General features: G+C 36.2%; 7 protein-coding genes, 2 long non-coding RNA genes and 1 other non-coding gene across 26 annotated transcripts in view; 8 read left to right on the top strand and 2 right to left on the bottom strand.

Moving 5' to 3' along the window:
• The first annotated feature begins 13,316 nt into the window (after positions 1 to 13,316).
• Positions 13,317 to 17,180, top strand: LOC110812360 (uncharacterized). 2 transcript variants are annotated; one of them, XM_022039123.2, is made up of 8 exons: positions 13,317 to 13,496; positions 13,937 to 13,964; positions 14,227 to 14,293; positions 14,389 to 14,450; positions 14,561 to 14,644; positions 14,747 to 14,886; positions 16,513 to 16,567; positions 16,774 to 17,180. In XM_022039123.2, exons 2-8 carry the CDS (start codon positions 13,959 to 13,961, stop codon positions 16,969 to 16,971), a joined length of 612 nt encoding a protein of 203 aa, XP_021894815.1. In that variant the 5' UTR covers positions 13,317 to 13,496; positions 13,937 to 13,958; the 3' UTR covers positions 16,972 to 17,180. The 2 variants fall into 2 exon arrangements, with proteins under 2 accessions (XP_021894815.1, XP_021894816.1); XM_022039124.2 differs by lacking the exon at positions 13,937 to 13,964.
• Positions 17,181 to 17,546: 366 nt separating this feature from the next.
• Positions 17,547 to 17,619, top strand: TRNAA-CGC (transfer RNA alanine (anticodon CGC)). Its single transcript has one exon. It is a non-coding gene; the product is annotated as a tRNA-Ala (tRNA).
• A 108-nt stretch (positions 17,620 to 17,727) lies between these two features.
• On the top strand, positions 17,728 to 29,469 carry LOC110812359 (Pentatricopeptide repeat (PPR) superfamily protein). Of its 7 annotated transcripts, none has more exons than XM_088217884.1 (13): positions 17,728 to 18,350; positions 18,425 to 18,588; positions 18,881 to 18,958; positions 19,299 to 19,378; positions 19,677 to 19,761; positions 19,941 to 20,360; positions 21,086 to 21,193; positions 22,160 to 22,227; positions 22,413 to 22,500; positions 22,632 to 22,703; positions 22,791 to 22,844; positions 24,507 to 24,759; positions 28,526 to 29,469. In XM_088217884.1, exons 1-12 carry the CDS (start codon positions 17,894 to 17,896, stop codon positions 24,756 to 24,758), a joined length of 1,926 nt encoding a protein of 641 aa, XP_088074010.1. In that variant the 5' UTR covers positions 17,728 to 17,893; the 3' UTR covers position 24,759; positions 28,526 to 29,469. The 7 variants fall into 7 exon arrangements, 6 of the variants coding, with proteins under 6 accessions (XP_088074010.1, XP_088074012.1, XP_088074011.1 ...); XM_088217886.1 differs by lacking the exons at positions 24,507 to 24,759; positions 28,526 to 29,469 and adding exons at positions 26,073 to 26,289; positions 26,454 to 28,443; XR_015818427.1 differs by lacking the exon at positions 24,507 to 24,759 and having other exon boundaries at positions 22,570 to 22,703.
• Positions 29,470 to 30,463: 994 nt separating this feature from the next.
• Positions 30,464 to 34,709, top strand: LOC110812375 (UDP-glucose 4-epimerase 2). 2 transcript variants are annotated; one of them, XM_088217890.1, is made up of 9 exons: positions 30,464 to 30,894; positions 31,525 to 31,574; positions 31,929 to 32,064; positions 32,186 to 32,287; positions 32,429 to 32,656; positions 33,009 to 33,087; positions 33,321 to 33,403; positions 33,872 to 33,975; positions 34,259 to 34,709. In XM_088217890.1, the coding sequence occupies exons 1-8, from the start codon at positions 30,712 to 30,714 to the stop codon at positions 33,965 to 33,967; spliced, it is 957 nt and encodes a 318-aa protein (XP_088074016.1). In that variant the 5' UTR covers positions 30,464 to 30,711; the 3' UTR covers positions 33,968 to 33,975; positions 34,259 to 34,709. The 2 variants fall into 2 exon arrangements, with proteins under 2 accessions (XP_088074016.1, XP_021894834.1); XM_022039142.2 differs by having other exon boundaries at positions 30,467 to 30,894; positions 33,872 to 33,963.
• A 16,658-nt stretch (positions 34,710 to 51,367) lies between these two features.
• On the top strand, positions 51,368 to 58,528 carry DL1 (dynamin-like protein). The gene is made up of 16 exons (XM_022039125.2): positions 51,368 to 51,753; positions 52,349 to 52,412; positions 52,501 to 52,608; positions 52,709 to 52,810; positions 53,039 to 53,089; positions 53,891 to 53,952; positions 54,209 to 54,299; positions 54,665 to 54,729; positions 55,337 to 55,531; positions 55,649 to 55,768; positions 55,966 to 56,036; positions 56,163 to 56,388; positions 56,890 to 56,940; positions 57,630 to 57,858; positions 57,972 to 58,111; positions 58,197 to 58,528. Exons 1-16 carry the CDS (start codon positions 51,625 to 51,627, stop codon positions 58,323 to 58,325), a joined length of 1,833 nt encoding a protein of 610 aa, XP_021894817.1. The 5' UTR covers positions 51,368 to 51,624; the 3' UTR covers positions 58,326 to 58,528.
• Positions 58,529 to 59,540: 1,012 nt separating this feature from the next.
• Positions 59,541 to 71,714, top strand: LOC110812391 (alpha/beta-Hydrolases superfamily protein). Of its 4 annotated transcripts, XM_088217891.1 has the most exons (5): positions 59,541 to 59,712; positions 59,840 to 60,191; positions 60,343 to 60,429; positions 69,099 to 69,211; positions 70,618 to 71,714. In XM_088217891.1, exons 4-5 carry the CDS (start codon positions 69,150 to 69,152, stop codon positions 71,591 to 71,593), a joined length of 1,038 nt encoding a protein of 345 aa, XP_088074017.1. In that variant the 5' UTR covers positions 59,541 to 59,712; positions 59,840 to 60,191; positions 60,343 to 60,429; positions 69,099 to 69,149; the 3' UTR covers positions 71,594 to 71,714. The 4 variants fall into 4 exon arrangements, with proteins under 4 accessions (XP_088074017.1, XP_021894853.1, XP_021894854.1 ...); XM_022039161.2 differs by lacking the exon at positions 59,840 to 60,191; XM_022039162.2 differs by lacking the exon at positions 59,541 to 59,712 and having other exon boundaries at positions 59,724 to 60,059.
• A 488-nt stretch (positions 71,715 to 72,202) lies between these two features.
• LOC110812393 (uncharacterized) lies at positions 72,203 to 73,820 on the bottom strand. Of its 2 annotated transcripts, XM_088217893.1 has the most exons (2): positions 73,028 to 73,820; positions 72,203 to 72,565 (listed from the first exon to the last, which is right to left on the bottom strand). In XM_088217893.1, exons 1-2 carry the CDS (start codon positions 73,607 to 73,609, stop codon positions 72,530 to 72,532), a joined length of 618 nt encoding a protein of 205 aa, XP_088074019.1. In that variant the 5' UTR covers positions 73,610 to 73,820; the 3' UTR covers positions 72,203 to 72,529. The 2 variants fall into 2 exon arrangements, with proteins under 2 accessions (XP_088074019.1, XP_021894857.1); XM_022039165.2 differs by having other exon boundaries at positions 72,203 to 73,804.
• A 9,736-nt stretch (positions 73,821 to 83,556) lies between these two features.
• LOC110812384 (phosphatidylinositol 4-kinase gamma-like protein) lies at positions 83,557 to 87,055 on the bottom strand. Its single transcript, XM_022039152.2, has 2 exons — positions 84,878 to 87,055; positions 83,557 to 84,134 (listed from the first exon to the last, which is right to left on the bottom strand). The coding sequence occupies exons 1-2, from the start codon at positions 86,246 to 86,248 to the stop codon at positions 83,757 to 83,759; spliced, it is 1,749 nt and encodes a 582-aa protein (XP_021894844.1). The 5' UTR covers positions 86,249 to 87,055; the 3' UTR covers positions 83,557 to 83,756.
• A 5,374-nt stretch (positions 87,056 to 92,429) lies between these two features.
• LOC148266288 (uncharacterized) lies at positions 92,430 to 102,715 on the top strand. 2 transcript variants are annotated; one of them, XR_015818429.1, is made up of 4 exons: positions 92,430 to 93,121; positions 93,214 to 93,263; positions 99,035 to 99,082; positions 101,647 to 102,715. It is a non-coding gene; the product is annotated as an uncharacterized LOC148266288 (long non-coding RNA). The 2 variants fall into 2 exon arrangements; XR_015818428.1 differs by lacking the exon at positions 101,647 to 102,715 and having other exon boundaries at positions 92,432 to 93,121; positions 99,035 to 99,210.
• Positions 102,716 to 135,824: 33,109 nt separating this feature from the next.
• The window catches only part of LOC110812383 (uncharacterized), a 13,753-nt gene continuing 5,398 nt past the window's right edge, over positions 135,825 to 144,179 (top strand). For 2 of the 4 annotated variants that reach the window (XR_015818431.1, XR_015818430.1), the window contains exons 1-3: positions 135,825 to 136,124; positions 136,198 to 136,308; positions 136,399 to 136,448. This is a non-coding gene — a long non-coding RNA (uncharacterized LOC110812383). Of the gene's footprint in view, positions 136,125 to 136,197; positions 136,309 to 136,398; positions 136,475 to 136,540; positions 137,479 to 144,179 lie in introns of those variants that run through there. The other 2 variants (XR_002539276.2, XR_002539275.2) reach the window with 2 other exon arrangements.

Here is a 144,179-nt window from a genome sequence, read left to right on the forward strand (position 1 = left end):
TTTTTTCTCTTTTGTAATTTTTAAGTTTTTTACTTTTTTAATTTCTTTATCTGTCTTTCATTTCTCTTATTTTCTTATTTCTAAACATTTTTTTGTTATGTTCTCATTAGTATGACAAAAATTAAAATTGAAGATTGAAAATAAATAAATTATTTTCGTGCATACCTTTCATCGCACATTTAATTTTTATTATTATTATTATTAGGCTAGACAAATTTGAGTATGATAAATGTCCTTATTTACTTAAACTTTTATCAAACATCAAGTAAAAACAAGAGGTATCCTAATTTTGTCATGAAAATGCATACATAATCAACAATAGAAAATGTTAGACAATGTGCTTTTCTTGCAAAATGTAAAGTATTTTGAGTTTTCACTATGCATTTTTGTCATAGGTTCTTCATGTGAAATTCAGAGCTCTATGTCTCTCATTTGGAGACTACTACTGTAAATGATTAAATTTATGCATTTCTTTTATAACTATTTTAATTAATTTAGATTATGTTTAGTTGTGCATCTCATTCACACTCTTTTCTATAAAAATAAAACTCGAACATCATACATCTCGTCACAATTGCCTCCACGAGAATAAAAGTAGAGCATCATGTATCTCATCTCAACCTCCTCTATGAAAATAAAAGCAATGTCATACATCTCATTCACAACTCCTCAACAAAAAATGAAAGTAAAATATCATGTCTCTTATCACAAACTCCTTAACAAAGATGAAAGTCGATGCAAAATGTTTTGAATTATGTCTAATTATCATTTAGTTTTTTTTTCTTTTTTTTTATGTTTATCATGAATTTTGTTAGAGCACAAATTATTACTCTTAGAAGAACTTTGAAATTTTAAAATAAATGAAAACTACTAAATTGTTTTCTATTTTTTTATTTTTGTGCTTTTAAAAAAAAATTAAAAACTCAATTGAACGAATTTAGCAACGAAAATTTTGCATGGGACTTTGGGAAAGTTCGACTTAAAATTTTGTGTTTTAATAAACAAAAGTTATTGAACAGTTCACAATAGTTATGAAGAGGACTTTTTCAAGATACAAAAGAATGAGAGTTTTTGCTAGATATCATATTTCTCACAAAAGGCTTATCTACCCCTTGATACCTAGAATTCTCAGTAGATCATATCGGAGTAAGAAAAGCTCATATTGTCTTAACCACTTTTTGATTTTCCATCAATAATTTCTTCCAAGTATTTGTGCATTTCGCGACATGCCCCAACATTTACTTATTTTGTCCATATATTTTCGATCATTTTTTCTTTATTTATTTATTTTTCTTCTTTATTTTTTGCTATTTTTTATGCTCATGTCCCCTTAAACCATTTGAAATTAGTATACATGGAATCAAACAAGGAACATAATTAGCAAAGCTCATCTATCACTGCTCTTTGATTATTTGGCATGTGTTAGAATAAAAAACGATTTTCAAATCAATAGATCTGTAAATCCGAATATACAATCTCATACTGAATTAATGAAAAATGTAAACGAAAGCATACATAAATTCATCGCGGAAGAATTATTCGCATCCGATGGTAGAATCTTTCGAATAAACACGATATTTCAAAAACTAGTTTTTTTATGATGGAATTTTAGAAAAATATCGGAGACCATAACCGCCTTTTATATCGACAAATTTTTATAATTCTTATTTTGCTTATCAGAAAACGAGAATATTACAAAAATAGTATTTGCAGACTACAAGTTCATACTTAAACTCGATGCATTAAAGTTCAATATTATTTAACCGTATTTGATCACTTTTAAACAAACTCATTAAATTAATAGTCTCATATGCATACCAAGTCTCACATTAAGCCCACATGTAAGAAAAAATCCAACAATCTCTCACTTGGGCTTTATGTGACACCTTAACTATGCGTTAAATAATCATACGAGTACTCAAAATTATGCTATCAATATCTGAATTCATCACCAAACAATCCTGTCCATCAACCATAACGACATAGGATCAAAACGGTCTTCGTTACAGCTACCATAGTTAAACTCATCAATTGTCACGTATATCAGTATAACCGAGCGTCATGGATCAAGCATGAATGTGCAGTATAAAAATTACATGCTATGTGATCTAAATATGCATATTTTTAACTGGTCATGCCTTAACCTTAGTGAGATCAACTGTAAGAAAACTCAAAGATAATATATATAAACAAAAATAAAAAAACATAAGAACTGAAAGGAAACAATATAACCATAAACCAAAATTAAAGTACAAAGTTTATGATATGTCTTATAAAATAAATGCACCTATGGTACAAGACTTCCATGGAACCTATACATCATCTAATGATACAACACCCATATGAGCAGTGTACTCATGAAAGACCTTAAGTAATAATCCCTTAATGAGCGAATTCGCAATCATGAAGTTTGTTTCAATGTGCTCTATCAATATCTGTTTACTCTGAACTTTTTTTAACAAGGAACTTGATATATATATATATATATATATGTTTTGACTTCGTCGAACTCCTATGTCATCAACAATACGCAGCTCTATGATAAAATTTCACAATCATATTCAATGATTGAATGTCTCATAACAAGGTACAAACTTTGTTGCACAGTAGAAGAGGCTACAAATGTTTGCTTAACACTTCTTTAGGAAATAACTCCCCCATCAAGCAAGTAGATATAGTCTAATGTAGATTTTATGTTGTCTTGACATCCGGAGAAATTAGAATCAGAATGACTAATAATCTCCAACTAATCTGACCTCCTGTATATGAGCAATAACTTTTTGTTCTCTATAGATATCGTATGACATGTTTGACTGCTTTCTAATAATTCATACCTGGATTGCTTAAATATCTACATAACATCCCAATAATATATGTAATATCCGGATGCGTACAAACTTGTGCGTACATAAGACTCCCTACAACTGAAGTATAAGAAATTTTTTACTTCTCCATAGTCTCTAGGTCATTTTTTGGGTATTGACTTAGAGTAAACTTGTCTCCTTTAGGTAAATGGGAGTCACCTGATTTACAATCATGCATACCAAACCTTTTAAGAACTTTTTCGATATAACTCTTTTTGTGATAATTTAATAATACTTCAAGAGCGATTCTGGTGTATCTAAATCCCTAATATAAAAGACATGTTCTCAAGATTTTTTATTTCAAATTTCTTTATAAAAAATCTTTTGGTTTCGTGCAATAAGTATATATCACTACTGCCAAGCAATATGTCATCGATATATTAAACAAAAAAATATATTTACTCATACTGAACTTATGGTATACACAATTTTTTTACTAAATTCATCTCAAAACTAAACGAGATGATGACTTGATGAAATTTATGATACCATTGACGGGAAGCTTGCTTAAGTGCATAAATGGATTTTTTTAGTCTATAAACCATTTGTTGTGCATCTCCAAATACAAAGTTTTCTAGTTGCACTATATAAATTATCTCATCAATATCACTATTGAGAAACGTTGTCTTAACATCCATATGATATAACTCAAAATAAAAATGCATCACTAAAGCTATTATAGTCCTGAAAGAGTCTTTCCATGAAATCAGAGAGAAAGCCTCTTTATAATCAATGTTTTCTTTTTGCGTAAAGCCTTTAGTGACAAAACGAGATTTATACCTCTCCACATTATCTTTTGAATCCTTATCCATTTGTAATCAATGAGTTTCGCATTCTTAGGTAATGGGACAAGATCCCAGTCCTTCATGGACTTTATCTCTTCATTGATAGTATCAATCAACTTTTGAGAGTTAGAACTTTTCATTACTTGATGAAAGTTGATAGGATTATCTTCTACCATACCAATGTCAAACTTATGTTTTTGGAGATATACAATATAATAATCTAGAATTACACTTATTATCTCTCTAATGGATCTCCTTAATGACATAAGTTCTTGAGGGTGTAAAGTTTGTACTTTAGGAACAGTTTGAACATGAACGAGAGATACTATAACATTGTTTTGATCTAGATTTGTTTCTTAAACAATACTAGCTATAAGAGTCTGATCCTGATCATTGTCAAGAGCAATTGAATGAATAGGAATATCGACCCATTAACCTATTCCTCTTCAAAGACAAGGTCTCAGACTCTTTGCCCCCCTGCAAACTCAAAATCCTTCAAAAACTGGACAGTTCTAATCTTAAAAATTATCTTAGCAGTGGGATCATAAAATTTGTAACCCTTGAATTGTTTAGAATAACTAATAAAATAACAACTACCAGTTCTGGAGTCTAATTTTTTTTCCTATGGTCTATAAGGTTTGTCCTCAACTGGATATCTCTAAATGTGCAAATGTCTCAAACTAGACTTTTTGCCCATCTAAAACTCATAAGAGGTCTTTGTAGTTGTTTTAGTTGGAACTCTATTAATTAAATATGTTGCAGTCTTTAATGCTTCTCCACAAAGTGATTCAAGTAAAGTAAAATGACTAATCATACTTATCACCATATTCTTAAGTGTTCTATTTCGCCTTTCAGTAACATTATTCACGTAAAGAGAACCTGACATGGTGTATTATGAGACGATACTGTATTCATCTAGGAATCGAGCAAACGGTCCTAAACACTGTTCAGCTGGTCTGTCAAATCTACTGTAGTATTCATTACCACGTTAAGATCTAATAATTTTAACCCTTTTATTGAGTTGGTTCTCAATTTTTACTTTAAAACTCTTGAACACATTCAGGGACTAGAACTTCTCATGAATAAGATATAAGTAGTTATATCTGGAATAATTATATATGAACGTTATAAACTATTATTGACCATTCAATGAAGTCGTAGGGAATGGTTCATAAATATTTGTATGAATGAGTTCTAATACCCTGTTTGCATTTAATCTCTTAATATTTATCTGTTTTTTTTTAAAACAATGGACACATCTGTTAAAATCTATAAAATCAAGGAGATCTATAATTTCATTTGACATAAATCTCTCAATTCTCTTTTAGGAGATGTGACCTAATCTCTTGTGCCATAATAAAGTAGAATTCTTATTGGTTAATTTTTTTTTACACCTCTTGTACCAACATGTAATTATTCATTATAAGAAGCAATTGTATCAAGCAAATAAAAATTATCATGCACTGATAAAAAAATTAGAACCAATCAAATTTGAATTAAGAAGAAGACTAAATTTTTCATTTCTAAATAAACATGAATAACCAAATTTGTCCAATACAAAAACAAAAATCACATTTTGTCTAAATGACGGTATAATAAAAGTCTATTCTAAATCCAAATAAAATCTAGTCCTTAACAACAATCTAAATTTGTCAATTGTTTCCACCTCGACTAGTTTGTCGTCGCCCACATAAATGAATATGTCACCGTCATTTGGCTTGCGGCAATGGAAGCAACCTTGCATAGATACACTAATGTGAGTTGTACTACCAGAATCTATCCACTAGGTATGTATAGGTACAGAAGTTAAATTAACCTCAAAATAAATAAAATTAAGAAGCATACATTTCTTTGCACGCCACACATGATAGGTAGCGCAGTGCTTTTTCTAGTGTCTTGGAGCTTTATAGAAGAAACAAATATTTTCGATTTGAACCTTCTGTTGTTTCTTCTGTTGTACTGGAACCACAACAGATATACTTGTTTTCTTTTTCTTTTTCTTCTTATTCTTTGAGATCATTGCAAAATGAACATTTTTTTAATCTCATACTTGAGCCTTTTCTCATCTTAAACATAATGTAAAATGAGCTCATTCATATTCTAATATTCTTTCGACAGTTGTATGTCACATTGAAATGATTGAACTATGATAAAAAAGAAATCAAAACAAAATATACAAGCACTTCTTGTGACAATTCTACTCTAAGTGCCTTGAGCTTTGCATGCACATGTGACATCTCCATTATATACTCTTTGATATTTCCATTTCTTTTATATCTCATGGAAATAAGAGTCGATATAAGTGTACATACTTTAGCCTTACCACTTCTGGTAAAACGTTGTACTAGAGAATGAAGAAAATCTCTAAATATTGTGATCTCATTAGACATAGTGCCGTGAAAAACCTCAAAATGACATGTTTCATAACCAACATACTCATACGGTTTGACAAATTCCATCTTTCAAACTCCTTCTTTTCCTCAGGGGTACTGTCAAGAGTAATCAGATCAAGTTAATCAACCTGTAAAGCTTAATCCAGATCTATAACTCCAAGCATAAATCGAACATTATTCTTCCATTGCTTGAAATTTGTACCATTCAATATTGGGATGAAATTAATATTTACGGTAATACTTCTAGTAGAAAAGGAAGCTAAACAGAGAACATATAAAAATAAATAAATTAATTAATATTCACATAAAAATATTAAACTATAAACTTTAATAATGAATTTTAAATAAAAGTATATTCTCATATCAAGATACCGAATACTCCATTAACACTCTATTTTTGGACATAATATTAACTTGTAAGTCCCTACAATAGTAATTAAATACAGCCGTTACACGTGAGATTTGGTAGCCATTTTGCTGTCGAACTGTTGCGTGACTACCGAGCTTTCTTCTTCATGTAACGGCGATCGACCACTGCTTTTTTTTTTTCCTGCTTCATATATATATACATCCTAAATTCATATATATATACATATATTTTTTAGTTTTTTTAAAATATATATATATTCTGATTTAAAAATACATATATATATGTATTTCTTGATCCTGAAGATATATATTTCTAATCTTTATTTATATATATATAAATATATATATTTCTTAAAATCTAAAATCACAATAATAAAAAATTTGAATATTAAAAATCCAATACGAGAAATGCTTTGATATTAATTGTTAGAATCAAACAATATTTTCAAGTCAATAGATTTATAAATCTAAACACATAATTTTGTACTGAATCAATAAGAAATGTAAAGAAAAATGTATCTGAATCTATCGTGGAAGAATTGTTCATGTCTGATGGTAGAATCTTCTGAATTAACATGATGCCTAAAAAATTAGTCTTTTTTTGTGATGGAATTTTAGAAAAATAAAATGGTGATCTTTTGATTCGGGGACCATAATCGCCTTTATATCAATAAACTTTTACAATTTTCATTTCGCCCATCATAAAACGAAAATATTACAAAAATTATATTTGTATACTACAAACTTATACTTAAACTCGATGCATTAAGATCTAATACTGTTTAACCGTATTTGGTCATTTTTAAACGGAGGCATTAAATTGATAGCTTGTTACGCATACCAAGGCACACATTAAGTCCACATGTTAGAAAAAATCTAACAGCATGAAAGCCCCCATGGACCATTACAATGTTTTTGAGGTTATATACATAGCACTAAATAATATTTTGGGATTTAAGAACAAATATGTTTCATGTAAACCATTTAGAAGGATAACTAAAGAGAAAAATTTGAATATAATACAAGCAAATATAAATAAGTCTCAAATTTAAGACTACCGTAGATTTTTCAAATTATATAAAGTATGAGAACTAACGAGATTGAAGAAAGTTCTACTAAGCTAACAAAAAAGAAAAAGAAAAAAATTTTAATAAGTGGCTAATCAAACTAACAACAGAGAAATACTTGTAATATAAGATAATGAAAAGAAAAATATTGGATTGATATTCCAAATTGATTCCTCTCAATCAAATAATTCAATCATAAATATCACTAATGAAACATATCCTCAATTTTAAAGACATAGTAAATATAAACTGCTGACAAAAAATGACTATTTTAACTCTATTAAAGTAGTTAGTTAAATGATTTTATTTTATCTAATGTTAATACAATACATTAATTTTTTATTGGTGATTAGTTGATATTGTTAGTTCTATTAATTTGTTTTGCCATGTAGGACCGTTACTTTATTTAGCATGCGGGCCTCATGTTAGCACTAATTTTCTGTTATATTTTGCGCGCTTCTTCCTTTCCTTCTTGTATAAATGAACAACAGCTTCTACTGCAAAAATTGATAATAAAAAAAGGGGTGTACAACTACAAATTTCAAAATTTGAATTGTTCTTTCTATTCTTTAGTTTCAATATGGTAACGGAGCAAAATAATTTTCTTCCTCTTTGATTTCTCCTCAGTTTTATTTTTCTTCTACCAAACAATATTCTTTTCTTCTTTTAGCTATCTTCAATGGCAACTCCTAGTTCAATGACTTCCAAATCAAAAAAATCTCTTTCTAGTCCTTATTATCTGCATCCAAATGAAAACTCATCCCTAATTTTAGTTTCACCTGTTCTTACTGGAATCTAATTACCATTCATGGTGTAGATCCATGAAGATGGCTCTTCTATCAAAGAAACAAACTCAATTTTATAGATGGAAGCATTCCAGCACCTGAAAAAAAATGATTCTCTTTATTCTATTTGGCAATGTTGCAACACCATGGTTTTTATCATAGTTGATGCACTCTGTTTCTCCATCTATTGCATAAAGTATTATTTGGCTAGACACTGCAATAGATGTTTGAAATGATTTAAGAGAACAATTTGCCCAAGGAGATTCTCTTCGCATTTCTTTGTTAAATTACCTAATGATCTTACTCTTTCAGTTACTCACATTGGAGTTGTTCACATTTCACAAGATCTCACACTTACTTTAGTTCTCTTTGTTCCACAGTTTACCTTCAATTGATTATCAGTTCAAAAACTTACATCAACTATTGATTGTTGCTTTGTTTTCCTTAATCATCCATGTTTCATACAAGCCCTTCGATCGTGGAAAATGATTGGGCTAGCTGAGCATAGAGATGGTCTTTATCACTTGACATGTTCTTCACCTACACCAGTTGTCAATCATGTTTCATCCCTGTCCACCACATCTTTTGAATTATGACATTATTGCATGGGGCATCTATTCACTCCTAGACTCCAACAGCTTCTACAATCTCATTTGGGGATTTCTACTCCTTCTAATTTTGTTTGTGATATTTGTCATATGGCCAAACAAAAACGTTTGTCTTTTCCCTTGAGTACTACAAGTAGTAAACATTGTTTTGTGTTAATTCACGTGGATATTTGGGGTCTTCCTAAGAATTTTATCTCTGGTTATAAATACTTTCTCACTATTATAGATGACTTCAGCCGTTTTACCTGGATTTTCTTTATGCGATGTAAATTTGAAACAAGACAGTTATTACAGAACTTTTATACCTTGGTTTCCACTCAATTTCATTCTAAAATTCAGTCTATTAGAAGTGATAATGGCTCTAAATTTTTTATAACTGATTTCTACAATCTTCATAGTATAATACACCAAACTTCATGTATTGAGACACCTCAATAGAATGGCTTAGCAGAACGCATACATCAACATTTTCTTAATGTGGCTTGTGCTTTGAAATTTCAAAGTTATTTACCTGCTTCATATTGGCCCTTCTTTATTGCTCATGTTATACACGTAATCAATCGTATCCCATCTCCCATTATAAATAACAAGACTCCTTATGAATTATTACATTAACCTCCACCAGATTTATCTCATATAAGGGTTTTTAGCTGTCTTTGTTTTGTTTCTACACTATCACATAACAAATCCAAGTTTTCTCCCATAGCCATTAAGGGTATTTTTTTGGGTTACAAACCTGGCACCAAAGATTATAGAGTTCTGAATTTGCATACCAAGAAAATTGTAGTTTCAAGAAATGTGATTTTTTATGAGAAAAACTTCCCTTATTCTCCATCTTCAGATACTTCTTTTGTTTATCCTGTTCCATATTAATCTTTGGAATTTTTTTCTTCTTCTCATTCTGATACTTTTTCACCTTCTAATTCTGATCCTCCTCCATAACTAGTTTCTCTTCAATGTTCTATTAGAACCAGACATACTCCTTCATACCTTCATGATTACCATTGTCAATTGATCAATAAGGAGGCTGCTCAGGCTACTCATGATTTCACATATCAAATAGACAGATTTTTCATGTACAAGCTCACCTCACACTCTTTCTCAAGTACTTTCTTATTCTAATTTATCTACTTCATATAAAGCCTTTGCTCTTGTTATTATTGTATCCAGTGAGCCTAAAACTTATTCTGAGGCTGTTAAACACTCACATTGGTGTGCTGCTATGCAAGCTAAATTAAAAGCTCTTGAAGCTAACAACACTTGGGATCTCACTTCTCTACCTCTTAGAAAACATCCTATTGGCTGCAAATGAGTATTTAAGGTCAAATATAAAGATGACAGATCTGTTAAACTGTATAAAGCTAGACTCGTTGCCAAAAGCTTTAAACAACAATTTGGATTTGATTATATAAAAACATTCTCTTATGTTGCCAAAATGACAACTATCAAAACATTCCTTGTTGTTGCTGTTAAAGGATAGTTTCCACATCAACTAGACATTAATAATGCATTTTTGCATGGTGACCTTGATGAAAAAGTTTATATACTTCCTCCACCTGGTTTGTTTCCTTTTCCCATTAGGTTTGCAAACTCAAAAAGTCCCTTCGTGGACTTAAACAAGCTAGTCGCCAATGGTATACCAAACTATCTTCAGCTTTACTACGACATGGATTTGTTCATGGTGCTGTTGATTCATCTCCCTTTGTCAAACATTCCACTAATTATTTTCTTGCTTTGTTGGTGCACGTAAATGACATTATTTTGGCTAGTGATAACATGACAGCTCTTTCAGATATTAAAGCTTTTCTCTATGCATCCTTCAACATCAAAGATCTTGGCACACTCAAATATTTTTTTGGCTTTGAAATTGCTCGTTCTCATTCTGAAATTCACATTTGTCAACGTAATTATGCCCTTGAAATGCTTACAGAAACTGATTTTCTGGGTTGCAAACCAGTCTCAACTCTGGTTGTTAATGGTTCTCCAACTTCTACTGAATCTACTTCCTTAGTTGATGCTATTGCTTAACGCCAATTAGTTGGAAAACTGTTATATTTAACTAATACTAGGCCAGATTTATCCTTTGTTGTACAACAAGTTTCTCAACACATGGATACTCCCACCACAGCAGACCTAACTGCTGTCCACAGGATTCTGCGTTACCTTAAACTAGCTCCTGGTCAAGGCTTATTATTTTCTTCTTCATCTACCTGCCAGCTGTAAGCATTTTCTGACTTTGATTGGGCTCAAGTCCTCTTACTCGCAAATCCATCACTGGTTTCTGCATTTTCTTTGGAGATGCTCTTATTTCCTAAAAGTCTAAAAAGTAAACTACCATTGCTAAGTCTTCTATTGAAGTAGAGTATCGCGTTATGGTTACCACAGCTTGTAAAATTCAATGCTTATCCTTTCTTCTTAATGATCTGCATATTATTCCACCTGCTGCAGCATTGTTATTATGTGATAATCATTCTTCCATGAAGATTGCCCATAATCCTATTTTTCACGAAAGAACCAAGCATATTGAGATTGATTGCCATCTCATTCGTGAAAAAGTTTAGTAAGGTCTTACATGGTTAATGTTTGTTTCTTCATCTCAACAGTTTGCAGATTTCTTCACCAAAGCCTTGCGTACTCAATTTCATCTGCTGTTATCCAAGCTTGGAATTTTCAATATTTACTCTTCCCAACTTGTAGGGGCCTAATACAATACATTAATTTTTTATTGGTGATTAGTTGATATTGTTAGTTCTGTTAATTTGTTTTGCCACGTAGGACTGTTATTTTATTTAGCACGCAGACCTCATGTTAGTACTAATTTTCTGTTATATTTTGCGCGCTTCTTCCTTTCCTTCTTGTATAAATGAACAACAGCTTCTACTGCAAAAACTGATAATAAAAAGGAGCGTACAACTACAATTTCAAAATTCGAATTCTTTTTCTATTCTTTAGTTTCAATAAATGTTTAAAGTGAAACACATGAATACATTTTGATGAGATGTTTAAAAGCTCATAAGTCACAAAAAACCAATCAACACTATATCTCTAGAGTTCCTAAAATCATTTAAGATATTAGAACTTTTAAATCATATTTTATAGGTAAAAAATGGTATGACAATTATACTTCTGAAAAATATAAATTCTTCACTTGGTATGTATAAATAAACATGACTTACAATCACTAAAATGAACAAATATACTATTCAAGTGAAGATAATAATATAGAGAAAATTAGAGACTACATATTAATTCCAAGGATATGAATGAATTTATATCATTATCAAGCATAAACAATTTCCAGTAAAAGTTTGTTGCATTATGATAATAAACAGAAGTAAAGGTTGATCATTAAAAAAAGTTGGTTTGCATTTGTCTTAACAAGTATACATAATGAACAATTTTATGTTTTTTCAAAGGTAACTTCTTTAAAAGGGATTAAAATCAAAGCAACCTAAATTAAAAAAAGGACAAGAAACATTATTTTCAAAGAGATATTAAACAATTTGCCAAAGATAACTAGATTTCATTTCGTTAATTATTATCTATCATTATATTAATTTCATCTTATTTTATTTTGTACATTATTGTTTTCAACTGCATAATAAAAATGAAAGTGTTGATAAAAGACACATGATACAAAGAGATGCCAATCAAAATAATAGAAAATATTAGAAAAATAGAGGTACGTTCTCTTAATGCACTAATTTTATCTTATAATAAGTGTTTAATCACTTGCGATAATCTAGAATAATACAAATGCACAAATATGCAATACATATAATCTTTATGAGGTCTACACCAAATGAATTTACATCTCTAATTTATTTATAATGATTGATAATGTTATACCTTTAAATATTAACTAAATATCATTTTTTTAAAGATGATTTACTATAAGTTCTATTGAGGTTTATATATTTTACTATTATCATCATGATTTATATATTAATATTATGTATTATGTTATTAAAATAATATATAATATGTTGATTTTTTTTAAAATAAATATTTATAAATAAAAATTAATAAATTATTTTCTTAAAATATACATAAAATTTATTTATGAAAATTAATTTTTATTACACCTAAATTTGTTTTACTAATTTATTATGTAAAATTTTAAAAAAGAAATTCAATATGGCACGTGGAATGGCTAGTTAAATATGGGAAATAAAACCCAAATTAGTTGAAGAAAGTAACAGCCAATAAAAACAGTGCCACGTAAGAACGTATTCCAGAACCAGCATGGCAAGCCATTATTTACAACGGTGAGCTGTATCCTACTGGGAGATGATTTCAGTTGCTTGATTAAGAGAAGGGAAAGCAAGCAGATGTATTAATTAATATGACGTAATATTTACGGATTTGAAATAATATTATGAAACAATCTGAATTTCCACTTTACAAATCCGTCTTCCTTCATAAATTACTCTTTTATTGACGCGTTCTTATTTTTCACTCTCAAAAAATTACCCATTTTCTTTCCTCTCCTTCTTTTCCTCGGTCCCCTTTCGCATATATCTCTGTGTGCGCGAATCTCTAACCCTACTCTGGTCCACGCTCTGTTTGATTATCGCTTCATCAGACATCAGAGCGAGCTTCGTCGAGTTTTCACGCTGCAATCGGTGAGCCCTATTCTGTTATCTGAAAGCCTTCGTGTTTTTTCGTTTGTTTTTGAAATTTCTTTTCTTTTTGAGCACCGCTTCTGGATCTCTCGCCCTTTATATGCTTCGTCTGCGTGTAATTTCTTTGATGATTTCTTTTTCAGGCTGCTGTATTGGATTTTGTTAAACAAAATTGGAAACCCTAGATTAGGTGCCATTTCTCTTGTTTTTGCGAAATTGAATCGTGGCAATCTGAATTGACTTTTGTATTCTTGGTTGTTTGTTTTGCCCTTTTTTTTTTGAATGGTAAATTAACTTGAGTAGTGTTGCTCTTTAAGAAGGTTTCTGATTTCCAAATGTATGCTTGTTTTGTTTTGTTTTGGGGTATGTGTTGATTTTGCTGTTGTTTATACTTTATACTGTTTTCTGTAAGCGAAATTACTAACTAAAGGTATGTGAAGGGCTTATGAAGGTGAAGGGCTTATGAAGGTGCGTTATGAGAATTACATGGCCATTCTGAGTTATACTTGCTAATCGAATTGGTTCCAAATATTATTCCTTTGTAGAGTAATTCGATCTTTGAGCGTGATGAAAAAATCCTTTTTTTCTTCCTCCTTCCAGCTAACTTCTAAAGTAATTGTTAACCTTTTTGGTGTTATGATCATTAGATGCTTTTTCCAGTTTTACTTGTTATCTCTTCTCATATTATTGTTAGTTTTCCAGTATCACTCAGTTATTCCTTCTCTCTCAGATGGCGGCTGAACCACTTACAGCTGAGGCAATTGCACTCACTGAGAAGAAAATGGGCATGGCTTTGGGTATGATAACTTGCATTTTTAGTATTTAGGCATATTCGTTTGTGCCTGCAATACTTAAGCCATACTCATGTGTTTTCTTACCTTTATTAACCTAGATGATATCATCAAGATGTCTAAGAATACCTCAACTAAAGGAAAGAAGCAGCGAAGACCTCCAGTAAGAAAGATGTCCTCACAAAAGAACACTTATATGCTATCTGGTGTTATTCGCAGCCACATGATTCAGAGTTCTGGTTAAATATTATTTTATGTTTGTTATTTTAACAGAATAAAAATCAGAAATTTAATGCTGCCAAAGAGAATGCATTGAAGGTGAGACGATATATGGACTCCAGGTCTGCTGTTAGACAGGTTGGTGCTTTTTCCTCTCTGTTATCTTGCGTATGTTTTGTTTTGTTTTTTTTTCAATCTCTAATAGTGGTATTATTTTGTTGACCTGTTATTAATGAGCAGGGGGCTCTTGCAAAGAGAAGATCAAATTTTCAAGGAAACCAATTTCCTTTCACAAAAGAGGTTGCTCGGAAGGCTGCTGTTGCTCCTTTTTTTGTTAGAGCTTCTTCTGGTGTTCGAATGGCAGAATTTAACAAATCAAGGTACCTGTCAGTTGATTTATTATATCGTTTTTGCGAAGCAAGCAGCAATTTTGTTCTTTATATTATTTGAATGGTGATGGTAGGTCTTGAGTTTGTCCTTTCCATCCTTGTTTGGATATTTTACAGGTAAATCTGGATTTCAATATTGTAGATGACCTCTGCAATTTGCTGGTTGCTTTTTGTCACCCTACATAATGTTGCGCACGTAATTGTGATTGGTTTTATGGAAAGTAGCCAGTTTGGGCATAAATGAATTCGATGTTTCTGTTCATGCTATCCTGAGTGGAATGCTTGAATGATTACGTGCATTCTATGACGATGGACATCTTTCAGATATGGTACACATCATTTGTTTATGAGCATCCACTTCGAATTGGTCTCTTGTCATTCTTGGCTGTGGTAGTAGAGTCTCTAAGTTTGGTGGAGCAGTATCTACCAAAGAAATGGGATTGAACAATAAAGAATTGAGGCTGATTGGAAGCACTAGAATTTTATTGAGTGAGATAATTTATTTAGCAGATGGATAAACACTCTGCCTAGCTGGTTCATTGTTTTTTATAGCACAGACCGCTCTTCCTCCCACTGATATTTGTTGGGTATCTAATGGATTACTCTGATGGGCATGACACTTATGAAAGCAGATTTCTTGACTATAATTTTCTGCTTTTCTGAAGCCAAATGTTGGGAATAGAAGTGTGACTTCTTCCATGGAGGGACCTGCTGCTTTGACTCTAGAGCTATTGTTGATTTATTTGCTTTTGGGAATGTGGTGCACTCTCCTAACTTATCCTACATTTGCTTTGATTTTATACACCCTCGTGTGACATTCTATTGATTCTTCTTACATGAGAAGAAGATAAATGAGATTGTTGATCTTTGAGTGCTCTGCTGATATTTATCTGGGAGACAAATATAACGCAATGGCTGCTTCAGCTGTCAATTTATTGTCATCATCCTTCATTCTGTCCTGACTTGTTCTCATCTGTTCCTTAGATGTCTGGATTATTATGATCTTTAAAGATTGGGATGCAATTATTGTGAAAACCTTAGATTTAAAATTGGATAACAATATATACTGGCTGTTTCTGTGTATCTGCAAAAAGGAAGTGGCTAGAATCTTGCATTGGTGAATGTCAAAATGGGTGTAGTTTCATCTTTTGTAGTACTTTAGACCTGACGAGGGAATTTGATGCCTTCTAGGGAAGGCATTTTGCAGCTTATGAGGGTGGTTTGTTAATTTTATTTTGAATCTGGTATTGATATTCCTCAAGAATGAGTATGCATGAAGAATTGGCCGATGCTCTCCTCAAGCTCTGCTATGATATGAAGGCTTCTTCTCCCTCTATCTTCTTAACCTTTCACAGTAGCAAGGCATTTCCAATGCAACACATTCTCATCCCTTCTGGAGGTCATTCATTTTTGCTGAATGGTTTATCTTATCATTCTCTTAGTGAGATATATGTAGAGCCTATCCGTGATGATAAATTAGTTTTGGCACTGCAACTCATCAGCTTTGGCAGTGGCATCTTCAGTGGCTCTTGGGTTTCTTCCGACTTTAGGCTTCTCGATTTGATGTTCTACCTCAGTTTCTCCAATTGCTTTTTTTTTGGGTGTTTTTGACTGCAGGTTTGGAGCTCTGCCAACACAGAGAAGGGCTGCAAGTGGAGGCTTTGCTGTGAAGGTACTCTTTCTTTTTCTTCTCATAGCTACTTTTGTCTGCTTTCCAGTAAAATGCTGAACATTGAAACTATAGAGACAAGTGGAGAGCTTGAAGGATTGACTATGATAAAATGGCTCAGGCCATGCTTGTGATGCTTGTAGGTTTTAAATATGTCATGTCTTAAAGAATTCCAGTGCAGTGTTAACTGGCAGTTACTTACTTTACAGGTGCCTCAGCAACAGGAAAATCAGTCTCAGCAAGGGAATGTGGCAGCCAAGCAGAGGCCTCAAACACTGGACTCCCTGTTTGCAAATATGAAAGAGCAGAGGATGAGGGCATTATCAAGGCAGAAGAACAGCAATTTACAACGTAATGGAGGCAGTAGGCCAAGAGTGCCTTGGGCAAGAGCGCGATTTAGCAACTGATGTATGTTTGGAGTATAACGTTGCTAAAAGATAGGCATTGGATGTATGTTGCATGGCTTGGTGCCCAGATAAAAAAAAAAAAAGGATTTGCCATTTACTTTTTTCTCTTGCTTTATTGCTTTTTTGGTCCTTCTGGTGTTCTCTGTTCAAGGACATTCAACTTCAACCTTGGTACTTTTTTTTTTCAAATATAATTTTTTTCTGATCTAGCAGTGTATAGCAGCCTGCAATTCTGTAAAATTGATCAATGTTTCTCTGCATCAAGTGTATTTATCTTGCGCGGTTTCCAGAGCTGAACACTTAAATGAATTTAGTAAGTGGAAGTATGGTTTTGTTAACTAAAATTAAGTGTATTCAGTTATTGTATGGATCACATTCAGTCATCGTATCAAGGCGGTGAGGGAATATATAGTTTGATTTAATTACCTTTCAGAATTTACTTTTTGACTTATTATTTAAGGTTCTCATAGCACAACTGTATTGTTTACGGATTTGCTAAAGTAGATTGTTACTTTTTTTTCAAGTTCATTTTTTAATTAATATATTGTTGATTAAACAGCCAATTAAAATATCAAGGGGGTGTAGCTCATATGGTAGAGCGCTCGCTTCGCATGCGAGAGGCACGGGGTTCGATTCCCCGCACCTCCATATATTTTCTGTTTTTTATGTTTGATATTTTTAAGCCGTCTGATCTTATTTTAACGGCTCACGATCATTTCGAGCTCACAGATACATACAACCAAGAATGAACCTAAAACAAACTCTCCACTCCTCCCCCCCTCCTCGCCCACTCCTGTCCTCCTCGCAAGTACCAGCCTCTCCTTCCTCATCTTTATCGTCAACAGTTTTTCAAGCTTCTGCTTTTAATTTTTTCTTAATAAAAATTCGTTTACAAGAAGATAGCTGAAAAAGGGGAAGAGAAATGACTCTAAGCTTAGCCTCCACTCTACTCTCTCGGTTCTCTCCTTCATCTCCTTCTCCTCACCTCGCAAAACTCTCTGAATCTTCTCTTCACAACAACAGTACTGCTCTCTTATCTTTCCTCTTCACCACCGGTGTGTTATTTCCTTCTTCCAGTCTCAAGAAATCCACATACTATTCCTCCTTCACCACACGTGCTTCCTTAAGCGAGACTCCAAACGGCGTCGCTGAGAACTCCGGTTCTGTCTCTAACGTATTAAACGACGAGTTGCTTGCCAGGGCTTCAGGTGCTAAAGACGCCAGTGAGGCCCTCGATGTTATCGCTCAAAGTACCGAACTAAATGGCGGCGTCGTTAGTAATTCTGATTGTGGTTTAATCATAAAAGCCGCCCTCGATCGGAACAATGCTGACTTGGCACTCTCTGTTTTCTACGCGATGCGTGCAAGCTTCGATCAAGGTAGCTGAAAATCCAACGGGTTGTTGCTTAGTTTAGTGTTTTGAACTTACATTTTGTTTGATGATTTGATACAGATGTTAGTGAAAATGGGCCTCTGGTTGAGAGGTGGAAATGGTCTAGACCGGACGTTAATGTTTATACTACGTTAGTTCAGGGTCTTGCAGCGTCCTTGAGGGTTTCAGATGCTCTTAGGTTGATCGACGATATATGCCGAGTTGGTGTCTCCCCTGGGGAGGAGGTATGTGAAGTGTAGTTTGTATTTCTTTGTAATGTAAATTTTAAATGGTTATATAATGAAATCTCTCTTTACTGATGAAAAAAAATTAAGATCCTTGTGTTCGTATCTTGCCTACATTTATAACATTCTTTGATCTCTGTTCGAAGGTAAGGAAATGGACCCAGCAGACATTATTTTTAAAATTAGACAATTATTTTGTGTAATCCTTTTCTTCATTCCGTTTTCTTTATCTATGTATATGCTTATGATATCTATTTAAAACATTTTGGTTTCCCCTTCTGAGTGTTAACAGGTTCCTTTTGGAAAGGTTGTAAGATGTCCAAGTTGTTTGGTAGCCGTTGCAGTGGCTCAACCTCAGCAGGGAGTCCAGGTATTTCTTTTATAGTTATCTACTTGGTGGTTCGTTTACTTCATGATTCAGTTGTGAGCTTATTATGTGTGTGTGTTTTTCTTAAAAAAACACAAATTTGTAGCTTTTCTTGATATTTTTTTTTAATCTTTTCAGTTCTTAAATGAATCATAGTTCTTTGTCTAGATTTAGCTTTTTGGCTTGTTCAATTATTAAATCTTCTACTTTTAGTAATGCTTGCGGTAAGTTGAGTGGCTGACACTGTATGACCTTTTCTCCATATAACTTACTCTAATCCAAACTTGGGGGATAAGCTCCTTTCATATAATATTTTAACGTTGTCGCAATACTTGCTCTGTAGATTGCATCTTGTGCCAAATGCCGATACCAGTATGAGCTTGTTTCAGGAAACATCATTAGGATTGAGTCAGAAGAACTCAGGTCGGTTCACTTTCATCTTATCTAATTTCAAGTCAGTTTTCCTTCTCATCAAAAAATATTCCAGTTGGCTTCTGTTAGCTGGTTGTTATTGTAGCACTTCAAGTTCATAATAGCTTCATATGCAAAATTAAGATTCTAAACCACATTTGCTTTGTGGTTTATTTAGTATAGATGTAATTTTAAAGTCATAAATACCCTTGACCATGCTTTTTTTTCCAATTGATAAATCCACATATTTGTTTATGGTGTTGATGCCGGGATATTCACTTTTCTAAGGAACTCCTCCTGCCGAACGCAGCAAGGACGTTCCGGTTTGGGAAAGAGGCCTCAGATTTCTACAAATAATGAAGAAAAGCATTCCTGCTGCTGTTCACTCTCTTGTGGTACACTTTGTTTATTTTAAACTTGTAGACTTATAGGACAGTTGTCTTCATGATGTGAAAAAGAAGCACATTAGATGCCATTTCCTCACACACTCTTTTTGGTTGAGATTTTCTGGAGTTGTGGCAAATAAATAATCTGACTTGAGAAGCTTTTAATTCAGCTTTCTTCCAACTTTCAGGTTCAAACCCCTTCTGGTATGGCACGTACTCACAGGTTTGCAACCGAAACTGTTGATCTCCCTGCACAAGAAGGAGAAAGGGTGACTATTGCTTGTGCGGCCCCATCAAATATTTATCGAGAGGTGGGTCCCTTTAAGTTTACTCCAAAGGCTCCAAATTTCTACCCTGGAGAACCTATGTGCCTGACTAACCACAGAGATGGTCGTGAATCACTATTACTAAGAGCTCCCATGAAAGATGAAAACTCTTCCTTATTTACACCTTCCGCCCTGATTTCACTTCTTGCTGTTTTGGCCGCTGGTGATGCTGCTTCTGGAATGATTGATCCCAGCTTGCCTCAGATACTTTCAGTTGCTGCAGTTGCGTCCCTCTCTGTTGGAGCCACTTTAAATGCTTATGTTCTCCCCCAGTTGAATCAGGTGACCTTTTTCCTGATTTTAGTTCTAGATTTAAATTTATATTCTCCCTCTCTGTTAGCCACAGTCTCTACAGGAAATTTGGTTCTAGATTTAAATTACTAAATAAAGTATTAAGTTAAATGTGTTCCAGTTTCATCTGCGTTCTTTTTTTTTTTTTTTGAAGTATAGAATTGGTTAAATTTTGAGCTAGTTAACTACATCCTTGTAGTATTTTCTTGTTATGCATCTTATTATCATAATTGTTCCTTGCTTTGAGTGAAAGTTCCTTTTAGTTTATTCAGATTTATTTTCATAGAAGTGGGTATTTGCTTAATAATATAATATTGTCCAAATCTGACAAATTATAGGATCAAACAGCTATGATTTAAGTGGCTCAACCTTTTTTCTGTCTTTGTTTCTTCTGAAAACATGTCATGGGCTATTGACCAGAGTTGCATAATAGAATATTCTGATTCTATAAAGTTGGCATGTTTAAGTATTTAGAATTTATCAAGATGCTGTTGACCAATACTGTTTAATTCACTAGTGCTTCTTAATTGCACATAAGGGTAGTTTTTTTAACTCTGCAATATCATTTCTACGATTCATATGGAATCTTTTTGGTGTGGGCGTAAGTTATGCTTATTTTTGTTTACTGATTGCTTTCTTGTCCTTAACTAGTTACTTTTTTTTAAAGTTAAGTCCTTAACTAGTTAATTGTGTTTTTTCTATTCTTAAATGTCTAGCTTCCTCCAAGATCAGTGGATGCACTAGCTATCAAGCAGCAACTTTTGTCTCAATATGACATACTTCAGTCTCGCATCAAGGATCTAAAAGACACTGCTGAAAAAGAGGTATTTTTCTCATGGAAGAGCAACCAAGTGTACTATAAACTACTTCCTTCAGTTAGTAGTCCTTTTCTTTTTCCAAACTTGACTCTCTTGGAGTTGGGAAGATTTGAGTTTTCCTGTAATGATAAAAATCTCAAGTGTCGGACCACCCTGGCCTCTTGAACATCTTGTTGTATGGTTAGTGCTGATGGAGATTATATTCCTAATAAGTAACTTAATAAAAAATATAACTTCGAACATATAATTTATGATTGTTGTGAAAACGTGAGTGATGCTAACAAAAACAAGTTCGTTCAGATGATGGTGGGAGAAATGTTAAGAGATGGTCTATTTTCGTGTGTCTCAATTCAATGTTTTGACTTCTTGTTGGTATATTAATTATTAAAAGCACCAGACTTCATTATCTATCTGAATATCGTCAGAAGCAATCTCTGCATTGTCAAATTAGTTGTGTTATATGGTGGGAGTTAAACTGAGTATGGCTTATGATTTGGACATGATATAATCCGGAAAGTTATCCCATGACAATCTTTTCTTCTATATTTGGAATAAATTAAAATTTTTTATGGAATTCATTAACAAAATTTCACTTAAATAAATGACGAGGATGCAAACTGATTAAAAAAGAAACAATGTTATAATTCCACATTAAATTTCATGTGGTGAAGTGTTTTCGTTTAAGGAGGATTTTCAGTATCTTTTAGTTGAGTTGATTAAATTTAGAATGTATTGCTCCAATCCACGTGAATTACATATGAGATCTTTTTCTTTTACATTTTTGGGAGCATTTTCATCATCTTTTAGTTAAATTACAAATAATTTCTATAAAAATTGTAGATTTATGCCATGCATGATTGTTGAAGATTGTCTTGTATTATCCAAAAAATTGACAATGCGTTCCATTGAAAAGAAAGTAGCAGTTGTCTTTCTTTTAATCCTTACTCGAAAAGTTGACTTGTTTTCTTCTAGGTCTGGATGTTGGCTCGAATATGCCAGCTGGAGAACAAAATTTTTGCTGTTGGGGAGCCTTCTTATCGGTTTGTCATCTGAAATAGTACTATTGTTATTTTATTAATTGATAATTTAACTTTTCAACATGATTTATTTTTTTCCTTGGTGAAAAAGAATAGCACTAGTGTATTAAAGAGAATTGAAAATCTGAAACTTTATTCTTTTGCGTCCATTACTTCTAAACAGTAATTTCTGCTTTCTTCCTCCTCAGTGCTCGCAGAAGTAGGGTCAAACGGGTTCGAGAAGGGTTGGAAAATTCCCTGAAGGGAAGGATTGAATTAATTGACAGCTATGCAAGAGTAAGATGAATGTCTCACCTTAAGTTAATCAACATCTTGTTCTCTTCTCACCTCTGAACAACCCTCCAGATTTGCGTTCTGGATGCAAAGTGTCATCAACTAATTAAACTGGGCTCTCATCTATTTGTTAGATTTCTTCAATGATTGAAATCGAGGTAGAAATGGACTCTGATGTGCTTGCTGCTGAAGCAGTGGGCAATACGGTGTGTGGCACTTGTTTACATGTATGTCTCTAAGTTGGTTTGAATTATAACTGTTGAAGTAAGTGTCTTTTTTTGTTCTTTTTGCAGGAAATGATCGCTGAACAAATACAGCAAATGATGGAGCTGGAAAATCTTGAAGAGGTATATCCATTGCTTGAAAGCTGTTCTGTCTTATTGTTGATAAAGATTTCATACTAAGTAGAATACTATACTAAATATGATATTTTGTTAGTTAAAGTTCTAATAACATAGTTATATTCTGTAATTAGAGTCCACCTAGAATAAGGATAGTTATTTTATATATATCTTTTAAGTGTAAATACAAAACATAAGAAATAAAATTAGTAGTTCATTTTTCTCTAAAAATCTTCGTGATATCAAGTCAAAATAAAGTTAATTTTAGGGTTCTAATTTCAGGATTTTTTTCAAAACGTTAAAATAGCAAAATAAGCTGAGTTGGTACTCACCTATCAAAACATCCAATCTCTCCAACCACCTAGATGAAGCTGTCGCTCACTAACACCAGACCGGAGGAATCTCTGCCGCGTGTGAGGCATACGCGCTGTTGGTAGTGGAAGCGCGTGAACCCCATGCGCCGGGAAGAATCACCTCATTATGGGCTGAATCGCGTCGCACGGCCGTTGCAAACCAAGATCTGGCTCTTTTTTGGTGTTTCGCACGCGATCCAAGACGCATCGCACGCCCAGATTCCAAATTTCATGCAGCTGCGCACATTCGGCTGATCCACTGAACCGTACCTTCTGCCGCGTCTTCCTAACTGTTCCTCGCCTTGAGGCGACTCGTCTGGACCTCCCGCTCCGACCGCACACTGAACCGCGCTGCATTGTCGAACATATGTCTTCCGCATGCCAATCCAGCTTTCCGCTCACGGGGACATCCGATCTTGCCATTCCGCGCTCCTGAGCCAAGCTTTCTGAGTCCGAGTCGCCGCTGAGCCGAGCCGAGTCTAGCCATATCTATTTTCGGATTTTTTGGCTTTTTTTGGATTTTTTGGTCTTTTTCTTGGCTCATTTGGTGCATATTAGGAGGTTCGTCTTTTCTTATTGAGTATCTTTCTCATTATTTTTAATACCACAAGATGATAGAAGAAAAAAAAGTGAGTGTTACTAGTTTTGATAATCCTTCATTACAAATCAATCCCGTAAAAGTTGATGAAACGAATTATATTGTTTGGTCGAGGTCTTGTTTACTGTTCATCAAATCTAAAGGATTGTAGGGTTACATTACTGGTGAAGTGAAAAAACTAAATGTTAGTAGTTTAAAATATAATAGATGGGACTCTGCGAGCTCTTTAGTAATGTCATGACTCATTAATTCAATGCAACCCCATATTGTCATAACATAGCTGTTACTTAACACTACCGAAAAAATATGGATGCAACATCTCTTACATATTCACATAATGGTAATAATGTCCAAATTTATGAACTTCAGAATAAAGTTTATGACACAAAGTAAGGAGAGATGAGTATTTCTCAATATTTTTCTAAACTAAATGGATTATGATAGGAGTTAGATTACTATCAAGATTTTCAAGCAGATTATTCTGCCGATGCAGTCAAATTTCACATCAAATTAATAAAAAGAGAGCGCTTAGCTGGTGTGAATATCGAATATGATCAAATACGGGTCCAGGTACTCGGTAAGGATCAGTTTCCCTCATTAGAATAAACTTATGTTTATGTCCAGTAAGAAAAAAGTAGAAGAAATGTCATGTTTCACATTGTAGCAGTTGAGAATGTTGGATAAGTTGCTCAGTTTAATCAATTTAGAGATATACAGAAATGTGACTATTGTAGCAAGTCAAAACACACTTGGAAAACTTGTTGGAAGTTGTATGGAAGACCAATTAGAGGTCGGGGAGGAAGAAGATGTGGAATTGCAAGAGCTCAAGCAAATTTTGTTGAAGCGAGGGATACACCTGATTCACCATCCGTTGGAGCATTTTCCATAGAAGAAATTCAAAACTTGAAGTATCTTCTGAGTCAACTTAACTCCTTATCAACTGTTGGTGCATCAAATATGGTAAAATAAGGTATTGTTCATCTTTATCTTATTTCCACTCCTGATAATTGGATTATATACTCTTGATCTAACAGATATATGACAAATTTTTCTAAAGAATTCTTAACCTATTTTCTTAGACTGAAGGGGATAATATCCATATAATAGATGGGTCATACACCCTTGTATCGGGAATTAAATTCTATTAGTTATACTCCTGCTATCACACTATTTTAAATTTTATATGTGCCTAGTTTTTCTAACAATTTTTTATCTATTAGTGCCATAATCAGAGATCTCGACTGTAAAATTGATTTTTTTCTAAATCATTGCATCTTTCAGGATCTTCAAACCGAGAAGAGGATTGACACTAGTAAACTGCAAGATGACTTATATATCTTGAATAAACATCAAAATTTAATTGAAAATCAAACAACTATTGGGAATAAAAAAGTCAATATGAAGATACTACAATGACACTAACGATTGGGACATCTTTTTTTTATTTTAGAAAAATTATATTTTAATTTATTTAAAATAACTTTTATGGAGTTTTTGTTTTATGACTCATGCGAACTTGTTAAACATAAAACGAATTCTTATCATTTAAGTAATAATATAAGTACTGATCATTTTATGACTATTCACACTTATGTGTGAGGACCTACTTAGAATAGATCTCTTTCTGGTCATAGATGGTTTGTTACTTTTATTGACTGTTGCACTAGATTAACATGAATTTATCTGTTAAAAACAAAATGTAATTTGTTTTCATGTTTTCAATCATTTCATAAAATGATATGTACATAGTTTGATGCTAAAATTAAGATTTTGAGAACTGACAATGGTATAAAATATATGGATAGTGGGTTCCGTGCCTACCTCGGGTCAAATAGGATAATTCATCAGATAAGTTGTGCTTACACTAGTGAACAAAATAAGATTGTTGAAAGGAAAAACAGACACATACTGGAGGTAGATCGGTCGCTAATATTCACCATGAATCTATCAAAGAGTTATTGGGGAGATGCCGTTATCTCAATTGTCTATCTTATCAATAAAATGCTTTTGCGGGTCCTGAATTTTAAAAGTTTTATGGAGGTTTTATAAGGAAAAAATTCCTATATTGTTCTCCCAAAAGTATTTGGATGTGTGTGCTTTGTTCATTCTAGAAATGTGGGAAAGATAGAATCTAAAACTCTTAAGTATATATTTGTTAGATATTCTTATACCCAAAAAGGTTACAAGTATTAGCATCCATCATTTAGAAAATACTTTCGAACTATGGATGTTACCTTTAGGGAAAACGAGTCTTATTTCAACTCAAACTCAACACCTCTTCAGGGGGAGAGTAAGAAGGAAGAAGTGATACCTAATTGGGTAACAATTGAGAATCATATTCAGGAGGAGAATTCTATTGCAAAAGGTCTTATTCAAGAAGATAATGTTGAACATCTGGATAAATCAAACTTGAAAAGGTATTCAAGGAGAGAGAAGTCTGAAAAAGCCATCATGCAGTCTGTCCCATGTTAAAAATCTTCTCTGATTCCAAAAGATACTGGTGAGTTATCTTTCTCTTGTGATTTATCAAATAAATCTATTGCTATTAGAAATGAAACGAGAACTTGCACTAAGCACCCTATATCTAATTTTGTTTCCTATAACTCTCTATCTCCTTCCTATAGAGTTTTTGTCTTCTTTATTTCCTCTGTGTCTATTCCACAGAATTGGAGAGAAGCTCTAGGAGATCTGAAGTGGAAGGAAGCCATTATTAAAGAAATAAGAACATTGATAAAGAATGAAACATGAGAACTTGTTTCACATTCACAGGGAAAAAAAAATAGTTGGTTGCAAATGGGTGTTCACCGTAAAACACAAAGCAGACGGATCGATCGAAAGGTACAAAGTTAGATTGGTAGTAAGGATTTACTCAAACCTATAGATTTGACTATCAGGAGACATTTGCCCCTATTGCGAAGATGAACACAATTATGATACTTTTGTCTTATGCAGCTAACCTTGATTGAGATTTACAGTAGTTTGATGTAAAAAATGCATTCCTCCATGGAGATTTAGAGAAAGTCTGTACATGAAAATTCCCCTTAGATTTGAAAATGAGAGGATGCAAGAAAAAGTTTGCCAATTAAAAAAGGCTTTTTATGGATTGAAGCAGTCTCAAATTGTATAGTTTGAACGGTTTAGAAGAGTTATGATCTCTTTTGGATATCAACAAAGCAATGTTGATCATACTTTGTGACACAAAGGAGATGACTCGATTGAAGTAACTTCTTACTCAAGAGTTTGAAATAAATGATTTAGGAAAATTACAATATGTCTTGAGAATTGAAGTTGTCAGGTCCAATAAAAGGATTTTCATTTCTCAAAGAAAATATATTCCACACTTACTAGAGGAGACTAGTATGATGTGTTGCAAGCCGGCAGAATCACCTATTGAGAGCATCTACAAACTACAAGCAGGTAGTGGTACATCAGTTGATTTGGGAAGATATCAGAAACTAGTTGGACGACTCATTTATCTCTCACATATCAGACCTGATATAACATATGCAGTTAGTCTGGTGAGTCAGTATATCTATAACCTTCGTGAGACTCATTTACATATTGTCTTCCGCATATTACGATATCTGAAGTCTACATTAGGAAAATGTCTGTTCTTTTCTATACATGGTCACTTTAAAATAGAAGCATTTACAGATTCCGATTGGGCTGGGTTTCTAAATGATAAAAGATCAACTACAGGTTACTACACACTTGTAGGAGGCAATTTGGTCACATGTAAAAGTAAGAAATAAAGTGTGGTTACCCGCTCCAATGCTGAGGGAGAATATAGAGCAATGATTTAAGAAGTATGTGAATTATTATGGTTGCAAAAACTAATCAATGAGTTAAAATTGTTTAAAGAGGAGAGACTATTCATGTTTTGTGACAAAAAAGTAGTTATTAACATTGCTCATAATTCAATTCAACATGACAGAACAAAACACATTGAGATTGATCGACATTTCATAAAAGAGAAGGTGGTTGGTGGCTCTTTATGCTTATATCATGTATCTTTTGGTAATCAGGTGGCTGACATTTTTACTAAAGAATTATACAATAAATCTTTTCTGAACTTGATTTATAAATTGGGCATGTGATATTTTTGCGCCAACTTGAGGGGGAGTTGCCAACTTGAGGGGGAGTGTGAATAAAGATTTCATGCTAAATAGAATACTATACTAAATATGATATTTTATTACTTAGAATTCTAATAGTATAGTTATATCTTATAATTAGAGTTCATTTAAAATAAGGATAACTATTCTATATATATTTTTAAGTGAAAACACAAAACATAAGAAATAAAATTAATAATTCATTTTTCTCTAAAAATCTTCACTTATTTAGAATTTAATGGCTGAAAAATTAACTTTTGGTAATGGGTAACTAAGCAGAATAAACCTGCTTTGTGTTGGTGACAAGCAGCAAGTCAGATTCAAACCTTCTCCCTCTTTGCTGGAGGGAGAAGTGGCTAACCAACTGGCTAGGTTTAACAAAATCCTAGTAATTCTTCGAGAGGAGAAGAGAATAAAAGTTGGAATTCTATGGAGACAACCAGAAACATGCCATTATGATTTTCTACGAAGTTTAATTCCCTGTAGAGAGAGAGAGAGAGAGAGAGAGAGAGGGGGGGGGGGGGAGAGCGATAATTTGTTATTTGTAATCAGGCTCTACCCTAGAGTAGTGATTAAACATGTATTCATTAATGTACATTTTCTTTTTCATTTTCGCTGCAGAAATGGAGACTACAAGCTGAAGCTAATGATGAAGCTGAAAGACTTCTCAGTGCTCAACCTATACCACCAGAGTAGGTCTGGATATGTGACTTCTATTCATATGACTGACATGATGCCTGCTTTGCAGACCAATATATGTCCCTGCCCCCAAAGAGCTTTCTAGTTATATCAATTGAAAAGCAAGCAGAAATCCTCTTTCTGTCTTTTTACATGAGATACCTAACAGCTCTAGGTCTCAAGGCAGAAGCATCTATGAAGCGGAAGTCTGGAAATATTTTTGGTCGAAAGCAGGAATAGTGGCATCAACTGTGTTTGAATTGCTAACCCTCTTTCCTAAATCAATGATAGTACACGAATCATGCATTTTAACCGTGAAACAGTTGTTTCTTCTCTTTAAAAGCTGTAAGAAATGTGCATTTGTATTGAAACTCGGCTTGAGTTTTTTTTATATGATAGTCATCCAGAAGAAGAATAATTTCTATATATGACAAAAACCTGATGACAATTTGCGATGTGAAGGTAAAGCTTTTATGTTGAGTTTTATCCAATTGGAATGTGGATGGATAAACTTGGAAGGCGAAGAAACAAGGATGATGCTTCTCAGTTGCGTGCAAATTTTTTCCTGTGCTTTCTTTTTCCTTTCAAACAGAATTCTGGTGGCTTCCATATCCACTTTGTTCGTTTGTCAGATAGTCAAAGTCCAAGGGATGGAAGTGACATTTGAGACGGTGATGGTTTTCCAAACCTAAAGGGAAAAAATACAAAAAGAGAAGGCATTTTATTTATTTCTGTTTGTTGAGCTATCAATTGTGGCAGGTGGATTGGATTACCGGGATAAGCTTTCTTGCTGGTCCAATCGAACCAAACTAGTTCCTAGTTGGAATATTTAAACAATGTTCTTGTGTTTGAAATGATGATAGACACCTTTTTTGGTTCTCTTTTTACCTTCTTTTCTAAATATATTCCTTTATGCTTAGCTAATCTTTTCCTGTGCCATTACTTTTGCATGTAAAAAGGGTTAAGTAAGAGAATTTTATAAGATATAGAGAGTAACATGCAACCCAGTTTATGCAATTATTGTTATTCTATTATACAGAAAACTTGTAGGCTAAACATCTTATTTCACTCGTAAAAAGGAAAACCCACATTGTAGACTTGTATTGAAATCTTGTTATGCCCAAATTAATGTAGTGGGAAGCTAACCATTATCAATAATAATATAATATTTATTTGCATATATATCTCAAACAGCAACTAACTACCTTTTTTTTATTCTTTGAAAAGGGCTTTCAAAAGATATGCTCGAGAAATTTCATGATAAAAAGCACTTCCATTTTTGAGTATTCAATTTCCACTGCCATAATAAAAAACAAGGGAGGAAAAATACAGATGATTCTGCACTTATAACGTGACAGGCAAGATTTTTTAAATTTTTTTTTTATTTTTAAATTGCTTTATTGACCCATAAATTTTTTTTTTTTTTTTTTTTTTTTGGATTCAACATCAGTAATTCATTGTGAATGAAGTGTCATAAATAAATGAGCAGAACTCTTGTTTGCTTCAAAGTGACATACATAATTCATGAATTTCTTTTGTTATATTATGTATCCAACACGAGACATAAAATAAATGCAAAGGGTTTTTCAATTCACAAGAAACCGCAACTAAAGTCGTTCATATTTTTTATTTTCTAAATCAGAACTCAGAATATCAATCCCAAAACCAGACACATGAATCGAATATTCTTGAAATGAACAATAATTTAAATACATTAAGTAATTAAATATTTAATTATTTAATCCCCCAAAAAAATCAAAATACAAAATTAACCATAAAATTTGGAGGGTAATTTTGTCAATTCACACCTGCACCAACGGTCTTAGAATCTTTAAACGCCCCTTATAAACAAACTCCTCATCAGTAAAACAAGCGAAGAAGATTCACACAGAGACAAAATCTGAACCACGTGTCCGTTTCCTCCTTCTCCCCCTCAAAAAACGTAACGAAAATCTTCTCTATATAAAATCCCTTTCCCCATTCCATTCCATGTCTTTCACGTATCCTCTGTTCCTTTCCCAGCTATAAATAAGCCACCTCTTTTGCTTTTTCTCTCATACAAACTCTTCCTACTTTCCTTCCGTAAACTACGTCTTACCTTCCTCTCCCTCCTGCTTCCTACCAATTTCATGGCCAAGAATATACTGGTCACCGGCGGTGCCGGTTACATCGGCAGCCACACCGTCTTACAATTGTTGTTGGGAGGTTACCGTACCGTCGTCGTTGACAATCTTGATAACTCCTCTGATATCTCCATCAAACGAGTCAAGGAACTCGCTGGTGAATTCGGCAACAATCTCTCCTTTTACCAGGTTCGTTATTCTTTTTCTTCTTCCTTTTTTAAATATTAATTTTTGTAACCGTTTCTATCTTTTTTAACTTTTTTTTAATACATAAAGTGTAGTGTGAATTTCACTGATTGAAGGGGGGGAAAAAAAGAAAAAAGTTCCTTTTTGGCGTCAAAAGTTTTGGGCCTTGGAGTTGGATAATAACTGTTTACGTAATTTAATGATGGAGTTAGCATCTGAATTATGCTTTCTCTGGCTTTAACAATGTTCTCATTTGATTACTTTTCTTAATTACGTAATTAATTGATTCATTTTGTTGTTTGAGTTGTGAATTGCTGTTTCTGATTCGACACTACGCGTAATTTGGCTGATTGCCAGCCTGTTTCATTTACAATTTGTTGTTTAGTCCCTAGAAATCTTTAGATTTGTTCTTTTCCCGGAAATTCTCAAGGTTTGAATTCTAACTTTCCTGTTCAAATTAGATTTGCCTGATTTCGATGTCTCAACTTAGAATCAAAACCTTGGTTTCTTCAAATGCGATGTCATGTGGCTCACTGTTGCGAATTATTCTTGTCTTATTTTGATTTGCGCAATATAAATTTACCAAAATTCATCATGCCCTGATGTTTTTTTACCTCCCTGCTTTAACCGCAGGTGGACCTTCGAGACAAGCCAGCGCTGGAGAAAATTTTCTCTGAAACAAAGTAACTTTCCTGTCAATCTCTTTCTATATGTACCTCCTTTTGTTTGAAACTGATTGTTGTGGAGCATTTTCCTCGTGGCATGTCTTTGTATGATCCCTTATTATATCTTGTTTGGTCTTATTATTACCTCTGGATTGACAGCTATTGTTACTCATCTGTGTTTCTCCAATTTGTGTCTCGATTCTTTATATGGCTGTTATTATCAATAAAGGGTGAAGAGAGACCAAAAAGTGGGTTGTTAATTGGACCCAACCTGTTGGTTAAAATGTCTTGATGTGAAAACCATTTACTAAAATTTATAAATAGGATATATTCTCCATTGGACGAGGAACCAATATGCCTTTTGTATTTCAGGTTTGATGCTGTTATACATTTTGCTGGACTGAAAGCTGTCGGTGAAAGTGTAGAGAAACCATTACTTTATTATGACAACAATCTCATAGGAACAATTGCCCTGCTGGAAGTAATGTCTGCACATGGGTGTAAAAATGTACTCCTGTCTTTCTCCCTCAGATAATATTTTATCATCAATCTTCTGGTTTTTTGGATCTTTGTGTTGACTCTGTACCATGATCAACATGGCTAATATTCTCAGTTTTAATTTGTTTCAGCTTGTGTTTTCATCATCAGCAACTGTGTATGGCTGGCCAAAGGTTGTCCCATGCACAGAAGAGTTCCCCTTGTGCGCAGCAAACCCCTATGGACGAACTAAGGTACTGAATATATATCTTTTACTGCATTAGATAAATGGTTTTTACTTTTGCTGATTGAACTCTATAAAAGTTTTCTGAAACCTTTTCAATGATCAACTCGTTGATATCATCTCAAGTTCTCTACGATGATTAATCTTTCAGCTTTTCATTGAAGAGATTTGCTGTGATATACATCGCTCTGACTCTGAATGGAAAATCATATTGCTGAGATACTTCAATCCAGTTGGAGCACATCCTAGTGGCCACATTGGTGAGGATCCTCGTGGAATTCCAAACAATCTCATGCCTTTTGTCCAACAAGTTGCTGTTGCTAGGAGACCAGCCTTGACAGTTTTTGGAAATGATTATAACACAGTTGATGGAACTGGGGTATGCATTTAATCAAGTATTATGTTATTTTTATGAAATATTTTGGTTTACATGCACTTTTGAGACTCCCAGTTAGGAAATATACATTTGTCGTTGCAACTTCCACTTTTAGAAAGTACCATAATATTTTTGTCAGAGTGGTTAAATATTGCTATAAAAGATAATTCTGAACATGATTTAATCATAACCTTCGTGAGAATCTTTTATTCGCTTGAACTTGGGAAACTTCTCTGCTGTGGATTTGACCTCATAGAAATTTATTCCTGGCAACCTGAATAATTTTCTTTTCCTAGTCACCAACCAGGTACCAAGATAGAAGGGGTTAATCTTCATTTTGTGTATCCTGTCTCAGGTGCGGGATTACATTCATGTTGTTGATTTAGCAGACGGGCACATTGCTGCACTGCGTAAGCTATCTGATCGTAGCATAGGTATGTGTAAAACGGCTGTTCCCTTTTTTTATTTTGCTCAATTTCTGATATTTGCCATATTTATTTTCTGGTCCATTAATTTGAAAATTGAGCGCCCTATTTCTAGTTGGCATGCATGGATTTCTTGGCTGTTCTACATATGTTGTATAATTCTTTGATTTATGGAAGCACCCTCCTGATGCAAAGATACTTCTAGTGAGTCTTCTTCCTTCTATAAAATATTTGGTTTGCAGGTTGCGAGGTGTACAACCTTGGAACAGGCAAAGGAACGTCAGTCTTGGAGATGGTCTCTGCATTTGAAAAGGCATCTGGAAAGGTAGTTTTCTTTATCTGATATTTAATTCCCGGTGCTTTGAGCCATTCCTAGTGTTAAATATATTTGCTTCAGTTCTTTCTTTGCAAGCCATGTAGTAGTTATTAATTTTATTTCTTTCTTAAACAACAAAATCCATTTTAGTTGTCAAAAGGAATTACTCAAATAATGTTTCGTAAAGACAAGGAAACTTGATTCTGAAGTATAGTTGTGAAATTCGACAAGGACAACTACCTTCTTTTTTATAGCCTCACCATTTGTACCTCTTCCAGAAATAATCGAAACCCAGACCTTGGACTAATATGATTAACTGAATTTAAAGAATCAAATCCAAGAATTTGGAAGATGAATTAATTGGGTATCCCCTTGAAGAATCCTGGAACTTGTCCTGCAAGTTATTTCTTTTGCTCGTTATGTATGTACCTTTTGGTTCTTGCTTCTCATAGATCATGCTTTGATTATTTTCATCAGAAAATTCCTCTTGTCATGGCTGGACGGAGACCTGGTGATGCTGAGATCGTGTATGCATCAACAGAGAAAGCAGAGCGTGAATTAAATTGGAAGTAAGTGTTAATGTATGTTTACACACAAATCTTTGTTGAAAATACTGTTGGATCTTCCAATTTTGTCAGTGGCTATTCCTTATCTAGTCCATATTTATTCGTTACCGAGTAGAAACACAACTGTTTTTAAGATTTTGGCTTTTAAACAGCATATAATGCCAATAAGTTTACTTTATGGAACTTATACTCATATTCAATCTGACGACAAGATCTTCAAAGTGGAGGACTTCTGTCGCTTGTATCTTTTCCTATTCACTGTTTAGGTTCATAATATATAGAATGGACTTCCTCGCAGGTCAAAATATGGCATTGAGGAGATGTGCAGGGATCAATGGAACTGGGCAAGCAAGAACCCTTATGGCTATGGATCTCCTGAGACTAATCATAGTTGAGAGAGCTTTTACTCCTGCTTAACTCTATACTGTTGCTTTGCGTCACATGCACAGTATCATATGCTTATAGGTCTCTGAATTCTGGTAGTAGGTTTTCCTGAACTTCCATTGACCACATTCTTAAGCTGATTATTATTTCAGTAGTAGCATATACCAAAAAAAAGATATAAATAACTAAATAAAATAAACAGTGAATAAAAATACTACACAAAGGTTAATTTATAGATGCCTCTTTTTTGTACCTATTTCAAGTCACAATGCTCTGTGGCTGTACAGGGGTGCTTTCTTTTTCCAGGATATTGAGAATGTACTGCTACAGATCTTATCAGAATCTAAATTATTTATCCTCTTGTATTTAGCCTGATAATTTTTTCCTCGTTATCTGGTGTATGTAATGGCAAATTTTGAGTTGGAATCTTTTATAAGTAAATTAGTTCTTTTTAATCTGTTAATCGTGGCTTTGCCCCAAGGCTGGAGTGACAAAGTCTGTGATGTTAAGAAATGATTTCTGCCGGAAGCAGGGCATTTTTCCAATTCTTTTTTTTTATCCCTTCTCCCTACATCCAGCTACGCACAGGATATGAGTTGAAACTACACTTTCAAGGGAGGGAGATAGATCAAAAGAATAATCATTCAATTAAATGATAATTTGTGGGAATTTTTCAAGTTTATTTATAAAAATATATAATTAATTATTAATAATAAAATGTAGGAAAAAATTAATAAAGTTAAAAAATTTTTAAATACTTTGAATATTTTTTAAAATTTTTTAAATTTTCTTTGCAACCATTGTAGGCCTCTAGTATGGTCAGTAAATCAATTACAGAATTCATTTCTTGAGTGCATAATAAAAGTGCCCTCTCCGTTAGCTGATCCAACAAAGTCAAGTAATTGATTTGGCCTCTTTTTTAAGGAAAAGAAACATTATATAGATTTATGTTAAAGTTAAATCAATTACTTGAACTAATTGCTTTCACATATTTAAGAAAATATTCATATCAAGACCATTTAGCGAAAAAGTCAACAAGAAGGTCTTCCTATGAAAGTCACAGGTCATGCTAGGAAAGCAATTCGTACAAGTATTTTTTTTTTCTATATTTAGTGATAAATGAAGATAGTCGGATCAATTTCGCTAACTAAATAGAATAACATATTTTTAAAATAAAGAGAATCAACCTTCACAATATTCTTTTTATTTTTTTATCCATACTAGGTTAAGACATTTAAGAATAAACTCCAGTCTCAATAATAGTAAAGGAAATGATGCAAATGTTAGTAATAAATACATGTAATCCTAGTTTTTTTTTTTTTTTTTTCAAACCACTAACGACCATAGGCATGAAGTTGCCCCAACTAAAGACATCCATGTTGAGCTTGTAACCGTAGGTGCCATTTGTAAAAAAATTGGGTTCTCCAGGAGCTTCAACTATATATAAGTTTCTTGAAATTCTAATATTATCTTATTATCAATATCATTATATAGGAGAGGTTACGAACAATTTGCTCTATAAATATATTAGTTCCTTTTTTTTTTTTTTTTTTTTTTGTGAAGAGTCATGTTATGGTGGAGAAGATAACCTTTTAGCTCACAATTCCATGGGTGCTCATATTTGTTTTTGAGATTTTAAATGATCCACCAATCAAGATGGTTTAGTAAAATTATCAATAGACTTATTCGTCACCTCCTTAAAATACTACCAATCATGTAAAACATACGTAATGCTTTTGTATTTTGAGTTGGTGATAAATTCAAAATTTTCATTCTTATATCTGATTGAGGTGATCAAAGCCTGTGAAATGTATATCAAACCCGACTTATTATCATTCATATTTTTTTAAATAGTACTTATACAGTACCGTGATATCTATTATACTAATATTTAATAAGATTAAATATTTTATTGTGAATGATATATTGTATACTAAAATATTTGAATCTATAATATCTCATCATAGTCTCATTGACTCAGTAATTAATGAATATCCATAAATGATAGTATAGAATAAAGATAAAAATAACAATTTTTTTTTATTAATGAATGTTTACTACATTATATTTAAAATAAAATTATCATAATGATTTTTTGATACATTTCATATAACTAGTTTTTTTGAACACACTATTACTAATAAAGTGTTAGATGAGATGCATGGTAATAGAGCAGTCTATCACTAATATAAAGATTAATCCAGAACTTGATCATTTTCTGATCTCTACTGACCATATAATGCTCATTTTTATGATGGCCTATTATTATTTGAATAAGTCTCTCCACATTTAGGAACTCTTACAAGAAAATATACATCAAGGATCTTGATTCATGAAGTATTTTGATAGGTCCCAGTCAGATAGGTAAATAATTCTGCTTATGGTGAGAATAAAATCAGAAAATGTGTTGCTTAAAATGTTCTACTTTTATTCATTGATAATGTATCCTCAAATGCACATAGAGATCAACCAATTTCTTACATTTATGAATGGGGATAAACTTAAAAATTTGAAAGCTAGAAATAACAAGATAATGGAGAGTGAGAACTGAAGAGGATTGACCGGTTCTAGTGGTGGCTGTTTGAGGGTGTTGATCGGTTCTTCTACAACTTTTTTTCTTCTTCTGCTCTTTTTCCGTTTCGCTCCTCTTCTTTGGTTTAGTGCAGGTACTTCAGGTTGGGCATGGGTTTTCTATGGGATTTTCTAGGCTGCTCTTTTATGGGCTTATCATTACTCCCCCTGTTTGAAGGAGCCTTGTCCCCAAGGTTCAGGTTGAGAAATTTTTCCAGGAGTTATTACGTATTTTTCCAAGTTGCATCTTCCGTTGGTAAATGCTGCCACTTAACCACACTTTCTTCCACAACTTTAGACCCTCTATTGATCCAACGGGTGTCGAAGATGTGTACTAGTTGTAGTATGATGTCACCTTCTTCAGTTGTGGGTGGTAAATCTTGGACAGTCTCCCAATTTTTTCTTAAGCAGTGATACATGGAAAATGGGGTGTATTCGAGTTCCTTCGAGCAGCTTAAGCTTGTATGTTACTAGTTCCATTTTTTGTTCAATTTGGTATGATCCAAATAATCGATAAGATAGCTTTTCAGTTGCTCTTCAAAATACGGTTTGATGCTGGTATGGTTGGTATTTGGGAAAAACCTAATCTCTAATTTTAAATTCCACATCCTCTTGGCATTTGCTTGTTGTTGCATGCGATCGATTGCGGCGTGGAGGTTGTCTTCAACTGTATAAGTAATTCGTTGCAGTCATTGAGTTGTTGATCAACTTAATTAATAAAGGTCGTGTCTTTGTGGTAGTATGGAATGGTGGGAGGGGATCACCAATACAATGCCTGAAAAAGGGTCATCCCAACAGAAAAAAATGAAAGGTAGTATTGTACTAAAACTCAACCCAAGGGAGGAGGGCGCTGTATTTGTGAGGTTGCTAATGGGCGAGCCACCAAAAATACGGCTCAACACATTAATTGACTATTTCCGTTTGACCATCAATTTACAGATGGTATAAGGAACTTATTTTCAGTTAGGTTCTTGACATTTTAAAGAATTCATTCCAGAAATGACTTATGAAGATGGGGTGCGGGTCACTGATGATGGAACATGGCATACCATGGAGTTTTACCACCCTTTCGACAAACTTATCAATTATCGTCTTTGTGATATAAGGGTGAGACAAGGCCAAGAAGTGGGCTGCTTTGACAAGGCAATCAACTACAACCAAGATTGTGTTTTTACCTTGTGATGGTGGAAGCTCGTCAATGAAATCTATGGTAATGATATCCCATATTTGGCAAGCAATAAGCAATGATTGAATGAGACCTGCAGGTGATAGGGTGTCATATTTAGCTCACTGACATGTCTCACAAATTGATACATATTCTTGGACTACTCTTCACATTGAGGGCCAATAGATCTACTGTGCAAGTCTCTTGTAGGTACAAAGCATGCCTGAATAGCCCCCTATTTGGGAATCAGGATAAGCGTACAGAGTTGTTATATGATTTCAGATCCCGACGGTACCACTACTTTATTTTTGTATAGAATTAGATCATTTTTCTAACAGTAAGGTTGTCCTGCCTTGTTTGATACTAACTGCCCAATTCTTTTCATGTAAGAGTGACCTATAGTTTTTTTCTTGATATCTTCCCATATTTAATGGTGGGATACAAATAAGGCATCTAGGTTTGGGCTACGCACTTGTCTAGACAGTGCATCGACAACCCTACTCTCTTTTTTCAGCTTATAGATGATCTCATAATCGTATTGATGTGAACAAGGAAAGGGAAAATCCTATAGAATTTTCTTTCCAAATCCCACGAGAAATTTTTCTTCTTAAGAGGGATAATCAACGAAGGAAGGAAATTAATCGTAAATCGCAAGCTATCTTGATAAATAGAAAAACTTCTTAAATATCAAATCTCACGGAAAATGAAAATATTTGAGAAAGAGGAAAATATATTACCAGAATTTCTTCTCATAATTCTCTATAATTAATTAAGATCTTCTCTATTTAAAAAATGAGATTTTATTTATCCTATTTTACTTATAATTCTCTTAATTTTATTATTGTTCCTATTATATGATATTCTATATTTAATTTTCTATGTAATTTCTTCATTAAATTAGGATATTATTTTCCTTATTATTCACTTAGCTTACACTATAAATAGATCATCAATTGCTACTTGTAATAATTTAAGTTTCAATCAATAAAATTATGAACTTTTAGTTTTCAACTAAGGAGATTTTTTAAACCTTTTTTATTGAGTGGGGACTTGATGTCTACTGACGTTTTCATCATTCTCCTTTCTCAAATTGATTTTAACTTATCGAAAATTCTTTTTGTGACATTCTAATTAATTTATTTATCTTTATTATCTTGGTTTTTACTCTCCGTTAAGTGTGCATCTAGTAAAGAGGGTTTATTTAAGGTTTTGAGTTTTTAGTTACTGATATATATGCATAATTTTTTATCACATTAGTTAATTTCGAGTCCCACATCATTATATATGAGGTTTTGGATTCTGTTAGTTGATCCTGAGTTATCATGCACCCAAAGAGCTTAAAAATTCATTTATATTGTTCGAAAGTGACAATCCATTGTTTCATGAGGTATTTTAGGCTACATTGATTTGTCTTGATAAAGAACTTATGTCTCATCAAATAAGGTTGGCATACTTGTAGTACAATTACAATTGTCAGCATTTCCTTGGTATAAACTAACCATGACTGTTTGGCTATCCCTAATGCTTGGCTCATGTATGCAATTGGCCATTCATTTTGTGTGAGAACGACTCCAATGCTGTGTCCGAATGTATCCGCCTCAATGGTGAAAGGCTCATTGAAGTTGGGTAAGGCAAGTGTAGGCTTGGAAGTTAAGGCTTGTTTAAGTGTGGTAAAAGCAGTTTTGGCTTCATCATTCCATCCGAATTGGCCCTTCTTCAACAAATTGGTGAGAGGCTTGGCTATTATCCGTAATTCTGAACAAACTTCCGGTAATATCTAGTTAACCCAATGAACCCTTTTAGCTCAGTGATAGTAGTTGGGCTGGACCAGCTCAATATCGTCCGTATTTTGTTTTGATCAACCTTTAATTCTTGAGCGGTAATGATATGCCCAAATACTCTTAACTCATTTTTTATCAAATACGTATTTTTTGAACTTCACAAAGAGCTAACGTTATCTTAAGATTTTAAAAGCCTGCTTAAACTATTCCAACTTCAATTTCCAATCAAAATTGTAAATCAAGATATCATTAAAGAATTCCAAGATGAACCAATGTAAGTATGGTCGAAAGACATTGTTCGTAATTGCCTAAAAGGTTAAGGGGGCAATGCATAAGCCAAATGGCATGATCAAATACTCATAATAACTATTATATGTTTGCAAGGCTATTTTGTGGGTGTTTGGTGGATGTACTCAAACTTGGTGATATTCGGAGGTCAAATCCAATTTAGTGAAATAGGCCGCTCCATGTAGTTCGTCAAGCATGTCGATAGGGAAGTGATTTTGATGGTTACAACATTCAAGGCTCTGTAATCTGTACAAAAATGTCATGTTCCATTTTTTTTCTTAACCAATAATTCTGGGGATGAGAAAGGACTAACACTCGGCTTAATGATCCCCATTTTCAATATTTCTTGAACTTGTCTTTCAATTTCAGTCTTTTGAAAGTAAGCATACTTGTAGGGCCTGATATTGAACGGATCGGTCCCTTCTTTGAGGCTGATTTAGTGTGCAATTTTTCTCACTGGTGGAAAGCGGTTTGGTTCCTGAAATATATCATGATATTCAGCCAATAACTCATCCATACTTGTCTCAGATACTGCCAGATTTGGTTTTACTTCAACCTGCATGCATATTGCCACCTTTAAATTTTTCTGTCTCAACAACTTACTAACCGATCTCATGGATGCTAACCGAATGGCTTATGTCCCGGTGCCTTACAACCGTCGCATTCAACCTTCCCAGAAGAATTCCATGGTCATCTTTCTCTAATCACATGTGCCCGTTCCAAGTAATTCCAGCCATTGTACACCTAGCACCAAATCCAGGCCGGTCAAAGGTAAAACATATACTATGAGATAAAAAGGGATACTTTAAAGGGTGACAAGAACTATGTGAACTGTCCTTGGCACTTCATGGGCTGGTTTATTGGACATCTTCACTTAGAAAGACTCGGTCGGCACTACAGTAAGCCGCAAGCGATCGCCGACCCGTTCCCTTATGAAATTGTGTGTCGAGCCGCTATCAATGAGCGACCACCTTCTGTTTCTCGATCGTGGCAGAAAGACGCATCGTTCAGGTTGTTGCCCATCCAACCAAGGCACGAAGAGAAATGTCGGGGCCGTCGGTGTCGTCCGGGTCTTCTTCGTCATCAGCCCCTTCCATTATCATTAACTACGGCCATCGACATCGGTGCCCGGTGGAGAACTTTTTGTCGCAGTAGAAATAGAGGCCCTGCAAGCGGCAACACTGCATCTCCTCCCACGAACGTCGTTTCGGTTGTCTCACGTCTGAGGTTAAGGTTTGGGACAATCGGGTTCATGTTGGGAAGCGGATTTCGCCCGACCCTGATGGCTCTCCTTTGTCGGCCCAGCTGGTCTTCTCATTCGGGCCAGATTGATTGCCTCTCTTAACGTTTTGGGCTTGAGCAATCGGATCCCAGCTCGAGTTTAAGGTTCCAACCATGGCCTTTTGGGTCCAGCACTGAACCCTGTTGTCGAGCTTCTCATATTCTTTTGGGTAGTCTCTGAGGGAGCCCGGTTGTTTAATTCTAAAAAGGGTCTCATCAAAGTCTTCGCATTTGGGCAGCCCAAATCCGGTCCACAGCTCACTTGTGAACAAGGTCCAGGTAATCTCCCTTCCTCCTTCCTAACAGATTTTTCTGAACCACTACAACCATTGATTTGCTTCTCCTTCAAGGTGGAAAGCGGCCAAGGTGATGTTGTTGCTGTCAGTGGTGCCTTGTAACTCGAAGAACTGCTCAGTCCAATTGAACCACTTCGTCGAGTCGTCGCCGGCGAAGGTCGGAAATTCTAATTTTGCCACCTTCGAGTAGAAGTTCTGCCTCCCCGTTTCTATACGTTCGAGTCCGTCGTCCCTGACGGGTTGTGCCTGTCCGAGTCGCCCTATGGAGTTGCTTGCAAAAGCTTCGCGGCTGGACATCATCGTGTCTGAGAAGCGTTGCAAGTTTTCCTCAACGAGCCGAGGTTTGCCCGTCATTCCTACTTCCAGCCTACTGACCGATTCCTGCAATCCACCCAAACCTTGCTCAAGATTCTCAATGCGTTCCTTGTTTGACGCTATCCTGCTCTGATACCAATAATAGGTCCCAGTCAGAGAGATAAATAATTATGTTTATGGTGAGAATAAAACTAAAAAATTTGCTGCTTAAAATGTTCTACCTTCATTCGTTGATAATGCGTCCTTAAATACACATAGAGATCAACCAATTTCTTACATTTACGGATGGAGAAAAACTTAAAAAACTAACGGCTAGAAATAACAAGGTACTAGAGAGTAAAAACTGAAGAGGATTGACCGGTTCTGGTGGTGGCCGTTTGAGGGTGTTGACTGGTTCTTCTGCAACTTCTTTCCTCCTGCTGCTCTTTTTTCGTTCTGCTCTTCTGCTTTGGTTTAGTGCAGGTACTTCGGGTTGGGCGTGGGTTTTCTATTGGATTTTCTAGGCTGCTCTTTTATGGGCTTTTCATATTTTGCTCTTTCAGGTTTGAACTTAAAGACTATTTGGTTCCTCACCATTCTTTCCTATAAGCTTCATGAGAAACATCCCAATACTTTTATTTCATATTTGAAATCCTTAAATTGAGAAGTTCCTAGGCTTGGTAACCCTTCTTGCACTTAACTAGATTGATTATTTATATACATGACTTTTGATCTCCATATGAATTCCTGATTCAACTTGTCTAATGTGGAGGTCAAGGTTATGGATAGAAGGATTTTTTTGCATAAAGTAGGTTAAGATAACAGAAGTAAATTACATTGATAAAAGTGTATATCAAAGCCAAGAAAAAAAAAAAAAAAAAAAAAAAGAGGGATCTGGAACCACCCCGCCGTTGCTATGTGCTACAACTGATTCTTTGATATAATATAGGGACTCCCAAGTAGTGCCCAAAGTCAATAGTAAACAAAATTATATTAATTGTAGTTAGTCTTTTGATTATAGCTGCATTTAAAACTAAATTTTTTCATGGAATTAAGTTGTTTAAACATTTCATGATAATGTCCACTTGTTCTCAAGAAGTTTCAGTAAAAAGTATATATAAAAAAAAAAAAAAAAAAGAAGTCAAGAAAAAAAAAAAGATGATAAAATAAATGTCCCCTTTCCACCATCATGAGAAGTTTCCAATCTTTATATTAGACTTTTTAAATAGATAACATGAGTTAATATTTCAATAAAATATAACAAATACACATACACATATATATATATAACCATATAACAATATTCATCAATGAGGAATAAATATATCATATGGTTACTTCGACTCTAGTTTTTTATAGACCTCTTATTGAAAGAATATCTTCTATACAATTTTAGATGACTAAATTATAAATTTTTTAAAGATTCACCTTAATTGCCATAATTCTTTTTTGATTATCTTAGTTTTCGTGCTATGTATGGTTATTGTACAATGATATCTTTCCGATGACCTTTTTTAAGACGGTCACTAAATACTTTTATGATAATTTTGTGAGTTAAAATTACATAAGCTAATTTATTTGAATGTTAGTAAAATCTTTTTTTTTTTTTGAAAAATGAGTTTTAACAACGTCTTATTACCAACACTGATGTAACGACCTGCTTTCTCTGAAGAGAAATGAGCACTAACCCGTGCATATAACTTGATAAATCTGTACAACAATATTCTAAAATTTAAAATTCAATCATATATCTCTTGTACGGAACTATAAATCACGAGACTCACTAAAACTCTTTACATTACATTACTATAATGTAATTGAATCTATTTTACAAAGCAATATTCTCAAAATCTTTAAAGGTTCATTTAGAGTTTTCTTTCGACTTTGAACGTGCTCCTGATTCAAACTAATCTGCACTGAAGGAGGTGTGAATTAGGGTGAGTTTCACGTGCTTAATAAGAAAATAGACACTGTCTATAACAAAGACATGCATTCACCCATCACATCATATTTATAAAATATATGCAGATTTTATTTAAAACAAAATTCTCAAGCATAACAATAATTTTATATATCACACAATATTTTATATTTAAAGAAATCCAATTTGAAAAACAATCATACTCATCATCATTACCGCTAAATATAACCTAAAAAAAAAATCACGAACCTCATACTTTTCATTACTCATTCTAAACATGTTCATATTTAGATGTTATACATATAATTCTCATTCATAAATATCATAATATTATATTGGATTCATAATCAAATAATTTTATTTCATTCACAAATACTGTAACGACCCCGGAAATCCAAAAGGAAATAGATAATAACTTAAGTACGGAAGCGAAATAAAAATATTAAGATTTACATTCTTTACACAATAACTTAAAAGTACTAAACAGCATTACGAAATTCACAATTTTGAAAGAAACACAAGAAATAAGGAAATAAACATAAAAGAGAAAATATCTAGTATCTACTCTCAATCTTCATGCAGATAGGACTCTAAAACTTGGTCATCTTGATCTGAAATGGTTAAATAAGGAATGAGTTACACTAGTCAGTAAAGATATCACACTATATCACTGACATAGAAATAAATATGGGTATAAAAACAAAAACAACTAATGGAGCACTAAATTTAACAAATCCATTTATCAATCATAAAACCATTTACCGTTCACTTACTACAGTGGAATTTATAAAAACAACCTATGCAGACAATAATATCATACGAATCATAATTTTATATAAGATCAGCAACATAACACATATTATAAATCTATACACATCGTCAAATAACCAAAGAATAACTGTCACCATTTTTCACTAGTCTACTAGTATCCATTTGGGTTCATAGGGATGTCCCTGCTACACGTGAACCCTTTCTTTTAACAATATCAATTATGAGTCGTTCTCATACACCCTCCGATATGAGTGCCAATTTATTAAACCTCAATACCCCATCCGGTATGAGGGAGAAGTGGGTCGTCCTCATACTCCGTCCGTTATGAACGCCAAATTATCAAGTCTCCATACCCCGTCCGGTATGAGACAACATTCACGGTAGGATTTTTTATGTACCCAGTTCGTCCACCATCTCCTAGAATATTCAATAAAGCTGTCATTCCATCTGTTTATTTAATCACACAACTTTTCCGTTTTTCTTTAGTCCCCATTTTTCAAATCGACTAAGATCACATAAGTAAACAAACATGCATCAGGGAATATAATCATATCTCAATTTCTCAATCAAACAGTAGTCACATAAGGCAACAATTCATGCATTCAAATAATAAAAGTGATAAACTAGATATCATCATACTTTTAGACTATAAAATAAATTAACAGAAATCAACAAAGAATAATTTTCAGTTCGGGTTCTATTAGCAATCCGTAATTAATTATGCACATTTATTTAATTTGTATAAATACCATATTATTATTTATTTAGACTTCAATTCTATGATAGGGAATAGGGTGAGGGATCCTTACTCGATTTAACGTCTGAAAAGTTAAGCTATTTACTGCGCCTATGGGCGGTCCTAGGGTGAGGGTTCCTTACTCGATTTGACGTCCGAAAAGCTAAGCTGTTTACTGCACCTATGGGCGGTCTCTAGGTTCCCTGAATTTTTCTCCAGGAATCGAAACGCGCTAATAGTACCTACAAATATTTCAAACAAACTCAAAATCAGTCCCACGACCCACTCGGTAAATTTTAGAATTCCGGCGACGACGATCCTCCTCGAGTTGGCTGTTTTCGGTCGTTTCGGCCAAATTTAGTCGATTTTACATCGATTCCTGTGAGAAAACACGTTAAAAGGCCTCCGTTGGTCGAAAAAATACAAAAAACTGAAACTCACCGGCAGCGGGGCTCTCCGGTATGGCGGTTCCTCCCGCTCACGTTGCGATTGGGTATTTTGCTCTGGTCAACCTATAGAGAAGGACACAGTAATTACAACGGTAAAAAAATTACACAGAACAGGAATCAAAAAAGGCCTCATCGGATGCATTTTATGAAATTCCCTGCGGCGGCGCCACCAAGCTTCGCCAGTGTTTTTCGGCCAATTGACCAGTCTTTTTACTCCGATTTGGCCATGGGTGAGCTTAACATTGAATTTTGTGCAAAAGGAAAAGTTTTTACCTTTTTTGGCAGTCGGAAAGGGTTCTGGTGTGGCGGCGGGTGGCTGCGATCGGCTCCCCGACGGCTAAGTCGTCTTTTTCGGCGATGAGGTCTGGCGGCTAAGGTTAGGGTTTGGTATGAATGAAGGTTATTTATATCCGTTCGCTTTTGATTTGGGCCGTCCATTGCGTTTGATCTGGACCGTCCGATCGCGATTAAATAGGAAGTGAATCTGCACCGTTCATTGCGATCCAATTTGGACCGTCCATCGCAATTCACTTTGGGCTGTCTGATCGCGTTTGAATCTTGCCGTTCGATCGCGTTTGGGAGGGAGCGCATCTAGGCTGTCCATGCGCGGGGGAATGAACTTGGGCCGTTCGATTGCGGGCACGCGAATTGCCTGCGTGGTACCGCATCAGTGCCCGTTGCCACGTGGCGCATCCAGGTTCGTCGGGGCTGTTGGCCCGGCGTCCCACGTGGTAGAACTTCTCCAAATTGCACTTTGACTCTTGATTTTCGATTTTTCTTTCAAAAATGCCCACAGAACTCAAATTTTTACCTATTTTCCTCAAAATTGTTTCTAATTTCATCATCATTCAATTTTTACTTCAAATAAAATAAAATAAAATAATTAAAAAATTACATTTATTAATTATTAAATTAAAACAAATTTTTGTGGGTGTTACATTAGTAAAATCTTTTTTTTTTAAATAAGTTTTACCAACGTCTTATTACCAGTACTAATGTAATGATCCACTTTCTCTAAAGAGAAATAAGCGGTAACCCGTGCATATAACTTGATAAATCTGTGAAACAATATTCTAAACTTTAAAATTCAATCATATATCTCTTGTACGGAATTATAAATCATGAGATTCATTAAAACTCATTACATTACATTATTATAAGAATCTATTTTACAAAGTAATATTTTAAAAGTCTCTAAATGTTCATTTAGAGTTTTCTTTCGACTTTGAACGTGCTCCTGATCCAAAATAATCTGCACTGAGGAATGTGTGAATTAGAGTGAGTTTCACGTACTTAGTAAAAAAAGAGAGTGTTTATAACAAAGACATGCATTCACCCATCACATCATATTTATAAAATATATGCAAATTTTATTTAAAACAAAATTCTCAAGCATAACAATAATTTTATATATCAGACAGTACTTTATATTTAAAGAAATCTAATTTGAAAAACAATCATATTCATCATCATTACCGCTAAATATAACCTAAAAAAAAACAATCACGAACCTCATACTTTTCATTACTCATTCTCAACATGATCATATTTAGATATTATACATATCATTTTTATTCATAAATATCATCATATCATATTGGATTCATATTCAAATAATTTTATTTCGTTCACAAATACCATCAACCATGTCAGGTACGTATTCAGGTAGTTTCTATTTTCAAGAAAAATAATACTATCAGTTCACACAATCATTCATACATAACATTAAGATATCGTTAGAATTACAGTGAGAAGCATAATTAATACACATATAAAAAAATGTGAAACTTTGGGTTTCTTACCATTTCATCAAAACCAATATTACTTACCATTTTTATTTCTATTACATATTGTTATTTTTATTAACAGTATCATTGGGAGTCCATAGAGATCCCCTCTACATGTGAATATACAAAATATTTCTTTTATAATTTATCAGTCGTTCTCATATCCCGTATGGTAATGAACACCACAATTATAAATCGTCTCAATACCCCGTCCAGTATGAACGTAATTAAATCAATTCGTAACCTCATACGGTATGAGATTTCTTAGCCCCGTATGACTGAGAACACATCTATGGTAGGGTTCATCTTATATATCAAGTTTGTAAATTCTCTTCTATGATAACTGATAACTTGTTTTCTCTTCAAAAGTTACTTCTATTTTATGTCATAACTTTAAAAACTCAAAAATTTACGAGATCTTATTTTTCAAAAGAAAAATTCACATCCAACTACACATATATATGCAAAACACACAATATATTTGCATCGATATCAACTTATATACACAATTACATTGTCATTCATATGCATATTTTTCAAAAATATATATATACACTAAAACATAATTTGAAAATAATCTATAAAATTTTAAATTCAGTGACCAAAATTTTTAGAAAAATATGTAATTTCGAATAGAAATTGACTCAATTTTTACTGCTTTATTGAATTGAACTAAATTTTATAAATTGATCGATCCTCACAAATTTCTTCAGTTTCTAAACCAATTTCTCAAATTTGTTTAGAAAATCTCAATCCTTATAAACCTTAGAACCTAATTTCACTTTACTTTACATATTTTTTTTTTATCTAACCACTATTATTCTTATTTCACTCATCAATTTATTTCTAATTTAATTCTCCCATAAAATTACTTTCCTAAACCTTATTAGAACTTGCTTACAACATTTCCTTTTCCAAAGGTTCCAAAACCTCAATTTTATTTACTATTTCTTTTACATATATACACACACACACACACACACACACACACACGTGTAGACTCACATTTATATATGTATGTATATATATATATACACATGACTACACGTACATGATTACACTATGTGTGTATATATATACAACGCGCACCCATACCCACTATATTTATATACATCTACACCAACACGCATATCTATATGTATATAATTTTTGCATATACATACCTATTTGCAAATGCACAAACATATATGTGTAGATATATGGACACAAATACATAAACACTGCATATATATTTTTATATATATAAGACGCACACACATACCTAATGTATACATATATATGACTACACTAACACGCATATGTATATACGTATACACTGCATATGTACTTATTTATAAATGTACATGTATATACACAGACATGCAAAATAAACGCTGCACATATATATATAAAATTTGTACACATCTGTCGTTTATATCTGTTTCTGCACTAACACCTATATATATTTATATATACTGCATATCTATAACTGCACATATATTTATATTTATATATATATGTATTTATACATATTCAAGTATACATACATAAACACAAAACGGGGGGGGGGGATTGGTGGTCGGAACTATGCCAATATTACCTCCGATGAGTGACGGTGTTTGAGGCGCTCTTCTCTTCTTCGTCTTCTTTTATTCTCCGCCCCTCTCTTCTGCCCCTTAGTGTTTTTATTTTATTTTCTTGTTGTTACAACTAACATCAATGTGAGGCTCAAAAACATTCCCTTTATGAGATTTTTTTAATTCATAATATTACCTATGAGGATTGTGAGGAAAAAAGAAAATCAATTAAAAGTGTATTATTCTTTGATGGGTTATATCTATAACTCTTATATAAAAAAGAAAAAAAAACTTTTAAGAAGTACAAAATTAGATTTTACGTAAAAAAAAAATATGTAGTAGATAAAATCAACTTTGCCTTAATAGATTCCTACCTCTACTGGAGTCTTATGAGAAGAAAGATGTTTTAACCAAAAAAAAAAAAAAAAATTAAGATTCAATAAATAGAACAATGGTGCTACAAGACAGAAGCAGCAAATGAATTGAATAGAGAAAAAATTGCTTCAATGGATTCGAAAAGTTCAGAGATTTATTTTAATAGTGAAATTTCTGGATCAATGTTGAAGAGAATGTTACTATTTGTTATATTAAAAAGTTTGAATAATTATTGTATTTCAGTTTGGTTCCTTTGCTATTTGAAAACTAATTAAATTATTTCATCTCAATTGGTTCATCGTTTTGAATATTTATGTGTCAACAGGCTTGAGAATTTTATATAAAAGGAGGGAGGGGATGCTGGTTTGAAAAAAGCTGTAAAAAAAATTGGGAGCTTCAAAAGTAAGGTTTATCACAAATCGTTTTATTTATTACAAAATTCTAAAAAATTAATATTATATATAGATATATGTATATAAAAGGCATTGGGTTGAATATTATTAACCTATCTATAGTTTGGTAATTTTTTCTGAAAAAAAGACCAAGTACAATGATTGTGTTGAAAATTCAAAAAGAAAAGCACTTACTTACAAGAGGCTTTTTCTCTGAACACTTATTGCAATCTACATTTCTCAATAATTTACCATTCCATTAGTGCCGTTGGAACCTTTATTTTATTGTGAAATGACATTTAAATTGAATAAAGAGCTCTTTAATTATGCCGCAATTAACACAAAAGGGTGGACAGGCTCTGATTAATTTAGGTTCAGACACGTGGCAACTTTTTCAAATCTTTAGAATTTTTTTGGCAACTAACCAAAATGTCCTTTCTTGATAGTTTACTCTTTTTTAAAAAAAAAATTTATTTAAAGAAGAAGGCTCAAAAAAAATATTCGTTGTTTTATCCTCAAGTTAACGACTCTCAAACTCCCCCCCCCCCAAAAAAAAAAAAAAAAAAAAAGAGAAAAAGAAAAAGAAACTTCATATTAACGGTCACATTTTTAAAACCAACATGATCACGACCATCACCTTTGATTTACATAATTTCTTTTTTTTCTATACGATCAAATATATATATATAATTAAGAATTGATAATAACTGAGTAAATAATTTAAGCATCTTATCGATCATCTTCTTTTTATATAATATTAATTAATTTATTTTTAATTTAAAAATATATAAATAAAATTATTGAGAATTACACTCCATAATTATTTTTAGAGAAATATATCTTATAATTCACCAACAAATTTATTCCACTTCAAGTATGATATTGAATCTGGATTTAAAATACAAATAAACAAACTAATTTTTGAAATAAATTAAATTAAACCACACTGTCGTTTATTAAAATTATCAACACTTCAAAAAAGTTTACTTTTAAGGAAAACTGTAAAATATTGGATATTTATAAAATTAAACAGAAACAAATTAATTAAAGATTTAATTTTAAATAAGTCACGTAAAATTGAAATGAACTATCGAATTTTTCTGCAAGATTCAAATTATTTTATTATTGATTGAACAGAAGCATTAAAATTTTATAAAAGAGGACACAGTCATCATTTTGAACACTTTATTATGGAAATTAATTAAATTAAATGCACTATTTAGTAAAATAACTAGTTTTCTGTTTTCATAATTAGTACGAGTAGAAAGTGACGTTGCATCCAAAATCTCGCTACTCGTGGAGGATCAAGCAAAGCTAAATCCTAGGAACCGTCTCTGCCGTTCTCTTGTTCCCTTTACAACGCGCTTCTCATTTTTCTTTACCTTCTCACAATTACATTTCTCTCTCTCTCTCTCTCTCTCTCTCTCTCTCTCTCTCTCTCTACTCCGTCATTTTAAACTTCCAAATCCTCTCTCTCTCGGCAGAGGGCGTATCACCATCACAGATCTCTCATCTCAACGGCGACGCTTTTCCGCCGGGAACCTATCGGATCCACTTGATCGCGCTGTTATCTGTCGCCGGCGCTGATTTCTTACTTCGCACCGACCTCTCAGGAAAATGGAGAATCTAATTTCTCTGGTCAACAAAATACAGAGAGCATGTACAGCGCTTGGTGACCATGGAGATACAAGTGCATTGCCTACTCTTTGGGACTCCTTGCCCGCGATCGCCGTCGTCGGTGGTCAGGTGACTCCTTTTTCTTTCGTCAATTTCATTATTATCTGTTTTACTCACTGTTTCATAGAGCTAAGCTTGTTTTGCTTAACTGTCTTGTTAATCTCATATTTGGCTGTTATGTTGTTCTGAAATCGTTATTGTTTTCGTTTTGGCCTTGATTTGCTGGTTTTCTTCTATGTTTCACCAACTTTGACAGTTTTTGGATCTTGAAAGCACGAGCGTTATTAAGGATTAATGGCGAGTTAGTCTCATAGATCTTCTGTTTAAATTTAGCTTTGACTAGAACCCTACTTTTCCAACTTACGTACAAGTAAATTAAATGACGCATATTATGTAAGGTTATCTGTGGATTGCGTTTAAGATTACTGCTCCTTGATCTTCCCTTACAGGTATTTATTATTTGGGGATAGTAACATTTATACTATGTAGAGAGGAGAGCACTGCTATTATTTTGGTTTTATTTTGTATTTCATAACTTGCTTTAAGTGTTAATGAAAGGAAAATGCTGTTCTGGAACCCCCAAATGATTATACCGTTTGTCTTGCCCTTCCTCCTCGAGCGAAATATATCTCTTTATTCTTATTTATTGATAATTGTCTAACAGAGTTCAGGGAAGTCGTCGGTGCTGGAGAGCATTGTGGGCAAGGACTTCTTGCCCCGAGGATCTGGTGATATATCTTCTTACACTCATGGATGCACTTTTTTGTTGCCATATCCTTATTAAGTGTGAACGTTTTTGCAACAAAATTTTTGCAGGGATTGTTACTCGTCGTCCCCTTGTCCTGCAGCTGCATAAGAGTGAGGAAGGCAGCAGAGAATACGCAGAGTTTCTTCACCTTCCGAGAAAACGATTCACCGATTTCTGTAGATATCTTTCTCTTACTTTTGTTCTTAGCTTTATTCTCATTACATGATATTATGCGTGTTATTGTTGCAAGTGTTAATGATAATTAAATCTATGTAGCTGCTGTGCGGAAGGAGATTCAAGATGAGACTGACCGAGAAACTGGCCGCACCAAACAAATTTCTAGTGTTCCAATTCATCTCAGTATATATTCTCCTAATGGTAAGGGCAGGAATGTGAATCTCATTTGTTTACTGCTCCTTGCTACCTTTGATGAATGCTAGTTCTTATGTACAAACGAAGGTATTAGACTCAAGAAATTTTATTGCTTTAGCACACCATTGTTAATTAATGAGATAAAATGGTTGTTTTGGGATAAAACCTGATTGCCATGTGGAATATCCCCGTTATGATTTTCAAATATAATAACTTTCTTATCTGGTCTTGCAGTTGTCAACTTGACACTTATCGATCTTCCTGGGCTTACAAAAGTAGCAGTTGGTGAGTTTCATGTGCTTTTTAGTTCTTTACGTGTAATGATTTATTCTCCTGCTTTCTGTTGGATTCCTACGTGGTCAAAGGAAAGTTAAAGTGATATGTTCCTTAGCCCCTGGGGTCTGGTTATAGGGCTTGAGACAAAAAATCATAAGAAAAAAAAAGAAACTCGGAACGCATTTGAATTCTTCTGCTTTTCTGGCCTGTTCTTCCTGGAAAAGTTTGGGTTCATTAAGAAAGAACCCGCTGCTTTGTGTAAAGAAGTACTCAAGTACACTTTTAATTAATTCTCTGCCTCCTTTTTATTTCATGCAGAACTGATTATATATACTCATATTTAGGACAAGATAATGACACATAGCTACCTCTACAGTTTAGGTGACTTATCTTAGCTGAAGTAACCAACTCTTTGCTACAAGCAAAACGAAAAACTGCTGCAGATAAAGATAAGTAAACAAAACATAAACTGCTCACACATCTGCAGGCTATCAAGTCAACTGCCGTGTGAAATCCTGATGAAAACTCTATGTGCTACTGTTTTACTTCTACTATGGACAATAACATCAAGCGAAAGGATATTGATATACTTGGCTACTGAACTCTATGCCTCCAGTCCTTCTGGTGAAACCGAGAATTATTAAACCAAGATTTTGAGAAACTAGTTAGAATTCCTTTCTTCAGAAAATATTAGAAAAAATAAAATAAAAAAGTGACATTTTACCATAAACAAATTGAGGTTGAATTCTTCATCATGCTTTGTTGTATAATTTGGCAGTTGAGGCTAACTTATTTTCTTGGGTGATGCAGAGGGTCAACCAGACAGTATTGTGCAGGATATTGAAAATATGGTCCGGTCCTACATTGAAAAGGTAAATAATGTTACAAGTGCCTGCAGTTTTTCGTTCTTTTGCTTTCCTTCTTTATTTTGTTACCATAGTTAAACGTGCTTCTTGAATGCTTCATTTATACTTGTATGAGAAAAATTCCAGAATAAGTGGTTTTCTGGTCCTCGTTTGGTGGTTTTCTTTGACTGATTTTTTGAATTTCCATGTTATGTTTTTCAATATGCTTTTAAATCTACATTTTCAAGGTTAATGCATTAATGAAAGTTTGAACTGTATGCAGCCCAACTGTATTATTTTGGCAATTTCACCAGCCAACCAAGATCTTGCTACGTCAGATGCAATTAAAATTTCGCGTGAGGTGGATCCTACAGGTATCCTTTTCTGATATTGTTATTTGAATTAATAACAGTTCTTTTCCCTACTTAAACCTGTTATTTAATACTCTTCTAAGCTTGCTCACGTTCTCCCCATAGAGAATTATTTGATGCTCAAAATAAATTTCAAATTTTATTTGAATTATTAAACAGTTCTTTTGCCTACTATATAACTTTTATTTAATATTTTCTAAGCTTGCTCAGATTTTCCCAGTGGAGAATTATTTGATCACTCAATAAAATTTCAAGTTTATTTCCTGTCTTATAAACTGTACAGTTGTCAATGAGTTCTATATTGAGGAAAAGTTTGAAATACCACGATAGTTCTCCAAAATTTCAAGTGTTTTTATGAAAATTTTCAGGGGAGAGGACACTTGGAGTCTTGACGAAGATTGATCTTATGGACAAGGGAACTGATGCAGTCGATGTAAGCCGCTCTTAGTTTCTTGTTTTCATGGCGACATCCAAATGATGCAGTCCATTTCTTTGTTTAACTTCATCTTCAGTTTTACAAGACAAGAACATGAAGAATTCTTGTTGAGAAGTCTCGTGACTATATATACTTGAATATTTTCTGGCTTTTGATGCACAGCCATGGTGTCTGGAAATGCCAGTTCAGTACTATCTGTTAAGTGTTCCACATTGACCTGTGTACAATTGGCTTAACAAGGATACTGGTTTTGCCAGATGATGTACCTTGCACATCAATTTTCATGAGTGACTCTTTACCTTGTTCTCTGAGCTGCCCAGGGACATGAGTAGACTTGTGTCCAGTGATGGTGATAGGACTGAGTTGGTCCAAATGTCTCCATGTGCAACAAATTTCATGAGTAACCTCACATCTTTCTTTGAGGATCCTCCCTTTCTCTGTATAATCTTGAGTGCATGGCACAATTAGTTGCAAATTCCTTTTCTTCTTTTGAAATTATTGAACATGTGGCAATTATATATCATATGTTTCAGACATGCTTACGAGCATTTGGAAGCATTACATGTCTTTGGCATCATCATACTCATATCTTGGTTTGCTTCAGATACTGGAAGGGAAAGCTTACCGACTAAAATTTCCTTGGGTTGGTGTCGTGAATCGTTCACAAGCAGATATCAACAAGAATGTTGATATGATTGCTGCTCGACGTCGAGAGAGAGAGTACTTTGCTAATACCCCAGAATATAAGCACCTTGCTCATAGAATGGGCTCTGAGCATCTAGCAAAAGTGCTTTCAAAGGTAGGAAATATTTATATTAGTAATTAATTTTTTGTATTTGGAGAAAATCAAGATACTCCTTGTTTTGATATTAACTGTGTCTTGAGAACTTAATCATAATGGTTCATATTTTTTCAGCATTTGGAAACTGTAATCAAGTCCAGAATCCCTGGCATCCAATCCCTTATTAATAAAACAATTATAGAACTTGAAACTGAATTGAGTCGCCTTGGAAAGCCTATTGCAGCTGATGCTGGGGTAAGTTTGCTGCATCATTTCTTAAATTATTATTTTAGACACTTGTTTAAGGTCAAATTTATTAGTGCTGGGATCATTTTATTACTACCTTTCATTGATCCGAAAGGTCAGAACAGATAGTGGAATAGTCATGTGTGTGGTCGTGTGACAAAAAAGGATCTTTAGAAATGCTAATATTTGTGCTTTGTGACATACAGGGGAAATTGTACTCAATCATGGAGATTTGTCGTCTTTTTGATCAGATATATAAGGAGCATCTTGATGGAGTGTATGTATTTTATTTTCACTATCTCCTCGATCACCCCTTTTTAGCTTCGTTTTAGAGCAAGCTGAAAGCAGCAAATTCTAAGTGTTAAACAAAGATATGTTTGATTTGTGTATGCATGTCCCACAGGCGCCCTGGTGGTGATAAAATTTACAATGTTTTCGATAACCAACTTCCTGCTGCGCTTAAAAGGTTGCAATTTGACAAGCAACTCTCCATGGAAAATATTCGGAAGCTCATCACTGAAGCTGATGGATATCAGCCTCATTTAATAGCTCCTGAGCAAGGATACCGACGCCTGATTGAATCTTCTTTGATCACTATCAGAGGTCCTGCTGAGGCAGCTGTAGATGCGGTATGCATGAAAACTATTATATTAAGCATTTTGTTTGTTTTCTATTAATTGATTCACCATATATATATATTTGTTTCTAAAAATGCATTTTCCTTGTCCATGAGGTTATTTAGTAACAAGTCACTATTTTTGAAACTTTCCTAAGGTACTTAATTCTTTCAGAAAAGTTCTTCCTAGTTTTTTGATGAAAAAGGTCTCCATAGTTAATCTTCCTTATCAAACCATGGTCTAGGTCATCATATTTATTGATCCACAGTTGTCTCAAGACAGTCATTCAATGATATCATTCACCTGTGTGTTTCTCCATGACAATTCTGTAAACAGCCCTTATTATTTTGTCTTTCTTTTTTCTCTTTGCTTTCATGCATCATGGCTGTATGCCACAGTTCACCTACAGGTTGACTTCCCTCACATCAATAATTGTTGAATAGATTGGATGTTGCACTCTGTCAATTCACTGTGGATTGATTTGTTTTATTTTCATTCAAATCGTATTCACAGGTTCATGCAATACTGAAGGATCTCATCCACAAAGCTATCAGCGAGACTCCAGTATGTTCCTGGCCTAACGAAATATTATTTCTTTGTCCTATTTTGTGTCTCAATGCTTTAACAGTACATGCTTCTATTTCATTCCAAGTGGCACAAAAAGGATCATCATTGTTGGACTTCCTACATGTTCAATTATTATGAAGTAAACATGTTCAATTATTATAAAGTAAACATGTTCAATTATTATAAAGTAAACATGTTCAGTTATCTCTAGGCTTGTAAAGAAACGGCTACTATTCTTTTGACTTTGCTTCAAAATGTCTTTCATTTCAATAGACAAAAATAAATGTGATAGTCAGTGACAAATAAATTTTTTTTTTAAAAGGAAGGTTGATCCAAACTTGTAGGCATGGGGGTATTAGAAATACGTGAATTTAGGAAAATAAAAGTGAAAGTCCCAGCTCACTCTTATAACACAGCATTGGCATTATGACATTCATGTGAAAAGAAAGGGAATTTGAAAACAGGACATATTCCTGGTTTTTGGTTCATATATTAGACCATGTTTGCAAGCATGCATATTGAAGAGGAACAGAATTATTTATAAATTATTTATATAAAATAATCAGATCCCTTCAATTTTTATATGAGCTTTTAGTATAAACTTTATAAAGCATCCACGGTGCTTGATTGAGACAGATGCTTAACTAATAAAATGTTCTATCATTCTTTATTTGCTTGATTCTCAGGAGCTAAAGCAGTACCCTGCTCTTCGAGTGGAGGTTACAAATGCAGCTTGTGATTCACTTGAAAGAATGCGGGAAGAAAGCAAAAAGGCAACACTTAAGCTGGTTGACATGGAGTGTAGCTATCTGACTGTCGATTTCTTCCGGAAGCTTCCACAAGATGTGGACAAGGGTGGCAACCCAACACATTCAATTTTTGATAGATACAATGATTCTTATCTGAGGCGAATTGGTAAGTTTTCTTTTGTCTTCAATTTCGTAGAAAAATGTCGCAAAAAGCCCTCAAAGATCCACAGTCTCATATCTACCACTATGAAATTTGTCTTCTTCTATACTTATGAACAGGAACAACCGTATTGTCTTATGTCAATATGGTCTGTGCAAGTCTTCGCAACTCCATTCCCAAGTCTGTGGTTTACTGTCAAGTTCGGGAGGCAAAACGAAGCTTACTCGATCATTTCTTCACTGAGTTGGGCAAACTGGATGTGAGGACAAATTCCAAATTTTGTATATAATATCTATCCTCTATTTCAAGTGAAATCTAAAATTTTTTGTGAATATATGGTGCAGCAAAAGCGTTTGTCAGCCTTGTTGAATGAAGATCCTGCAATCATGGAGCGACGGAGTGCCCTTGCAAAGAGGCTCGAGTTATACAGGAGTGCACAGGCAGAAATTGATTCAGTGGCTTGGTCTAAGTAGATATACTATATTTTCAATCAACTTTTTTTTCATGCAGAAATGTGTCAATTCTTTGATTTATACGGAGGAGGAAGGAGACTGTATTTTGTAGTAGTAATACACATCCAACGTCTGTTATCAATATCTCTTAATTTTGTCACCGTTGCTACAAACGTAAAATATACAGGCTTTTCCAGAGATCGTAACGATACCTGTTATCAGTATCTCTTAATCTGTTATCAATGCTCCTTATAAGTCGTAATTTGCAAAATATTGGTTCTCTGTTGTTTGACTTATAGGCTTCAACAGTTTGCGGTTTCTAATCTTGGAAAGTTGAATCTTTTTATAAATTTATATTGAATAAAAAAATAGAATTTGTGTTGATGAATTTGATTCAGTTGAAAAAATAGTGAAACTTTTGTGAATTTTTTTTTGAAAGATGATATAAAAAAATAATATCTAAATGAAATAAAATAATGAAAATTTTTACAAATTCATAAATTTATTTCAAACAGAGCTCTCCGAACCAGCAACCACAGGATTTATGGTCTGAAGGATCTCTTCGCTCAATAAATTTCCACTTTAAATCGTTCATTTAATGTACCAGTGCGATGCTCAACTTTCTTCTGAACGTACATGTCGACAAAATCTGAATTGTACAATGAAATCTTCAATAATTTTAATTGATCATGATAAATTAAAAGCCAATCGTAAAAAATGCAAAACATAATTCCTGAGGTAAAATTAACTGTAATGGGTATATAAATATACACACATGTACGTACTTAAAAACGATTATGCAAAAAAAAAAAAATGTTAATTAATTTTATCATTTAAAATAATTTATAGATATACAAAAGTAATTTTATCAATAGATGATATCAATAAAATTTATTTTAAAATATGTAAAACTTTGATTTGAATATTAAAAATGTATTTTTATATACAAAAAACCTTGAAAATTCTTTCGGAAAAAATTGTTTCTCCAGTATGGAGCTAAATCATTTTGAATTAATTATTAATTTAATGATTTTAAATGTGCATATCAATTATTAAGTCATTTAATAAATTTTGATAGGACAAGCATCTCCTGCGGTGTTGGTTGGAAGTGAAGAAGCTGAGAGTGGGTTGGACCTAACTTCTGCAACCCAACCTGGAGGCCCCATCATAAATGTGCGCAGTAGCCATCGGTTGATGAGTAAGCTAACGGCGTCGTTTCACACACGGAACCGGGAACCTAATCATGCCCGACCCGAGACACCACCATGTTTAGAAAAGACGGGCTCCTCTGGTTTGCCTCCTCAACCAACATCTTCCTTCCGACCCAGTCATTTCAAAACTTAATTCATGTCCAGTTCCTATCATACCTTTAATCTTTTATATCTTCAGCTTATCAAGGGGATTCAAGGTACATTGTCTTTTTAATCTAGCTCTTAGTTTCTTTTCTTAAGCATTTTCTACCATAGTCAATGCGTGATAAGCATTTTTCTTCTTTCGTTCCAAATCATATCGTACGCGTGGTGTCACCGATCTAGTCGGTGTTTTCTCCTTTGGAAAACAGTTCTCGTGCGCGTTGCTTCGCTTCATCTTTTTCCCTGATAACAATGACAATGGCGATTCGATTGTTTCTGGAGCTCAAATTAAGCATTATCTCTCGTTGGACGTCATTTATGGATTTCAACTTAACATAAGCTTTGGCTGTTGATTTATGCTTAGTTGGATTTCATTTTTTTTAATGAACAGTGCACTGTACATGTAGGTTTTATCATCTTCCTTGAAGTTACCAGAGTAAAATGTTCTCCGATCTCTTATATTTTTTCCTTATCAGAAGAATTCCTGCTTAGTTGGAAAATATGTAGATTAGACGCATATGTGGAATCAGTGCGTGTATGTTTCATGCATTCCCTTTCTTGCATATCATCATAGTTTATTTGATGAATGTGCTATAGTTTTCGCCCGTCTTTTCTTCATCACCTATCTTAAACTCGTTGAGGTGGAAAGAATGTGATACAGCCTAAGCTATATCTCCACTGTGCAGGTGTGCTCAAACAGAAGGGAAAGACATTTAGACGAGGAAAGGAATAGTTGAAGGAGGGAGGAAGGAAGGGAAAGAAGATAATAGGAAGTAAGCATTATTCAATCAAGCATTCCTCTTTTACTATCTGTATGTCTATTTGTGCACTGCTCTTGCCTTTAATTTCGCATATTACTCTGTTCTAACTGATCTAACTACTTATGATTAGCTCTGCCCTCTAAATCGCAACTGAATCAACTGCCCTCTAAATCAGATCCTCCCACGTCAGAAATACCTTTATTCACAGGGGTCAATTTGTCAGGATAATATTGTTGGTGGTCATAGAGATAGTGCACTGTGCATTATCAGGTTAAGTGCCATTCAAGTGCACAAATAGCTGTGCTGCTGGAGCTCAACCCTGTGAACAATTCTATATCTAATATTGCAATGGGTCTAGGGTGCTCTAAGTCATCAATGTTGGGAAGAATGAGAATAGGTTGTTGTATATTATTTAACTCTTCTTCAGTCGAGATACGTGAAGAACTGGATGGATAGAAGAGTCATGTGGTGGATCCAACTTGTAAGCAACCTGTCCCACTTGAGCAACAATTTTGTAGGATCCACGTTAAGCAGGGGAGAGCTTTTTGGTCAGTCTGAAGTGTTATCTGTTTCGTTGCAAATTGACATAGACAATTACCTATATAGTACTGGCAGTTAGACCTATGGCAATCAGCTTGTTGTTTCATTGAGTTTCTCACTCTTTGTAGGTGTCGCTTGAACAAGGAGAGAGTAAGTTCCTGTAAGTGAGAAATCTATTGACAGCCTTGATGGAGTATCTCCTGGAAAATAGGGTAAATATAATGGTGGTCAATAGCCATTAGGATTTCAAATGCTGTAGCATTGGCTGATGTGTAAAATGATCTATTCTGCCACCATTCTACTGAAGAAATTTATTGCACCATCAGTTAGGGGTTTCTCTAGTCATGCAGCAAACACATATTTTCGCAAACATGAATTAGTAATTTCTATTTGGCCATCAGTTTGTGGATGATAGGCAGATGAATGACTACTCCTTGGAGTTGAAACAGTTCATTCCAAAGATTGCTGAGGAATAGGAAGTTCTGGTCACTTACCATAGAGATAAGTAACTTTTGTAGCTTGAAGATGATGTTTAAATAAGCTTGGGCTACTGTTTTAGCACTAAGGGATATCTAAGAGGAACAGAATGGATGTATCTGCTTAACCTGCCCATGACCACAAAGATGGATTCCTTGCCTTGTGGAGGGGGAAAACCATCTATGAAATCCATGCCATTGCTGCACTACACATTCTCAGAGACTGGAAGTGGCTATAGTAGTCCGGTTTGCTCCATGCTGTCAGGTTTAAATTGTTGGCAAGTGCAGCATGCCTGAGAAAGTTCCTGACATCTTTTTCGAATCCTTTCCAGTATAACATAGCTTGTGGCCATTTCACAGTAACTTGCATTCCTGAATGACCTAGTATAGTGGACTGATTGTACAGTTGTATTAGTGACCATCTGAGTTGAGAGTTGTTTCCAATCACACTCTGTGTTCACTTCACAAGATGTTGTCATCCCACGTTAATGGGCTTTTTGTAAGCTTTTTAATTGAAGTTGAGAGATCAACAGTTTCAAGTGAAGGTTTTCACACTAAGTTTCTCTAATTGCAGCCATAGACTACAATAGCTTAGAAACTATGAGTTGAAGTAGTTCAGCACCATGAGTTCCAAAGATAGCATCTGCTGCAAGCTTATCTTTACCCTCTGTAATGATGTCAAAATCATAACTGTGCAATTCAGCAAGATATCTTTGTTGGTCCCAATAGTGATTTGTTGTTGAAGGAGGTATTTCAGACTTTGGTGACCAATCTTGATTAGGAAATTCCTCCCTGTCAAGTAATGTATTAGGAGCCCTAGACATAGACCCAAACAGGGAAAAAAATTTGGAGAGAAAAGTGCAGAGTGTGAAAAAGAGGAGGGAGAATAGAGAGCTTAAGGAAGAAGAAAATGAGCAGAAGGGAAAGAGAGTATAGAAGAATTAGAGAGAAGAGAATCCGAAAATAAATTTCTCGGAAGAGTGGTTGATGTTTCTTTGAAATTTTTGCATAGGTTCTCGTTACATTCGTACTGTCCTATTTCTACTGTAAATTCTAATTCAAAATAGAATAGTACATAATACAGAATATCACCGAAATAAAGAGCATAGCTATAAAGAAAAACAGTTATATAACTAATCTAAGAATCCAGTAACTATTCTGAGCTTAGCAAAATTATTTTGGCTAATTACTACCATTTTGGTGTAACCTCATGGGTTCCCCGCTTGAGGATGCGGACTCCTCTAGTAAACCTTAAATGGTTTCACTGGTGCAGGTCCTGGATCGGTTACTGTGTAGGGAGTGTTGGTCCTAAAAATTCCCCTTCCTCAACAAGAATCTTGTTCCCAATATTAGTGATGTGGGGGGTTTTGATAGGATCAAGAATTGATTGTTCCAGAGTCTTGGATTTTTTATTTTGGGTCATCCTCTTTAACTTATGGAGGTGGGGATTTTGATAGGATCAGAAATAGATTGTTCCAGGGTTTTGGCTTTTTGATTTTGGGTCATCATCTTTATCTTATGGAGGTGGGGACCTTGTTGACATTTTATTAGATTTGTAAGTTCTTTGTATATGGGTTGGTACCCCTTTGGTGCCTATTAATATATTATTTTACTTTTTATTTTTTCCCCTTTGGTGCCTATTAATATATTATTTTACTTTTTATTTTTTTTATTAAAAAAAAATCTTCCCAAGTGGCATCTTCTTCTTCCCAGTTAAGCCACTGAACTAGCCCTTGTTTAAGGGGATTGCCTTCCTTGAACACAATTTGGTCCTATAGAATCTTAAGTGGCTCCTCCACTTGAAATCTTCCTTCTTGGTCTAGCTCTAGCAAATCTTCAAAATGGTGCTTGTTGCCTCAATAGTGTCTTTTTAACTGAGACACATTAAATTCTGGATGAATTTTGGATTTTTCTGGTAACTTCAGCTTGTAGGCTACATGGCCAATCCTTTTCTTGATGGTAAAGGGTCCAAAAAATACTTTGCGAAAAGCTTCAAATTCTTTTTGTATGCCACTGAAACCTGTCTGTAGAACTGCAGTTTTAGGAGGACCAACCTCTGTTATTCAAATTATCTATTTGTTTTATGACTATCCACGACTTATTTCATCCTGTTGTGGGCAGATTGTAACGCCCCAGAACTGAAAGGGAGATAAAGACATTAATTGAATGCAGAAGCGAAATAATAGAGTTAGGGTTTATATTTCTTACACAATAATTTAGAATACCCAATAGGGATACGAGAATTACCCTTCTAAAAAAACAAGTAAAAATCAGAAAGTAAATGAAAAGTAAATAATTAGGTATTTTAAGACGATATTCACTAACCTTTGAAGGGAATCAATGTGGTGGACTATCCACAATTCTCTTATTGATCGGAATCTGGATCTTGGTTCTCTTGATGTGAAATGGTTAATGAAAGAATGAGCTACACTAGCACAGTAAGAATATCACACTACTTACCGATACAAAAATAAAGATTGGTAAAAATTATAACAATAACTAATAGAGCTCTTAAATTAAGTAAATTCATTTATCATAAATAAAATCATTTATTGCATATTTATCGTAGCGGGATTTCAAAAACCGACCTATAGAGGTAAAAACACAAATAACATCATAATCTCATAATCAATTAAGCAGAACAACAACTTTTCCTTTTTTATTTGCTTACTGGTATCCCTGTGGGTACATAGGGATGTCCCACCACGCGTGAACCCATAACAAAACTTGTCAACTAACCGGCCGTCCTCATACCCCGTCCAATATGAGCGCCAAAAGTACCATCCCTCAATACCCCGTTCGGTATGAGGGTGAATTGGGCCGTCCCCATACCTCGTCCGGTATGAGCGCCAAAAATGCCATTTCTCGATACTCCGTCTGGTATGAGGTAACATTTACGGTAGGGTTCCCTATATATCCGGTCCGTCCACCATCTCCCAGGTTATTCAGTAAGATAACCGTTTCATTAATTCATTTAACCAAGTAATTTTCCATTTACATTTAATTTTTAGTTTCACAATTTAACTGTAAATCATGCAAGACAAGCAATACATACATCAAGAAAACACAACTGAATCATCTTACCAATTTCAGTGTATTATCATGTATTTAAAACTGTAAAATCAAACAATCAGTTAAAATAGGACAAATAGTAATAAATAACCAGTTCCGCTTCTATTAGTAATTTGTAATTAATTATCGAATTTTTCTAAATTACGCAAAATACCGTATTATTTATAATTAAACTTAAACTCCATAATAGGGAATAAGGTGAATGATTCTTACTCGAATCGGTGTTCGAAACACCGAACTTTCAGCTGCGCCTACTGGCAGTTCCTGAATTTTTCTGCAGAGGTAAAAATACACTTCATGTACCTAAAAATATATAGAAAATCCCAAAATCGGTGTTAAAAATATTTTCTGACTAATTTTAAAATTCCGGCACAGCAGCACCGATGTGCTTCGGCGATGGTACCGCCGCTCGTGGCGGCGGTTTGCTTCGGATTGTCCGTTTTTGGTCAGTTTTGGTCGGTTTCGGCTAGTTTTGTACCCATTCTTGTGAGAAAACACGGTTGGCCGAAAAAAGTCGAAAAACAAAAACTTACCGGCAGTGGGATTTTTCGATGCAGGGGCTCCGCCGGCTCACTTTCACGGTTGGGCTTTTTTTTTTGGGTCAACTTGTAGAAAACATAATGGTGAACACAATGATGGAAAAATCGCACGAAACGAGAAATTGGAAGGGGCTCATTGGAAGCGATTTTTGGTTTTTCTCGCAGTGGCGCTACCGGATTTACCCGCAGTTTCCGGCTCATCCGCTGCTCCTTTTGCTACGATTTGGCCATGAGTGTGTTCAAAATCAAATTCCGAGCGAATAAGAGAATTTTTATCTTTTCTTGGCGGTTGGAAGTGGCTCCGGCGTGGCGGGGGGCGGCGGTCGGCTCCCTTCTCCGGCGACTGGTTCTTCTTCTTCGGAGGGGGGCTGGCGGTTAGAGTTTGGGTTCGGTGTGAAGTGAGATATTTATACCCGTCTCCCTTAAATTTAGGCCTTTCATCGCGTTTAAAGAGAAAATGAATATGAACCGTTCATCGTGTTTAATCGCGATCGTCCGATCGTGTCTGAGGTGTGAACAAATCCGGACCATCCACGCGCGCAGGAACGCATCCGGGTTGTCGGATTGCAGGCACGCGGATTGCCAGTGTGGCCTTCTGCGTGGCATCGAGTCAGCGTGCCTTACTACGTGGCGCGCTCTGGTTTGTTGGGGCTGCTGACCCCGGTCCTACATGGTGCATTTTTTGTTAATTGCGTTTTAACTCCCAGTTTCTGATATTTCTTTAAAAAATACCATCCGAATCCAAATTTTCACTCATTTTTTTTCAAAATTGTTTTCAATTTCATCCTTCACCTATTTTTTTTTCTTAATTTTACATTAAATAAAAATTTATAAATTTAAAAATTATATATATATATATATATATATATATTTTTAATTTTAAAATTAATTCCGATCCAAATTTCAGAACTAGGTATTACACGGATAGCAGCTGTTGTCTAGGGAGGCTGATCATTTTCTATCTTTCTTCCCAATATTCTTCCACCTTCGCTGTTGGTGTTTCAAAATCAAGGACCTCTAAATGATAAGGTGGGAAAAATTTATAAAGGGCCTGAAAGGGACTCAATCTGATGGTAGAGTGGTGGGTAGTGCTAAACCACCATTCTGCCAAATGAAGCCATTTTCCCCAAAGTTGAGGCCTCTTGAAGGTCATGCACCGCAAATAAGTTTCAAGGCATTGAATAAGCCTCTTGGTCTGTCCATCTGTTTGGGGATGGTAGGTGGAACTCATATGCAACTTGGTCCCTGTGAGCCGCATGAACTCCTCCTGAAATAGGCTGCTGAAAACTTTATCAATCATCTATAGCAGTCCATGTAGCTGGTAGACATTATCAACACAAATCTATGCTACTTTGGGGGTGGAAAATGGGTGTTTGAGCCTAAGAAAGGGCCATACTTAGTCATTCTCAGAACCACAACCAGAATCATGTCTAGGCCACCAGACTTAGGTAATTTTTGGATGAAATCCATGAATATATATATCCATGCCTGTTTAGGAACTGGCAAAGGTTTTAGCAAGCCTGGTGATGCTGTCCTTTTTGTTTTGCAACGTTGACAAACATCGCGTTTTCTGATCCTGTCTAACACATCCTGTATGAGGCATTCCCAGAAAAATGCTACTTGAGCCAGTTATAAGTGCCTCTAATCCCTAAATGTCCCCCAATGGCAGAATCATGACACTCTTGTAAGACTCTCTGCCTTAACCGAGAGTGACTTCCAATCACAGTCCTTCCCTTTATTTAACGATGCCATTGACCAGCTGAAAAGGAGGTTTTGCAGTGGGTTGGAAGATCAACTCCTGTTTAAGTTTTTGTATTTTCTTATCATCTTTATATTGTTTTCCGCTTCTTGCAATCAGACAGGTATGGAGGCCAGAGGTAAGGCATGCAATTATTCCCTGGCAGTGGCTTTCAGGTTTTCCTCTGTTTGGTTCTACGAATTCCTTTGGGAAAGCGCATCAGCTACTCGATTTTCAGCCTCTTTCTTGTATATTATAGTGTAGTCTAGCCCAACTATTTCATTTTCCCTTGCTGCTGAGTCATAGAATGAACCTGCTGTTCAAGGAGGTTTTTTATACTCTTTTGGTCGGTCTTGATGACGAAGAAACCTCCTTCTAGGTAATGTCTCCATTTGGAGATAGCATGCAATATTGCTAGAAACTCCTTTTCGTTTGGCACAATGCTTTGCTAATAAAAGCAATTTGCTGCCCCTCTTGCATTGAAGCAACACCAATCCTTATCCCACTGTTATCAGCTTCTATGGTGAAAGGTTTTGTAAAGTCAGACAGCCTTAACACCAGGGCTGTTGTCATAGATCGCTTAAGGTTTTCAAAAGCCTCTGTTGCCTCCATTGTCCACTTAAAATTGTCTTCTTTCAGCATGTCAGTAAGGGGGCGACTGATGATGCCATAGTTGCCCTCAAATTTCCTATAGTAGCCAGTGAGACAAAGCAATATTTTCAATGACTTACGAGAGGTGCGTTTCGTCCAAATGGTCACTGCCTCTACTTTCTTTGGATCGGTCTATACTCTTCTCCAGACGATGTGACCTAAATATTCTACTTTCCAGAGGCCAAGAAAACATTTGGACTTTTTAGCATAAAGCTGGTGATTTTTTTTGTCCTTAGCACCGGCTCCAAATGTTTAATGTGATCCTCGGTGCTTTTGCTGAAAACCAGAACGTTCATAAAAAAATACCAGTATAAACTACTTAAATATTTGCAAAAATTGAATTCATTCATGCCTGGAAGGTTACTGGGGCATTGGTGAGTGTGAAAGGTACTACCTTAAACTCGTAATGCTCATGATGGGTTCGAAACAGTCTTGTATAGATCTCTCACTCGGATCTGGTGGTATCCTACCCACAAATCTACTTTTGAGAAAATGGTTGGCCCATTAAACTCCTCGAGTAAGTTGTTTATCGTAGGTATAAGAAACTTATCCTTCACGGTCACCTTGTTAAATTCTTTATAATCAACATAGAATCTCTAAGTACCATCATTCTTCCTGACTAACAACTTTTGGTGAAGAGAAAGGCTGTGACTGGGCTGTATGATGGAGTGCTCTAGCATTTTTTCACTTGTGCTTCTATCTTGGTTTTCTGTGGGCAAGGGTACCTGTAGGGCCTCAGATTTACTGGTGAGCTACCTGTGCGCCACTCTCTTCATCGTTTGTAAATTTAGAAAAGTCCACCCATGTCAATTGGATAGGGACGTAAGAGGTTCTATGGTCTGCTGGCTGCACGCATTGTGGTAATGGTGTCCAAATAATGGAACATTTGGAGGGAAATTTTTGTGTGGTTTGTGGTTGTAAAGGAGGGTCATTTTGATGAAAGAGTGCTGTAGGGTTTATGTGGTTCAGATGTATCGATCACATAGGCTTTGATAGTACGAAAGCAGGTTTATTGATGGTAGGATTTGGTAATATTGGACCAGAGGTTTTAAAGGAATGAGGAAACATCTGAAGAATATTCGACATTTCTGTATGGAGGGAGTAGGGAGCTGGTTGATATTATCTGGCAATTGAGGTGAAACACGGGACTTATCACATATTCTTTTAGTTCCACGTCCTGGCCAGTTTTTGTATGGATTGCATTACAATATGAATTTCTTTGTTGTATAGCATTGGTATAACCCAGAACATTTTAGCCTTGTGCCTGAGCAATTGAGTCCGAGAACGAAGCATGTTATGGAAGTGGATTCTTTACTTGCCAATGGGTTTTTTAAGTTTTGAAGCAAAACCAGATGATCAGCCTTTTAAAGTTATGGTGAAATTGAGTGAGCTACTTATTAGAAATTCTATTAGTATTTAGACTTTGGTCAAATCAAAATAGTATAAGCATAGTGTTTTAAATCGTTTCTCCTGCCACTCTTCAGATTATTGCTATTCTGGATTAAATGAATTCTCCTGATTGATTTTGTTGAAAAATGCGTCCAGGGTTTAGTTTATTCTAGGTAACACTGTGAACTTCATCTGTGCTATTGACATAAGTGGTAAAATGTGAAGGTATTTCCTCTTGTAATTAATATATTCCTGCTTAATTTTCCTTGTGCGCAGATCTTCTGTTAAGTATTCTGAGAAGACGAAATTCGAAGAACATATGATGCTATGTCCTCCGAAAGGGATGATTTTAGCCTTTCAGGGCCCTTACACCTAACTGTTATTGATTGGTACTGCATTCCACTCTCTCTGAATTGTCTATACTTCGATTTGCATCTACACGCATAAATCTATCCACTGTTCAATTCTCGTTTGTGGTTCTCTCACATCAGATATATTTTGTGGACGTAATCGCTTGATTGTGCTTCTAGGTTTGCGTTTTTTCCAATTGCCAGTCTTGCTTTTCAAGATTTTGATATCAAGTATAGTTACTTTTTCCCAATTCTTTTAATTAAAAATGGTAAATATTAGCTGCTTTGTAGAAATAAATGTGACAGCTTTTCCAGAACAATTGTTTGTCTCCCGGGGAAGTAAGAAAATGATTAACCAAATTTCTTTTAGCTTTCTTATTTGCTAATAATATTTTAAAAATATTACATGGGATATGTAAATATATATACCATTCTAAAAGTATCTTCTATATTTTTTTATTATATTCTTATCTCTGCTACCAAAGAAAAAAAAAAGAAACCTTCAGATTCTCTTCCCCATTTAATAACGATCATGGTCCAAGGATCTTCTGTTGGATTTTGCTGAATCTGAATTCAATAACCTAAGAACTCTAAGGCCGTATCAAGTCCTTTATTTTTCTTTTAATAGCTAAGAAAGTAGACATGACACACTTGAGCAATGGATAGAAAACATCATTTTTCTAATAACAAATAGAAAGCTCGTAAAAAGAAAGATGCAGCTCCTTGTGTTAATCTGGGGTAATTTGCCACTTTGATTTTGAAAGAATATTATGTATCATATGTAAAAAAGTAATTTTCAAACTATAATTTTGGTAATTGTTTTGACCCCATTGTTCATGATAATGATAATTCAACCCCATCATTTATGATCAATGATGTTTATGTTCCTTAATAATTTTGGTAATTTTGACCTTATTAATCATTATTTCTATATACATTATTGATCTTACTGCAATGTTGTAGCTCCTCTGACCAGAAAGGATTTTTCCCTTTTGTAATTTCTATAATATCTTGAAAAACACATTGTTACCTAGTTACATTACATTCCACAATATTATGGGAAAGATAAATTATTAACTATGATACTTTTCTTCAACAATAGAAAGCTTTTAATATATAGAATTTTCAAAAAAAAGAAACAGAAGTTTTCTCCTTCAACACAACTAAATGGAGTTACATCTTAGCATCAGGATATTGTGAAATACTATGTTGAGGATGAGTCTTTGGTTATATCCACACTTTGAGGAAGTAAATTCTGATCTTTCGCCAGTTCTTAATAATTGTATGACCCATATTGGGCTTGATTTTAGAAAAAAGGAATCTTATTACAGTTTTTACTTGTTGCAACTGCTAACAGTATTCCCTGGAAGATGCATGGTTTATTCTGTTTTTGCATCAGCAAATATGACTTTGAGACAGAGAATGTTTTATACTATTTTATGCAGGACAAATATAGATCATCAAAGGTCAGTAGCAGCTAGCTTGGTTCAGGGTGTCTACACTCTAGAGCGAGACCGCCAGCTAAAACGCGAAGGTTCTCAAGCTCTTGCTCCTCCCTGGTGGGAGTTTTTCCATTTTCGGTTGCTTCGTCAGCTTGTGGACGATGTTGATTTTTGCACATTCGGTGCAATTTATGAATATTGCCCTTCGGCATCTCCTCGTAATGATTCAACTGATCGAAGTCCGCGTTATGTAGTTGCCTTGCGAGGCACCATAACTAAGGCAGATTCCTTCTCGAGGGACTTCGACCTAGATATCCAAATTATCCGAAATGGACTCCACCAGACATCTCGGTTTGAGATTGCTATGCAGGCAGTTCGAAACACAGTTGCCTCTGTTGGTGAATCAAATGTGTGGTTAGCTGGCCATTCCTTGGGAGCTGCCATGGGAATGCTTGCTGGAAAAACTATGGCCAAGTCTGGCATTTATCTTGAATCTTTTCTGTTTAATCCACCATTTTTATCTCCCCCGATAGAAAGAATCAAGGCTAAGAAAGTAAAACATGGGATCCGAATTGCAGGCAGTGTGATCACAGCTGGACTTGCTCTTGCTTTGAACGCTAACCAACAAAGGAATCGCACTGCAGATCCATTTCTTTCAGTTGCTGCGTGGGTTCCATTTTTATACGTGAATCCCAATGATCATTTGTGCTCTGAATATGTAGGATACTTTGAACACAGGAAAAAAATGGAGGAGATAGGAGTGGGCGCCATTGAGAAGGTAGCAACCCAACATTCTCTAGGAGGTCTAGTGATGAGTGCACTTGGGAAGGATGCACCGGGCGAGCCAATACACCTCATTCCATCTGCAAATCTGACCGTGAACTTAACCCCTGTGGAGAATTTCAAACAAGCCCATGGAATCCACCAATGGTGGAGGGATGACCAGCAGCTCAAGTCCCAGTTTTACAAGTACCAGTAGTTGTTGGTAAGAAAATGTTCCATCATTGTACAAATGGATCTATTTATGTCTTCCAACTGCAACTATGAAATTGTTGGTTATGTGTTTCTTGAAATTATATATATTTCTACTGTTGTAGCTATTAGTGCATCTTGCTGTGGGCAGAGACTAAATGTTCTTCTCTCTCATTATAATGCATGTAGAATGTTACTTTTAAAATGCTATTATCAAAACTAAAATTCAATTGAATTTTAAGCCTAACGAAAAGCTCAATTGGTATATTGGTATTGATGTGCCAAGTGTTTGGAGCTGCTCGAATTCATGTTCTTATTCCGCAATCCTGCCAATATACATCATGCAGATGCCTCTTTAAGTTACAAATAAATAAAATGAGGGTCTTGATCACCCATATAGTTTGGATCAGCTGACTGCTGAGAATTGGGATAAAGCTCGGTGGAAGATAATTTATTTATTTATTTTTTTATATATATTTTTTTAATTATCTGAGTCAGTTTAGTAAAGATGATACTTGTATTAATTTTTCTAAAAAATATATGTTACTAATTCATATATTTTAAATTAACGAAATTGTAGAAAAATAATATAATGTTTTTTACGTGGCAAGAAAAATAGTGTAATGTTTTTGTTTGATAAATATATATGATGGATGAAGTAATCAGGAACATAAATATTAAGCTTACATGGATCAAACTTCAGATTTTGTTTTCATGTTTTGGGGCCCCAATACTTCAAGCTTGCAATACGTAAGGTGAGGCGTGGAACTGCTCCAACGAAAAAGTCAAAAAGTAGGAAAAAGACGGACGCAAATCTCAAGGTAGTGTGTACTACTGAACAGTGACGTACACTGAATCATGACTTGCTTTGCTGTATCCTTCTGCACTCTCCACCATTTTCTTCTTTCCCCACTCACAATTTCCTCAATTTTCAGACCTCATTTTATTGTTTCCAAATGTTTGGTGAAGATCCCCAAACCTGTCATCCATCAAATTTTTCTTCTTTAAAACCTAATCAAATAAGCTCATCCCTGGACCAAACTCTCAGTATTCTCTCAGTCTCAAGACTATTCAACCAGCAAAGTAAATATTGACTAGCATCCAACTTTACTTAAACCTCAATTAATCGAACACACCCAGATATCAATTATGCTTCTTCCTACAATCTTCAAAATCTTCACCTTCATCAACCTCAATTAGAAACGAAAATACCCACTTTCCATAAACAAAAATCTAAAAACTACTTAAGTCTTACAAGCCATAAAACCAAAAAAAAAAAAAAAAAAAAAAAATATTTTTACACTTCCAACCTTCTTCAACGAATTTGGACATATAGAATCAACAACTACAACTAACAAAAACACGCCCAAATAAAAAAGAATAGTTATTGCTGACTAACTAAACATTAACAGTGGAAACCCAACACAGATCCATCACTCACAGCAATGGCGACTCTGCATTCAGCTTTAGCCTCAACGTGGTGGGTAAAGAAATGCAAAACCCTCACTCGACCGGCCATCTCCATCCTCGATTCTATCTCCAAAGTTGGTCCGACCCGGTAGGGATATCCGGGTCCCCCCAACCCGGTTGGTACCGGCCCTGCAAAAGTGGCTGCCTGTGCGGCAGAGGCGGCTGCCCCAAGCGGGAAGGACTGAACGGCGAAGGTGGCAGCCATGTACTGGGTCTGACCGGCCTGGATCTTGCCGGCGGGAATGAACATGAAACCCACTTGGCCGCCGGAGTAAAGGAGCTGGATGGTGCTGTCGTAGTGAGAGAAAACAGCTCTGTTGGGGTTGTTGACGGTGACGTACTGAGAGAAAGTGAAGCTGACGGTGTTGTTGGAGACGGAGAAGGAGGGAAGCTGGACGGCGGTGACAGAAATCTTGGGGTCTTTGGGTTTAAAGACGGTGAAGTATACTATGAGGATAATGATGAGGAGAAAGATCAAGAAAATGGTGGCGACTATGCAAGAGGCAAGATTTGTACGGCCTGAGTTAGGCCTGTGGCCATGTGGTTTGCTCATATTTTTCTGGTTCTGATAAGATATTTTAGTATTTGTTCGTGATGAAAATAAAAGTGAAGAGAGAAGGAGAGGGAAGGGAAGGAATCTTGAGAGAAAGAACTCATAAGGGCGTGTTTGGGAATAATATAAATGAAAGTGAAATGAGTATGAATAGTAATCATTGATGATTCATATTAAAGACTGACTTTCTTTTTCTTTTTGTTTTCTTTATTTGTTTCTTCTTGGGTATTTCTTTCGTCTTCTACTCAACTCAAATCCTCAGCTAGAGTCATGAGAATGCTTTCGGCTCAAGGGAGGAAACAAATTTTTGGATATGTTATTCTCTCCACGGTTATAATTATCATCTATCTTTTATATTTCACTTTTTCCCCAGAAAAAAAAAAATCGATTTTTTTAAGAACTAAAGTGAGATAAGACTTAAAAGTCCAAATTATACTTATAATATATGATGATAAGCTAGGTGTTGTTGACACAAAATATAAATGTAAAAAACTAGTTATGTAGTTCAAAAAAGTAAAAAAGAAGCAAGTTGTGCGTAGTGCTACTGGAATTAGGCAGCACAAATTTAAGTTAGGCTAATCACCAAGCTGTAACAAGTCTCTCAATAAAAAATCTAGTCCTAGTAATTTTGTTCTTCAACCATGTCTGTTGTAAAAGCCAATTTACATAACATATTTGCACATTATTTTTCAATATCTCCAATGAGATTTGAGGTTTTTAACCAAAACAGTTCAAAATTTAATTTTTTTGTTATTTCTCATTTGTGATTGTTACATGATTAGACATTTAACATTAAAATATTTGTATGTTGTTGTATGATGTACATCTACAGGTTACATAACATGTATGATAATTTTCAAATGTCATCTAAACTGGAGTTTATTTTGTTAATTGAGATATACAAATATTTGAGGCGTAATCATTTTGAATTATAAGTTACACAATAACTCAATATAAAAGATACTCTCATATTTGATTAAAAAATTATTTCCAATAGCTGTAACTGTAACGATTCCGCAAATTTAAAAGAAAATATATAATAATTTAAGTGCGGAAGCGAAATAAAAGATTAAAATTTACATCTCTTACACAATAACTTCAAAGTACTAAACAGTATTACAGAATGAATACTCTAAAAGAAACACGAAAAATAAAAAAAGTAATGGAAAATAGAAAGTATCTAGCATCTACTCGCAATTTTCTTGCGGATCGGGCTATCGAACCAGGTACTCTTGATCTGAAATGGTTAAATAAAAGATGAGCTACACTATCCCAGTAAGGATATCACACTATATCAGCGACATAGAAGCAAATGTTTGTATAAAATTAAAACAACTAATGAAGCACTAAATTTAGCAAATTCGTTTATCAATCATAAAATCATTTACCGTTCACTTATCATAGTGCAATTTATGAAAACAACCTATAGAGACAAAATACCATACATATCATAACTTCATGAATCAGTAACATAGAACATATCATAAATTCATATCCATTAACAATAAACCAAATCATAACCGTTTCTCATTTCACCAGCCTACTAGTATCCATAGGGGTTCATAGGGGTGTCCCCGCTACACGTGAACTCTTTCCTTTAACAATCTCAATTACAAGGTCGTCCCCATACCCCATTCAGTATGAGCGACAAGACATTAAACCTCAATACCTCGTCCGGTATGAGGGTGAAGCGGGCCATCCCCATATCCAGTCCAGTATGAGCGCCAAGTTACCACTCCATACCTCGTCCGTTATGAAACAACGTTCACGGTAGGGTTCTCACTGTACCCGATCCATCCACCATCTCCTAGGATATCTAGTAAGGTTGTCATTCCATTTGTTTATTTGATCATACCCCTTACCTATTTTCCTTTAGTCTCCATTACAAAATCAAACATAATCACATAAACAAATAAACATGCATCTGGTAATGCAATCATATCTCAAATCCTAAATCAAAGAGTAGTTAGATAAGACAGTAATACATGCATTTAAACCATAAAATAGATAAATCAGATACTATCATACTTTTAGACTGTAAAATAAATCAACAGAGAACAATGTCCGGTTCGAGCTCCATTAACAATCTGTAATTAGTTATGCACATCTATTTAATTTGTACAAAATTAAATAGATACAGTTAGATTTGATTTAAATTTTGTTTTTAATAACTGTAACTGCAACAATTTATATCTGGACTTCAGACTTGCTAATGTAAAGCAATGGATTGGGAGCATCTAAATAACAATATTTCTTTTATTTTAGTGTATATGATGCATAGTTTAGGGACTATATTTGCATTGCACTAATAGTTTTTAACTAAATGAATACTTTTTCAATTAACATTGAATTTAAGTCTCATTTGTTCATCATTTTAGTTCTTAGAATTAATGAATAAAAAAATAAATTATTATTATGCTCAAACAACTACCAAAATAAGAAAATATTGGATCAGCTGGACAACAAATGTAATGCCCGGAAAGAAAGAAAAAAAAAAAAACGCGGGCGCCGTCAGCAGCCACGTCAGCAGTCCTGCCCAACCAGGACCTGCCACGTGGCAAAACCACGTCGACCGGGGACGGGCCACGTTGGCGATCTGCGTGCGCGCGATCGGACGGCCCAGATCAATCGCGCGCACGGACGGCCCAGATTTAATCGCACGGACGTCCCAGATTTAATAAAAAACGGACGGCCCAGATTAAATCAAAATGGACGGCTAAGATCAAAAGGCAAAAGGGTATAAATAGAACCCCCACACCAGACCACAAAACCCTAGCCGCCTGCCCTCGCCGGAGAAGACGAACCAGAGCCGGCCGCCGCCACCCGCCGCCGCACCGGGGAGATTTTCGACCGTCGATCGAGGTAAATTTCATACCCCCGACTCGTTTTTCCACGTTAATTTCCCCAGTGGCCAAATCGGAGCCAAAATCCCGGCCAAACGGCCGGAAAACACGGCCGAAAGCCAGCGGCGCCGCCACGCCCCTCCTCAGTTTTTGCCTCCGATGAGGCCCTTCCCGGCCTCCGTTTAATGCAATTTTTATATCACCGTGATCACCATTCTTTTCTCTACAGGTTGATCGGAGCCGAATCACTAAAACACGAACTTCACCGGAGAGCCGCCGCACCCGAGAGCACCGCCGCCGGTAAGCTTCGGTTTTCCGTAAATTTTCGGCCCCCCGAGGGCCGTAGGGTTGTTTTATCACAGGAACCAATGCGAGTGTGGCCGAATTCTACCGAAAACGGCCAACCCGAGGCGAACCGCCGCCGCTTGCGGCGGCGCCGTCGCCGGAGCACGGCGGAGCCGCCGTGCCGGAGTTGCGATATTGGCCGAAAGGGGCCCTGGGCCTAATTTGGGATTTTTGGGAACACGTGCAGGTACCAGTAGTGCGTTTCAGTTCCCCGGGAAAAATTCAGGGAAAATTAGGGACAGCCTACAGGCGCACTGTGAAGCCGTGTTCGGACCCCGAAACGAGTAAGGACCCCTCACCCTATTTTCTATCACGGTATTAAAGTTCAATAATGATAAAACGGTATTTCTTGAATCAACGAATGTGTGAAATTGCTTAAGGTCGCTAATAGAACCCGAGTCTAGTGTGTTTGTCGGTTAACTGTTATTTGGCCTGTTTTACAGTTTTAAATGCAGCATGAGGTTCGATGTTTTCATTTTATAGTTTCGTGTGCATATTTTACTGTTTTATTGATTATGAATTGAATGACTAGGATATTGATGCTGTATGTTGTCTGTTTGGCATAAATTATCGTTTTGCTTGTTTGTATGTGATTGATAATGCTGACTGAGGAAAAAGGAGAATGAAAGATTATGTAAATGGAAAATTGTATAATGTGGTCAGCCTTATTAGATATCCTGGGAGATGGTGGACGGACCGGGTCCGTAGGGAACCCTACCGGGATTGTGGTCTCCCATACCGGACGGGGTATGGAGATCTTATGTGTTTTGGCGCCCATACCGGACGGGGTATGGGGACGACCCGTTTCACCCTCATACCGGACGGGGTAATGAGGTTTATAGTTTGGCGCCCATACCGGACGGGGTATAGGGACGGCTCTGGAATATGATTTCAAGTGTTAAGGGTTAACGGGTAGCGGGACCCCTATGGATCCCTATGGATACTAGTGGGCTGGTAAACGAAGAAAAATATATTGTGTAATGATTGAATTACGAGAGGCTTGATAAGTATTATGTTATACAGTTTATATATGATTTCATGATGATGATGATGTTATTGCTTTCGTATATTGTTTTTATGAATTTCACCGAGGTAAGTGAATGGTAAAGGTTTTATTATTGATAAAAGGATTTGTTGTAAATTATGCTCTATTGGTCTTTTTGTGTTTTCTACCCACTTTTACCTCCGTGACGGTGAGATATCGTGATGTCTTTACTGGGCTGGTGTAGCTCATTCCTTATTTAATCATTTCAGATCAGGAAGACATTGTTCCCGAGCCGGTTCCGCAGGAGGACGACGAAGGGGACGCCTAAAGACTCCATAGTCATATTCGTAGCTTTTACTTTCAAGTTTCTCCTTTAGGTAGTTTAATCTTTTATATTGTGAGCACGTTTTTAGTTTTAGTGTAAGGGATGTTAATCGAATTTTTGACTTCGCTTCCGCATTTGACATTTTTAATATACATTTCATTTTAAATTTCCGGGGCCGTTACAACAAACACCTATCTTGATCGAGAGACAGACTTGGCAATGCTAGATTTAGTGAATGTTAACCACAAACAATATAAAATAGGATCAAATATTTGATCAAATTTATGAATGATTAAAGAATATATTCAATCATTAAACTTTTGAGTTTATTGTTATTATGTAAATAAGAAAAAAAGATCCTTAATCCTATATAACTATATAAAGATATTTTTCACTATACTACAATATTTCTTACATAGATTAACTTAAAACCTGCTTGTGATACTTAGAGTATAGGTTTGGTATGTAATTACTTACATGATTAGTCTCATGGCTAAGGCATTGAGGATTCTTTTTCAATATACTCTATGTTTTCAAACTCTGCAAAATATTTTTTCAAAAAGATTAATTCTATAATATTCTGCAAGGTATTTTTGGTTAGAGTTCTCTGTAATAAATTACTCTATTATAATTTTTATGTACATTTATTATGTTAAGCCAAGCGACTTATTATATATCAATTAATACTAGTCATCATTAGCTAGGGTTTACTATGGTATCATGGCCGTGACCTTCAAAATTTTCTGTGATATTCAATATTTTATTGCTTTTAGATAAATAAATCTAAAAAGTTTCAAATTTATTAAAAAAACTCATTTATCACACATTTGCTCATAAATACATGTCATTGTATAATTACGAAAAGTGGGCCAAAATTGTGAAACCTAGAGCTCTAAGAAAATAAATTACAATACCTATGTTAGGTTATGAACAATCTATATTATTCACCTAAAATATGGCTTTATTCATACAATTTGTCTGAAATGGAGGCTCCTATTTTTTATAATCTTGATTTATTTTCTACAATAATTTGAATGTTTATTTTTTCTTTAAGAGTGAACAATCTAAAAAATTCTCAAACTATTTAAAGGACTTGATTCTCATGCTTACTCTATCATAGATTTCGTTATTCAATTACAAAAAATGGACCAATGTTACAAAATTTTGAGTCAATAAATAAATTTTATTACCTATGCTAGCTTCTTGTAACTTTTATAAATCTTTTTGTCCTATTTTACAGTTTGAGGATTGCACATTTGATTGGCTATATTGGCCTCAAGTACAAAAACCTTTCTCTTCTTACACTATAAACTATATAAAGTTTCTGAATTTTGAACGAGATGTTGCATTGCTTAAATTTTATGGGTGGGACATTCCGGTCGAATGTACTTGTACACTTCATATATCTACTATGCTTCTGAAGAAGGGAGCAGAGCAAGATCTTACTCCTTTTGCCACTAGAAGCATCATGTGTAGAGAAACAATGAATAAGGAGTCCTTGATTGATGAGATAGTTAGAGAAACAGAAAAAAAATTCAGATTCGGAACGAGATGTTACACTGCTTAAATTTTATGAGTGGGACATTTTAATCGAATGTTCAGATAAATTCATGTCCATAAATTTTATATTTTAGATACATTTTGTAATTTTTAAAAATATATAAACTTTTGTTCATTTACATATTTGAATTTAATTAATTTATTTTAAATCGTATAAAATTTTGTTTTAACCTTTAAGATATAATAAGATGTTACAAAAAATGAAATAATTATAAAAATCAAACCTTTCTCTAAAATAAATTGGAATAAACACTCTCATTTTAGGAGAAGTTTGACAACTACAACTGATTAAAATTATACTACTTATTTTGTAACACCCAAAATTTTTATTGTATTTTATCTTATTTTTATTTTAATTTTTATTAGAATTTTTTTTAATTTTATTCTATTTTAATATTTAATTTATAAGGTTTTAATTTAATTTAATAGAAATAATAATAATAATAATAATAATATAGGGTAAAATTATTTTTAGAATTTAATTGAAATTGATTTTGGGGAAAAAAGAGTGAAAATTTGGATTATGGGAGTGTTTTTGAAAAGAAAATCGAAAACCAGGGGGTCAAAACGTAATTTAAAAAAATAATGCCCCGTCAGCAGCCCCTTCAGCAACCCCGGCCAACCAAGACACGCCGCGTGGCAGGGATGCTGATGCGGGAAGCCACGCGGGACGGAGACACGTGGGCGATCCGCGTGCGCGCGATCAGACGGCCCAGATCCATTCCCGCACGCACGAACGGCCCAGATCAAAAGCGCGCAGGACGGCCCAGATCACATCGCGATCGACGACCCATATTTATTTCTAATTTAATCGCAATCGGACGGTCCAGATTAAATCATGATGGACGGCTCAGATTAAAAGGGGAAGATTATAAATAATCGCATCCACACCCAACCCCAAACCCTAGTCGCCAGAACCCTCGCCGGAGAAGACGACCCAGCCACTGGAGGAATCGGCTGCCGCCACCCGCCGCCGCAACGGAGGATTTTTCGGCCGCCAAACGAAGTAAAATTTCTCCCATTGGCTCATTTTTCGATGTTGAACCTCCTTGTGGCCAAATCGGAGCCAAACCACTAGCCGATTGGCTGAAAAATACCGTCGAAGTCCAGCAGCGCCGCTGCGGATTTTCTCAGTTTTTGCCTCCGATGAGGCCTTTTTCGGTTCCCGTTTGATGTAATTTTTATACCACTGTGACCACCGTCCTTTTCTCTACAGGTTGACCGGAGCAAAACACCAAATCACAACTCGCGCCGGAGGAGCCGCCGTACCCGAGAGTTTCGTTGCCGGTAAGTCTCGGTTTTCTGAAATTTTTTGGCCCACCGAGGGCCCTAGAAGTGTATTATCACAGGAACCGAATTCGGCTGAAAACGGTCAGAAACGGCCAACCCGAGGCTGATCGCTGCTGTGGGCAACGGCGCCGTCACCGGAGCATGGCGGAGCCACCGTGCCGGAATTCCGAAATTGGCCGAAAAGGCCCTGGGTCTGATTTAGAATTTTTTGGGGACATGTACAGGTACCAGAAGTGTGTTTCAGTTTCCGGAGAAAAATTCAGGGAATATACGGACTGCCCGTAGGTGTAGTGAGAACCCGATTTCAGACTCCGAAACAAGTAAGGATCTCTCACCCTATTTTCTATTACGACATCAAAGCTTAATAAATGATAAAATGGTATGTTGTGAATTAATAGATATGTATAATTAATTAAGGTTGCTAATGGAGCCCGAATATGATGTATTTTTCGGTCAGTTGTTGTTTGATTTATTTTACAGTTTTAAATGCAGTATGGTGCCTGATGTATTTATTATATGATTTTGTATGCATGAATCCCAGTTTCATTTATTATGTTTTGAATTATTGTGAACCCGATGTTGTGTTGCCTTGTTTGGTGTCCATTACTGGTTTACGTATTTATGTTTGATTGAATAATTGAGATTAAGAAAAAAATAAAAAAAGGTATGTGAATTAATAAATAGATAATGTCGACAGCCTGACTAGATATCTTGGGAGATGGTGGACAGACCGGGTCTATAGGAAACCCTACCGGGAACGTGGTCTCTCATATCGGACGGAGTATGGAGACTTTATGTGTTTTGGCGCCCATACCGGACGGGGTATGGAGACGGCTCGTTTCACCCTCATACTGGACGGGGTATTGAGGTTTATAGTTTTGGCGCCCATACTGGACGGGGTATGAGACGGCCCTGGAATTAAGTTATTAATCTGAATGGTTCACGTGTAGCAGGGACCCCCTATGGATCCCCATGGATACTAGTAGCCTGGTAAAAGAGGAAATTTGTTGCCTGATGATTGAAATACAAAAGTATGATATGTGTTATGTTACAGAGTGTGCATGATCTTATGATGTTTATGATGTTATGGTTTCTTATAAGTTGTTTTCATAAATCTCACCGAGATAAGTCGATAGTAAATGTTTTTATTATTGATAAATGAGTTTGTTATAAATTATGTTCTATTGGTCGTTTTTGTTTTCTACTAACCTTTACTTCTGTGACAGTGAGATAGTGTGATGTCTTTACTGGGTTAGTGTACCTCATTCCTTACTTAACCATTTCAGATCAGGAGGACTTGGTTCCCGAGCCCGTTCTACAGGAAGACGGCGAGTAGAAGCTTAAGAATTTATTAATTTTTCTTATAGTATTCATTCATAATATTTCCTTTAGTTAGTTTATTCTTTTATACGCTTAATTCGTTTTGGTTATTGTGTAAATGATGTTAATAATAATCTATTTTATTTCGCTTCTGCACTTAGAATAAATTTATACATTTCCTTTTAATTTTCGGGGCCGTTACATATTTATTGAAAATTTTAGATTTTGCAAGTTTGATTAATTTATTTTAGAGAAAGTTGTATATCTTTTATTATTTATATCTAATTTTCTCTGGTAAGATCATCACATGGATGTTATTATTGATTGCTTGTTTTTTTTTTTTTCTTTTTCAATACCCAACAGCTAATTTATAGCCAAAATTTTTTTAAAATTTAATTATTTGAAAATCTAAAAATAAATTTACACAATGCATCTTAAAAACAAAGCTGGTTTTCATATTTAATATTTTTATATGTGATCTGATTTATTCATCTTATCAAGAATTTTCCTATTGAATTGAAATTTGATTTTTAAAACTAAAGAAGTTATTGTTATTTTTTTTGAAAAATGGGAAGAAAATCTGTGACTTATGACTTATTATTAGTAATGAGATGATAGGAAAATAATTAGGGATAGTTTTAGAATCTGAGGTAAAATGGTCAAAGGATTTCTTTTTTTTTGCCTTGATAATGGATATATATGTATATATATTTAGAAGATGATGGAGATTTTTTCTTTTATTTTTAACCAAAGAATGGCTAAAGATTGTAAATAAAACTATTTCTAAGTAGAGTTGAAAGGAGATCGAATTAAACAATTAATTCCTAATCTCCTAGACTGAATTGGGAATTGATCCACTGCAATTTATCTATGCATGTCTAATGCATTTAGAAGTAAAAAGTAAGATGATTCAATTAAAATGTTAATTTTGAGTAAAACACAATCATATGAGGATCTGGAAGAGACAGAGTGAAGGATCTATTTTTTGCATAAAGTAAATGGAACAGCTTCAAACATCTGATCCACACACAAATTCTGGGAAAAAACAACTCAAGTAACAAATATCAACACCATATGAAAAATAATCTTTTTTTCTTCTTTAATTATATCCTTCCATTCTTGCTGGCTATAACTCCTTACATATATATGGTATTTACTGGACTTCAACTCACTTGTGAACATATATAAATATGGGACTGACTCTTTCACACAAGTTTTTGAAGCTCCCACTCGAGTTGAATTCGACCTACAAAACCTTTAGCAAAATTCCGCACTCGAATTATTCAATATTATCTTATATTTCTGCTAAGCATCCAAATATAGTAGTAATTTTGACACAAGTGAGAAGGAAAATGAAAGCTTCTGGCCTACATCAACAATATAGGCCATCCACAGTCCTTAAAACCTGCAGTCCATCCAAAATGGACCAGCCATCCAATTAATACATACAAAACATTTGTACCTAGGAACCAGATCACTTTATTTTGTTAGCTTGTCCAGCCAAAAATCCATTATCTTGGAAACGGTTTCAAGAAATGAAGCTTCACTCATGTCGGGAAGCAGGGAATCCTGAGCTTCATGGACTATCTTCTCAATCAAGGACTCCTTATTCACTGTTTCTCTACACATGATGCTTCCAATGGCAAAGGGAGTAAGACCTCGCTCTGCTCCCTTCTTCAGAAGCATGGTAGATATATGAAGTATACGAGCACATTCAACTGGAATGTCCCACCCATAAAATTTAAGCAGTGCAACATCACGTTCAGAGTCCAGGGACTTTATATAGTCTATGGTGTCAGGAGAGAAAGGCTTTCGTGCTTGGGGCCAGTAGAGCCAATCAAATGTGCAATCTTCAAACTGCAAAATAGGACAAAAAGATTTATGAAGAGCTAAAACAATAATCTTTTTCTCAGTTCTCGGGGGATTAGATTTCAACAATGCACAAGCAACTATTCATTAGATTACTAACACCACTGAAACTATCGATCATCCAGAAGATGTCCAGATAAAAAAATAATAACAGAATATGGCAAATCATGTCAGGTCTTCCACACAAGCTCTACTGACTGCATATCAATTGTGATCAAGCATAAAATAACAATCACCAAACAGACATTCAAACTTCGATCTTTTCTCTAAACTGAAAACTTTGCCTAAAAATATGCAAATTCCAAGACAAAACAGATCCAACATTCCAAATAGAAGTCTATGTGAAAGTCCAATTTTAACTGTTTATTCATGTTTGCATTTCTCTTTAGCCCATCTTGCTGATCCACTCCCACCTTCAATACAAAAGTTCAGGCAAAAATACTGCTTTGCCTGGTCTTGACACTGAACTTGAGCATTTTTCCTTGTCAAATCTTAAAACCAGAATTTGAACCCAATTTGAGCCCCCCCTTGTGTGTGTCTATGTATCTTGTCTGGATTAAGGCAATTGCTCAGACAACAACTCCACTATACCTTAATTTCAAATGGCCACAAACTATGATCTTAGATTGAAAAATGCTTGTCTTACCAGTTGATTATAAAAACAATGACGCAAAGGATACAAACATTAAGAAAACAGACTTGTCATAAAATGAATAATAGAAAACACTCACATTCTCAGGCAAGCAGTAGCCATGATCAATTGGGATTAGCACGGTCTGTCCCTCATCCCCTTTCCCAATCAATAGGTTCCCCCCATGCCTGTCTGCATTTGCCATCCTTATATCAAAAACACTGATCTTATGCACCTCCTCTACAGGGAAAGCTCCTGGACCGATGTCCTCACAACACCCATAATTCTTCATGAACATTTGCAATGACCCAACTTTAACATTCTTGGGTGCATGTTGGTACCCTTCTGGATGGTTAAACCCTTTGTGCAAGCATTGAACCATAACTGTAGGGGGTACACCAGCAAAGCCCATGACCTCATTGGAGCATGAGTGAAGGCCAGTACGTGGGTGGTCCAATATATATGCTGCAACTTCCCTCAATGCTCCTTCTCCTACCCTTGTTCCCCTTTTCAGTCCTTCACCCTCTGTTGACAAGGGTAAGCCATTGGGGTTATTCATAGCCATGGGTTCTTCATCCATAGGCTTGAACACAGAAACATAGTTGAGACCCGCTGAATCCGGCATGAAATAAGTTCCTCCTGTTCCCTCGGATGACTTGATGGGTTGATTACCTCTCCGCAAACCATCATAAGTAGCCTTAATCATATCCCATATAATGGGAGGAAATGTAATCTTGGGGTTAACAATAACCGGTTCCAATAATAAACCTCTATCTAATGGCTCCTTATTTACAATCTGAAGCTTCTCAGATTGGCTCTCTCCTCTGTCTACTACACTATCTCTTCTCTCATTCAGGTCAGCTGCAACAACTGAGAGCTCCAAATCTTTCTCAACAGGCTTAGCCCTCACTTTTGCTGATTTTTTGACCAGCAAATGGAGCACGGCATCACTGTCCTTGCATATATCGTCAATGAGCCTTTGATTATCAAGCCTCTCTCCATTAAAAAAGATTTCTTGATCATCAACCTCAATAAAACCTTTCCCCTTCTTTGCTATCTTTTGCTTGAGATAGCCAACGTTTTGATGACGATCAACATGAAACTCGAATTCCTTCCCACAAGTGGCCCTAACAGTGGTGAGCAGGAGGTCAGAGAGCTTCAGAACCAAATGCAAGACGTTACCACCAGTGACACCATAATCCTTGACCAGACAATCATTGCGTGCCAATTCTCGGCCTCCAAAAACGAGCTTCTGCTTCTTTACTACAAACCCTTTGCATGTCTGAATCCTTAGTTTCACTGAGGCTATTGAATCAGACTCCAACACCCGCATTGGAATCACAGAACCAGAAACACTAAGATATATCAAGATCGACTCGCTTGAGCGAAGTCCTGGCTGGCTATCGAAGTAACCACGAGATTTAACCGATTCTTTGCAAATCGGGCTCAAAGCAACATCGGCAGCAGACATTCTTTAAAATTATTACAAACCCAAAATACAAACCCAAGTCCCTCTTATTCGCCTAAAGTAAGAACTGATCGATAGGTGTCAATGGAAATACCCGTCAATCAATTTGATCAAATGATCAAAATATATACACAGCCCATAAAAGCAAAACTCAAAAATCTGTACAGAAAATCTAAAATCCCTGCAGAAACTGAAACACCCAGCACCCTTTTTCCCACAAAATTACAAATAACAAAAAAGAATCTAATATCGGTGAAACCCAGAAGCCAAAAATTCGATAAAGATCGAATCTTAAGCTCCAGGGCTTGGTATTTGAAACTTCGCGGATTAAGGGGAAGGTGGGGGCTATGGCGAAAAATAATTTGCAATTCTTGCTGGGGGCCAAATCTCTAAGAGGCAGACAACGAATGTTACCAAAAGGAAAGAATCAAAAGGAAATGGGCGGCAAAATGGGAAGTGAAAAATCGACGAGAAGCGGTGGATGGCGATTTACATGGCGACTAATTGAGCGCAGGCCATCTTCCCAGATGAATATTACTTGGTGAGTACGTTTTTGATTCAAAGAAAATGGAGCGGGCTTCTCGTCGATTTCTCTGATGAAATAAAAAAAGTTTTCGCCGAAGGAGAGAGGAGAGAGAAAAAGATTTCGGAGGAGAGGAAAACGGAAATGTAGCCGTTGGGTTTATATAAAGGTTTGACCCAACGGCTTTGACGGGTGCAGCGTATGTTTTGAATGGATGACAATGACGCCGTTAAGTGTTTTCCGTTTAAGAGAGACGGAAAGTCTCTTAAGCTGCCATGGGAGGCAACTTTGTTTTCGTTAACCAAAACGTAAATGTCCTTCTCACCGTTTAAAAATTACTGACTGAAATTTATATTTAGAAATTACAATTCCAAGTTTGGGTTTGGATTTGGATTTGGATCATATTTTGCTGTAAGGATTGACTCATTTGACATTTTCAACTGTAATTTTCAGTTATGGGAAAAGTTTTTTCTAAATATATTAATTACAAAGATTTCTTTTTCATTTCTATATTATATATTTGGATATAAATACATATATTCATAAAATAATTATTGATTAGTACAGATATAAGTTTAGTGGCATAATAAATGAATTTCCTGAAATGACTAAAGGAAATTAACATAATATTTGTTTTACAGTAAAAATATTAGAAAAACAAATATTATGTTAAACATAAAATTAGGGGATTGTACTTAATTTTATGATTAAATCCATAAATCACCATTAAATTTAGTAATTATAATATTAAAATCACTATAATACTTATTTATTTAACAGTAATACTCTGTTTAGATGGAGTGATCTTTGATCATTTAAATAAGATATATATATATATATGTTCCTTTTTATTTTCTTTTAAATCAAATATTACTTTTTTTTTCCTCTCCTTTTCTTTCTTCTCTATTTACTCATGCATAGTGGTAAAAATTATTTTATAATGATAATTTATTTATTTAAAATATATCCCTATTGAATCTTTATAAAATTTATTAAAATAAATTAATAACTAATATTATTTAAAATGAATTTATAAAATTTAACTTTTTTTTTTTTTTTTTAAAGTTATGATTTGACAACGGACCACTTTTGTTGCCGTTGCATACGAAAAGAATTCAATACTAAAAAAGTTCACTTATTGTCGTTTCGTGCATTTAACTTGACCATGTTTATGGACTCTGATTTTTTTTTTTTTTAAATAAAAAATTAAAAAAATAACAATTGAGTAGAAACAATAATAATTAAAAAGAAGGGTAATCATTAAGCTAAATTTTAACAAAAAAATATTTTAATGATTATATAATAAATACATACTAATAACAACATAACTAATTGTAATTTTTGATAGTTCCACTGAGAATACATAATTCAAATTTAAAACATAAACTTTTATGAAAAAAATAAAATTATACAATATCTTAATAACTACACATAAATACATGACATGCAAACTTAATTTGGTCTGACTGAAGTAGGAAACTTCTTTGAAAAGAAATGGTGACCAAATTCACCCAACCACCCTACTCAAAATTCAATGTAATCAGATTGGGATTTTGATATGATATGCAAAAAACCAAAGCTTTATATATATATATATATAGATATAGATATAGATATACGTTGTGCTCCATAAACCAAGAGAAGTGGGGTAGTATAAATTGCATAATTTTTTAATGGTGGTATGTACGATATATCTGGATAAATCATTCTTCATCATGTTTTCATATGAGCCCTGCACTACACTTTACACCATTTTATGCACTTCGAACGGATCTTGGAATTTTTTTAAGGTGCCATTTTATTTATTTATCTATCTACCTCTGTAGCGCCCGGGAAATTGAAGAAGAAGAGAAAAAAAAAAAAAAAACGCGCGCGCGCCACGTCAGCAGCCACGTCAGCAGATCCAGTCAGCAGTCCTGGCCAAACCAGGACCTGCCACGTGGCAAAACCACGTCGACCGGGGACGGGCCACGTTGGCGATCAGCGTGCGCGCGATCGGACGGTCCAGATCAATCGCGCGCACGGACGGTCCAGATTTAATCAAAAACGGACGGCCCAGATTAAATCAAAATGGACGGCTAAGATCAAAAGGCAAAAGGGTATAAATAGAACCCCCACACTAGACCACAAAACCCTAGCCGCCTGCCCTCGCCGGAGAAGACGAACCAGAAGCCGGTCGCCGCCACCTGCTGCCGCACCGGAGGGATTTCCGACCGCCGATCGAGGTAAATTTCATACCCCGACTCGTTTTTCCACGCTGATTTCCCCAGTGGCCAAATCGGAGCCAAAATCCCGGCCAAACGGCCGAAAGCCAGCGGCGCCGCCGCGCCCCTCCTCGGATTTTGCCTTCGATGAGGCCCTTCCCGGCCTCCGTTTAATGCAATTTTTATATCACCGTGATCACCATTCTTTTCTCTACAGGTTGATCGGAGCCGAATCACCAAAACACGAACTTCACCGGAGAGCCACCGCACCCAAGAGCACCGCCGCCGGTAAGCTTCAGTTTTTCGTAAATTTTCGGTCCCCCGAGGGCCGTAGGGTTGTTTTATCGCAGGAATCAATGCGAGTGTGGCCGAATTCGGCCGGAAACGGCCGAAAACGGCCAACCCGAGGCAAACCGCCGTCGCCGGAGCACGGCGGAGCCGCCGTGCCGGAGTTGCGATATTGGCCGAAAGGGGGCCCTGGGCCTAATTTGGGATTTTTTGGAACACGTACAAGTACCAGTAGTATGTTTCAGTTCCCCGAGAAAAATTCAGGGAAAATTGGGGACAGCCTGTAGGCGCACTGTGAAGCGGTATTCGGACCCCGAAACGTGTAAGGACCCCTCACCCTATTTCCTATCACGGTTTTAAAGTTCAATAAATGATAAAACGGTATTTCATGAATCAACGAATGTGTGAAATTGCTTAAGGTCGCTAATGGAGCCCGAGTCTAGTGTGTTTGTCGGTTAACTGTTATTTGGCCTGTTTTACAGTTTTAAATGCAGCATGAGGTTTGATGTTTTCATTTTATAGTTTCGTGTGCATATTTTACTATTTTACTGATTATGGATTGAATGATTGGGATATTGATACTGTATGTTGTGTGTTTGGCATAAATTATCGTCTTGCTTGTTTGTATGTGCATTGATAATGCTGATTGAGGAAAAAAGAGAATGAAAGATTATGTAAATGGGTAATTGTATAATGTGGTCAGCCTGACTAGATATCCTGGGAGATGGTGGACGGACCGGGTCCGTAGGGAACCCTACCGGGATTGTGGTCTCCCATACCGGACGGGGTATGGAGATCTTATGTGTTTTGGCGCCCATACCGGACGGGGTATGGGGACGGCCCGTTTCACCCTCATACCGGACGGGGTAATGAGGTTTATAGTTTTGGCGGCCCTGGAATATGATTTCAAGTGTTAAGGGTTAACGGGTAGCGGGACCCCTATGGATCCCCATGGATACTAGTGGGCTGGTAAATGAGAAAAATATATTGTGTAACGATTGTATTACGAAAGGCTTGATAAGTATTACGTTATACAGTTTATATATGATTTCATGATGATGATGATGTTATTGTTTTTCGTATATTGACTTATGAATTTCACCGAGGTAAGTGAATGGTAAAGGTTTTGTTATTGATAAAAGGTTTTGTTGTAAATTATGCTCCATTGATTTTTTTGTGTTTTCTACCCACCTTTACCTCCGTGACGGTGAGATATCGTGATGTCTTTACTGGGCTAGTGTATCTCATTCCTTATTTAATCATTTCAGATCAGGAAGACCTTGTTCCCGAGCCAGTTCCGCAGGAGGACGACGAAGGGGACGCCTAAAGACTCCATAGTCATATTTGTAGCTTTTACTTTCAAGTTTCTCCTTTAGGTAGTTTGATCTTTTATATTGTGAGCACGTTTTTGGTTTTAGTGTAAGGGATGTTAATCGAATTTTTGACTTCGCTTCTGCATTTGATATTTTTAATATACATTCCATTATGAATTTCCGAGGCTGTTACAACCTCAAACTTCCAATTCATGTTATTTGTAAAAAAATTTGATGCAGAAATTAATTTGTCCAATTCTATTGAATTTAGTATATCTTTTTTTTTTTTAAAAAAATTATAATTGTATATCATTCGAAAATAATGTATTTATAATATGATTGAGATTCATTCTCCTTTAATAAAATCATTAATTTTCCGACTTCTCTTCATCTAACAATGCACAGGTATTTTAGAACTTTACTTGATGGAAGCATAATGTGAAATGAGAATATATGTTCATTTTATAGATAAGAGAAGATGACAAAATATATTTATGATAAATAAATGTGTTTATAACTATTTTTCTAATTTTCAAAGATTTTTTGTGATGAAACCCAAATGCTAGTATTTGAATTTTTTCATAAATTTATTTTTGATTATTATATGATTGAATTTCTCTCAATTATAAATGTTATTGCTCAATTCACTATGTCAAGTTAATTTTTTTTTTACTAGAGTAATTGACATAACTTGAATCAAAGGTAAATTTATTGTTTAATTTTTAGTTTTTATTTTGTTGCAATTTAATAGTATTAAACTTAATTTGGTTGTGAAAGACTACTCATACCTTTATTATTTATTGATGGTTTTAGAATAATAAGAGTGAAATTTTATTAATTAGACATATACTTTTAAGTATTAATTGAGATATAAACAAAAGTAATATAGTCAATTTAACATGGAGGATTTAAGTTATCACATATTTAATTTAATCAAATTAATAATTGTTATAAAAGATTAGTAGTTGTTAATTGATATACTTAGAAAATACTGGGAGAGAAATCGAAAATATATTAAGATAATTAAACCATTGCAAACTTGTAATATCCAACATTAATTAAATATAAATTTTATATAAAATAATTTAAAATGTTGTAAATACATATAATTTAGAAGTTTATAGATACTTAAAATTGATTAAATGAAGGCTTTAAGGGTTTAATTGAAGAAATTTTCAAAAAATTAGAGGTCTTTTATAAATCTAAGGGACCTACATGAATAAGTTTCATGAAAATGGGGTCAAAACTACAATTTAATAAAGAATAGGCAGACAAATGGCAAAATTACAGACAACTAAGATTTAATTGCCTAAAGATTATCCAACAGCTCTTAGACACGGACGATTGAACGACTCAGATTGGATTTGTAAGATCGGATGGCGAATGCTTTGTTTGGATAATTTTTGTGGTGGGTAATTAATGTAAGGTAATGTATGGCAAGTGCACATGATGGTAATTATAAAATTATGACATATTTGGGAAGACGGTGTATTAATGTATGGTAACGACAATTGTTTTATTTGGCAATATAGGTTAATATAGTTGTATATTAAGTTAAATTACCAATTTATCATAGTCTTATTTGTATGTAATATTGAAGGAAAAAAAAAAGAAGAAAAAATATTCATTTAACTTATACTTAAATTATTTAAACTGTAATTCTTAATGAATTTTTTTCTTAAACTATCAAGAAATAAATTTGTTATGAAGGAAAATGAAGTCTGAAATAAGGGTTTCTTCAAGGGTAAAATGAAAATTAATAAAATTTAATGAGGGTGTAATCAGAATAAAAATATGAGCCCGTCAAAAACCACCAAATCGGCAATTTTAAAAATTTACCCAGATTTTGTGTTTTGGATACTATTAAACACCCTAAACTAACTATACCATCAGCAAACAAACAGAATTTTGTCATTCTACCGCCATACCCTACATTAATGAACCACAAAATAATACCATCCAAACAGAGGGGAAGGTGAGTGGCATAGAAAGGAAACCATAACTTGGTTTCCTTTCGTTCGAAAAATGAGAGCAAAAAATGAGAGAGAGAAGAAAGCGCGGTTAGAGAAGGAGAAAGAGAGAGAGAGAGAGAGAGAGAGAGAGAGAGAGAGAGGGATGAAGAGCGCGACTCAAAGAGAGTGATGTTCTGGATGCTACAGATCGATTAAAAAAAGAAGGAGAATTGAAATATGGGATAAGGAGGGAGGGAGGCGCTCAGGAAAACCGAAGAGAGAAGTGAGAGGGAGTGGTTAAAGAAGAAGAAAAAGAAGAAGGCAAATGATGCAGAGGCTCCAGATTAGAAGAAGAAAAAAAAATGTCGAACACAAAGTCATTTGGATTTTTGTGGTACCGAACTCGAACTCGGTGATTTCCTCTTTCCCTCATTCTTTATGGATTTCCCAAAGGGAAGCTGAATTAATGCGTATATGTGTGCAAGTCTCAAAAGTTAAGAATCGCATCAACACTAATAATTTCCAAAGCAGAATTGCAATGTTCACAGCGATGTGCGAGGGCTTCTTCTCAAGAAACTAAAAAATTGTTTCTGGTGGTGAGTTCTTGGAAACCCAAGGCTGTTAATATTTTCCTTTTTAGATTTTAATTCATTTTTGTTAGATTAAATTTGTTCGTGCTTGCGTGTAGTGATTTTAGGCCATTAAACGAGCTTGAGGACGATCTGTACAAAGGAGTTTGTAAGTATCCCGTCCATTCTATGCCTATGTTTGGAATTTTACTCTCCATGCTTGATTTTTTAATTTATTGCTTGAAATAGAACATATACAGATGACGGAGAAGAACAAAAACTCATACATTGTAACGGCCCCGGAAATTTAAAATGAAATATGTGTATTAAAAATGTCAAATGTGGAAGCGAAGTCAAAATTTTGATTAACATCCCTTACACCAAAACAAAAAACGTGTTCAAAATATAAAAGATCAAACTAACTAAAAGAGAAATTCGAAAGTAAAAGCTATGAATATGACTATGGAGTCTTTAGACGTCCCCTTCGTCGTCTTCCTGCGGAACGGGCTCGGGAACAATGTCTTCCTGATCTGAAATGATTAAATAAGGAATGAGCTACACTAGCACAGTAAAGACATCACGATATCTCACCGTCACGGAGGTAAAGGTGGGTAGAAAACACAAAAAGACTAATGGAGCATAATTTACAACAAATCCTTTTATCAATAATAAAACCTTTACCATCCACTTACCTCGGTGAAAATCATAAAACCGTATACGAAAGCAATAACATTATCATCATCATGAAATCATATAAACTGTATAACATAATACTTATCACGCCTTTTGTAATTCAATCATTACACAACATATTTTTTCTTCTTTTACCAGCCTACTAGTATCCATGGGGATCCATAGGGGTCCCGCTACCCGTGAACCCTTAACACTTGTAATCAGATTCCAGGGCCGTCCCCATACCCCGTCCGGTATGGGCGCCAAAACTATAAACCTCAATACCCCGTCCGGTATGAGGGTGAAACGGGCCGTCCCCATAGTCCGTCTGGTATGGGCGCCAAAACACATAGGGTCTCCATACCCCGTCCGGTATGATAGACCACAATCCCGGTAGGGTTCCCTACGGACCCGGTCCGTCCACCATCTCCCAGGATATCTAGTCAGGCTGATCACATTATACAATTATCAATTTACATACCCTTTCATTCCCCTTTTCTTCAGTCAGCATCATCAATTCACACACAAACAAGCAAAACAGTAATTTATGCCAAACAAGACAACATACAGTATCGGTTTCTCAGTCATTCAACCCATAATCAATAAAACAGTAAAATATGCACACGAAACAATGAAATAAAAACATCAAACCTCATACTGCATTTAAAACTGTAAAATATGCCAAATAACAGTTAACCGACCAACACACTAGACTCGGGCTCCATTGGCGACCTTAAGCAATTTCACACATTCGTTGATTCAAGAATTACCGTTTTATCATTATTGAACTTTAATACCGTGATAGGAAGTAGGGTGAGGGGTCCTTACTCGTTTCGGGGTCCGAACACGGCTTCACAGTGCGCCTACAGGCTGTCCCTAATTTTCCTTGAATTTTTTTCGGGGAACTGAAACGCACTACTGGTACCTGCACGTGTTCCAAAAAATCCCAAATTAGGCCCAGGGCCCCTTTTTGGCCAATATCGCAATTCCGGCACGGCGGCTCCGCCGCTTGCGGCGGCGATTCGCCTCGGGTTGGCCGTTTTCAGCCGTTTCTGTCCGAATTCGGCCACACTTGCATCGGTCCCTGCGATAAAACAACCCTAGGGCCATCGGGGGGCCAAAAAATTACGAAAAACTGAAGCTTACCGGCGGCGGTGCTCTCGGGTGCGGCGGCTCTCCGGCGAGGATCGTGTTTTGGTGATTCGGCTCCGATCAACCTATAGAGAAAAGAATGGTGATCATGGTGATATAAAAATTGCATCAAACGGAGGCCGGGAAGGGCTTCATCGGAGGCAAAAACCGAGGAGGGGCGTGGCGGCGCCGCTGGCTTTCGGCCGTTTGGCCGGGATTTTGGCTCCGATTTGGTCACAGGGGAACTCAGCGTGGAAAAACGAGTCGGAGGTATGAAATTTACCTCGATCGGCGGTCGAAAATCTCCCTGGTGCGGCGGCGGGTGGCGGCGCCGGCTCCTCCGGCGTCTGGTTCGTCTTCTCCGGCGAGGGCAGGCGGCTAGGGTTTTTGTGGTCAGGTGTGGGGGTTCTATTTATACCCTTTTGTCTTTTGATCTCAGCCTTCCTTTTTGATTAAATCTGGGCCGTCCGATCGCGCGCACGCAGATCGCCAACGTGGCCCGTCCCTGGGTCGACGTGGTCTTGCCACGCGGCAGGTCCTGGTTGGCCAGGGCTGCTGACTGGGCCGCTGACGTGGCTGCTGATGTGGCACTTTTTAAAAAAAAAAAACTTAATAAATAAAATTCATAATAAAAGAACAAAATTGCCCAATTTTCTGGGCATTACATACATTGTCCAGGCAGTGTGAACCTGTCAGGATAGAGTGGAAGTGTAACGACCCCGAAAATTTATAATGGAATGTATATTAAAAATATCAAATGCGGAAGCGAAGTCAAAATTTGAATAACATCCCTTACACCAAAACCAAAAACGTGCTCACAAAATATAAAGAATCAAACTACCTAAGGGAGAAAACTCGAAAGTAAAAACTTCGAATGTGACTATGGAGTCTTTAGGCGTCCCCTTCGTCGTCCTCCTGCGGAACCGGCTCGGGAACGATGTCCTCTTGATCTGAAATGATTAAATAAGGAATGAGCTACACTAGCCCAGTAAAGACATCACGATATCTCACCGTCACGGAGGTAAAGGTGGGTAGAAAACACAAAAAGACCAATGGAGCATAATTTACAACAAATCCTTTTATCGAAAATAAAACCTTTACCATTTACTTAACTCGGTGAAATTCATAAAACAATATACGAAAGCAATAACATCATCATCATCATGAAAACATATATATGAACTGTATAACATAATACCTATCACCCTCTTCGTGATTCAATAGTTTCACAACATATTTTCCTAATTCACCAGCCCACTAGTATCCATGGGGATCCATAGGGGTCCCGCTACCCGTTAATCCTTAACACTTGAAATCATATTCCAGGGCCGTCCTCATACCCTGTCCGGTATGGGCGCCAAAACTATAAACCTCATTACCCCGTCCGGTATGAGGGTGAAACGGGCCGTCCCCATACCCCGTCCAGTATGGGTGCCAAAACACATAAGATCTCCATACCCCGTCCGGTATGGGAGATCACAATCCCGGTAGGGTTCCCTACGGACCCGGTCCGTCCACCATCTCCCAGGATATCTAGTCAGGCTGAACACATTATACAATTTCCATTCACATAATCTTTCATTCGCCCTTTTTCCCTCAGTCAGCATTATCAATCACATACAAATAAGCAAAACGATAATTTATGCCAAACAGACAACATATAGTATCAATATCCCGGTTATTCAATTCATAATCAAGAAAACAGTATAATATGCACACGGAACTATAAAATGAAAACATCGAACCTCATGCTGCATTTAAAACTGTAAAACAGGCCAAATAACAGTTAACCGACAAACACACTAGACTCGGGCTCCATTAGCGACCTTAAGCAATTTCACACATTCGTTGATTCATGAAAAACCGTTTTATCATTTATTGGACTTTAAAACCGTGATAGGAAATAGGGTGAGGGGTCCTTACTCGTTTCGGGGTCCGAACACGGCTTCACAGTGCGCTTGCAGGCTGTCCCTAATTTTCCCTGAATTTTCCTCGGGGAACTGAAACGCACTACTGGTACCTGCACGTGTTCCAAAAAAAATCCCAAATTAGGCCCAGGGCCCCTTTCGGCCCAAATCGCAACTCCGGCACGGCGGCTCCGCCGTGCTCCGGCGACGGCGCCGCCGCTGGCGGCGGCGATTCGCCTCGGGTTGGTTTTTTTCGGCCGTTTTCGGCTGAATTCGGCCACACTCGCATCGGTCCCTGCGAGAAAACAACCCTAGGGCTCTCGGGGGGCCAAAAAATCACGGAAAAACGGAGCTTACCGGCGGCGGCGCTCTCGGGTGCGGCGGCTCTCCGGCGAGGTTCGTGTTTTGGTGATTCGGCTCCGGTCAACCTGTAGAGAAAAGAGTGGTGATCACGGTGATATAAAAATTGCATCAAACGGAGGCCGGGAAGGGCCTCATCGGAGGCAAAAACCGAGAAGGGCGTGGCGGCGCCGCTGGGCTTCGACCGTGCATTCCGGCCGTTTGGCCGGGATTTTGGCTCCGATTTGGCCACAGGAGGAATCAACGTGGAAAAACGAGTCGGGGGTACGAAATTTACCTCGATCGGCGGTCGGAAGTTCCTCCGGTGCGGCGGCGGGTGGCGGCGGCCGGCTTCTGGTTCGTCTTCTCCGGCGAGCGGCAGGCGGCTAGGGTTTGTGGTCTGGTGTGGGGGTTCTATTTATAACCCCTTGCCTTTTGATCTCAGCCGTCCATTTTGTTTTAATCTGGGCCGTCCGTTTTTGATTAAATCTGGGCCGTCCGTGCGTTTAAATCTGGGCCGTCCGATCGCGCCCACGCGGATCGCCAACGTGGCCCTTTTTGGAACGACGTGGTTTTGCCACGTGGCAGGTCCCGGTTGGCCGGGACTGCTGACCGGGCCTGCTGACGTGGCTTTTTTTTTTTTTTTTTCTCCTCGGTCCGGGCGCTACAGGAAGACATTTGATATGTTATGGTTGCTTGCCTACATTCTTGTTTCCGTGACAATTGTGAGATTGTTTTACTGTGATATGACCTGGCATGAAAAAGGATAGAAAATTTGAGAACTGTGACTAGAATAAAATAAAACTGCAAAATGAAAGTGATAATATTTGAGGAAATAAGTGAATGATATTAGCGAGAGAAAAAGAGATATTATTAATTAAAAAGTAAAATAAATAAAATAACTTAATAAATAATTAAAATGAGAATTAACAAATTTAATTGAATGAAAGAAATCAAGTGAGGGAAGTGGATATGAGTGAAGAGTGCATGGACCCTGAAATATATACTCGTTTAGTATGAATCAATGAGAGGGTATATATGTAATACACGGACCCGAAAAAGCAGTCCGGGATAATTTTTTCTTATTAAATTATTTTATTAAAATAATTACTTAATTTAATTTATTTTTATTTAATTGAAATTTTAAGAAAAGATAAATTAGGGATGAGATTGAGAATAGTTTTGGGAAAAATGAGTGAAAATTTGAGTTAGGAGAGTGTTTTTAAAAGAAAAATTAGAAACATGGGACTAAGTATAAAAAGAGAAAATTCGGCTATGTAGGACGATCCAGTTAGCAACCCCGACGAACTAGAACACGCCACGTGTCAAACACACTGACGTCAGTACCACACGGGAGACCATGTGGGTGATTCGCATATGGATAGGTGTATGTGAGTGTAAGGGTCACCTAGCAAACGTACATGTTATGGTCAATGTTAGATTATGTGCATGTTATGTGCATGTTATCCATACGATGAGGGGATCTTCTTTGCCTATCATCGATGATAATATAAATGGCATTGCACAATAAAACCCTAGATGTGTTATTCTAAGTGTACATGTGATATCTCAAGTGTAGATATAGTATTCAAGTGTATCGTGATATTCGAGTGTAAAAATGATTAGAGTGCAAATGTGATAACCGAGTGAAATGTGTGAAGTTATGAGATAAGAATTAATAGTTAAAAATAAGTTAATTTTTTAATTGTAAAGATAATAAAATTAAAAGCATTATGTAAACTTATATAGAATTTATGATTTTGGGTAATTTTAAATATTGCATTTATTACATGTATGCGTGTGTTTGCATGATGCTTGATTCATGTATACCATAACGAGAATACTTATTGAGTTGGTGAACCTCATTAAATTTCACCTTGATATTTTTCAGAGTAGGTGGATTCAGAGCAATAGCCAGAAGAGTGAACAACACATGAAGGTGTCCAAATCAGTGTATATTTTGTTTTTATGTTTGTTATCCCATCATTTTATTAAACTCTACATTTTTTTATCGCAACATATGTAAATGTTGTATATATCACAAGAGATGTTAGGTTTTATTTTGAATTTCTAAGTTGCGCATATAGTTGTTTATGAGCCCCAGTAGCTGAGGAATGGTACGAGTATGTACGTACCCCCCACCATTTCGTTTCCTTGCGGCCTCACTTACCTACTCGGACTTTCCTAATCTCATCCTAAATACCTGAAAGGGTGGTGATTCATTCTAGGCCACTTTGGATAATTTTTTTAGACATGGTAAGGATTGGAACACCACAATCTTGGCCATATCTTCTAGAAAAAGAGGTGCTTAATGCCTTGTCTCAATGGCATTCAATAAACCCTTGAAAGCTCCAACTTGGAGTATCACAGTAGGCTCAAGGTTTCCCTCTACTAGGAGCTCGAGAATACTTTTTTACAAGAGGAACTCTATTGAATGCAAAATTCGTGATGCGAGTTCATCTCTCTAGGTGACACGAACACAACCTACTTCCACGTGCGCACGATGGCCAAACGTAGGCGGAATAAGATTGTTATGCTCCAAGATAATACGGGCAATTAGATTTTAGATGAGGGTCAACTTAAACACATAGCCACTATTTTTTTTAGAGCACTATACTCTAATGATACATCTAATGGTCCCATCTTTATTATCCGTGGTAGATTCCTAGCCTTCAATATATACACTCTCAATGCCTTGAGTAGTCTGGTCACCATAGAGGATATTTGTGCAGCCTCATTTGACATGAAACCTCTCAAGGGGCCAGGCCTGATGGCTTGCATGTGACCTTCTACTAGCACCACTAGGACGTGGTTGGGGACTCAGTTTGTGATATGGTGACGAAAAGTTTTCAAGGGGAGAAGATGGAGAAAGGCCTTAAGAAAACTTTAATCACTCTGATCCCTAAAATGACAAGGCCAAAGTCAATCAAGGATTTTTGCCCTATAAGCCTGCTTAATGTCTCGTATAAAATTATCACTTAACTCATTACTAATAAGCTCAAGAGTATTATGTCTGGCTTGATCAGTGAGACTCAAGCGAGCTTTGTCGAAGGTCGAAGCATTTTTAATAATATTATTATGGCCTAGTAAGTTATTCACTCGATGAGGCGTAAGAAAGGCAATGTGGGTTGGATGGCTATCAAAGTGGATCTTGAGAAAGCCTATGATAGACTTAGCTGGGATTTCATTGAGGATACCCTTCAGGATGTTGGCCTCCCACAGGCCATGACTCGTGTTGTCATGCATTGCATTAGTATTGACTCTATACAACTCCTATGGAATGGGGAACCCGTTGAGGAGTTCGCTCCCTCGAGAGGTATTCACCAAGGCGATCCCCTCTCGCTTACATCTTTGTGTTGTGCATGGAGCGACTATCCAGTATATCGATCGGTTGGTCTATAGTGAGGCATGGCATCTGATCTCCCTGTGACCAGGGACCCCTAAACTTTCGCAACTCTTCTTTGCAGATGATTTGATTCTTTTTAGTGAGACTTCAAATAGTCAGGTACAACTCATCAAGACAGTGCTCGTGGAGTTCTATGAGAGTTCTGGACATAAAATTAGCATGTCTAAAACACATATCTTCTTTTCTCATAACGTTGCAGACAGAGACGCTAAACATATTAGCTCGACCTTTAGGGTTCAGGTGTCCAAGAATCTGGGCACGTACCTTGGTGTTCCCCTTCTTCATGGTAGGGTAACCAAGGACACCTATAGGTACATTTTAGAGAATGTACATAAGAAGTTGTCTGGTTAGAAGGCTAGTAGCCTGTCTATGGCCGATAACCTCACTTTAGCCAAATCAGTCTTTATGGCTATCCTCATCTATGCTATGCAAACCGCTGCTCTCCCCAGACCAAATTGATTGGCTTGTGCAGGATTTCATTTGGGGATCATCAAACGATGCGAAAAAGACGAGCCTTGTAAGTTGGAATGATGTGCCAGATGACCACCCATTGGGGAGGTGGTATTATGAGCCACAAGACACTCAATAAAGCTTTTATCATGAAAGTGGGCTTTAATATTATCACTAAGGCCCATCTCCTTTGGATCAAAATCCTATGTCATAAGTATATGTGGAATCTCCATTACAAGGTAACCAAAAACTTAGGCTCTTGCTCTTATTTATGGAGCAAGCTGAATGGTCTCTAGGAGGATGTGTGGTTTGGGTTGGCTTAGCACTTCGAGGATAGAACTGCCGTGAGATTTTAGGAGGATAATTGGCTGGGGAGATGTGGTCCCCTTAAGCTCCTTACCTTCCAACCCATCGATAACACTCGCGGGTCCTAAAGAGTTAGGGATCTGGTGGTCTCGCATGGTTAGTGGGATTAGAACTGTCTGCAGAGCATGTTCCTTGCTAGAGTTCTCCTGTAGCTGGTTGCGGTCAGTCTCCCTCATGAGGGTATAGAAACGGATGTTCTATATTGGGGTCTCTCATTAGATGATAAGTTTTCTGTTAAATCCGCTTATAATATGATTATAACATCTCTTCTCTTTTTGCAGATAACATATGGAACTTAGTGTTGAAATGGCTGGGCGCACAACGTATCCGATATTTTCTTTGGCTGGTCCTACGAAGATGATTACTAGCTAGCAGCAGGTTCGCAGACACATGACGAATGATGGCTTGGCATTGAGGACATTAACCATGTTTTGAGGGAATGTTATCAGGCGAAGGCCCTTTGGTAGAAGATTATCCCATAGACGGTAGTCCATACTTTCTTCAGTACTGCATTCGATGACTGGTTTACGCTAACTTGAAGAATAAAAATAGTTGGTGCTCTTCCTTCCAGAACTAGAGGACGGTGTTTGGCTTCACCTGTTGGTTTCTTTAGAAGAAAAAAAAATGCGTTCATCTTCAGTAGGAGTCCTCTTAGTTTGGATTAATTGAGACATGAGGTGTTCAGCATGGCGGAGTACACTTTCCAAGCCTCTAGCTTTGGATCTACCATATCTGATCGTCATGTTCAGAAGTAGGAGAAACTCATCAGTTGGTTACCACCTCCCCAGAACTGGATCAAGATCAACACAAATGGGGCCCGCTGTGAAAGTAGTGACATTACCTGTGCTCGTGTACTGGGTAAGGATAGCAACGGTCAGTGGCTTGGGGGACAACTTAGGAACATTAGGGTTTGCTCCATTCTCCAGGCAAAGTTCTGGGGGGCCCTAGATGGTCTTAAGCTAGCTTGGAATCTGGGTTCGCACCATGTTATCTTAAAGTTGGATAACACCCTTGCCGTTCAGATCCTTAATAAAGTGCTCAACAATGATGTGATCTCAGTCAACGCAAATTCTAATCTCATTTTAGCAATCAAGATTTGGCTCATAAAAGATTGGATTGTCAAGATACAACTTGTATATCGGGCAAATCAGGCTTTTGACTAGCCCATTGGACTATATTCTCTACAATACCCTCTCATGGGAATTCTGAACATCCTTAGAGAGGATATCATTGAGGTCTCCTGACCTAAAATGTGTAATATTTAGACATGGGCCCTTTTGGTTTTTCCTTGCTTGTATTTCTCTTTTAACAAAAAAAAAAAAAAAACTTGATCATGTGACATTGACTAATTGTGAGATAATTTTTGTTAACTTTGAGTATTTATTTAGAAATATTTTAAAAATATGAGTTTAGACAATAGAAAGGTCCGAAAGTTTTAAACAAAAAAGTATCAATAGTATATGAATCATTTTTCTTTTTAGGTTTAAATATAATTATACTAATCTCCAACATATATGTTTTTTTTTACTTTATTTGAATATGCAATTAATATAATTATATTAAACATATTCTTTATTTTTATTAAATTTCTAAAATAAATTATAAAAAAAAAGAAAATTTATAAAAAATATATATATTTTTGATTAAAAATAACATAATTTAATTATTTATATTTATATTGTAATTTACCTAATATTTATTCTATATATATTAAAACAATATTAGTATAACATGCAATAAATTTAAAAATCATATACAATATTTATATATGCAATAAGTTTCTTGATAAAAATAAAAAAATACATAAATTAAAATATTGTTAATCAAAATAATTTATTTTAGCAATCATTAAATATTTAATAGTTAAAAAATTAATATACAATGTATATACTAATTAAATTAATTATATAAATAAATATATATGTACATATCATATATTTTAATTCAATTATTATAGATAAATAACTAAATTAATTATATGTCACAAATATAATTTATACTTGTCAAATCGTATTAATTTTTATGATCATTTATTTATAGAAATCCACATAGATGTTTAACTTTACATACCATATTCATGCTCATAATGTACAGATCTACAATTTCAAATCTAAAATATTGAGCATTTAATTTTATAATTATTTATATTTTAATTATATAAATAATAATTATATAATATATTATAATATATAATTATATTATAATTATAAAAATATATACAAATTATAAAAATAAAAAATATATATATAATAAATTTTTTTTTACAAAAAATATTATAATAAAAAACATATATATAATATAAATATAAATAATATAATAAAATAGATAAAATTATTAACATTTTTATTAATATAATATTTGTATATTATATTATTGGTAATTGTAATTGGTTTGGTGGTGAAATTTGATAAAATTATAATAAAAAGAGTATCTGGTCTAACTCTAAACAAATATTATCAAAAAATTTATGTATTAAAAATGTAAAAACGTGGATATAGTCGAATGGTAAAATTTTTCTTTGCTAAGGAGAAGACGCGGATTTGATTCCTACTAAATCGAATATATAAGGTTAGGAGACTATATCATTCTTACCATAGTTCTTGTTTATTGACCAAAAACTTCCATTACCATTTTTCCTAAATCTAGAGCCCCTTGGTTTTCGGTTCCCTTTTCAAATGAAAATACATGCAATGTTATTAAAATAATCAACCTTCAAAATAAATTAAATAAGAGAGGGGGGTTAGATTAACTTATAGCACGATTTCTAACATTGGGGGTTCGAGTTTAGCCTCTACACTCCCACGGGCAGGCCTGTTTCGTCTCACATCGTCCTAAGATTTCACCCTCTTCTTCTCCCTTTCGTACTATGCCTCTGCCTTTTTCCTCTCAACTCTTATTTATATGTGTTAGAAGATTATATAATATTATTGTGTATAATAGCGTAATTATCTTTCTATATATATTAATATAATTCTAAACAAATTAATAGCGTAATTTATGTTTATTACCATATATAGATCCTTTTATATGTATATATATATATCCAATCTTATTGGAATAAAATAACAAGAAATATTCATATATTTTTTAATGTTTACATTGTAATACCCTTAATTAATTTTAATGTAATTAAAATTAATAAATAAATATAATTTTTTTAGTTTTTGAATTTTTATTTAATATAAAAATGAAAAAAATTAAATGGAGGATGAAATTGAAAACAATTTTGGAAAAAAAAAGGTGAAAATTTGGCTTATTGGGGTGTTTTTGAAAGAAAAATTAGAAACTGGAGGTCAAAATATAATTTAAAAAAATTGTGTCATGTAGGACACTCAGTCAGCAGTCCCGACGAACCGAAGCTGTAGCGCCCGGGGAAATTGAAGGAAAAAAAAAAAAAAAACGCGCGTGCCACGTCAGCAGCCCTGGCCAACTAGGACCTGCCACGTGGCAAAACCACGTCGACCAGGGACGGGCCACGTTGGCGATCCGCGTGCACGCGATCGGACGGCCCAGATCAATCGCGCGCACGGACGGCCCATATTTAATCGCACGGACGGCCCAGATTAAATAAAAAACGGATGGCCCAGATTAAATCAAAATGAACGGCTGAGATCAAAAGGCAAAAGGGTATAAATAAGACCCCCACACCAGACCCCAAACCCTAGCCGCCTGCCCTCGCCGGAGAAGACGAACCAGAAGCCGGCCACCGCCACCCGCTGCCGCATAGGAGGAATTTCTGACCGCCGATCGACGTAAATTTCATACCCCCGACTCGTTTTTCCACGCTGATTTCCCCAGTGGCCAAATCGGAGCCAAAATCCTAGCCAAATGGCCGGAAAACACGGCCGAAAGCCAGCGGCGCCGCCGTGCCCCTTCTCGATTTTTGCCTCCGATGAGGCCCTTCCCGACCTCCGTTTAATGCAATTTTTATATCACCGTGATCACCATTCTTTTCTCTACAGGTTGATCGGAGCCGAATCACCAAAACACGAACTTCACCGGAGAGCCGCCGCACCCGAGAGCACCGCCACCGGTAAGCTTCGGTTTTCCGTAAATTTTCGGCCCCCCGAGGGCCGTAGGGTTGTTTTATCACAGGAACCAATGCGAGTGTGGCCGAATTCAGCTGGAAACGGCCGAAAACGGCCAACCCGAGGCAAACCGCCGTCGCCGGAGCACGGCGGAGCCGCCGTGCCGGAGTTGCGATATTGGCCAAAAGGGGCCCTGGGCCTAATTTGGGATTTTTTTTGGAATATGAGCAGGTACCAGTAGTGCGTTTCAGTTTTCCGAGAAAAATTCAGGGAAAATTAGGGACAGCCTGTAGGCGCACTGTGAAGCCGTGTTCGGACCCCGAAACGTGTAAGGACCCCTCACCCTATTTCCTATCACGGTTTTAAAGTTCAATAAATGATAAAACGGTATTTCATGAATCAACAAATGTGTGAAATTGCTTAAGGTTGCTAATGGAGCCCGAGTCTAGTGTGTTTGTCGGTTAACTGTTATTTGGCCTGTTTTACAGTTTTAAATGCAGCATGAGGTTCAATGTTTTCATTTTATAATTTCGTGTGCATATTTTACTGTTTTATTGATTATGGATTGAATGACCGGCATATTGATGCTGTATGTTGTCTGTTTGGCATAAATTATCGTTTTGCTTGTTTGTATGTGATTGATAATGCTGACTGAGGGAAAAGGAGAATGAAAGATTATGTAAATGGAAATTGTATAATGTGTTCAGCCTGACTTGATATCCTGGGAGATGGTGGACGGACCGGGTCCGTAGGGAACCCTACCGGGATTGTGGTCTCCCATACCGGACGGGGTATGGAGATCTTATGTGTTTTGGCGCCCATACCGGACGGGGTATGGGGACGGCCCGTTTCACCCTCATACCGGACGGGGTAATGAGGTCTATGGTTTGGCGCCCATACCAGACGGGGTAATGAGGTCTATGGTTTGGCGCCCATACCGGACGGGGTATGGGGACGGCCCTGGAATATGATTTCAAGTGTTAAGGGTTAACGGGTAGCGGGACCCCTATGGATCCCCATGGATACTAGTGGGCTGGTAAATGAGGAAAATATGTTGTGTAACGATTGAATTACGAAAAGCTTGATAGGTATTATGTTATACAGTTTATATATATGATTTCATGATGATGATGATGTTATTGCTTTCGTATATTATTTTATGAATTTCACCGAGGTAAGTGAATGGTAAAAGTTTTATTATTAATAAAAGGATTTGTTGTAAATTATGCTCCATTGGTCTTTTTGTATTTTCTACCCACCTTTACCTCCGTGACGGTGAGATATCGTGATGTCTTTACTGGGCTAGTGTAGCTCATTCCTTATTTAATCATTTCAGATCAAGAGGACATCGTTCCCGAGCCGGTTCCGCAGGAGGACGACGAAGGGAACGCCTAAAGACTCCATAGTCATATTCGTAGCTTTTACTTTCAAGTTTCTCCTTTAGGTAGTTTGATCTTTTATATTTTGTGAGCACGTTTTTGGTTTTAGTGTAAGGGATGTTAATCAAATTTTGACTTCGCTTCCGCATTTGATATTTTTAATATAAATTCCATTTTAAATTACCGGGGCTGCTACAGAAGCACGCTGCATGGCAAGGCACGCTAATGCAGGGCCACGCGGGAGGTCACGTTGGCAATTCGCATGTCCGCGATCGAACGGTCACGATTAAATGCGATGAACGGTTCAGATCCACTTTCTATTTAAGTGCGATCGGATGGTCTAGATCAAATCGCAATGAACGGTCTAGATTCACTTCCTATTAAAATGCGATCAGACGGTCTAGATCAAACGCGATGAACGGCCCAGATTAAAAGGAGACGGATATAAATAACCCTCTTTACACCAAACTCTAACCCTAACCGCCAACCCACCCCCCCTCCCTGAAGAAAACAATTAGTCGCCGGGAAGGGAGTTGACCGCTGCTTGTCGCTGTGCCGGAGCCCTCCGACTGCCAAAAGAGGTAACATTTTCCTCATTCACTCAAAATTCAATTTTGAACACCCTCATGGCCAAATCAGAGCAAAAGAACCATCGAATGACCCAAAAACCGCAGGCAAAGCCTGATGCTGCTATCACGAAAAAAAGCAAAAATCGCCTCCGATGAAGCCTTTTCTGATTCCCATTTTGTATAATTTTTCCACCATTGTAATCACCATTTATTTCTCTACAGGTTGACCAAAGCAAAACACCAAATTGCGAAGGTGAGCCAGCAGAGTCACCATACCGAAAAACTCCACCGCCTGTAAGCTTCTGTTTTTTGATTTTTTTGGGCCAACCGAGGCCCTTTAACGTGTTTTATCACAGGGAGGGGTACAAAACCGACCAAAATTGATTGAAAACAGCCAACCCGAGGTAAACTACCACCGCGGACGGCGGTGCCATCGCTGGAGCATGGCGGAGCTACCGTGCCAAAATTTTAAAATCTGCCAAAAAGAGTTTCTAATACTGATTTTGGGGTTTTTGGGATATTTCTAGGTACTTAAAGCGCATTTTAATCATCGAAGAAAAATTTAAAAAACTCAGAGACCGTTAGTAAGCACAGCTAAAAGCTTAGTGTTCGGACACCAATTCGAGTAAGAATCCCTCACCTTATTCTCTGTTATGGATTGAAGTTTAATTTTAAATAATTTGGTATTTTGTGAAACTTAGAAAATATTCGTAATTAATTACAGGTTACTAATGGAGTCGGAACCGATTACTTATTACTGTTTGCTATGTTTAACTAATTGCCCGATTTTACAGTTTTTAAATGCATGATAATACATTGGAATTGGTATTGTGATGTGATTGTGTTTGCTTGATGCGTATGTTGCTTGTTTTATGTGATTATAATTAAATTGGAAAACTGAAAATTAAAGGTAAATGAAAAATTGTTTGATTAAGTGGATGGATGAACAACAATCTCACTGGATATCTTAGGAGATGATGGACAGACCGGGTACATAAAGAACCCTACCGCGAACACTGCCTCATACGAATGGGTATTGAAGGATGGTATCTTTTGGCACTCATATCGGACGGGATATGAGGACGGCCAATTATTTGAAAATGTTGAATAAATGTTCACACGTAGTGGAGATATCCTTATGGACCCCCATGGATACCAGTAGGTTGATAAAAGAGAAGGTCGTCTTTCTGACTGATTGAATATAAGATTTTGATATTGTTTATGTTATTGGCTTTATAAGTTGTTTTTTTTTTTGAAATCTCGCCACAGTAAGTATGCGGTAAATAATTTTATTTATGATAAATAAATTTACTTAAATTAAGAGCTCCATTAGTTATTTTTATGATTTCTACCAACCTTCATTTCTGTGTCGGTGAGTAGTATGATATTCTTACTGAGCTAGTGTAGCTTATTCTTTCATTAACCATTTTAGATCAAGATGACCAAGATCCAAAGTTCGATCTACAAGAGGGTTGCAAGTAAGATGCTAGTTGTTTATTTTTCATCTATTTCTTTAATTTTTCGTTATTTCTTTTAAAATGGTAATTCCTATAGCCATATTGGGTAATCTGAATTATTGTATAAGGAATGTAAACCCTAACTATTTATTTCGCTCATGCACTAAATTTATAATTTATCTCCTTTAGAGTTTCCAGATCGTTACATATATGGTATCGAAACTAGGATTAGGGTTTGAGAGGGAGCCAAATTAGATCAGACCAGAAGCGAGGTTGAACAAATTGTCCTCGGCACCGGCGGTGGTTGACAAAATCGACCTCTGATTAGATCAGTGTGTGACCTGCATGGTGATGAAGCAGAAGAAGTTGGATCGGCACGACACCGAATTCGTGTAATAATCTTTGGTGCGTGTTTGAATCTTTTGAATCGTCTGGGTGTAAGTCTCCAGCCTAGTCTATCTCAATCAACTTTGTAGTAGTTGTTGCGATGGTGAAACAGAAGAGCCCAAATCAGTGAGAAATAGAATCACGCGATGATCTTCCTATATAGTGATCTTTTCGTGCGCATCTAGAACTAGAAGACGAGCAGCAGTTGCACGAAGACAGAAGTCAAAGAGGCATTGTTCGACATAATCCGTGCACAAAAACTAGAAGATCAAAGAGAATGAAGCTGAGGTGAAGGCCAGATTGTGCGAAATCCATATTCCAGCAGGTTTTCGGCTTGATTTTACGAGATCCATTCCAAATTTGGGTGTTCTATGGTAATTTTTAATCAAAGGGGCATCACTTAGTGTTTTCAATAATGGTGCATGGGTTTCCGGTGGTAGTCATGAGGTTCCAGTGGTGGTCGTGCATGTCTAGGTATTCTCTCTACATATGAATTTATAGTTTATTTACAATGTTATTCGTGTATCTTTGGCTGCTATGTTTTCTAAGTATTCTAGGTGGCATTTTTAATTCCTGAATTAAAATGGGTGATAATAAATTTTTTGTAAGGGAGATAGTCCAAGTTTTGTCAAAAATTACTGAACATAAATTGAATAACACTAATTATTAGAGTGGAGCGTGACTATTAGGGTTTATCTATGTAGTGTTTATAAAGATGATCACTTGATTCAAGACCTTTTCACTGATGGAACTGAAAATGATGGCTGAGAGATGATACATGATTGTGTCTGCAGATTAGAAATTCAATTGACAGTGAGGTAATTGTCTTAATTAATTACTGTGAGTTTATTAAAGAACTAATGAGTTATTTAAAATTCTTGTATTTAGATAAAGAAAATGTATCTCACATGTATGAAGTTTGCAAGGCTTTTTAATGTATTGAAAATGAGGCCAAATCTCACAAGCCTATGTTATGGAGTTCAAGAAAACGTATGAGGAGTTTAATGTACTTTTATAATTTAGTATTGACATCAAGGTACAACAAATCCAAATAGAGGATATGGCCATAACGAGTTTCTTGGCTAATCTTCCATCAATTTGAGATTACCAAGTCTCATATTCTATATGGTTCTAAGATCACCTCTATTTAAGAAGTGTTCAATAGGATGTTGTGAATAGAGAATACTACACCCAGTGAGCAGACTAATGTTCTTGTTACCAAAAGAGGAGGAATGAATAATAACAGGGGAGGAAATAAAGCTATGGATAATCAGAACAATGATACACATAATATTGTCTGCTACTATTACCATGAACTATGACATACAAAGCGATAGTATAGGAAATTATTGCTATTGTTATTGCTAGCTCCTCTTATGATAAAATTATTATAATTTCAGCTGACGAGTATATAAAATTATCTTAGTTTCAAGAATCTTGAAGGAATGCACACCATGTACTACTACTAAATCGGGTAAAATATGTCTTATCTCCTTTTCAAATAAATAAATGGTTGATTCTAGTGCTACCAATCACATGTCAGGTAATACTAATAGCTTTTTTAGTTTTCGATCACACAAATCACCTTCTCTCGTAACCATTGCTGATAGGTAAACCTATAATATTATAAGTTTTGGGACCATAAAACTAACTTTATCTATTATCATGTCATATGTATTAAGTCTACTTAAAACTTATTTTCAATCTAATTTATGTAAGTAGACTTACCAAAGATCTTAGTTTTTATATCTTATTCTTTCTTGACCATTGTCTTTTTCAGGATCTTATGACGAAACAGATTATTGGTAAATGACATTTATCAAAAGGTCTCTACAATCTTGCTACTTGGGTCAATTGCCTTCTCTAGTGTCGTCGATCCATTTGAAGCACATTATCAATTAGGACATCCATCTCTCACTATATTAAAGAAGATATAACCTCAGTTTCATGAGATATCTTTATTAGATTATGAGTCATGTCAATTTGTAAATCATCACCATAACTAGTCAAGTCCAAGAATTAATAAATGAGTTGAGTCTTATTTTAAATTAATTCACTATGATATATGGAGTCCTTGTCTTGTTATCTAAAACAGGATTTAAGTATTTTGTTACCTTTGTGGATGATTTTTCTCAAATGACTTTGATATATTTTATAAAAAATTATTATGAAGTGTTTGCTCATTTTTCTGTTTTTCATGCAGAAATCAAAACTCAAATTACTGTTTCTGTGTTTGTATTAAGAAGTGATAATGCAAAATAATATATATGTCAGACTTATTTCAGAATTATATTACTCGACAAGGGATTTTTCACTTGTACTCCTGTGCTGATACACCCTCTCAAAACAAGATTGTTGGGAGAGAGCTAACATTTATTTGAAACTATTAGAGCCCTTGTGTTCCAAAAACAGGTCCCGAAGTAATTTAACATTGATGTTGTTTCCACGACTTGTTTCTTGATTAATTGTCTATTATCTACAGTACTTGAAGGTAATGTTCTTTACAATGTTATTTTTCTAAAGAAGTCATTATTTTTTATGTAGCTTCAGGTATCTGGTAGCACTTGTTATGTTTGAGATGTACAACTAAATATTACCAAGTTGGACCCAAAAGCCTAAAAGTGTGTTTTTCTATGGATATTAGTGTTACTTTCCATATCTCAATAAATACTTGGTGTCAACCGGTGTAATTTTTTTTCAAAGAATATATTATTTTTCTCCTCACTGTCCAATTCTAAAAATTAGGTAGAGAACGATGAGTAGCTCATTTATAGGTTCCCACCCAATACCTCTATTTAGCAATAAGATAATCATGCTTTTTCTTATGTGTCTCCAGTTATAGTTGCACAAACTGATGATGGTGTGCCTCTAACTCAAGAACAACTGTCAATTGTTTGTGTTTATTTCAAAAGACAACAGACTAATAATAGATGTCCTGCACCAGCTTCTTCATCATCTACCCCTTCCCACATGACCTTGATCTTCCCATTAATCTTTGTAAAGGTAAATGTTAATACACCCTTCCTAACTCTACTTATCCCATTAGTAATTTTATTTCATATTGTCATTTATCTCCTTTGTCTAGCTCTTTAGTTGTCTCTATAGATTAAATTTTAATACCCAATACAGTTAAGGAGACTCTGAATCACCTTGGTTCATGTAATGCAATATTTGAAGAGATAAATACTCTTGATAAAAATTATACTTAGGATTTGGTGGATTCACCCAAAGGTAAAAAAAGCTGTAGGGTGTAATGGGTCTTTTCGATCAAAATAAATCTAGATGGTTCTGTGATAAGACTTAAAGCTAGACTTGTAGCAAAAGACTATGTTTAGACTTATGAGGTGGATTATTCTGATACATTCTCTTTATTGGCCAAACTTACATATATCCGTTTATTGATCTCTATTGCGATCTCCCGAAACTGCTTTTTACACTAGTTGGATATTAAGAATACATTTCTTCATGGTGATATCTTAAAAGAAGTATATATGGAGCAACCACATAGATTTTTTTTGCTTGGGAAGAGTACATTAAACTTTGTTATTTGAAGAAATTTTTGTATGCTAAGTAGAGTCTTCGTGCTTGGCTTGACAAGTTTAGTAAAATAATTTTAGAGTTTAGGTTAAAAAAGAGCAAGTGTGATCACTCATTCTTCTATAAACAATCAACAGCTGGTATTATACTTCTTATTGTTTATGCTGATGATATTTTTATTATATGAGATAATCATATGGGAATATCTTCTCTTAAGTCATTCTTGAATACAAAATTTCACACCAAAGACTTGGAGTGGCTAAAATACTTTAGGGAGTCGAAGTAATAAGAAGTAAGAAATAAATTTTCTTATCTAAGAGGAAATGTATACTTGATTTACTTGCAAAAACCAAAAAGTTGGGAGCTAAGCCATGCAATACACCAATTGTGCCAAATGTATATACTATAAAAGATTATGGTGATCCCATTGATGATTCAGAAACACACAGGTGACTAATTGTTGATGGAAATCACGTATCATGGAGAAGTAAAAAGTAGATCGTCGTGTCCTAATCTAGTGCAGAGTCCAAGCACAAAGTTATAACAGTCCACATGCGAAGTCTTATGGGTACATCACCTTTTAGCTAAAGTTGGTTTAAAGCACATATTACCTAGAAAAATCTATTGCAATAATCATGTTGCCCTTTATAATGCCTCGAATCCAGTGTACCATGAAAGAATCAAACATATCAAGGTTGATTGTCACTTCATCCATGAGAAGATTTAGAAAAATTTGATACTTACTTGCTACATGAAGACAGGGGATCAACTAGGTTATATTCACAACAACTCTAAATTAAACTCAGATTGAGTATCTTCGTAATAAGTTGTGCATTATTAATATCTAACTTGAGGGAGAGTATTATAAGATTACATAATATTCTCGTGTATAATAGCGTGACTATCTTTCCATATATATTAGTATAATTATAGGCAACAAATTAGTAGGGAAATTTATGTTTGTTACCATACATAGATATGGCTATAGGTATAAATATCCCTAACTCTATTGGATTGAAATAACAAGAAATATTCATATATTTTTTAATGTTTACAATAAAAAAGGGAAGCGAATGGAGTTAGCAAAAATAAATTATGTGGGAGTTTTCTCCACTATGCATCTTCCCTCAATCCCTTATGTAACGGCCCCGGAATTTTAAAGGAAAATGTATATATAAGAAAAATTCTAAATGAGGAAGCGGAATAAAAATTTTGATTAATATCCCTTACACAATAATCCAAACGTACTAAACGTATGAAAAAATAAACTAAATAAAGTAAATACCAGAGATGAATGTTATAAATAAAACTATGAAATCTTTAGATATCTACTTGCCGTCTTCCTACGGGACAGGCTCGGGAACCAAGTCTTCCTGATCTGAAATGGTTAAGTAAGGAATGAGCTACACTAGCCCAGTAAAGACATCACACTATCTCGCTGTCACAGAAGTAAAGGTTGGTAGAAAACAAAAAAGACAAATGGAGCATAATTTATAACAAACTCATTTATCAATAATAAAAACCTTTACTGTCCACTTACCTTGGTGAGATTCATGAAAACAACTTATGATAAACAATAACATCATAAACATCATAAGATCATGCACATTCTGTAACATAACACATATCATACTTTTGTATTTCAATCATCAGACAATAAATTTCCTCTTTTATCAGCCTGCTAGTATCCATGGGGATCCATAGAGGGTCCCCGCTACACGTGAACCATTCACATTAATAACTTAATATCAGGGTCGTCCCCATACCTCGTCCGGTATGGGCGCCAAAACACAAAGTCTCCATACCCTGTCCGATATGAGAGACCACGTTTCCGGTAGGGTTCCCTATGGACCCGGTCTGTCCACCATCTCCCGGATATCTAGTTAGGCTGTCGACATTATCCATTTATCAATTCACATACCTTTTTTTATTTTTCTTAATATCAATTATCCAATCAAACATAAACACGTAAACCAGTATTAGATACCAAACAAGGCAACACAACATCGGGTTCACAATAATTCAAACCATAATAAATGAAACCGTGATTCATACATACGAAACCATAGAATAAACACATCAGACACCATACTGCATTCAAAACTGTAAAATAAATCAAACAACACCTGACCGAAAAATACATCAGATTTGGGCTCCATTAGCAACCTTAATTAATTATACATATCTATTAATTCATAACATACCATTTTATCATTTATTAAGCTTTAATGCCGTAATAAGAAATAGGGTGAGAGATCCTTACTTGTTTCGGAGTCTGAAATTGGGTTCTCACTGCGCCTACGGGCAGTCCCTAGATTCCCTGAATTTTTTTTCTGGAAACTGAAATATACTTCCGGTACCTGCACATGTCCCCAAAAAATCCCAAATCAGACCTAGGGCATTTTCGACCAATTTTAGAATTCTGGCATGGTGGCTCCGCCGTACTCCGATGACAGCGCTGCCGCCCACGTCGGTGATCCGCCTCAGGTTGGCCGTTTCTGACCGTTTTCGGCCGAATTCGGCTAAACTTGCATTGGTTCCTATGATAAAATACCCTAGGGCCCTCGGTGGGCCAAAAAAATCTAGAAAACTGAGACTTACCAGCGTCAGAGCTCTCGGGTACGGCGGCTCCTCCGGCGCGAGTAGCGATTTGGTGTTTTGCTCTGGTCAACCTATAGAGAAAAGGATGGTGGTTACAGTAGTGTAAAAATTACATCGAACAGGAACCGGGAAGGGCCTCATCGGTGGTAAATATCGAGGAAGCCCGCGGCGACGTCGCTGGGCTTCAGCGGTGCTGATGGGCTTCGGCGGTGTTTTTTAGCCAATTGGCCAGTGGTTTTTCTCCGATTTGGCCACAGGTAGATTCGGCATAGAAAACCGAGTCAAGGAGAAAAATTTTACCTCTTTTGGCGGCCGGGAATTGCTCTGGTGCGGCGGCGGGTGGCGGCGGGTGGAGCGGCCGGTTCGTCCAGTGGCTGGGTCGTCTTCTCCAGCGAGGGCTCTGGCGGCTAGGGTTTGGGGTTGGGTGTGAGTGAGGTTATTTATAACCTTCTCATTTTAATCTGAGCCATCCATCATGATTTAATCTGGGCTGTCCGATCGCGCATACGCGGTTCGCCCACGTGGTTTTGTCCCGCGTGGCTCCCCGCGTCAGCGTCCTTACCACCCGGCGTGTCCTGATTGGCCAGGGTTGCTGATCGGGCTGCTGATGTGGCTGTTGACGTGGTGCTAGTTTTCTAAATTACGTTTTTACCCCCAGTTTTTGATTTTCTTTGCAAAAACACCTCCAGAATCCAAATTTTCACCCTTTTTTCCCAAAATCATTTTCAATTAATTCCCAAAAAATAATTTTACTCCATTTTATCATTATTATTATTATTATTTTATTTCTATTAAATTAACTTAAATTAAATTAAAACATATAATTATTACAAAATAAATTAATTATTAAAATGAAATAAAACTAAAATAATTCCAATAAAATAAAAAATAATAATAATAATAAAAGGTTTGGGTGTTACACCTTATTTATAAGAGAAAGACATAATCCCCACTATGTATCTTCCCTCCATCCCTTATATATTTGAGTAAGGAGTTAAAAAGGTTGGCAAAAATAAATTATGAGAGTTTTCCCATTATACTTCTCTTCCCTTTCCGCGATCCCATATTTATAGGAGAGGAGAGCCAAAAGAGTTGGAAAAAATAAAACCTGTTGAAGTTTCTCCCACTACACTTCTCTCTTCCCTTCCCTTCATCCCTTATTTATAGGAGATGGGAGACAATGGGGTTTTCTACCTTAAGTGATATGGGACTCTTACCACTTAGACCAACATGTACCATATTTATATAGGAGAGGTGAGCCAAGAAAGTTTAAACCATGTAGGACTTTCGCCACCTTATGTCTCTAAAATTTATAGGTTTTCTTTTCTCTTTAAAAATCCTTAAAATTTAGTTCTTTTATTTTTAAATTAATTTATCCATAGTTTCAAAATATTTAAAATTTGTTCCCTTTTTTTGCCTTAATTATAATATTCCTCTTAATATAATTTATAATAATTTTTTCTTTCTAAGTAATTATTTGTAATCCTTATGAGGATTGTAATTTAAATTAAACCTTCCAAAAATTATCATTGTTTCTATTTTTCGTTTTCTGCTAAATTCTTCCTCAATATTTTATGGGTATTCTTTTATTTTGAAAAATTTATTATTTTTACAAAACTCTTAAATTTTATAGGATTCTTCAAACTCTCAAAAATATTTTATTTATGATTATAAATTTATTCTTTTATTCTCAAAAACACCTTGAAGGCCGTATGTTTTATTTATAGGATGTTACACTATGCCTGTAAAGGTCCGGAACTTAAATAGAAATAAAGTTATAAATTAAATGTGGAAGCAAATAATAGAGTTAGGGTTTACATTCCTTACACAATAGTTTAGAATACCTAATAGAGCTATGGGAATGTCCCTTCTAAAAGATAAATGGTAATTAAAGCAAAATAAATAAATAAATATCCTAAAACCACCTTCATTAGTACTTGAAGGGAGTCCGAGTAGTGAAATACTCACAACCCTCGTGCTGATTGGAATTTGGATCTTGGTCCTTTTGATATGAAATAGTTAATGAAAGGGTGAGCTACATTAGCCTAATAAGAATATCACACTAATCACAGATACGAAAAATTAAAAATTGGTAAAAATTAGAAAAACAACTAATAGAGCCCTTAATTTAATGTAAATTCATTTAATATAAAGAACAAGATTTATTCCGTATTTACTTAATAAGTTTTTCTAAAAATAACCTATGAAGAGTCATATTCATAAACTTTTTATTTTCACATATAAGATAACAAGAGACAATTACTTTCAATTTTTACCTGCTTACCGATACCCCTGGGGGTCCATAGAGATGTTCCTCTACTCAAGAATTTACTATCAAATTAAACAATTAACCGGCCATCCCCATATCTCGTTCGGTAATGGGCTCCAAACATTCCACCATCTCGATACCCCGTCCGGCATGAGGGTGAACTATATTTTTCAAATCTTACTAGTAAGGGACTTCACAGCCCCGTATGACTGAGGTAACGTTCACGATAGGGTTTCCTATGTACCGGGCTCGTCTGCCCTTTCTTGGGTACTTAGTAAGTCTTTCACATACAGATTTTCATCAATATAACAATCAACCACACAATATTAATAGCTCATTTTATATTCACAGATCACTTAAACTACATTCATGCTGATAGTATATAGTCGAATAAACTAGATAAATCGATAAGGCTATAAAAAATATAAATTTAGAACATGCACCATATAATAATAAGCCAATAGAGCAATACAATAAAAAAAATTAAAAGTCAAAACAATCGTGAACTAACCGGTTCCGACCCCACTAGTGACCTGTAATTATTTTTAGAGTTCTCTACTTTTTCATAAAAATATATAATTATCGATTATTAATCCTCAATTTGCCGTAGCGGAGAATAGAGTGAGAGATCCTTATATGGATCGGTGTTTCGGGATATCTCACTGTCTACTACGCCTTCTAACGGGTGCCGAATTTTCTAATTTTTTTCTACGAAATCCAAAACACTTATCACGTAGCTAAAAATACCCTAAAAATCCAAAATCGGTGTCCAAAACTCATTTTGGCCAATTTTGGAGTTCTGGCACGACACTGACGCCATGCTCCAACGCTAGCTCCACCGCCCACGGTGGTGGTTCACTTTGGCCTAGCTAATTTTAGCTAGTTTTGAGCAATTTTTGGGCGATTTTAGCTGTATCCTTGCAAAAAAATACGTTAGAACCTCGGTTAGCCGAAAAGTTATAAAAAATCGAACCTACTAGTGGGGTGAAACCGGCTGGTGCAGTGGCTCCACTAGTTCTCCTTCGCGGCTGAAGTTCTTTCTTTGGCTAACTTACACAGAAAAGGGCGGTGAACGCAATGATTAAAAAATCACATAAAAGAAGAATCGAGAAGGGACTCATCGAAGGAGTTTTAGGGTTTTGGCCGCGGCGGCTCCGTCGGACTTTTCCCGCAGTTCTCGGCTCACCCGCCCCCTTTTACTCCGATTTAGTTAAAAGGATGTTGGGAATCGAATTCCTAGTGGGTAGGAGAAATTTTTACTTTTTTGGTGGTCGACAGTGGCTCCGGTGCGGCGGCAGTTAGCGGTCGGGCTCCTTCTCCAGCATCTGGGTTTTTTTCTCCGGCGAGGTCTGACGGCTAGAGTTTAGTTTTCCGTGTGATGCGAGGTATTTATATCTATCTCGTGTTGATTTGGGCCATCTATCGCGATCGATCTCGTCAGTCCGATCGCGCATAAGGAGGAAATGAATCTGGACCGTCCGATCGCGCTTATGGGGGAAACAAATTTGGGCCGACCATGCGCGCTAGATCGATCCTGGAATGTCCGATCACGGAACATGCAGATCGTCTGTGTGGCATCGACATCAGCGCGCCTCACCACGCGGCATTCTCTGATTCATCGAGGTTGCTGACTGAACGGTCGTATATGTTACAATTTTTTCTATTTGCACTCTGACCCCATGTTTTTAATTTTTCTTTTAAAAATACCTACTGAACCAAAATTTTACCTTTTTTTTCTAAAATTATTTTTGATTTCATCCCTAACCTATTTTTTTCAATAAATTCAACAAAAATTAAAGTAAATAAATTTATAAATAAATTTTTATATATTTTTTAAATGTTAAAATTGATCTTAGGCCAAATTTTGGGTCCGGATATTACAAGTCTCCCATCTTAAGAAGAAATTTGGTCCCTCAAATTTATCGTCCTCTCACTTAGTCAAATAGTTGGGATATTGGACTCTGAAGTCTGATTCTAGCTCCCATGTGGCCTCTTTCTGCGTGTTATTCTACCATATGACCTTGACAAAGGGATTTTTTTTGTTGCGAAGTACTCTACTCTTTCGGTCTACAATGCCCACTGGTACTTTCTCATAGAATAGATCCTCTTGGAGTGAAAGGGGCTCGTGGGCCAAAATGTGTGAAGGGTCCGAGTTGTATTGGCGTAACATGGACACATGAAACACATTATGAACCCTGGATAGGTATGGAGGTAATGCTAGTCTGTAGGCGGTGGTACCAATTCTATATAAGATCTCAAATGGCCCACTGAACCAGGGATTTAATTTCCCCTTTTTGCCAAACCTATTAATTCTCTTGAAAATGGTGACCTTGAGGAACACTTAATCACCTTTCTCAAATTTCAAATCCCTCCTTCGAGTGTCCATATAACTTTTTTGTCTGGCCTGAGTCGTCTAGATGTTCTTCCTGATCTTAACTATCTTAGCTGTAGTCTCCTTCATAAGATATGGGCAGAATAATTTTCTATCACCCACCTTTTTCCAACAGATCGGTGATCTGCATGGGCAGCCATACAACACCTCGTACGGAGCCATGCCAATACTTGACTAGTAGCTATTATTATAAGCGAACTCTATTAAGGGTAAATGATCATTCAAATCGCCCCCGAAGTCAATAACACAAGCTCGGAGTATATCCTCTAGTGTGCAAATTGTCCTCTCTGATTTTCCATCAGTTTGAGGGTGGAATGCAGTACTAAGAGACAGTTTTGTTTCTATGGCTTGTTGAAAACTAAACCAAAACTGAGAAGTGAACCTGGGGTTCCTGTCGAATACTACTATCACTAACACTCCATGTAACATGACGATCTCCTGAATATACATTCTTGCTATCTACTCCAAGGGGTTGGTCATCTTGATAGCCAAAAAGTAAAAAGACTTGGTGAGCTGGTCGACAATTACCCAAATGGCATCATTCCTGAGCGTGTCCTAGGCAACCCTGTCACAAAATCCAATGTGATGTGTTTCCACTTCCACTCCGGGTTCAGTAATGGCTGAAGTAGCCCGCCTGCGCATTGACATTCTGCCTTAACCTATTGATATATTAGACACTTGGAAACAAATTCAGCTACCTCTCTTTTCATCTCGTTCCACCAAAATCGAGGTCACATACTTTGATATATTTTAGTACTTCTGGGATGCATGGCAAACTTTGAGTTATGAGCCTCTGTCATGATGTCCCTTTTTAGTTCACTGTCACCTAGGATACATACTCTGTCATGAAATTTGAGCAACCCATCAGCAGAGACTTGGTATTCTAAATTTACTCCCTGTTATGCATCCTTTCTAAGAGTTGCTAGGGTGGAATCGGCGGATTGGGCTTCTTTTATTCTTTGGATCAGCTCAGGTTGAACAGTCAGGTGGGCCACGCATGTAACTCTCTTCAAGTCCTGAAGTCATATCTGTTGTTTGGCCTATATTACCCTGCATTCAAAAACTATTAGGTGAGCTAACATACCTGCACTTCTTTTGCTGAGTGCGTCGGCTACCACATTGTCCTTGCCTGGGTGATATAAAATGTTGCAATCGTAATCCCTGAGGAGTTCTATCCAACATCTCTATCTAACATCTCTGATGCATGTTGAGATCCTTCTAACTGAATATGTGTTTCAAGCTCTTATGGTTGGTATAGATCTGAAAAGTCTCCCCATATAAGTAGTAGCGCCAAGTCTTCAAGGTGTGGATAATAGCAGCAAGTTCTAAGTCGTGGGTGTGGTAGTTTTTCTCGTAACTCTTCAACTGTTTGGACCCATAGGCTATGACCTTCCCACTCTGCATCAGAACACAACCCAACCCTAGGTAGGAGGCATCATTATAAACTGTACATTCACCTGTCCTATTCAGTAAAGCCAACACGGGTGCAGTAGTCAATCACATCTTTAGTTCTAAAAAGTTCTTTTCACAGTTCTCGTTCTACTCAAACTTAACGTTCTTCTTTATGAGTAGGGTCAAATAAGCAGCTAGGCTAAAAAATCATTTCACAAACCTGCGGTAATAACCTGCCATTCCCAGAAAGCTACGAATCTCTTTGACTGAGATAAATTTCTCCCAACCAAGTACTGCCTCAACTTTTTCGAAGTTTACTGACACTCCATCCCTTGATATGATGTGCCCTAGGAAGGTAGTCTGCTCGAGGCAGGACCCACACTTACTCAATTTTGGATACAACTTCTTTTCTCTAAGAACCTGTAATACTTGAGTCAGGTGGTGAACGTGTTTCTCTCTACTTTTTGAATATACTAGGATATCATCGATAAATACAATGACGAACTGATCTAGAAATTGTATGAAAATCCTATTCATCAAGTCCATAAAGATGGTTGATGCATTGGTTAGTTCAAATGGCATGACCAGGAACTCATAGTGATCGTACCTGGTTCGGAAGGTTGTCTTGAGAATGTCCTCTGCCCTGATCTTTACCTGATGGTAAACTGAATGCAAGTCTATTTTGGAGAAGACCTGGGCATCCTACAACTGGTCAAAAAGGTCATTGATCCTGGGGAGGAGGTACTTGTTCTTGATTGTGACTCTGTTTAATCTCCTGTAAATGTGAACAGTATCCCAAAGGGATACACTATGTCGGATGAACCCACTATCCTGCAATTCATTGATCTGTTTCATCAGCTCTTCCATCTCAACACGACTCATGCGGTAAGGGGCAACTGAGATAGGCTGGGAGTCTGACTGAAGGTCTATGGTGAACTCAACTTCTCTATCCACTGACAGTCCGAGTAGTTCATCAGGAAAACACATCTGGAAAGTCTCGGACTACCAGAATCTCTTGAATGGAAACTTTTTTCTTAGGTTTGCCTAGTGTAGAGAAAACAACCTAGTTAAAGCACTTTGTAATAAGGAAATTGCCATGAGAAAATAATATTTAAAATTTTTATTAACTTGTAAATGACTCTTCATTAGGAGGGTTGAATACAAGTTTCTTGTAGAAACATTCTACAGTTGAACCCACCCCAAGAGGAGACACTATGTCAGATGAACCCACTATCCTGCAATTTATTAATTTGTTTCCTCAGCTATTTCATCTCAACACGACTCATGCTGTAAGGGGCAACCAAGATAAGCTGGATGCCCGACTGAAGATCTATGGTGAACTCAACTTCTCTATCCACTGGCAGTCCGGGTAGTTCATCAGGAAAACACATATGGGAAGTCTCGAACTACTAGAATCTCTTGAATGCAAACTACTTTCTTAGGTTTGCCTAGTGTAGAGAAAACAATCTAGTTAAAGCACTTTGTAATAAGGAAATCGCGATGAGAAAATAATATTTAAATTTTTTATTAACTTGTAAATAACTCTTCATTAGGAGGGTTGAATACAAGTTTCTTGTGAAAATAATCTACAGTTGTGTGATATGTCGTTAACCAGTTCATTCTCAAAATTACATCAAAGTCTCCCGTGTCAATCTCTATCAAGTCCATCATGGGTGAAACTGGGTCCCATGGAAAAGGGACCAGATTGTGCTGGGGAGGGACCAGGTGGCCCTGTGGCGGTGCCGGATGATATGATCGAGGAGTAGGATTGTACTGCGGTGGCTCTGGATCTTTCCACTGCAAGGGTGGCTCAAACTGTGGCAGTGGGGGAGGGTCAGGTAGCTCCCTCCTTTCCTCCCGATCCTGCTGAACAGAGATGAGTCTCTCTAGTATCTTAAAGAGTTGGCCAATATCCTCTCAAAGCAAACCATCCTGGGCTGCTCGGCTTAATGGGGGCCTTTCTCTCCTTATATTCTTGTACTTAACTTTTACAAGGAAGGGTTGGGCGATAGTTTGTATTTGATGTTTTTAAATTTTTGTATGAAGAATGGTTCCAATGAACGCAGCTCTGATACCAACTGTAAAGGTCTGGAACTTAAATAGAAACAAAGTCATAAATTAAATGCGGAAGCGAATAATAAAGTCAGGGTTTACATTCATTACATAATAGTTTAGAATACCCAATAGGGATATGAGAATATCCCTTCTAAAAGACAAATGGTAATTAAAGCAAAATGAATAAATAAATATCTTAGAACCACCTTGATTAGTACTTGAAGGGAGTCCGGGTAGTGAAATACTCACAACTCTCTTGCTGATTGGAATTTGGATCTTGGTCCTCTTTATTTGAAATAGTTAATGAAAAAGTGAGTTACACTAACCTAGTAAGAATATCACACTAACACCGACATCGGCGCCCCTTGCCACGCAGCGTGCTCCAGTTCGTCGGAGCTGCTGACTAGGTGGTCTTATGTGGCATAATTGTTTCTATTTGCACTCTGATCCCCTATTTCTAATTTTTTTAAAAAAAACACTATCGTAACCTAAATTTTCACCCATTCTTTTGAAAATTATTTTTGATTTCATCTCTAACCTATTTTTTTCAATAAATTCAATAAAAATTAAAATAAAAAAATTTATGAATTAATTTTTATATATTTTTTAAATATTAAAATTGATCTTGGGCCAAATTTCGGATTCAAGTATTACAATGCCTCCTCATTCCCCCTCATCTCATATTTATAGGAGAATGGAGCTAAGAGAGTTAGTAACGAAGTAATGTGGAACTTTTCTCACTATATTTTACATTATTCTCCCCATCCCCTATTTATAGAGTATTGGAGCCAAGGGAGCTAGGAAGGAAACGATGTGAGACTTTTCTCACTACACGTCTTCCTCCTTCTCCTCCTTTCATTTTTTTCTCGAAAATACTTTGAAGATCATGTTTCCTATCTACGTGATGTTATATTAAAAGTATATAATTTTATTTTTTAAAAAATAAATAATATAAGAATGATTTAAGTATTTAAAAGAAATTTGTCATGGGGATATCTCAATGGTTATGTGATAAATATATAAATAATATTAGTAAAAACTGACTCTCAAAAATTTATTTAAATAATTTTTTAAAAATATATTATATATTTAAATATAGCAAAATATAAATATTAATTTAGATAAAAGTAGATTAAATAAAAATTAATGTAGTAATTAAACCAATATATAAATGTAATGTAATAGCATCAATTGATAGTTTGAGGTAAATAGATATATAAAATGGCAGCTTAGAAATTCCAAGGTGCGTTGGAAGTGCAAAAAATGATGTAAAGTGTAGGGTAGAGCTCATATGAAACATGATGAATAATTATGGGAGCAGTTTAATTATCCAGATAACCACCATTACAAATTATGCAATTATACACTACCCCACTTCTCTTGGTTTATGGAAACAACATATATATATATATATAAAGCTTTGCTTTTTGGCACATCAAAACCCAATGTGATTACATTGAATTTTGAGTTGGGTGGTTGGGTGCATTTTGTAACAGCCCCGGAAATTTAAAAGAAAATACATATAATAATTTAAGTACGGAAACGAAATAAAAGATTAAGGTTAACATCCCTTACACAATAACTTAAAAGTACTGAACAACATCATGGAATAAGTTCTCTGAAAGAAATATGAGAAATGAGAAAAATAAAGGAAACTAATAAGCATCTAGCATCTACTCGCCGTCTTCTTGTGGATCGGGCTCGGGAACTAGGTCCTCCTGATCTTAAATGGTTAAATAAGGAATGAGCTACACTAGCCCAGTAAAGACATCACACTATATCATGGTCACAGAAGTAAAGGTTGATAGAAAACCAAAAACAACCAATGGAGCACAAATTTTAAACCAATACATTTATTTAAAATAAAACCATTTACCCTTTTTCTTACTCTTGGAGAACCTGTGAAAACAACCTATAAAGACAATAACAACATACAAATTACAATTTCATGCATAATCAGTAACATAAAACACATCATAAATCTGTATTCATTAACAATAAATGATTGTCACCGTTTCTCGTTTTCACCAGTCTACTAATATCCATGGGGATCCATAGGGGAGTCCCCGCTACACGTGAACCATTCTTCTTAACAATCTTAATTCCAGAGATATCCCAATACCCCGTCCGGTATGAGTGCTAAATGACCAAGTCTCCATGCCCCGTCCAGTATGAGACAACATTCACGGTAGGGTTCCTTATGAACCCGGTCCATTCACCATCTCCCAAGATATCTAGTGAGGCTGTCACCTTATCTGTTTTCCCTTAGTCTCTGTTATCAAGTTGAACATAATCACATAAATAATAAACATGCACCCGGTAATACAATCATATCTTAAATTCCAAAATTACACAGTGGTCAAGTAAGACAGTAATACATGCATTTAAAGCCATAGAATAGATAGACCAGATACCATAATGCATTTAAACTGTAAAATAAATCAAGCAAGAATCGACAGAGAATAACGTCCGGTTTGGGATCCATTAGAAACCTTAATTAATTATACATATCTATTTAATTTGTACAAAATACAGTATTATCATTTATTCAAACTTCAATTCCATGATAAGAAATAGGGTGTGGGTCCTTATTGGTTCGATGCTGAAAACTAGATTGTTACTGTGCCTAAAGGCGGTCCCTGAATTTTTCTCGGGAACTGAAACGCGCTTACGGTACCTACACATGTCCCAAATAACCCAAAAATCAAACCCAGGGCCTACTCGACTAATTTTAAAATTCTAGCACGGCGGCGATCCGCCTCGGGTTGGCTGTTTTCGGCCATTTTCGGCCGGCCCAGATTGCATCGCGCACGGACAGCACAGATTGAATCGCGCACGAACGGCCCAGATTCACTCCCTATTTAATCGCAATCGGACAGTTCAAATTAAAAGCGATGGATGGCCCAGATCAAAAGTAAATGGGTATAAATAACTCCATCCGTACCCAAACCCTAACCCTAGCCGCTAGAGCCCCTCGCCGGAGAAGGCAGCCCAACCGCTGGGGAGCCGACCGCCCCCACCCGCTCCAGCACCGGAGCAATTTTCAGCCACCAAATGAGGTAAAAATTCTACCCTTTGCTTAGAATTTGATTCTAAACCCACCCATGCCAAATCAGAGTGAAAGCACCGGCCAATTGGCCAGAAATCGCTGCCGAATCTCAGCGGCGCCGCCGTGGGGTGTTTCAGTTTTTGCCTTCGATGAGGCCCTTTCCGATTCCCATTCGATGTGATTTTTCTACCGTTGTGATCACTGTTTCCTTCTCTACAGGTTGACCGGAGCAAAACACCCAACCGCAACGTGAGACGGAGGAGCTGCCGCACCGGAGAGCCCCACCAAGGGCCTTAAGTATGTTTTCTCACAGGAACAGATGCAAGTTTGGCTGAATTCGGCAGTTTTGACTCCCCTTTTCTGATTTTTCTTTCAAAAATACCCCCAAAACCTAAATTTTCACCTATTTTTCCTAAAATTATTTTCAATTAAATCCTCAATTATTTTTTTTACTCTTTTTATTATTATGATTACTATTAATTTTATTTAATCAAATTAAAATAAAATAAAATAAATTCAATTCAATTAACACATATTTATATTTATATAGAAAAAATAAAATGACATAAAAATAATAATAAAAAAAATAATAATAATTGGGTGTTACAACTCTCCCCCCTAAAATAATTTGGTCTCTCAAATTTGCCTCTTACTCTCGATCGAATAACTGGGGTTACTGGGCTCTAAAGTCTGATTCCAGCTCCCATGTAGCCTCCCTTGGTGTGTGGTTCTGCCATACGACCTTTACAAATGATATTTTTCGGTTGCAGAGTAATCTGCTCTTTCGATCCGTAATGCTGACTGGTACTTCCTCGCATGATAAGTCCTCCTGGAGTGGGAGAGGTTTGTGGGCGAAGACATGAGAGGGATCCGGGTTGTACTTGTGTAGCATGGACACATGAAACACATTGTAGACCTTGAAAAGTTCTGGAGGCAGTGCTAGTATGTAGGCGACGGTACCAATCCTGTCTAAGACTTCAAATGGTCCAATAAATCGGGGGTTCATTTTTTCCCTCCTACCGAACCTACTAATTTCTTTGAAAGGAGTGACTTTAAGGAACACCCGGTCGCCTTTCTCAAATGCTAAATCTCTCATCTGGGTGTTCGCATAACTCTTTTGCCTGCTCTAAGTTATCTGAATGTTCTTCCTGATCTTAACTATATTAGATGTAGTCTCCTCTACCAGCTCCTGGCCGAACAATTTTTCATCGCTCACTTCTTCCCAATAAATCGATGATCTACATGGGAGCCCATATAACGCCTCATACGGAGCCATGCGAATACTCGCTTGGTAGCTGTTGTTGTAGGCGAACTCTATCATGGGTAGATGGTCTTCCCAATGGCCCCCAGAGCCAAGAACACAAGCTCAGAGCATATTCTCAAGTGTACGGATCGTCCTTTCTGACTGTCCATCAGTCTGAGGGTGGAAGGCAGTACTGAGGTACAGCTTCGTTCCCATGGTTTGCTGAAAGCTACTCCAAAATCGAGAAATGAACCTGAGGTCCCTGTCGGACACCACTGTCACTAAGACTCCATGCAGTCTAACTATTTACTGGATATATATTCTTGCTAACTTGTCCAAGGGATCGATCATCCTGATGGCTAAGAAGTGGGAAGACTTGGTAAGTCGGTCGACAACTACCTAGATGGCATTATGTCTTAAGCGTGCCTTAGGTAACCCTGTCACAAAATCCATAATGATATTTTTCCACATCCACTCTGGGATCGGTAAAGGCTGAAGTAACTTGTTGGGCGCTGATGCTCTACCTTGACCTGCTGACATACCAAGCATTTAGACACAAAGTCAGCTATGTCTCTTTTCATCCCATTCCACCAAAACCGGGGTCGTATGCTTTGGTACATTTTAGTGGTTCCAGGATGCATGGTAAACTTTGAGCTATGTGCCTCTGTCATGATGTCTCTCTTTAACTCACTGTCACCTGGAACACACACCCTATCCTGGAATCAGAGTAACCCATCAGCGGAGACTCAAAATTCTGAGCTAACTCCCTGTTCTGCATCGTTCTTGAGGGCTACTAGGGCGGGATCAGCTGACTGAGTTTTTCTTATTCTCTGGATTAACTCAGGCTGGATGGTCAGATGGTTCAAACATGTGACTCTCCTCAAGTCCTGAAGTCGAACCTATTGTGTGGCCCCAATTTGCCTGCATTCTGAAACCATCAAATGGGCTAAGATACTTGCACTTACCCGTATGGTACAAGATGTCACAATCATAGTCCTTAAGAAGTTCTATCCACCTTCTCTGACGCATGTTGAGATCCTTTTGAGTGAATATGTGTTTCAAACTCTTGTGATTGGTATAGATCTGAAAGGTCTCTCCATATAAATAATGGTGCCAAGTCTTCAAGGCGTGTATGATTGCGATAAGCTCTAAGTCATGGGTAGGATAATTTTTCTCATGACTATTTAACTGTCTGAACCCATAGGCTATGACCTTCCCATGCTGCATTAGAACACAACCCAGGCATCATTGTAAACTGTATATCCCCCCGATCCACTCGGTAAGGCCAGCACAGGTGCAGTAGTCAGCCGCTTCTTTAGTTTTTAAAAACTTCTTTCACAGTCCTCATTCCACTCAAACTTGGCATTCTTCTTTCTGAGTCAGGTTAGGGGAGCTGCTAGACTAGAAAATCCTTCAACGAACCTGCGGTAATAGCCTGCCATTCCTAGAAAGCTACAGATTTCTTTAACTGATGTCAATTTCTCCCAGCCAAGCACTGCTTCAACCTTTTCAGGATTCAGTGATACTCCATCTATTGATATGATATGTCCCAAGAAAGCGGTCTGCTCAAGCCAAAATCCACACTTACTCAACTTTGCATACAGTTTCTTTTTTCTGAGAACCTGTAAAACCTGAACTAGATGGTGAGCATGTTCCTCTCTGCTTTTTGAGTAGACCAGGATGTCATCGATGAACATGATAACAAATTGATCTAAAAATTGTCTGAAGAACCTGCTCATCAGATCCATGAAGATGGCTGGGGCATTGGTTAGCCCAAATGGCATGACCAGGAACTCATAGTGTTCGTACCTGATTCGAAAAGCCGTCTTGGGGATGTTTTTTGTCCTTATTTTCACCTGATGGTAACCTGATCGCAGGTCTATTTTGGAGAAGACCTGCACACCCTGCAACTGATCGAAGAGGTCATCAATCCTGGGAATGGGATGCTTGTTCTTGATTGTGAGCCTGTTCAATCTTCTGTAATCAATAGATAGTCTTAACGTTCCATCCCCCTTTTTGGAAAAAGTGACTCTGGCACCCCAAGGTGACACACTATGTATGATAAAATCACTGTCTTGCAATTCAGTGATTTGTTTCCTTAGCTCCTCCATCTCAACGCGGCTCATGCGGTAAGAAGCAACCAAAATAGGCCGGGTGCCTGGCTGTAGATCTATGGTGAACTCAATTTTTCTGTCCACTGGTAGTCCGGGTAGTTCATCCGGAAACACATCTGGAAAGTCTCGGACTACCGAAATCTCTTGAATACAATTCTCTTTCTTAGGTTTGCCTAGTTAGAGAAAATAACAAGGTTAAGGTACTCGATAAATAAGAAAACTTGTCATCAAGGAATAAGTACTAAATGATTTTATTAATTTGTAAACGGCTCATCATTAGGAGGATTGAATACAACCTTCTTACTAAAATAATCTACGGTGGCGTGATACGCTGCTAGCCAATTCATCCCTAAGATTACATCAAAATTCCCTGTGTCTAATTCTATTAGATCTACACTCAGTTTTCTATTTGCTATCTCTACGGCACAAGCCCTGTAGACAACTTCTCCTAATAGTGTTACACTCCCCGCAGTAGACACAAATAATACTGAATCAAGTTTATCAGGTAATACATTAAATTTGGATGCAAAAATAGGTGAAACAAATGAATGCGGTGCACCAATGTCAATCAAAATATGAGTAAGATGGTTACAGATATTATACATACCCTGTACCACGTTCGAGTTGGCTTCGGCATCCTGCTGGGTGAGGTTGTAAGCCCTGCTATGGATAGGAGGTCTGCTCTGATTCTGGTTCCTTGAGCACTCTCTCCCATAGTGTTGGGCACTACCACATATGCGACAAGTGTTATTTAGGTGGTAGCATGGTCGGTCCCCGTGATCCCTGCCGCAATGTTGACAGATCTTATCACGTCCTGCCACTTGAGCTTGAGGGGGAGCCTGGATCACCGGTCTGGGCCTCTTGTTCTGTTGGACAGACGCAGTAGGTGCTGGTCTGTGGGGTGGAGCTGAGGGTCTGTGGTTACCTGCTGACTGAGGAAGGGTGTAGAGGCTCCTCTCCACTAACAGTGCCTTGGCCAGAACGGCCAAATAAGTCCCGAGCTCCAGTACAAACAAATGCTGCTTAATCTCTAGACGGAGGCCCCACTGGAACCTCCTAGTCTTCCTGCCCTCATCCATCAACGTCTCAGGGGAGTATTGGCCCAACTCTAGGAACTTACGAGCATATTCTGACACTGTCATGTTCCCCTAGACCAATTGGACAAACTCCATCTCCTTCAGATGTCGGATGTGCTCTGGGAGGTACTCTGCATGAAAGGCTGCTAGGAATTGTTCTTAAGTAACTGGAATAGACAGGGTGGTCTGCTTAAGTTCCCACTAGTAGTCTGCTTCTCCCACCAGCATGTAGGTACAAGGGTGACCCTCTGCTCGGGAGTCATCCCTAGGGTCTTGAAGACTTTCTTCGTCTCCGCCAACTAGTACTAGGCATCTTCAAAAGAGGATTTCCCTGCAAAAGTAGATGGGTTCAGTCTCCTGTACCTCTCTATGTAGCCTGGGTCAATCGTGGGGAACTGGGCCCCGTGGAAGAGGGACTGGGCCTGGCTGAGGATAGACTGGGGGGCCCTGTGGTGGTACTTGCTGATATGGTGGGGGCACTAGATTATACTGTGGCGGTGCCGGGCAGTACTGTGGCTGGGGCACTGGATTATACTGCGGCGGTGGCACCGGGTGGTACTGTGGAGGAGTAAAGTCGTATCGAGGTGGCTCAGGATCCTCTCGCTGCAGTGGTGGCTCAACCTATGACAGCGGGGGAGGGTCAGGTAGCTCCCTCATCTCCTCTCGGCCCTGCTGGGTCGTCATAGGTCTTTCTAACATCTCAAATATCCTGTCCACGTCTTCCCTGAGCGAACCCTCTCGGGCTGCTCGGTTTAGTGGGGGTCTTCCTCTTCTCATCTCTTTATACCTGCATTTCACAATGAAGAGTTGAGCGATAATTCATTGTTTGGTGTTTCTCTAAATATTATTGTGTAAGGGACGGGTCCAAGGAACGCAGCTCTGATACCAACTGTAACAGCCTCAGAAATTCAAAAGGAAATACATATAATAATCTGAGTGCGGAAGTAAAATAAAAGATTAAGGTTACATCCCTTACACAATAACTTAAAAGTACTAAACAACATCACGGAATAAGTTCTCTGAAAGAAATACGAGAAATGAAAAAAATAAAGGAAACTAATAAGCATCTAGCATCTACCCGCTGTCTTCTTGTGGATCGGGCTCGGGAACCAGGTCCTCCTGATCTGAAATGGTTAAATAAGGAATGAGCTACACTAACCCAGTAAGGACATCACACTATATCACCATCACAGAAGTAAAGGTTGGTAGAAAACCAAAAACAACCAATGGAGCACAAATTTTAAACCAATACATTTATTTAAAATAAAACCATTTACCTTTTTTCTTACCCTTGGAGAACCTGTGAAAACAACCTATAAAGACAATAACATCATACAGATCACAATTTCATGCATAATCAGTAACATAAAACACATCATAAATCCGTATTCATTAACAATAACTGATTCTCACCGTTTCTCGTTTTCACTAGCCTACTAATATCCATGGGGATCCATAGGGGAGTCCCCGCTACACGTGAACCATTCTTCTTAACAATCTTAATTCCAGGGCCGTCCCCATACCCCGTCTGATATGAGCTACAAGAAATTAAACCTCAATACCCCGTCCGGTATGAGGGTGAAGTAGGCTATTCCCATACCCCATCCGGTATGAGCGCCAAATGACCAAGTCTCCATACCCCGTTCGGTATGAGACAACGTTCACGGTAGGGTTCCCTATGAACCCGGTCCGTCCACTATCTCCCATGATATCTAGTGAAGCTGTCACCTTATCTGTTTTTCCTTAGTCTCAATTACCAAGTTGAACATAATCACATAAACAATAAACATGCATCCAATAATACATTCATATCTTAAGTTCCAAAATCACACAGTGGTCAAGTAAGACAGTAATACATGCATTTAAAACCATAAAATAGATAGACCAGATACCATAATGCATTTAAACTGTAAAATAAATAAAGTAAGAATCGACAGAGAATAACGTCTAGTTCGGGCTCCATTAGCAACCTTAATTAATTATGCATATCTATTTAATTTGTACAAAATACAATATTATCATTTATTCAAACTTCAATTCCATGATAGGAAATAGGGTGAGGGGTCCTTACTTGGTTTGACGCCAAAAACTAGATTGTTACTGCGTCAACGGGTGGTCCCTAGGTTCCTTGAATTTTTCTTCGGGAACTGAAATGCGCTTACGGTACCTACACATGTCCCAAATAACCCAAAAATCAAACCCAAGGCCTACTCAACTAATTTTGAAATTCTGGCACGGCGGCTCCGTCGTGCTCCAACGACGGTGCCACCGCCCGCAGAGGCAATCCGCCTCAGGTTGGCTATTTTCGGTCATTTTCGGCCGAATTCAGCCAAACTTGCATCGATTCCTGTGAGAAAACACACTTAGGGCCCTCGGTGGGCTGAAAAAACGTAGAAAATTGAAATTCACTGGCGGTGGGGCTCTCCGGTGCAGCGGCTCCTCCGGCTCATGTTGCAGTTGGGTGGTTTGCTCCAGTCAACCTGTAGAGGAGGAAACGGTGATTACAACGGTGAAAAAATCACATCGAATAGGAATCGGGAAGGGCCTCATTGGAGGCGAAAATCGAAACACCCACAGCGGTGCCGCTGAGCTTCGATGGTGTTTTCTGGCCAATTGGCCGGTGCTTTCACTCTGATTTGGCCATGGGTTGGTTTGGAATCAAATTCTGAGCAAAGGGTAGAATTTTTACCTCGTTGGCGGTCGAAAATTGCTCCGGTGCGGCGGCGGGTGGCAGCGGTCAGCTCCTCGGCGGCTGGGCTGTCTTCTCCGGTGAGGGGCTCTGGCGGCTAGGGTTAGGGTTTGGGTGCAGATGGGGTTATTTATACCCATCCGCTTTTGATCTGGGACGTCCATCACTTTTAATCTAGACCGTCCGATAGCAATTAAATAGGGAGTGAATCTGAGTCGTTCATCGCGATTCAAGCTGGGTCGTCCATGCGCGATGCAATCTGGGCCGTCCGTGTGCGCGGGAATGAATCTCAACCGTTCGATCACACGCACACGGATTGTCCACGTGGCCTCCCGCGTCAGTGTCTCTGCCACTTGGCATGTCCTGGTTGGTTGGGGCTGCTGACCGGGCAGCTGACGTGGCTTAACTTTTTTAAATTACGTTTTGACCACCGTTTTCCGATTTTTCTTTCAAAAATACCCCTAGAACTCAAAATTTCACCCATTTTTCCTAAAATTATTTTCAATTAAATCCTTAATTATTTTTTACCCTTTTTATTATTATTATTACTATTAATTTTATTTAATCAAATTAAAATAAATTAAATTCAATTCAATTAACACATATTTATATTTATATAAAAAAAAATATTCACTTATTGTCTTTTCATGGATTTAACTTAACCATTGAGTATTAACATTAATAATTGACAAGAAGGGTAATCATTAAACTTATGTTCAAATTTTAATAAAAATTAATATATTTTAATAATTATATCATAAATATATACTAATAGTAATATAACTAATTATAACTTTTAATAGTTACACCCGAATACATAATTCGAACTTAAATATATATTCTCATAAAAATAAAATTATACAATATCTTAATAAATACACATAAATACATGTTGCACCAAATTTTTTTTTTAAATAATTAAATAATTTTTATATGATTCGCTAATTAACTTTTATTGCCATTATTTATGTATTTATTATACTTTATACATAAAAAATATTAAATCAAAATTCATACATTCAGCATAGAGATGATACAAAATTTTTCAAGTTGAGGAAGCATGCATGCAAAAGTTATATATAGGTAGAAAGTATTGCTATTGACACATAAATGAAGCAACTAAAGTCGTTTAACTTAAAATTATATAAAAGTATTTAGAATATTTGAATTTTGATTATATTTTTAGGTGTAAAGAATATTTATATCTAATAATTACATGACAGTCCTTCTAATAAAATTTAAAAATTATTATGTATAACTTATGTATAAATAATATTAATTAAATAATTTTATTGAATAATACAACAATTATTTAGGTACTTAAATTACAAAATTTGACATATAAATGGCCTGACCTGATAATAAAAAATAAAAACTGATGGGCACATGAAATTGATATCTCTTTACATATACACAAAAAAAAAAGACTAACTAGGAAATAAAGCTAACTAGAAAATATACATTTAAGTACATGACTATAAGAATCTATTAAGGAACATGATATGCTAAAATTATGGAACTAACATCATCACAATTATAGCTAAATTAATATGGCTTACTTCAATTGTGAGAATTGACCAACTCATGCTTTTATTTTATATTGATGGTTTTAGAATGACGAGAGCGAAATTTCATTAATTAAACATATACTATTGAGTGTTTATTGAGATATAAACAAAAAATAATATAGTCAATTTAATATGGAGGAATTGAGTTGTCGCATATTTAATTGAATCAAATTAATAATTAGTATAAAAGGTTAGTTTTTGTTAATTGATAGATTTAGGAAATATCGAGAGGGAAACCGAAAGTATATTAGGATAATTCAACCATTACAAACTTGTAATATCTGACCTTAATTGAATATAAATTATATGTAAAATAATTTACAAGGTTGTAAATACATACAATTTAGAAGGTTGTAAAAAATTAAAATTGATTAAATGAAGGCTCTAAGGGTTTAATTGAAGGAATTTTCAAAAACTAAGAGATCTTTTATAAATCTATGGACCTAAATGAATAATTTTCATGTAAATGGGGTCAAAATCATAACTAATAAAGAATGGGTAGACATATGGAAAAATTAGGAAACAGAAAACCAAGATTTGACCGTTTAAAGCCGATCCAATGGCTCGTAGACATGGATGATTGAATGGCTTAGATTGGATTATAAGATCGGACAATGAGGGCGAGTTAACTTGGTTTCATTTTATTTGAAATAGGAGAGTCGAAATTGAGAGAGAGAAGAAAGTGCAGTGAGAGAAAGAGAAAGAGAGAAAGAGGGAGTAGGAGCGGGACTAAGAGAGGGCGGTATTTCAGAGGCTGCGGATCGACAAAGAAAAAGAATGAAAATCGAAAATAAAAATAAGGAGAGATAAAGGCGCTCAGAAAAATTAGAGAGAGAAGTGAGAGAGAGCGGCCGAAGAAGTAGGGAAAGGACCTAGAGGCTCCAGACCAGAGGAAGAAATAGAATTTTCAAACCCAAAGTCGTTTGCATTTTCATGGTACTAAACCGAAACTAGGTGATTTGCTCTTTCCCTTCTTTGTCATGGGTTTCCCAAAGGGATGTTGTACTAACGCGTATGTGTGTGCCAGTCCTAGAAGTCAAGAATCCCACCAATGCCAGCAATTTCTAAAGTAGAATCGCACTGCTCGTTGCAATGTGCGAGGGGTTCTTCTAGGAAAATTGAGAAATCATTTTTGATGGTGAGTTTTTAGAAACCCGAGGCTGCTAATATTTTTTTAAAGATTTTAATTCATTTTTATTAGATTAAATTTTTTTGTGCTTGTGTGTAGTGATTCTAGGCCATTAAACGAGCTTAAGAACGATTTGTGTGAAGGAGTTTGTGAGTATCTCGTCCATTCTATGCTTGTTTTTGGAGTTTTACTCTCTATGCTTGATTTTATTAATTTTTTGCTTGAACTACAACAAATACAGATTACTAAGAAGAACAAAAACACATACATTTTACAAGCAGTGTGAACTGCCAAGATGGAGTGGAGGACATTTGATCTGTTATGGTTGTTTGCCTATATTCCTATTTTCGTGAAAATTATGGGATTGCATGACTATGATATGACTTGGCATGAAAATGGACTAAAAATTCGAGAACTGTGACTAGAACGAAATAAAACTATAAAATAAAAGTGATAATATTTGAGGAAATAAGTGAGTGAGATGAGTGAGAGAAAAATATATGTGATTACTTAAGAAGTAAAATAAATAAAATATCTTAATAAATAATTAAAATAAGAATTAACAAGTTTAATTGAATGAAAGAAATCAAGTAAAGAAAGTGGATATGATTGAAGAGTGTATGGAGCCTGAGATACCTTACTTATTTAGTCTGAATCAAGGAAGGGGTGTGTGTGTGATTATGGTGAACTTGCGCACGGATGGGTATATGTGAGTATAAGGGTCACATAGCAAACGTACTTGTTGTGGTCAATATGTGATTATTTGTGTGTTATCTATGCGATGGGAGGATCTTCTTTGCCTATTCTCGATGATGACATAAACAACATCGCGTGATGAAACCCTAAATGTGTTATTGCAAGTGTACCCATGATAGCTTGAGTGTAGATATGGTGCTTGAATGTATTGTCATATTTGAGCATAGAAATGTAAAGGCCCGAACATTTGTACTAAATAATAATATTGAATTTTATAAGTTTACGGAAGAAGTTTACTAATTCTGGGTTATATTCATTGCACAGTTTAATTGAAATGTCAATAAGGTTACGGGAATGTCCATTGAAGAAAATGAAACATAAAAGAAAGAAACGTGTAAACTGGGAACCTATATGGTCGACCTTTAATTTGCTAACTCTCTTATTGCTAAGGATTCGGATCTTGGTCGTCCTAATATAAAATTGTTAATAATAAAGAGGTGAGCCACACTAACTCAGTAAGAATATCAACACTTTACTATCGATATAGAAAATCAAAGGTTGGTAGAAATCATAAAACAACCAATATAGCTTTTTTTTAAAAGTAAATTCATTTAACTTGAAAATATTTATTCCTTACTTCTCTTTAAGTTCTTGAATACTATTTATGAAGGAGAGAAGCAGAATAGTAATGCATATCATCCATTCTAAGATACCAACAGTAATCAACTTACCCATTTACTTACTTATCAGTGCAGTTGGGGGTCCATAGGGGTTCCCACTATACGTGAACCTAATATCCATTCCATTAATCAATCTGCTGTCCCCATACCCCATCCGGTAATGGGGCTCGAAACATACCACCGCCTCAATACCCCGTCTGGTATGAGCGTGAACAAAACACTTCCCAACCCCTTCTGTTATGGGACTCGTCCTTTGATCCAGATCGTCCATTTGAGGCTGCACGACCCAATCTCCATTGTCTGATCTATCCAATTTGGAAAACGAATTAGAGTCATCCAATCGAAGGCACGTGGACCTTTCAATCGCGCTTGAAGGGGGAACAAATTTGGGCCGTTCGTGCATACGGGAGAAAATCCGAATCGTTGGATCGATTGGCATGCGGATTGCCCACATGGCTTCCTACGTGTCTGCCATGCGGCGCACGACGACTGACCGTGTTACTGACGTGGCAGTCCTACGTGGCCATTTTTATTTTTGCACTTTTGCACAGTTTTTTAATTTTCTCTACAAAAGATCATTCCTTATTTCTAGTTCAACCATAACTTTCGAAAATTATTTTCAAATACACCTAAAATGTATATTTTTTCAAAAAATTTAAGAAAAATTAAAATTAAAATTTCTAAAATTATTATTAATATAAATTTATTTATATCAAGCCTAAATCCCAGGCTCGGGGTGTTACAATTTTCCTTCCTTTAAGAAAATTTGGTCTTTCAAATTTGCTTTTCTCCCACTAGTCAAACAATTGAGGATACTGGATACTAAAGTCTAATTCCAACTCCCAAGTGACCTCGTCCTGCAAGTGATTCTGCCATAGGACCTTGATGAAGAAAATTTCTCTGTTGCGAAGCACTCTGCTCTTTCGATCCAAAATACCAACCGGTACCTACTCGTAAGATAAATCATCATGGAGTGAAAGTGGCTGATAAGACAAGACATGTGAGGGATCCGAGTTGTACTTGCGTGGAATTGACACATGAAATACGTTATGGACTCTAGATAGTTATGGAGGTAGTGCTAGCCTGTAGGCGGATGTTCCAATCTTGTCTAAGATCTCAAACGGTCCAATGAACCAGGGGTTCAACTTTTTCCTCTTTTCAAACCTGCCTATACCCTTAAAGGAGGTGACCTTAAGGAATACTCGATCTCCTTTCTCAAATTCTAAATCTCTTCTTCAGTTGTCTGCATAACTTTTTTGTCTACTCTGGGTCGTCTGGATGTTAATCCTAATTTTAACTATCTTCATTGTGGTCTCATCTATAAAATCTGGACCAGTTAATTTTCTATCATCCAATTCTCAATAGATCGACGATCTACAGGGTTTGTCATCCCAGTGCCTTTCGAAAGTCAAAACACAAGCCCTAAGCATATCCTCTAGTATGCAAATGGTTCGCTCTGATTGTCTATTTGTCTAAGGGTGGAACGTTGTGCTAAGAGACAATTTCATCTTCATTGCTTATTGGAAGCTTGTCCAAAATCGAGAGGTAAACCTAGGATCCCTGTTTAATACCACTGTTACCAAAACTCTATGTAGTCTGATTATCTCTCGAATGTAGATTCTATCTAGTTTGTCCAAGGGATCAATCATTTTGATGGCTAAGAAATGAGAGGACTTAATGAGTCGGTTAACAATCACCCAAATTGCGTCATGCCCCGAACGTGCCATAGGGAACCCTGTTATAAAGTCCATGGTGATATGTCTCCATTTTCACTCCAAAATTGGTAATGGTTGAAGTAGCCCATTTGGATGTTGATACTCTGCCTTGATCTGTTGACATATAAGGCACTTGGAGATGAAATAAAAAATTTTATTTTTCATCATGTTCTACCAAAATTGGGGTCACATGCTTTGATACATTTTAGTACTTCCCAGATATATGGTGAACTTTGAACTGTGAGCCTCTATCATGATATCATTTTTTAGTTCGCTGTCATTTTGGACACATAGCCTATCCTGGAACCTGAGCAACCCATCGCCAGAGACTCAGAATTCTGAATTTAAACCCTGTTCTGTATCCTTTTTAAGAGTTGCTAAAGTAAGATCGGTCAGTTGAGCCTCCTTTGTTCTCTAGATTAATTCAGGTTAGACCGCTTGATGGGCCAGGCATATGGCTATTTTCAAATCCTTGAGCTGTATCTACAGCGTAGCCTTTATTACCCTGTATTCAGAAACCATTATGTGAGCTGATATACCTGCATTCTTCGTGCTGAGAATGTCGACTACCACATTACCCTTACCCGGGTGATACATGATCTTACAATCGTAATCCTTGAAGAGCTCTATCCAACGCCTTTGGTGCATATTAAGATCCTTCTATGTGAATATATGCTTTAAATTCTTATGGTCTGTATAAATTTTAAATGTTTCTCTATATAATAATGGCAGCAAGTTCCAAGTCGTTGGTAGGGCAATTCTTTTCATGAGTTTTCAATTGCCTGAACCCATAAGCTATGACATTCATGTGCTGCATGAGAATGCAACCCAATCCTTGGGAGGACGCATCACTATATACTGTATATCCACCCGCTCTATTCGACAGAGCCAAGACTAGCACAATAGTTAGTTGTTTTTTAAATTCTGTAAAGCTCCTTTCACATTCATCATCCCACTCAAACTTGACATTTTTCTTCACAAGTCAGGTAAAGGGGGCGACTATACTTGAAAACCCTTCTACAAACCTGCGGTAATAACCTGTCTTACCCAGAAAGCTTCGAACTTCCTTAATCAAAGTCAACTACTTCCAACCCATCAATACATCAATCTTCTTGGGATTCATTGACACACCATCTTTTGATATTATGTACCATAGGAAGGAAGTCTACTCAAGCCAAAACCCACACTTACTCAATTTTGTATATAGTTTCTTTTTTCTGAGAACCTGTAAGATCTAAGTCGGATACTGAGTGTGTTCCTCCCTACTCTTCGAATAGACTAGGATATCATCAATAAATACTATGACGAACTGATTCAAGAACGGCCTGAAAACCCTGTTCATCAAGTTCATAAAGATCGCAGGTATATTAGTTAACCCGAATGGCATGACTAGGAACTCATAGTGCCCATACTGGGTTTTAAAGGCTATTTTAGTGATCTTCTGCCTTGATCTTTACCTGATGGTATCCGAGTGCAAGTCAATCTTGAAAAAAATCTGAACACCCTATAACTGGTTAAAAAGATCATCAATCTTGGAGAGAGGGTACTTGTTCTTGATTGTGACCATATTTAATTCCCTTTAGTCAATATATAACCTCAAAGATCCATCATTTTTTCTTATGAACATGACTCCAGTACCCCAGAGAGATATGTTATGGTGGATGAACCCATTAGCCTACAACTCCTTGATATGTTTTCTTAGTTCTTTTATCTCGACACGAGTCATTCGGTATGGGACAACCGAGATGGGCTGGGTGTCAGGCTAAAAATCTATGACAAATTCAACTTCTTGATCTATTAGCAGTCCTGATAGTTCATCAGGGAATACATCTGAAAAATCTTGAATAATAGGGATATCTTGAATGCAAATTTCTTTCTTAGCCTTGCTTAACGTGAAAAAGAATAGCTGAGTTATGGCATTTGATAAACAATGCAATTACTATGTATGAATAATATCTAAAACTTTTATAAATTTGTAAAAGACTCTTTATTAGGAATGTTGAACACAAACTTCTTATGAAAACAGTCCACAATGGTGTGATACGCCGTTAACCAGTTCATTCATAGAATTACATCAAAATCTTCCGTGTCAAGTGCTATCAGATCTATACTCAATTTTTTACCTGCTATTTATATTATACAAGCTTTGTATATAATATCTCCTAGTAGTGTTCCCAGGTGTAGATACAAATAATACAAAATCAAGACTTTCAGGTAACATATTTAAATTTTTAATAAAAGTATGTGAAACAAAAGAATGTGAAGCACCAATATCAATTAAAAAATTTATCAGGTGGTCACAAATAGTATACGTATCCTGTATGACGTCCAGGTTGACTTCAGCATCCTGTTGGGTAAGGCTATAGATTTTGCCCTAGACTGTAGGTCTGGCCTGATTCTGATTCCACGGGTACTCTCTCGTACAGTGTTGGACACTCCCGCATATGTGGGAGGTATTGTTGAGGTGATAGTAGGGTCTGTCCCCATGATCCTTGCCACAGTGTTGGCGAGTCTTGTTGCATCCTGTCACTAGTGCTTGAGAAGGAGCTTGAGTTGCGGGCCTTAGTCTCTTGTTCTACTAGTTCAATGTAGTAGGTGCCGGTTTGCGATGTTGAACCGGGGGCCTGGAGTTGCCCACTACTGGAGGAAAAATACAGAGGTTCCTTTCTATCAACTGTGTCTTGGCCAAAACTGCTGAGCTCAAACACATACAGTTGCTGTCTAATATCAGGATGGAGACCCCACTTAAACTTCCTTGCCTTTCTGCCTTCGTCTATCATATTCTCAGGAGAGTATCGATCTAACTCTAGAAATTTCTGAGCATACTCTGATACTGACATATCTCCCTGGACTAAGTGTGCAAACTCCATCTCCTTCAGATGCTAAAGGTGTTCTAGAAGGTACTCAATATTAGAAGCTATCAGGAACTGTTCCCAAGTGACTAGGGTGGATAGAGTGTCCTGCTTCAGTTTCAACCAACGCCCTGCCTCACCCACGAGCATGTAAATGGCAAGAATGACCTTCTGTTCGAGAACCACGCCAAGAGTTTTGAAGGCCTTCTCCATCTCTGTTAACTAGTATTCAACTTCTTCAAAAGTGGATGCCCCTACAAAAGTAGATGGATTAAGTTTTTTATACCTCTCGATGTAGCTTGAGTCCATCACGAGTGGAGCTGGGTCCTACTAAAGGGGAATTGGATTATGCTGGGGAGGGACTGGGTGGCCCTATGGCAGTATCTGATTGTATGGCAGAGGCACCAGATTATATTATGGTGATGCTAGATGATACGGCGGAAGAGTAGGATTGTACTGTGGTGGCACTAGATCCTCTCAGTGCGGAGGTGGCTCATACTGTGGCAGCGGTGGAGGGGGATCAGACAGCTCCCTCATATCTTCCCTGGCCTGCTGCGTAAAAATGAGTCTCTCCAGCACCTCAAAGAGCCGATCGACATCCTCTCAAAGCAATCCCTCTCGGGCTGCCCTATTTAGCAGGAGTCTTCCTCTCCTCGTGTTCTTGTATCTAAATTTCACAACAAAGTTTGAGATTCAAGTTGTATTGAATTATTTTAACCATATGTGCAAGGAACGGTTATGAGGAACCTGACTCTGATACCAAGTGTAAATGCTCGAACATTTATATTAAATAATAACGTGAAGTTTATAAGTTTGTGGAAGCAGTTTACTAATTTTGGGTTACATTCCTTGTACAGTTGAATCAAAATGCTCAATAAGTATATGGGAGTATCCCTTGAAGAAAATGAAACATAAAAGAAAGAAAAGTATAAACTAAGAACCTATGTGATCGACCTCCACTGCGTAACTGGGAAAAAATAGGAGACAACCTTTAATTCGCTAACTCTCTTGCAACTCAAGATCCAGATCTTACTCGTCCTGATCTATAATGGTTAATAATAAGGGGATGAGCTACATTATCTCAGTAAAAATATCAACACTTTACTACCGATACGGAAAATCAAAGACTGGTAGGAATCATAAAACAACCAATAGAACTTATTTTACTTTTTAAGTAAATTCATTTAACTTGAAAACATTTATTCCTTACTTAGCTTTAAGTTCTCGGATACCATTTATGAAGGAGGAAACTAGAATAATAATGCACGTCATCCATTCTAAGATACCAACAGTAATCAATTTACCCATTTACTTACTTACTAGTGCCGTTGGGGGTCTATAGGGGTTCCCACTACACGTGAACTCAATATTCATTCTATTAATCAACCGACCATCTCCATAACCCGTCTGGTAATGGGCGTCAAACATACCTCCGCCTTAATATCCCGTCCGATATGAGCGTAAACAAAACACTTCTTAACTCCTTCCGGTACAGGACTTCTCAATCCCATTCGACTAAGGGTAACCTCCACGGTAGGGTTTGCCCTATGTACCGGGTCTGTACATCCTTTCCCATGACACCTAGTAAGCCTTTTAGTTTGATAACGTTAACTAAAACATACATGTCCACATCATCATTTAGCCACCAAATACATACAACAATCTCATTTAATAATTATAGGAAAATAGAACGATAATTTAATAGACAATATAGTTAATTAAAGTCTAGTAAATAATAAATAAAAGATTTTAAATATTGGCAACCTCTAATTAATTAAATATAGGTCACCAATCGAGCCGGTAATCAGTTAGTGTGTAATTGTCCTAACTTATCTGTGTTGCTTATTTATTGCTATACTACTTTGTTTGTTTACCGCTACTTCATACACTTTAATTCATTGGTTTTAATCGCTTTCTTGTTTATTAATTTACTCAAC

The sequence above is a fragment of the Carica papaya genome, chromosome 4, assembly GCF_054855325.1.
Source record: "Carica papaya isolate Zhongbai chromosome 4, ASM5485532v1, whole genome shotgun sequence".
NCBI lineage: Eukaryota > Viridiplantae > Streptophyta > Magnoliopsida > Brassicales > Caricaceae > Carica > Carica papaya.

What these genes read in the sequence shown, in the direction of transcription:
- LOC110812375 (XM_022039142.2), top strand. Translation starts at nt 30,712, where the DNA reads ATGGCCAAGAATATACTGGTCACCGGCGGTGCCGGTTACATCGGCAGC. An exon ending in ACAATCTCTCCTTTTACCAG is followed by an intron (nt 30,895 to 31,524) that starts GTTCGTTATTCT and finishes CTTTAACCGCAG; the next exon opens with GTGGACCTTCGAGACAAGCC. An exon ending in ACCCCTATGGACGAACTAAG is followed by an intron (nt 32,288 to 32,428) that starts GTACTGAATATA and finishes TTAATCTTTCAG; the next exon opens with CTTTTCATTGAAGAGATTTG.
- LOC110812359 (XM_088217884.1), top strand. Translation starts at nt 17,894, where the DNA reads ATGACTCTAAGCTTAGCCTCCACTCTACTCTCTCGGTTCTCTCCTTCA. An exon ending in GTGTCTCCCCTGGGGAGGAG is followed by an intron (nt 18,589 to 18,880) that starts GTATGTGAAGTG and finishes GAGTGTTAACAG; the next exon opens with GTTCCTTTTGGAAAGGTTGT. An exon ending in AACCTCAGCAGGGAGTCCAG is followed by an intron (nt 18,959 to 19,298) that starts GTATTTCTTTTA and finishes CTTGCTCTGTAG; the next exon opens with ATTGCATCTTGTGCCAAATG.
- DL1 (XM_022039125.2), top strand. Translation starts at nt 51,625, where the DNA reads ATGGAGAATCTAATTTCTCTGGTCAACAAAATACAGAGAGCATGTACA. An exon ending in AGGGAACTGATGCAGTCGAT is followed by an intron (nt 54,730 to 55,336) that starts GTAAGCCGCTCT and finishes GGTTTGCTTCAG; the next exon opens with ATACTGGAAGGGAAAGCTTA. An exon ending in CTGAGTTGGGCAAACTGGAT is followed by an intron (nt 58,112 to 58,196) that starts GTGAGGACAAAT and finishes TATATGGTGCAG; the next exon opens with CAAAAGCGTTTGTCAGCCTT.
- LOC110812360 (XM_022039123.2), top strand. An exon ending in CCAGGTCTGCTGTTAGACAG is followed by an intron (nt 14,645 to 14,746) that starts GTTGGTGCTTTT and finishes ATTAATGAGCAG; the next exon opens with GGGGCTCTTGCAAAGAGAAG. An exon ending in GCAGAATTTAACAAATCAAG is followed by an intron (nt 14,887 to 16,512) that starts GTACCTGTCAGT and finishes TTTTGACTGCAG; the next exon opens with GTTTGGAGCTCTGCCAACAC.
- LOC110812393 (XM_088217893.1), bottom strand. Translation starts at nt 73,609, where the DNA reads ATGAGCAAACCACATGGCCACAGGCCTAACTCAGGCCGTACAAATCTT. An exon ending in AATGCAGAGTCGCCATTGCT is followed by an intron (nt 72,566 to 73,027) that starts GTGAGTGATGGA and finishes GATGGATGACAG; the next exon opens with GTTTGGGGATCTTCACCAAA.
- LOC110812391 (XM_088217891.1), top strand. Translation starts at nt 69,150, where the DNA reads ATGTCCTCCGAAAGGGATGATTTTAGCCTTTCAGGGCCCTTACACCTA. An exon ending in CACCTAACTGTTATTGATTG is followed by an intron (nt 69,212 to 70,617) that starts GTACTGCATTCC and finishes TATTTTATGCAG; the next exon opens with GACAAATATAGATCATCAAA.
- LOC110812384 (XM_022039152.2), bottom strand. Translation starts at nt 86,248, where the DNA reads ATGTCTGCTGCCGATGTTGCTTTGAGCCCGATTTGCAAAGAATCGGTT. An exon ending in GCTACTGCTTGCCTGAGAAT is followed by an intron (nt 84,135 to 84,877) that starts GTGAGTGTTTTC and finishes CCTATTTTGCAG; the next exon opens with TTTGAAGATTGCACATTTGA.